General features: G+C 32.4%; 2 protein-coding genes and 1 long non-coding RNA gene across 3 annotated transcripts in view; 2 read left to right on the plus strand and 1 right to left on the minus strand.

The window, feature by feature from the left end:
* Positions 1-24,584: 24,584 nt before the first annotated feature.
* Positions 24,585-101,019, plus strand: LOC134272255 (receptor-type tyrosine-protein phosphatase alpha-like). Its single transcript, XM_062754504.1, has 22 exons — positions 24,585-24,867; positions 82,446-82,862; positions 83,007-83,423; positions 83,684-83,821; positions 85,559-85,667; positions 85,833-85,900; positions 86,074-86,273; positions 86,913-87,000; positions 90,465-90,538; positions 90,644-90,680; positions 90,779-90,876; positions 92,374-92,502; positions 93,082-93,227; positions 93,770-93,905; positions 95,857-95,982; positions 96,207-96,300; positions 97,091-97,164; positions 97,337-97,471; positions 97,630-97,755; positions 98,215-98,363; positions 98,922-99,057; positions 100,425-101,019. The coding sequence occupies exons 2-22, from the start codon at positions 82,481-82,483 to the stop codon at positions 100,494-100,496; spliced, it is 2,934 nt and encodes a 977-aa protein (XP_062610488.1). The 5' UTR covers positions 24,585-24,867; positions 82,446-82,480; the 3' UTR covers positions 100,497-101,019.
* A 7,977-nt stretch (positions 101,020-108,996) lies between these two features.
* Positions 108,997-111,026, minus strand: LOC134272253 (uncharacterized). Its single transcript, XR_009993155.1, has 4 exons — positions 110,920-111,026; positions 110,520-110,586; positions 110,154-110,205; positions 108,997-109,690 (listed from the first exon to the last, which is right to left on the minus strand). It is a non-coding gene; the product is annotated as an uncharacterized LOC134272253 (long non-coding RNA).
* Positions 111,027-118,063: 7,037 nt separating this feature from the next.
* LOC134272254 (uncharacterized) overlaps positions 118,064-144,179 on the plus strand; it is a 38,371-nt gene continuing 12,255 nt past the window's right edge. The window contains exons 1-4 of the mRNA XM_062754503.1: positions 118,064-118,163; positions 136,600-136,732; positions 140,759-140,962; positions 144,122-144,179. The exon at positions 144,122-144,179 is cut by the window's right edge and continues 188 nt beyond it. Of these exons, the coding sequence (XP_062610487.1) occupies positions 118,161-118,163; positions 136,600-136,732; positions 140,759-140,962; positions 144,122-144,179 (398 nt within the window). The 5' untranslated portion in view covers positions 118,064-118,160. The remainder of the gene's footprint in view (positions 118,164-136,599; positions 136,733-140,758; positions 140,963-144,121) is intronic.

A 144,179-nucleotide genomic window follows, 5' to 3' on the forward strand; every position in this document is an offset into this window, starting at 1 on the left:
GAATATTATTCCTTCTGTTGCATGGTTCTCTACCTTATATGGTATGATTATTTAGGTAAAGAGTTATGACTATTTACCTGTAGAAAGTTTTATCATTTTAAAATTCTGCATGTTTTCTTGTTTTAAATTCATTTGATATCAAGATTAATATAGTGTCTCAGCCTCCAAAAACTTACTAAAAGTTTTATTCTTGATGCTACAAACTGGTCAAAAATGATGGACAATGGGAACAATGAACTGCTATTCCTATTTCTAAAGTCTGTATTTAGAGTGAAAGGTTCATTTCATCAATCATACATTTAATACGGTGAATCAATGTTTCCATAGAAATAATTTTTCATACCACACTCATTATTTAGATTTTTATTTGAAAAGGACACGCAAATGTACATTAAAATGGAGGTAAATATGTGAAATGTTTCAGGTTTTAAAGAGGATGATTGGTCATTGGTCACCTGGTGATAAGCAGGGGATAGAAAACCCTAGAGATTGATTAATTGCATATTGTTAAACTTGCCTCTGGTATTGTCGTAGTTTTGACATTATATTTTGATTAGCCCACGAACATATTGACATTTTACTTTTTTTACGCGATTACATTTCATGTAAAATAGTGTGCAACTTTTTTTGCTGATTGTTATTTTTTAGAATCTGGATTGTTAATTTTTGGATTTTCTTGATGGAATATGTTACACTAGGGAGATTTGTTTTTGGAGAACTTATGTTTTGTTCAAATTAACACATTTTTTCTATCTGATGTATCTTTTGATTAAATTTCGTCATTAATACATGTACATGTACAATAAAGGATAATTTCATCCATCAAACTTTGTGTTGTGTTATTTTCATATGGTTATGCCATACATAAGGTTATAGGTGTGTGCATAAAACTAGTTTTACTGAACTTGTAAAATTGGTTCAATAACACTGGAGAACATAAATATATTTTCCCCTCTTTTGCAGCATTTCTTGCAATAAAACGCAAATATCATTTGAGCAATAATCTCTAAATATAGAATAAGTCCCTCTTATCAAAGTTACTAGAATTTAACATGTTTAAACTATGAAGTTTCGGAAGAAGGAATGTCCTACTTAATGAAACCTTTTAAACAGCCATATCAAAACTGTACACTCTATATGTCATCTGATATCTCACCCCAAATTTCCGAAACATTTTTAAAAAATATCACACCACTTAAGATCTTAAAAGAAGTGTTATCTTTTAAGAAATCTGAAGAAGAAAATCAACAGTTTTGTTGACTTCTTCCAATCATTTTTTTAAATATTTAGTGTGCAATCACTGGTGAAATATCCACATCTTTACTTGTAAGGTGATTCTTGGGGCACAGATGTCCAATTAATCCCTGTTGCGAATCATGACACTTTTTAAAAAAAATTCATTTTGAACTTCTTTAATTGCTTAATGCTTGTCGTCATTTACCCTTGATTTTTATTGCATAGTTAACATGCGCAGCATTTATACTGTCACCAAGAAAACAATTTTATATAAAGTAATGATATAAAGATACACATCTTTGATAGAAAGAAAAATGTATCAAAATTAAAGTACACGTACCCCCTTTATTATACAGAGTACTGATGACAGCAACCCCTATTTCGTTTTATGATTATTATTTACCTCAAAAGTATTCTTATAAAAGTTAATACTGATAGCAGAAAAATTGCATACTGTAGATAATTTTTTTTAAATAAGATACTTTCTGTCCATAATATAAGCAGGTTAATTATTCTCTCCCTTTCCGTTGCTAGAGGATGAAATTGATTGAACTCTGACATCAAAGTGATGTTGTCCAAAGAGGTAAAAGAAACTTGTTGATAAAAGAGAACACGGAAAACACGTTGAATGAGAGGACCACTAGAACCATGCTTCGCCCAGCAAGGTTCATTTATTTACTTATAGAGTTTGAATGACAGGAAAAATGCTTTGTACAGTTATGAATACAGGTTTATGCGTGAAGATATGTTTTATTAGTAAGAAAATGAAAAAAGAATTAAAAAATCCAAAGAATCTTTGTCGAATTGTGAATATTGCTATATTTAGATAATCATCCATGGCCAATTAAACACTTCCTGTTCATCTAAAAGAAAAAGTTTATTTTCCTGATGATATTAAGTTCAGTGCGTATTAGTTAAAATTTGTTTCATTGTAGGAAGAGGGTATAGATACTTAATAATAGTTTAAACTACTACTCTTACTACTGAATCAAATTAGTAAACATCAAAGTAGGACACGACGTTGTTTAAATGTTGAAAGTATATATAGGTGGTTTATCTGTTGCAAGGTTGAGTAATTATATCAATAATAGTATTCTCATTCTCAATCAACAATGTAATTCATAGAAAAAAAAATTCTGAATTAATATTGTGTTTTGCTCAATGTAATAAAAATATGACCAAGCAGATCCGTATGTACTATTTGTAGAACTTTGATTAGAACACACTTTTGTGCTTTTGTTTCATTTATAAAAGAAAAAAAAATGAACTATAGAAGTTATTTTTGGAATGACTTACATTCTTGGCTAAATTATAACCCAGTGTTGGTTAGTTAACGATTAATAAAAATCCGGATTATAAAGCACAATAAACCGACCTAAACCTGGATATACTCAAATAATTTGGCAAAAAATTAGAGTCATTGCCTATAAGTAATTTTTAAAATCATTAAAACATTTGTAAGTGTAAAATTTCTTTGTATTACTTCAAATCTGACGCTCAATAATACAGGCATAGTATCGGAAGTGATGACAAGCAATGGGAGGCCAAAAATGTTAGATACTAGATAGATATAGCAGCCATGTTAATTATTTAAATGTGGTTAGATCGAGTTACGGTTTAAAGTTAAAGGTGCACTTTTAAATCTGGAATTTACCATGGATCCCGAGTATTTGAAATGAGAAAATTTCATGGATACAGTTTTCAGGTGGAGTGTCTCCATACCAAACCAGGTTATACAGAAATAATTTGTGCTTCTTTTTAGATATTAACCAATGATAAGATAGAATATTTAAAAAATATATTAAATATCAATATAATCTTTTATTAAACAGAATATTAAAATATTTAAATAAACACGAACTTCGAAAGGAATTTTCACACTTGACAATTAACTTGTCGATTAACAGTTTATATCTCTTAAGATCCTGTCTCTAAACCACGAGATTGAATAAGGTGAGTGGTTCTAGCTGACTTTGATAGTTTAGGTAAAATACAAAGACTTTTGATCAAACGCCTTGGGATTCCTTCAATAAAAGAATCGATGAATGTGCTCCCGCAGAATCTGAGCAAAAGTGCTAGTGTGACTTATTCCTTCAAATCTAACTTTCGACATTGATTCTAAGCTGGATATACCGGTCACGGTAGCCTAGTGGTAGAGCGTTCGCTTCTTGATCGGGAGGCCCGGGTTCGATTCTCAATCGCGGCGCCGCGTCATACCTAAGACGTAAACATAGGTAGTGACTGTTCCTTCACCAAGCGCTCGGCACTAGAAGTGAAAGTTACGGGTCTTTCGGATATGACCTTTAAAACGTAGGCCCCGTATCACGGTAGGCGTTGGCACGATAAAGAACCCTCACTGCTCAATGGCCCTGAGTGCCGAGTATAGGTTTAAATTTGAATCCCTTCACCGGCATCGGTGACGTCTCCATATGAGTGAAAAATTCTCAAGAGGGACGTTAAACAATATACAATCAATCAATCTAAGCTGAATAAATATATTTAATCACTTTTGTCATGGCGTTTTAGTTTTTGTTTTTGTGACAACATATTTGATGACATTGTTATTAACATACTATAGCTAGTTTCATTGTAAAAAATATTGATATGTAACTTCCTTGTGCTTTCGTAATAGAATAATATATAAAGTTATGTAATACTACTGTTCATTATACTGTGGAATCACAAATTTTTGTGGGGTGTAATTTTCGTTGTTTTTGAGGTGTGAAGAGACCCACCACAAATCCATGTCCACCACGAAATGTAAAGTGTGACATACATTACTACTGATAATTCTGCATTCACGAAATCAAATCCTCATGCACGGACCAAGAGTTTTTCCTCAAACCACGAAAATTTGACTCCACAAAAATGTGTTATTTTACAGTACTTTTATTTTTGACAATAATGGAAAGGGATCATTTTCTGAAGTCCTGGGTAAAAACAGATTATGCATGTGTTGCTATTGATGGATATGCTAGAAATTAAAGAATTTTTAAGTTTTTTTCCACGAACATGAGTAATAAGTGTCTGTTGATCTAAATAATATTGGCACAAGCTCGAGTACAAAAAATTATATGTTTTAACATATGTGTAAATTGAATTGAAATTCTTCAAAATAAATCAATGTTTGAATGTTCGAGATTTTTTTTTTATTGTAAGCTATTTCTTTCCTTCAATATGGGTACTTGAGGGTTAAAAACTATAAGTTAAGAACATATTTCAAGGTAACTTAATTGATAATGTTTTTCTTTTTTGTTTTTGTGTTTTTGTGTAAAAGTTTATAATTTTCATTATATTGCCGCGGATCCAATGTTGTGGAACTAAACATGTTCAGGTGGTGTAGATTTCAGTTTGTTAAAAAAATAACCCCCGGGGCTAGGCGGAGTGGGGCCACAATGGACAAAAAATATTAACCCTAGGAATATATCGGGGAAAATAAAAAAAAACTTCTTCTTGAGAACACCAAGCCCTTTATTATGCAGAGTACTGATGATAGCAACCCGTGTTTCATTTTATGATTATTATTTACCTCATTTATATCAAATATATTTTACATTTAATATTTTACGCGATTACATTAAATGTAAACATGGTAAAATGAATGTCATTTAATTTTTTATTTACTCTTTCAAATTTGCATCATCCCATGCACTAAAACACACATAAAAGAAATTAAGCGATAATCTTCAAAAGCAGAATATTTCAGCAAAGTCTGTCTCATCAACGTCAACAGGGATTATACATTGATGTTTCGGAAGAGGAAGGTCAGTAATGTTTTTATTAATTAATGAAACTTTTTAAAGAGACAAATCAAAACTGCATACTCACAATTTATCGGATATATCTTCCTGGCTTTCTGAAACACGTAAGAAAAAATATCTATCAAATAAAATAAAATAAAAAAAGACGTGTTATCTACTAAGTAATCTTTTAACTCTTGAACAGCAAGAAGTTTCCCTTTAATGATTAAAAAGAGGGAAACTTTGTAATAGTAGTTTGCTTATTTCACTTAATGCATACAATAAATAATTTCTTTTATTCATAGTTAATGATGAATATTTATGTTCGATGTTGCGTTTCTTGTAAGTATCTCGTCAGAATTTTAAGCAAAGTGTCAAGGAAATGGAGTACCCTCAAAATGAAAATGCACACAAAATTCACACAAAATAATCTCCATGGAGTAAGACCTCAGCTCGCTCTAAATACTGCAAGACACCCTTTACTGTTGGATACCATGTACCCCTGAATAGAATTTGACCCATCTGCTGCCACACCTACTTCATAGATCTTTCCTAACCGTCAAAATTGTGTGAAGGGAGGGGGGTTGACATCCATTATAAAGACCCAAAATGGGTGCTTTGGGGTTCAGATCTGGGGATTTGACAGTGCATCATTACACAGAGGCCTCCCGGACAATAAACTTGGACGTTTACATATAGCACGTCTTTCTTTATGGATGATTCTGACTGCTTGAGATGATATATAAGACTGCCACGAGCATCGATTTCGAATCATTTTCATACGAACAAAATCGTTTGTTTCATGTTTCTAATATTGTTTCAAGACAATTTAACACTCTTTTAACAATGTGTGACGCGAAACCTTGGCCTTGGACGAAGATCAATGTCACTTCCGGTTTGGTTAAATTTTGTCCAAAGCTTTCTTATTGTGATAAATTGGCGATAAAATGATGCTTAAAAATGTGCTTAAATGGATTTTGATACTGGTTGTTAATTTTTAAAAGTAATTTTAAAAGTAATACTAGTATCAAGTTAATTAAAAACTAAAATAAAAGTGAGTAAAATGTGGTGCAAGGATCATCCAGATATCAACATTCCAACGGCTCTCCCTTCTTTCTCAATGATCTTGCCAATGCTTTGTGTTTTTTAGTGAAACCAGTTTTCAAAATTTGATAATGATCACAAACAGATGCCACAGTGTAATAACATAAAACAGGTGCCACAAAGTACAGATACTGTACGAGGGTCGTTCAATAAGAAATGCAATACACAATATATCATAATAAATCGTGAGGCATTTGATTTTATTTTTTCATATTTGATAATTTCTATTAAAGATCTCCTAAACACAGAAAACCCCACGAATTTTCATATTGTCTTTGCAAAGAAATTCATTTTTAAAGTTAGCATGGTCACTACATTGAGCCGAAAACTGTTTATAAATGCTCTCTGAAAATAAGAGCGTATTTGAAAATTGCGCTTTTTACATTAATCGCTGCAAACCTCATATTTAAGAATTGATATTTATAAGCAGAAAAAATTATCTTTCACGATGTATACTTTTCAGATGGATTCAATAATTCAGAAGAAAAAAAAAGAGAGCTCAAATATAACAGTCAATGGGGTCAATTGAAATTTGTGGGAACATTAAAAATATCGACTCTATGTGTTACATGTACATGAAATTTGAAAATGCTATATTTAAATAGGAAGACATTGATAAGGTACTAACATTTAATCATCACAGCATTTTGTAGAATTCTAACAATGGAACAACATATAATAACATTTCAATCAGATAGGTGCCATATTTTCTCCCAAATGCCCAAGAGAGAACATTCGTTAAATGTGCCAATTTTATTTAAAAAGAAATGTTTAAACAAAATTGAAGAATTGATAAACTTGCTTAATGTATGACAAAACATAAATGCACTTTTTATAGCCGTAAAATGTGATTAAAGATAAGAAAAAATTGGAATCAAAGAAAAGGGTGTCATTTATTTATGATAGACAGAAGTAATGGCTCCAAACGTTTTATTAGTTTTTGTGTATTTAAAGAGGTACATTAAAACATGTACATACATATAAATGAAGGACTGGCAATGGTAAGTTTTATCTTCAAATTGCACAAAGGAAAAATGAACAGATTTCCTGCAACGAAAGTCCAAACTTCAGTGACCAGGGTATTTTACTTTTGCCTGACAATGCAGCTGCATATACACTTATAGAAAAAACAGATTTTGAAAAAAAGAAAATATAGAGGACTTATCTATCACCCCCATTAGCTTGATCACATACACTGTGAGATCTTTTCATACCCAAAACACATGAAAACAATCAAAGAAGTTTGTACAATGTCAGATATGTCATGGAAAATGATATTCCTCAGTGTCTTTGGGGCACCCCTAAAGATGAGTATGCTGAGAATTTCTGTTCATGGATACAAAGACCCAAGACATGCGTAAAGGGTAAGAGGAAGTGCCTTGAGGGATTGAAGCTAATAAGAATATGTATTATGTACTTTTCTTACTTTTAGATGGCATGGTGCATTATTTATTGAACGACCCTCGTATATTGTTTTTAAGCTTCGTCTTGGATCATTTATTTAGTTTCCATCGGTGATATTTGATTTTCTTTCAACAATTGTTGAGAAGACTCAATTGTTGTTATAATTTTGAAAATATCATACGATTTTATAAAGTAGTTTTTAAATAAATGCATTTAATAAGGTGAACACTTAGAAATTTTGTTAAGTGTATATGACAATGCAAAGAGCTGAAACCTTGTGTTCGCTAAAATAAATTGTGCAAACATTTTTTTTTGCATACTTTTGAGCAGGAAAAGCGCGAAATTTTACACATAATAAGAAAACCTCTACCCCATTATACGTGACTAGGAATTAAAAAGAATGATTTGCACTAAGGAGGTTAACACTGTATTTAAAGTGACTTTTTTATCAGAGCCGCACAGATGACTCTACATTGCTACTTTATCTGATAAGTCCCTAGTTTTCACAAACACTTCAATTCAATTTCATATCACTTAAAGTGACGCGTTTTCAGTAAAGATACTACTATCAAGCTTCGAGAGTCATTCCTGTAATAATAAGATTAAGCTAAGAAAGGAAATACTTTGTTAAATCTTGTTAGATCTTGTTAGATCATTAGAAAATCAAACAATTTTTCCACCGAATTTTATTGACGTTTACATGGAAATGTATTCTGGTCTTTCTTTAGAATAATAATGATATCTCGGATTAAAAAAAAATACAACGTACGGTTGGAAAAACAAATGAGTCTTTACAACTCACTACAAATAATTTATATTATAATCATGTACATGTATATTACGGTTGCAAAGGCATTAATCGGAATTTCATCTTAGTTTTTAAAACCACACTATAAAATATTTAAATAAAAAAGGATTTTCCCCAAAAGTACAACGATTAAGAATCTTTTTTGTTGCATTTAGTCATTTACTATAATGTAAGAAATGCCAAAATTACTGAATATAGGTTGTCTTATCTAGTTGCCCTATTAAATAATATTGGTATTTATACTTTAGTATTTTTAACTATAGTACACTTAGTATCAAAGTTTTAAATATAGCTTATCAAAATATTTTGAATAATATTTTGATGTCGCATTGGATTTTAAAAATTAGAAAAAATAGTAGAAAGAACACAGAAAAGGAAATGAACCTATCAAAAATGAAATATTTAAAAAAAACATGATGTCTTACACTGGGTGTTTTGCTATGTTTGGATGAACGCTAAAATCAATTTGAAAAGAAAAGAAAATTAAAACTTCCTTGATATTATCACGTTCGGTCGCGAGTAGTTTTTCCCTTTAACAATTATTAAATGTCCTACTGACATATTTGCAAAACCTTTAAATACGTTTAATAATGAAATGTTGATTCCAATTGTGTACAAAACGGATTTTGGGGTTAAGTTGATGTTGGATTTCAACATCATAGTATTTTACCAATCTTTTGAAAATTCTATTTCGATCGTTATATTGATATTGTTAGCAAACAAAATCATTGGGTCTTTTTTTTACTAACATATATCGTTCAAATTGTTATTTTTAGGGTCATATCAAGTCATATCCGTATAAGGAAATCACAGCATTCGTTATATGTATATACAGTATTTTTTATAAATTATTTATTTTGAGCAATGGTTTCCTTCCGTCACATTCATTACAAACAGAAATCTAAAAAGCATCTTTATATATTTTACATATCAAGGTCGTTCAAACATTTTTTTTAGAATGTATCTTTTGTCATATTCTTCAGAAGAAATTGTCGACCAACACAATATCTTGCATAAAGAACATTGATTTCTGTTGATATAAGCAGTTCCATCCCATTTACATGATCAAACGAACCTCACGTTACATTTATTCATTATAATATCAGCACATATCTTTGGACCAGTCGTATCAACGAATCATCAGAACTTATAATGGTCGAGTTTATGGTTGAAATATTACTATAATAAATTTGAGAATTAAATTACGTTTTTAAAAAGTGTCATTCCATACTTAGCTATGTATATGCATTGTTTAAATGACCCTGAGTATGTAAATACTACTATTTCCTGGTATGTAGCTTGTAACACGAACTTAGATTGGTTACAAAGTCGGTTGTAAATTTCCGTAGATCCGACTTGAGCCGGGGGGAAATAAAACATGACGTCACGATACATAGTTTTTCTATAACACAAAGCAAATGACGTCACAATGCACTGTAGTACGTAGTAAATCTTATCGATAGGTTGAGACACAGTAGATTGAATTTATGTTTACCAAGAATTTTTACGGATACATAGTAAATAAATTCGTGATCCAGGTCCAATCAAGGGTGTTCGGGGATTTACCACGGGTTGTATTCCATACACGGCCTTCGGCCTCAGGGTGTATGGAATAAAACCCGGGGTAAATCCCTGTACACCTTTGATTGAAGTTGGATAACTAATAGTATACAATCAGCTTAATAGATCTATAGACAATTTTTATGTTGTGTTATTCCAGCTTAATGCGTGAAAATCATTCCATATCCATCCTTCAAGTCTTTTTCACCGAGAATAGTTTTTTTTAGTAAAAAAGAAGTAAGGAAATGACTTAAGGAGACTGGTTTTTATGATACACCAAGCTATAAAATATTTCGTATTTTTCAAACTCAAGGAAAATAAAATATTATTTCAAACAAAGAAACACACTATAGTACAGTCTAATGTGAGGTTTTATCTTTATTATATGAAATCATTTAAAGTGTTAAATTTTCTCAATTTCTCTTCATTAAAATGTACTACATAATCTTGAAACAAATTGTGAATAGTGATGATACTTAAATTTTCCAATATGCATTTAACGATTTACATGTACATGCACAACATCGACAAATGCATTTATTACACATTTATTAGAATGTGTAACGAAAATATCCCCTAAGAGCTTTACTTATTTTACATTTGATCACGTATCAGACCGTTCCCCATTCCCGATATAATTGGTAAAAAATAAACCTTACAATATCTTACTACTGTACATGTATTTATATTTGTAACTGAACCCTGGACGTCATTAGAGATAGGAAAAATAGGGGAATTGTGAGGAGACTTTGCATCCCCTGTAAACTGGTAAGATCCTTAATGAACCTAAGCTGAATTCAATAAAAATCGATAGCTTACAAATTTGTGTGAAATATGAAGGTCTTGATATGACCCCAATAATTAAAATTTGCTTTTGTGATATGTATATGTCAGTTTTCTAAGAACGTATGATGCAGATTTGAACAAATCTTAAAATGCATCCATAATTTGAAAACAACATGTTTTTTTTTACATATTCACATAACACACTAAATTGTCCAAAACGTGTATCTAGTGCTTAGATACATATACACCACACGTTCAATTGTAAAATAAAGAGTACATATCAATTATGATAATCACCTTCGTGGATGCCCTTTTTTACGAAAAAAATAAAATGTTTGTGTTCTTAAATCCACATCTAACGTCATTATTGAGTGACCTATTTATTTCCAGAAATAGATAGTTGCACAATGCATTCCAAACGAAATTTGAATGTTCATATTTTCCCTTTTTGTGCCTCTACCAGGAAAGGAAGCTAAAAAGATAACAATAAATTTTAATTTTTTGTAAAGAAAATAAATTTGGTTGTACTGTTTAGAACCGAATCCCAAGCCTTAATGTTTGTAGTTATGTATACTATATATACGTATGCCTTAAAAGAACAAAATACGGTATTAGCATTAATTCGCCGCAAATGATATGATATTTTAATCATCTTTGTATCATTGTTAGATGTTATGCACTGAAGTAAGGAAGATGCGAAGTAAATTCTACAGGTATAAAAATGACGTAATTTTTAACTATGACGTCACTGATACGCGCTAAACATCGAATGGTCGTGCAAAATCGTTAAATTATGCTGAAAAATCAGTAATCTTTGTTGAAATTAGACCCTTTCACATGCAACAACCACTTTTATACTCCGCATATAACTTCGTCATTACATATCTTAGTTACACTATTAAAATAGTGTTGGTTGTCACCTGTGATCAATATGAATTTTACAAAAGTTAGCAAATGGATAAAGATATTCTACCGACGCAATGTTCCTGATTCGATGCTAATGACGCTTAATTTACACAGAATGAGATTTTTTTAATTTCAAGTCCCATCACAGGACATAGTAAACTATATTGAATACCTATAAATATAAATAACATATTTTGAAAACAAAGAATAAATTGTAGTTAAAGATGCCGCTTGTGCTTATGCTGTTTGTACATCGTATGCACTTGTAGGTTCGTATACTAGTGTCCGTCGGCTGTACATGTATTATTGAACAACAGTACTAAAATATCCTATAGGCCTCAATTCAAACCACTAAAAAGCACAGTAATATTTTTTAAATATAATTATTACAAGAGTAATTAAAAATTCTGTGATACATGTACAGATTATATTATATTTTACAATTATATATATACAATTGTATTTTCTTCTACGAGTCTTCCTCAATTTATATAGTCTAACTATAGTCACAATGTGACCTCCGAACAATCATATGACAACCATAAAAAATACAATGAAATGTAAATATCTCGAATAAACTTTACGATTACCTTCTCTTATGCCAGATCAATCATTGTTTTTACCCTTTAATTTTGAAAAATAAATAATACATACATGATGTAAATCTTGTATAAATGATATCAGTTTAAAAAAAATCCAAGTAAAAAAGTTCCCGAATACCAGATAGTACATATGTATACGTTAATAGTCCGAAATAGCGCATAAAACTCAGATGTTTATTTACTGTATTTTTTTTCTTTTGTGCAAATATTTCGTGCAGAATCATCCACAATTTACTGTATAATCCTTATTAACCGCCCCTGCCCCTATAAGCGCCCCCTTAGGTCTTTTTCAATTGTCAGGAAATACATGTAAGAGCCCCCTGTACAGTGATTAAAATCGACAAGAATTGTATCAAAAAACTGAAGAAAGTGAAAATGAAATTTGTCTATCATCCAATTTCTCAGTGGAAAATAAATAATTTAGCATAATATGGGTGGATTATCTTCACTGTAAGTAAAGTTAGACATTAATTTAGTGGTTCCTTGTATTTTTTTTCAAAAGATTTCTTGAAGTTAAAAATTGACATTAAATATCATAAAGAGAATACCAAAATAACCTCCCCCTTTTTGCAATTTTCTAAGCGCCCGTGGCGGTTAAAAGGGATTTTATGGTACATGTTTGAAACACAAATTTATACGGGTATTTAGATGCCAGTGGTATATCGGGAAAGTGTGGTGCTTATTTGGTTAAAAAAAAGAAAGACTTACAATGTATACATGTGCATGTTCGTGGAATTTTGAAATTTATCTGACAATGGTCAGCGACATTCAGCATCTTTTGACTTTTGATCAAGCAAAGGGCTCCCCCCTTTCATCTTTAATTTTCAGATTTTTTTTAAAAAAAGATTAACAGTAGAGAGTCAAACAGATGAGACAAAACCTACGTGATTCTTTAATTGTTACGAAGGAAAGCAGATCGTCTTTGAAAGTTGTCAGCAATGAAATGAGTGTTTGGACACCTTTGCTGTTTAGTTCTTCCCTGTGAAAAAATTCTGAGTGTGCTGTAAACGGTACGTCTTTTATGTACACAGATACATGTAAATGTATTTCGTACGTAAATCCGATTGCATAGACAATACAATTTTTAATTTGTGATCATGGAGTTCATGTAGAAAAACTAGCATCTACATATATGTATTTTTCATATTTTGCACTATCTTTATATTGCGACTATATTAATACATGTTTATGTAAATAAATCCCACCACTTCATACCAGTAACATTATGCATTTTGTACTATAGAAAACAGAAACCGTATGACTTATATTGGGAAATACAAGAAATTACATATGTACTGCAATGTACAATAAAAGAAAACGCAAGCGACTCTTTCAAAAAAAAAATTCAACATAAGCACGTAGCAACGGGGGAAGGGGCACTTTTTGGGAGTTGAACTATGTTCAATCTCCCATGGTCATCACGTATTTAACATGCGCAGTAATTTGTGTTGATTATATAGAGCCGAAAGCGAGGCTACTGTGTCGGCTGATTTACTCCGATGATATTCAACAGAAAACATGCATAAACATCCGCCGCAAGTAGTTCATGTCATTTCCTCCTGAATTGATCTAATTTTAATAATTTGAAATGTAAGTAAATGTAATAATGATAAAGTAATCTTATTTTGAATATTAGATTTCGTTCAAAGTAAAACTAAATTATAAAGAACCTCAAAAGTTTTTCGTAATGGAACTCATTTTTGTGTGGCGTCATACACTGAAAAAGATACGATCGACAACTCTACATACTAATGGCTAGCGGTAAAGCTAGCCCGACGCCCGACGGTCCCGGATTTTTAGCAAGTTCTTTTTTACTGGTGCACAGAATTTATTCAAACTTTTCATGAACATTTTCTTGGTTTAAATGAATTCATTAATGCATAAAAACTTTAGGAAACATGCGTATATATTACTAAATCAGCAGTATCACCTGAAAAAAAAGCGGTTAATCTAGTACTCTGTTATAAATGTTAAAACCAAAAAACGGACACTGATGTTTTCGTAAAACCATTTCGTAAAAACACCAAAAGGAAGGGGTTTTTTTTCAAATAAAAGGAAAACCTCATTTACATACCAGTTGACTCGTACGCACACAAACTCTCACATATACCACTGTTTTTATGTTTGGTCATTAAATATTTGTTTTAAACTTGGTATTGCTTTTTTCTTCACAATACCCCGGTATTAAAAAAGATTAACTTCTGACGTACTCCATGTATAATGTTCATGTAATTGAAATACATGTATATTCACAGAGAAGTTTTATATAACAAACCTGTTAGCTCTTAAAAGGATGCTGTGTTAAAATCCACATTTTATCAACATTGATATTATTCCTGCGAAACTGAAAATTTCATAACACATGGGAAAAGGTGCCAAGGAAAAATATCTTACAAATTTGAAGACTGTGAGCAGTGAATTAAATAAATGATCAGCCGACTCTAATATGAATATAATGGCAGTGTCCATGTTTTTGCAATGGGAAACCCAAAATATGTGTAGGATGGAAAAGTAATAGAAGGTGCACAACGGCAATATGTAATAAAGATTCTATGAAAATTTCGTTTAGTGGTGTAAGAGGAGTTGCGGATAAGAGATGGGTATACCTAAAGCGTAACAAACAGATAGACGGAAATCCAGATTAATAAATACCCTCCCGCTTTTCAAGCAGGGGGTATAAAAAAGGACTAATGTAGGCAGGCAACAATACGGCCCCTGCATTTTTTTTGCTATTCAATGTCTCTGAATGTCTTTCTCAAGATTTTTGCAACTCAAAAAATCTGAAACAGTTGTCTGTATTTGAAATAATATTGTTCACTCACTTAACCTCCCGATCCAAGATTTTATTTCAGACCACGTTCAACTCCCATGAGTGCTTTCAGTACTTTGATTTTCCAAACATTTTACTATTAAAAATGTTCAAATGTTCATCAAAAGACCGGTTGCCAACCCCCCCCCCCCAACCCCAACCCCCCTCCCCCCCCCACACACACACACTTATTGTCATAGTACAGTGAAATAAGGGTAAAGTACATGTAGTATATCACGTTCAATTGTCAGAAAAAAAAGACATAAGAAACTTTTGATTTTTTTTTATTTTTAAATAGCTACATTCTCTACTAAGCAAAGAATTTTGCGAGAAATGAAAAAAAAAACGGAAAGTGATACTAGCAACTCAAACATATTTTGATCCTAATATTAATTGATAAAAACTTCAAATAAAAACATTTTGAATTTGGAATAAATATTTGTCATTGGCGGCTAGAAGGTGAGGATTCTGCGAAATAATCCATGAGCGATTATACTTATCCGACGTAATTGTTAACATGTATCGAATATGTAAACATATAAACAAATGACTCTGTAAGTATATTTTAAAAGCTTCTGAAATAAGGAACTGCCAATAATTTATATGTATGATATATGTAAACTTTACATGCATATTGTATTTATTACATTTGTAAATCTGTAAAGGACAGTTATAAGATCCCTGTCATACAGTATCATTGTGACTTTTTTTCCCATCATATGTACAACCGTTCATTTCCTATGTAAATATTATTGTACATTTTGTTATATGCCATAGGATGTTTATCCTGAGCAATAAATAAATTACAATATTTACACGGACTGAAAGCCGTTCAAGTGTGAAACGAGAAGAGTACTCAGCTGAATACTAACCAATAATAATTTCCGAACAGGTTTTTAAACATTTTTAAGCGAATTGAAAGAATGCCTGTTATGTTATTCAGTCTGAACTTAAAGTCCAATTTATTTAACTCTCTCCTCCCCCTCCTCCCCCCCCCCCCCCAACAAAACTTTTGAATCAAAACATTTACTAATAATTCATTTTCAGTCTTATCAGGTATTATTTTACATGTGTTATAAAAAAAATATTTGTGAAAGGCATATATAAATTTTTAGAACTAATTAAACTCTAATGGGGGGGGGGGGTTACATTTAAATTCTTAGTATTCCTCTGTCATCAAGCAGGATATAAATGAATATATCACAGAAAACAATCAGTTTTCATGTACCCATTATCTGATGTTTAAAAGGTAACTGTGCTTATATTTTTTTTAAGTCGGGATCGAAATCCCTTGCATTCCTATTTATATAATTTAATGTCTTTATAAGTTTATTAGCAAAATTGACCATTAGAGAGGGGGTTTCTACTGTACATTAAATATAACCATAGTCTTCTATACGACTAGTACTGTTCCAGTAAAGATATATAATATAAATAATATTATCTTGACATTTGAGTTTTTTGTTCTTGCACCTTACTTATTCCATATTCTTGAGAATTGAACTTTTTTGGTGTCGGGGAAACATCGATTTTTTTTTCATCAGTACATTTTATCCACTAGATCTGATGTAGAAATTTTTCTCAATTTATTTTAGAGAAATACCTAAAAAAATATTTAGAGCGTATAATCACTGCAATAAAATGAAAGCAAATATCAAAAAGATAATACAGTTTATTTCTTTTTCTCCACGTTCCTCTCTTAGACTTTTGTCGTTTACTGATTTTATTTAAAAATTAAAATAAGTACACGACTTTAATTTTTAAAATTCAAAACTACAAAATTACACTGATGAAATTATATTTATCAATTAAAATATATTTCTGAAGTTAATTAATTTAATATTGTTTTAATTACTCATTAAAATAGACTAAAAATATTTTACTATTAAACAATAGTCAGGTAATTCGATTAACATTAAAATAAAAAAAAATACTTAAAGTAAATATATAAAAATAAAAACCTGGTAATTACCTAAATAAAAGAGAGAGCAATTAAAGTTGCGTCCGATTTATTTGCGATCAGGAGCAGAAGTGACGCATCGGACCTACAACTTTGCTCAGGCCGAAACTATTTTTTTTTCTTTGATAATAAAAATGACCAATCAAGTTTTCGAATGTAGCGCGTAGTAATTTTTTATGACAGGAAAATTACCAAAATTATAGGTGCGATATGGCATCAAAAGTTATACAATAATGGTACGTTTGGTACTGTGGCCAGGGGCTACATAACACATATTAAAAATCTTTTAACACCAGGGATCAATCACCAGTTAGTCCCTTGAGATAAAAATTAGTTTACAGGTACAACTGTGAACCCTGCAACCAGGTTGTAAATAATTCAACTGACCAGGAACAAAGAAAATCAAATACATATCACAAATATTCTTTACAAAACATGACATTTTTAAGGCTCTTTTCATTTTTCTAAAAATTGTATCAAAATAAAGAAATCTTTAACAAAATAATTGAATATTATAACAGATAAAAATATTTGATATAAGAAATAATTAAATTAATTAACTTCAGAAATATATTTTAATAGATAAATATAATTTCATCAGTGTAATTTTGTAGTTTTGAATTTTAAAAATTAAAATTAAGTGTAATAAAATCTATACATTTATTTGGTCAAAATTGGTAACGTTTGCTTCGTGATACTTTTAATAATTCTCATCAACTAAAGCGAAGACACCTTCGTGGATTATTACATTGTAAGAATATAATGATGCTTAAAAATAAATAAAAAAAAAAAAAGCAAAAACAAAACAACAAAGACGTATTAATGAATCAACAACTAAATTTCTTAAATTTACATCTAAAATAAACTGTGTCCTAGCGAGTAAGTTAGGATTTTCAGATTACGCTGTTTACACGTTAAACGTATGACGTCGCGTCACAATTCTTCGTAAAATCTCGACGTTCTGCTATAAAAGGTACAGTATTGAGCGTTATTTTTCCAATGCATACTTTTGAGTCAGGTATATAAATTTTATATCATTTAATTCAAAAAATTCTAAGCTCTTTAAAATGTTTTGAACGGGGCAGGTCTGACATCCGGCATTTTTTGGCCAATACCGTACTTTGTTCTTTACATGTATTGAAAAAAAAGTTCATAGACAGGAGAAGCGGACCCACTTAGAATTTTTCAAAAAAGGAAATATACTCTTTTATGAATGCTACATTTATATTTGCAATACAACCCTCCTAATGGTACCAACAACTCCACCACTTTCTAACCACTTGACACATGTACTAGAAGTAAATATGAGGGTTTTTTTTAAAGTGTCACTTTTTTGCATTTATTTCATAGCAAGAACACCTTAGATACTTTTGGCTTAAAGTATAAGTACTCTCTTCACTCTTATAAAGTTTTAGACACTTCTATGGGTCTTCATCACACGAGCATTGATTGGCATAACTTCTGAAATGCAAACCAGAAATCGCTTCATCCACCAAATAAAATCTCTTTACATACATCATTTTATAACTTAAAAACAAAATTTCTATTTTAACCAAAAGTATGGAAGGAAACTTGGTTTACCTAAAAATGTATATGTAAATTTCTTCATAAACAAGGTAGAAATGAGATAATTCTTTTTTCTAGTAAAACCTAACAAATTGAATGTTATATTCAAAACGTATAACAAATAAATACTTATGGAAAGCATAAAGTATTGTACATCTAAATGATTTAATTTTGTTTGTATTCTCGCCTCTCATTGGTTGATTGCCCAAACGGACGCAAATTATTTTGTATAATCTGGTTTGGTATGGGGACACCCCCCCCCCTTTTGACGACCAGCTTCGCGGATTATGAAGCGTCAGTTTCCTTTAGTCTTCTCTGATCAAATGAATTATGCTTTTATTTTACTTCCGTTTTTGAAATGGCTGCCTTGTGGTGGATTTTGATTATTTCTTTTCCAGGAGTTGTTCACTGTTATAATAGTAAGTTACTAAGGATTAATCAGATTCTCGGACATTTGATATCCTCTACTCAATGAATCGCTCCAATCGTCACAGTAATGCGTGTAAATCAGTCATTTAATAAGAGGCTACATGTCCGTATCTTAAAGTAGGCCTAATTACAGAGTAAACAAAATTAATTATAGCGTATGGAAATATAGTAATCTATGGAATATTGAAGAAAATATAGTGGTAAGAGTACTTATTTGATAATGATAGTAATAAAATTATAGCCAATGTAAAGTACTCAATTTCAAAAAAGATATATAAATCATATTATTTTATTTTATTTCATAATTATTATTATTATTATTATTATTTCACAATTTATCAAATCTAAAAAGATTTTAATTTACAATTGTGAATCGTAAAATCTAAAAGATATTTTAGCATTTCAATCAGTAATCTTAGATGGTAATTACTCAAAAACTATCTTGCCAGAATATTCATATTAGATTTAAAGTATTTATTTATTATTTTATTAAATTATAAAATGTTATTTAATATCTATTTGCTATCAGCGACAAAATAGATTAAGTGTTATTTTTTAAATAATATACACAGTTAACATATGTGAAACAACAGAATGTGAGGCCACACACAGTTCTATAAGAAATCGCTTATCAGCAGAAAAAGTAATCGACGGAAATATTGATCAAAATGAAAATAACTGTTCACATACTGAAGTTAATGATGCAGAACCAGCATGGATTATGGTGGACCTAAAAAAAGAATATCAGGTTAAAATCATCAAAATCTATTACACACATTCAGGTATGTATATTTCAAGTAAGAATTTAAAACATTGTCAAAACTTTATGATGTACATCATGTGTGGAAAAAAGAGTTTCTGCAATGAAATTCGTTTAGGAGTAATCATCTGATTTGTCGGTCTATGACACACTGGTGCTCGATTAAGCATACATATATTCCGTATTTGTTAATTCAGTCTGACGCCAGAAAATATAGTTTAAATTGCAAGCATGATTTTCCAAATAGAAATAGTAGTGAATAAATGCCAAAAAATATAATATAAAGAATATACTAACGGAATATGTAATAATGAATTCTGAATGAAATTTAAAAAGACTTCAACTTACAGTGCACAGTGGTGAAAACTAAAACGTAACATAATTTTTCCTTTCCATAACTTTTTAACTACACAAACCTTTATGTATTCTCGCTGCACAGCCTTGATAAAATCTTTTTTGTGTTCGTGATAAGTGTTTTATATCAAGCTTTATTCTGATTCTGAAAATTTTTCATTAAATCGAGTCAATTTAAAACTGAAAAATTATATTCATAACTTGAATTACTCTGCAAGAATAATTTTTATCGCGTATCCTATTTCGGCTATATTAGCGAGTTCAAGGGTTCTGAGATCACTACAACTAAGACTCCCTAACAATCGTTTCCATATCGGCTGTAATCGTTTTTCCTCCTGACATAAAAAAAGCTTAAATTATTTCTCGCAAATAATTTATATTTTTGGGGGAACAATTGCTTAACAACATGTAACGTCTCGCTAAAATTTCAACTTATGCGGTATTTTAACTGTAAATATTTTTAATATCTAATTTCGTGACTGCGCTGGATACCCTTATCAATGACAGATCTACATAATATAGGGGAGAAGAAATATATGTTCGTAGAACATTTGCTTTTGTTTATTATTTATAGGGGTTGTCAAACGCTTAAGGGATGACCAAATACTTGTGACATATATATATATATATATATATATATATATATATATATATATATATATATATATATATATATATATATATATATATATATATATATATATATATATATATATATATATATATATATATATATATATATATATATTTACAGCACCACTATATAGAATTTATTTGGCACACATGTAGTTACATTATTGTATATAGTTCTATATATATTTACAGCACCACTATATAGAATTTATTTGGCACACATGTAGTTACATTATTGTATATAGTTCTGTAAATAACAGATATTATATAATGTTTCGCCCCATGTTTATGATCTCACAATGAGAAAATAATGTCAATATGTAGGTGTCTTTTAATAAAAATTGTTGAGTCTGTTGTACTCAAACGACAAACGGCTGAAAACGTTAAAGTATGTCTTGAAAATTTTCTTCTAGGAGTGCATACAATACTATTTACAAGGTTTATGAAAACAAAATACTTGCCAAAAATCAAACATTAATTGGATCGGCTGTTTAAGTTTAGGAAGGGTGATGGTTAGAATTCATATTTGTTCTGTTGCCCAATGAAAGCACGCTAGGGAAGACTGAGTGATTGCTATTGTATGTTGTGTTGCGTCCAATTGGAGAATTTTTCACTCATATAGAGACGTCACCATATACCGATGGGGACTTCAAATTGTGACCTTTAACCGAAACTCAGGGTCATTGAGCAGTGAGCGATCTTTATCTTACAATTACCTGCCATGACAGAGGGCCTCGGTTTTTAAGGTCTCATCAGAAGGACCTACAACTTTCACTTCAAAGTGTCCAGCGCTTGGCGAAAGAACAGTTGCTACCCTTTTTATCGCCTTTGGTCAGTCGCAGTCTAGATTTACGATTCATGACCTCCCAGTTACGGAGCTAGCGCTCTACCGACTGAGCTACCAAGAATAGTAAGCTAGGGAAGAGATGTGTCCTTAGTTGAGCAATTTGTTATGGTTAAATTTCACAAGAATCCGTGCGAATAAATATACATTGCAGGTTCCAGTAAATGTTCAACCAAGCCTCTTTCTTAACTTCTCACTAAGATATTAACAATAGTGAAAGAAAAACTTAAAGAGTACTGTGCAACAATACATTCACATTTGTAAAAATGAAGAACATGATTCCTTAGAGGTAAAAGTAAGTGAGGAAAGGCAAAAAAAGGCTCTAAAATCTGTGAAAAGAGGTTTTAAGGAAATAGTAACAATGATTCTAAAACACATTGAATTATACAAGAAGACGTTCATCAGTGACGTAAAACATAATGTTGATATATTCATTTTTGTGCCTTATATTCAAGTTATAAGTTGTCAAAAATTATTATTTATATGACAGGCAACGTTTATTGTCCTCTTGCTAATCTATATTTTTACAGTTTAGTTATTTTTAACATTATAGTCCAAAATTGTTCCTTCATTTAAAAAAATGAAAAAAAAAAGTGAAAATACATGTAATTGAGAAAACAATATAATATTGTTATCCTGTGTAATCAAATTTGAAAAAAAAAATGAAGGAAAAAATGTATGACAATAATGACATACATGTATGTTTTAGGAAACTCTCAAACAGTCTGGAACCCGTATCTAATAAGTGAATTCAATATAGGGATGTCCAATACCTCTCATGCACAACAGTGGAGTATTTGCTACGGAGCATTTGATTCCCAAAGCATACAGATTTCTCTATGCGAAAAAAAAAACAGCCAGATACCTGAGAGTTACCATATGGCATCCTAAATATGGAATTAGGGGTGCTTTATCTCAAATATGTGAAATTCAAGTTTATGGTGAGAAAACCTTTTTTCTATAATTCTGATAAAAAAAATTATAAATCATGAAAAAATATACATTTTTTTAAATTCAAACTAATATACATGTAACTTAACAAATTTAACTTCAAGGATAAAAAAAGGCGTGTAGTTGGTCCCATAATTTTATTGGTCTTTTTTGTTTTTGCTTAATATAAATAAGTAATAGGGATGAAGAAGTAAACCGCCACCTTCATCTAATAATATGAAATAACTTTCATCAAATCAAGCGATGTAGATTATATATGTATACTTAGCTCATTGCATATCACAGTTTATTATATGATTGAATAATTTCTATATTTCTGATTGGATGAGATCCAACTATGTGGAATACTTACTTATAATTTCCTGCACGTGACGTTCCAGATGAATACAAGGATTTATTTCCTCTGCATTGACCTAAAAATAGACGGGGAAATTCCAAATTGATACAAATTGTTTTGAAAGCTATTAAACGACTATGCCTTTTTTCATGTGAACAAAACATATACTGAACAAAAAAAGAAACGCATAATCAGAATGATATGAAATTCTAAGTTTTCAGTTTCAACCTTATATTATTCAAGCGATTTTAGAGTGTGTTGTGATAAAAATCAATGTTGCAAATTGAAAAGTCAAGTTGATGTCATTTTCATTGCCCCCAAATTCAAGGGGCATAACAATATGTAATGTGCAGTCTCAATGCTAGTGGGTTTCCAATGTACGAATATCGTGGAGGAATTCCATCTCATTTCAGTCTCTTGCGAACAATTTATGCAATTTTATGCAGATTTTTTCATCCAGCAATTGTAGCAGCAGTTTTTACAGCAAGTTCTGAATCGCATGAGGTGATGAAGGGGGGGGGGGTGTTTGACGGTCCTGCCTGAATGTGGTTACCCGGATGGCCAGATAGTGGTCTTCAGATGTTAGTTTTAAGGTTGCCCATTGATTTATTTCAAATACAGTTGAAACTTTCCGTTGCGTAGTTCCATTTAGTATCATCTTTAGCTTGGTTGTATTCATCTTTGTTTCACCATGGCATTGTAGTATCAACACTGCAATCAAATCTTAAATATGGGTTTAATAGAAGTGTTAAAAGTTTCTCTAAATCCAAAATATCAATAAATATAGACAACTGATTTAGAAGAAATCATGAAAAACACTACTTTCATAAACATGTTTAATCAAGGGAGATAATTCAACACGTGGGTTTTAAAACCCCATGTTGTCCTTTAAATAGGTCACAGGTATCCAATGATAAAAAAAATAGTTGTTTCATGTACATTTTAAAAATTTCGTTGACGAGTAAAACAATATGCGTTTCTTTTTTTGTTGAGTATATTTTAATCGAATATATATTTTCGGGTGAGTGTGGTAAGAGGAGGTGCAGGAAACCCAATCCAAAACATTAACTGAACAACAAGTTTTACTTTTCTTCGGCTGTCAGATTTCTCTTATAATACTCATTCCTTTCAAAATATATCCTATTAAAGAAATTGACATGGTAACTTTTTTCTTGGCAACTAAAATAGATAAAAAAAAACATTTTAAATTGATACAACTGGTATGGTTTATTTACTGTTTACTTCTGCTTCTCTCATGTGTTTGGCTAGGACTTAATTAACATAGAGGTACCGTAGGAAGCAAATTAAAAGTTGGGGGGGGGTATTAAAAGTGGGGGGCTAAAGCAACAAAAAATGTAAACCCTATTTTTCATTGCCTATATTATGCTAATGTTTGCAAAAAAGGGGATGGGCTAAGCCACTCTCACTCCAGTTCTGCCGCCTATGATTGAAGGTAAATAAGCAATGAGCTGTATCATTTAATCATTGAATCATATAATAAATAATTATTGCTGGGGTTTTTTCAGTCAATACGATAACCAAACCACCAGGATTGACCTCCGGGCTTGATGAATATTGTACTCCTCAGGTGGCTAACTCATTGTATTGACATCAAAAACAGCAATAATTGAATAATATCAAGAAAAATATTATATATAATAGGATTATATATAATCCCTAACTTTGTTTGAGAAAACATTACCGATCTTAATAATCAGATACACGTATGACCGTCTGTTTTTCTCTTTCATATCCCAGGGTGCCTTCCAGGATATTATGGTAAAAACTGCGAGTCTGCGGAAATTGTAGCACTGGTACCTGTGAGAAAGACAGTGGAAATTGTGGCGCCTGTAACACAAGCTTTTACGGAGCAAAGTGCAATGTACCATGTCGCATCACCTGCCTGCATCAAGAATGTGGAAAAACATATGGACATTGTAGTAATGGTTGCAAAAATGGATTTTATGGTCCATTTTGTAATACGAAATGCAGTCGAAACTGTGCACAAACCAAATGCTTTCGAAATGGAATTTGTATTAATGGGTGTAAACAAAACTGGGCAGGCGAGCAATGTGATGGTAAGTTTCTTGGATTTTTAATTTGTTTTATTCTCACATATTCAATTTTATTATATTGCAATACTAGATGGATAAAGGTATGTAAGATAAACTAAAAATAAAATAATTAATAAAAAAGAACAAATGCCTCCTTTGTAGAGATTGGTATAGGGGTTAAAACAACAGATTTTTCTTGTACTTGTTAACATTTGTTGCAAATGAATCAACAAACTTTTGTTGATAGCAAAGGTATTACGTGGGTACCACGAGGCAATGTTGAAATTGCTCACCACAATTAGGGCAACCAGGAGGTGGATGGACTCTTTGATGGACACTCAACATCTAAACTTATTTAAATATTGTCTCAAAATTAAACAAAATGGACTATTATCTCTTTCAAGGTTAAAATAGAGATCTCTACAGTTGATCGTACAAAATGTTAGTATTTCAGATCAAGATTTGCATTCTCTGTATTTTTAAAGGATGCAATTTAAACCATTATGGACAAGATTGCTCAAAAATATGTAGCGTAAATTGTAAAAGGGAGACCTGTGACAATGCTACTGGACCTGCACCTTTGGATGTGAAAGCGGATTTTATCTAGAAACGTGTGAGAAAAGATGCAGTCCATCATGTTTGTCAGCCTGCAACAAACAATCTGGGGAATGTGAGGGAGAATGTCCAGTTGGCAAGTATGGGGAATTTTGTAATAAAACCTGCAGCCAAACATGTAAAGGTGGATGCAGTAAAATCAATGGTTTATGTACTTCTGGTTGTATTGACGGTAAATTCGGCGCTGCCTGTCATCAGACCTGTGGTTGTGGGTGTATTTCCGGTTGTCATCAAACTAATTGGAGCTGCGCTTGTAAAACAGGGTGGCAGGGACCTCATTGTAATGGTAAAACCACAAAATTATATGAAATCATTTTTTTTTATATTGGGTAAATAATTTCAGTACAAAAATATAACCTCTTTAAGTAATAGTAAATCAGTTCATATTTTGATTTTGTTTGTATCAAATTTAAACAATTTTATTTTGATTCGTTGTTGGTTTCTTAATGACTAAGTAATTCAAGTTTTCACATGCAATTTGTTTTCTTTTTTCATATTCCATCGTCTATAATTGATATATTTTTCAATAGAGTGTACACCAAATTACTACGGTGAAAAATGTGACCAGAAGTGTAGTTCAAACTGCCTACACGGAACTTGTCTTCGAAATAATGGGTCTTCGCAGCACTGTTAAGGCTTACTATGAGAAATCAACGGAAAATTAAAGTGCAAAAACTGGCATTGTTTTTAAACATGAATTTATTTTTATTCGGTTATTCTATTATCACAGATCTAGACTTTACATACTTATGGAAATAGCATAGTATAACATACTCTGTACTGTATCTAGCTTGGTACCATCGATGGACAGTCACGTGATGAAGGCATAGTAGGTACACGGAATGTAGGTCAATAACAAATTTCAATATCGCAAGGGCATACCCTAATTGAAATTAAAAATTTAAGCTATTAAATGTTTCTGTATACTTTGTAGTTTCTGAAAAGTGTTGCTGCTTTGAAAAGAATTCGCGTTTTAATACTTAAATGTTTAAGTAAATAGACCAATGTCGAAAGATGTTAGATTTTTACCAAATATTTTGTGTACTAATAAAATCACGGCCTCGATTTAAAGAAAGCAGCAACACTTTTCAAGTTAAGGAATATATCCTTTATCTATATTTGAAAAATGGTTCAGATTTATGCAGTGTATGCCCTTTCGAAAGTTCGATTTTATGAGGCATTTCGATGTAAAATATACGTAACCTGTGCATAAAACACGACAATAATTAATAAAATACATTGTCCTTGTAGTTAAATAACAATCGCACTAAACAAAGGCTATACCTTGGTATTAATTGACTATTCAAAATCTGTAAATAATATTCCGTTTAATAATAAAATGTATTTTTCGTTGTTTAACAATTTCTCAATTTGCCTCTCACAGCACATGAAGTACGTCATTTTTACCAGTATGACGTCATGTTTACAAGTTCATCGCAATGAGTGCTTAGTTTTTAACCAGCTACATGGGATTTAACTAGCAACTTTTTTTAATGCATTGATAAGTTATAATGTTGTTCATTATGCTAATACTGTAAAGAGTTGCAAATTATTTCATTTACACGTATTATGACAACTACATAAATGTCATATTTTTGTGTGACGTCATAGTATACTTTTCCCGTATAAATTAGGCCCCGCCCCCTTATTCTAGCCTTAACAATGCTGCGTTGCATTGGGGGATGCAAAGGCAACTTCACAGGCGATATGTGTACACAAGGAAATATCAAAAGAATATCTGTTACAGGTAAGAATTTGAGGTTCTGCGTATTAACATTGGATGTTCATACATTTAGTACCTTCTATTTTTTTTGGGGGGGGTCGTTTTTCATGTTTTATAAATTTGTTTAAGAGGAATGCAAAACTATTCACAATTTTTAAAAGTATACTACTTATGTGATATTTAAGTTTAAACTGTGAAAAAAATTATCCAATACGGTTTTTCCAAAATATAATAAGGTATACGTATAGCATTGATTACAATCTTATCTAAGTGTTAATTAGGCATTTCGTGTAATGCATAATATATTCATACTTACTGCAATCGCCTGATAATTGCTGCTTCTTTTTTAAAATAATTATTCATATCCTTCCTTCAAACAAAACAAAATAAAAGGTGTGTTTGCCGAGTTATGATTATAACGTCGTAAGTTACCCGACTGAGGTAATTTTAAGTTTTAATTTTTCGTTCACCAAGTACATGTATGTAGAAAAAAAACCCTGTAAATTAGTTAATCAAAAGAATGAAATATCGCCTAAAATACAATCTAATTCAGCTCGTTTCTTTGACTAGATTTTTTTTACTTCTACAAAAAACTTTAAATTAACCATTATAGATATAGAATTGACTAATTTAATGTCTATTGATATCAAAGAAAAAAAAAACTTAAATCGTTTCGCAAGCTTTGTCTATATACTGATGTATTCAATTTTGGATAAAAAAAAATAATTAAAGAGTCGACCCTTAAAACCTCAAATTAAGTGAAAAATAAATCATTAGTATGTACATTTGTTTACATACAATGTGCATGTGTCTTCAACAATCGCGAAAATCATATGCACAGCAGCAAAGAAATGTACCGGAAATGTACAGAAGTTCTTGGGAACGAATTCAAAAACAATGTAAGGTATATTAATGGTGGGTATATATTTTTTATTAGAACACAACAATATCACATATATATGTATCATTACAATGCATTATTTAGTTCAATAACTATGCATCTATTAACAATCAGCAAGAGCTATTTTTAAAAATAAAATTATATTCTACATACATGAACAGTAGGCAGTTATTTGCTTCGACGTCAGAAAACGATCAGCCACCACCTACATATCTAGTGGGGTGACTCTAAAAGGCTTTTACTATTTAAAAATAAATCATGGAAATAAGTTTGCGCAGAAATAATCGAAATATTTCGTGCGTAAAGGGTCTATATGTACGCAGGTCTATGCGAGACTATGCTAGATATCAACACATGCAGTTGGGACACCAGAATTAATGCGGCAGCATGGAAATATGTATAGTAGTAATATACACAATATCTTTTGAACGGATGCAAAGGGAACAGGTAATGTAAATTACTGGTAGGTATTTTTTTTAATTAAACAAATATCCTCTTTATTTATGTTTACATTAGACATTATATTTATATTCATATAATTAAATTATGTTTGCAACACTTTTCAATTGGATAGAAAATTACTTTATATCGTATGAAATGGATTGCCTAGGTCACAGTGTCTTGCGTCATGAACGAACCCATTCGTCTGACGTTACATTCAAATTTTGTACAAATTGAAGTAATTTTTTAAGCACAATAAACCTTTTTTCTTATACTAAAAAAATGAAATTTAATTCATAGGAATTGATTTAATACCTACATTTGGTATACTGTATTCGGGGTTTATAGAGCGTAAAATTCCCAAATCCAGATAATACCGTAAAAAATGGTTGAAATTAAATTCACTCCTTAAATATAAAAGGGTTATCTGATGAAAATTAGGACAAAGCGTTTTTCTCAACAAATCATGTGTGAACAACATGTTTTCAAGTTTGTTTTGAAATAATCTCATTTCATGAGAATAATTGCCAAACCATTGATTGAGATCGGAGCTGCACTTTACAGTGAGTTTATTCAAATTCCTATTTTTTATTAATGTGCTAATTTCTACATCTATTTCTTTTTACATCAAGATCGTCATATGCATTAATCTAACCTATTTTTATAGATGCACATATAAAATCAGACTTGGAAGTAAATGTACCTCACTGTTATCAGTGAAGCCTGCTCAAATCATATTCGTTTTCTTTTTAAGGATGTACAACACAATTACCAAAAAAAATTCCTGTCGATTAATTTTCGCTATTTTCTTAATATTTAGTATATTACTTTATCTACTGTGTGTATGCACATTTTGTACAAAATCGTAAGAGTGTTTTTTTGGGCAGGAAATTCCAAAAGTTACCCCCATTTAGTTGTTTGCGAAAAGAGAAAAAAAATTAAACAATGAACTACTTAAAACTTGATTTTCAAAAAAAGCCAGTTTAGCCATAACTGCCAAATATCATTGACTTATTCCTTTAACCATTTAGCTCATGAACATAGTCATTTTTTTATATTACACTTCATAAAAAAATGATTTATTGTTTGATTGTATATTGTTCTACGTCCCTCTTCAGAATTTTTCTTTCATATGGAGACGTCACCGTATGCCGGTGAAGGGCTTCAAATTAAGACCTATACTCGGCACTCAGGGCCATTGAGCAGTGAGAGTTCTTTATCGTGCCAGCGCCTACCGTGACACAGGACCTACCTTTTTATGGTCATATCCGAAAGACCCGTGACTTTCATTTCTGATGCTGAGCGCTTGGCGAAGAAACAGTCGCTACCTATTTTTACGTCTTAGGTTTGACGCGGCACCGGGAACGAGAATCGAACCCGGGCCGCCCGATCACGAAGCGAACGCTCTACCACTAGGCTACCATGAACAAAAAAAATAAATGAAGACCTTAAACAGCAAAACTATGAATCATCTAAGCCATGAAAGTTCTTAATTTTTAAATTTCAAAATTTTTTTGTGAAAAAAAACCTGTCGATTAATTTAAAAAAAAAAAAAAAAAAAAAAAAACTTTCTTTCAGTAGCAGGTAATAAAAATAATCTTCATACTTTTTTGTATAATTTTTGTACGACCAGTTTTGATTTAATAGCGGAAAATTACCCCCCCCCCTATCTCAATTAATCACATTCTCGCGCGTCTTTCAGACTTGGGTCGATCACTTATATGCTATGAATTTACAAATGCATATTTTTAAAATTATCAAATTGGAATATTACTTTTGCTTAAAAAATATATCAATTCACATACATCAAAATTCTCACATGTAAAGCGTAATTAAATATTTTTAAGCAATTTTTAATACGCCCCCACCCCTACCCCTTACTTTTTTGCGTCGCAGACCATTAGAGTTTGACGAAACGTTGTTTACAGTGCAAATATATTTCGTCATTTAAATCCCTGAGGTATGCATTATTTTTTTTTAATTCATGAATGCAGAATAAATATTGGCTACTGGTTTTATATGTATAGTGTTTAGCCCATATATGTATACGTTTTGAGTTCCTTATCACATGAAACCTGGATACGATGTTGATTTTTAATTTTAATTCTTTAATCTAATTCATAAAAAATGGTATTTGTTCAACTCTCTTGTGAAATAAATGGAATAATTATAGTTTAATTCTTTCATGCCATTATTACAAACAAGACAGTATGTGGCCGTGGGGATACATTGACTTTTGCATATATGTACACCCCTCACGAATTTGTACGCATTCTTTCAATGTCGTTGCTTCTAAAGTTGAAATTAAAATTCCCAATTCGTCCACATTAACTTAAAATTATCAACCATTAAACTCTTCATCTATTTTAATTCACATTTATGCGCACATTTATATTTTTTGATAAAAATCTTATAGGCTACGTTTTGTTTTGATTCGAGGAAATGCTAACCGACATTGTTGACAGTGACAGAAATTAGAGTCAAAAGATTTGCTGCAATAGGATATTCATAAATTTAATTGATTTCAGAACTAGTGAACAATTATTTTCAATTCTATACTTACATTATATTTATGTGGTCTATATTTATCGGATTTATCAGGTCTTGCTGTGACTGTATCTGTGTATGCGGAAAACCCTCAATTAAGGGAGGAAAACAAACATCTCTTTTATTTTCAGAGTTGTTCCTCTTTGATCAGTAAGGGTCTGAGAACAAATCGATTTTCATTGTTCGAAGTTTTTTGTTTGATTATTGTTTTTCTTTTTTAAATTAAAGAAGAACAAACAATAATCATATCGTAAATGCACAAATTATAATAAAGACCGTAAATCGGAATGTTGTATAACGTTACAATGAGATTTTCGGCGATGTAAAATAAAATTTTCAGAATAAAAAAAATGCACTTTGATCAAGAATACATTTTTTATATATGAACTGAAATAAACATTAAAGAGATGGAATTTTGTGTCTTGCTTTTTATAGAGTTCAATTGGGTTAATAAAAAACATTTATGGATTGAGTATGGAACTCATAATCAAAACCAAGCCCAATATCCCATTTTTCTTTTATGATTTATATACATGTACATCGAGATCATTTAACTCGTCATTTTGACGCTTTTTTGACGTTAAAGAACAAAGTACGGTATTGGTCAAAAAATGCTGGCTGTCAGACATGCTCCGTTTAAAACATTTTAAAAAGCTTAGAATTTTTAGAATCAAATGATTAATAATTTATATACCTGACTGAAATTTATGCATTGAAAAACTAACTCTCAATACAGTACCTTTTATAGCAGAGCGTCGAGATTTTACGAGGAATTTTGATGCGACGTCATACCTTTTACGTGTACAATAAGCGTAATCTGAAAATTTCAACTTATTCTCTAGGACACAGTTTTTATTATATATTGAAGAAATTAAGTTGTTGATTCAATAATACTTTTCTTGTGGGTTTTAACTTTTATTTTATTGCAGGTCTCAATAAAGATAATATCAGCTATTTCTGTTAAATTAATTGAGAAAATCTAGTGAAAATTATGTACTGATGGAAAAATTCGAGAGTCCGGGGCTGTGCTTATTTAGTACCAAAAAAGTTCAATTCTCAAAAATATGGTTATAAGGTGCACAAACAGTTGAAAAAAAAAAACTCGAATGTCAAGAAAATCAATATTTATATCTATTGGAACAATAGCATGGAAGTCTATGATTATTTAATGTACGTATATATAGGAAAATTCTTCCTTCTAATGGTCAATTTTGCTAATAAAGATCATATTAAAACATATAAAGAAGAATACGAGGAATTTCGATCTTCATTTAAAAAAAAAATATCAGCATAGTAAACATTAAATGAGATAATGGGTACATGAAGACTGATTGTTTTCTGTGATATATTCATTTATACCCTACTTGGTGACAGATGAACAACACTTGAATTAAATGCCCCCCCCCCAACCCCCTTCCCTCCATTATGAGTTGAATGAGTTCATATAATTTATAAATGCCTTAGAATATATTTTGGTTTTAATATGACTGTAAAATTATATTTAATAAGACTGAAAATGAATTATCAGTAAATGTTGTGAATTTTGTTTAGAATGGGGTTAAATTGAGGGGCGAAGGGGGTATACATGTAAATCGAACTTATGGTTCAGACTGAATATCATAACAGCAGATATTCTTTCAATTCGCTTAAAAAAAGGTTATAAAACCTGTTTGGAAACTATTATAGATTTACTATTTAGCTGACTACTTGATAATAATTTATGACAATTTTTTTTAATTTAGAGTCAAAGTGAAATTAAAAATTAAAGATATTGAAAATGTTCGCGTTTTCTGGGACAACCCTCGTAAAGTTTACATATTCAATACTTTTTGACAATTTTGTCGGATAAGTACACGTATTATCACTCATGGATTTTCTTTTGAGAATCCCCACTTTCTAGCAGCCTATGACATATTTATTCCAAATATATGTATTTAGTACAGTGTTTGCATATTTTATTAGGTTTAAAATGTTTAAAAATTCCTCGCTTGGTAAAGAATGTAGCATTAAAAAATAGATCACGGCTTCCTTGTATCTTCATTTTTCTGACAATTGAACGTGTTATATGTATGATTCTCACAGTAAACAAAAAGAATCTGTAGGACTAATGGTCAATACAATACAGACGAGTATTTTCTGAATTTACAGAATGTACTAAAAATGTAATATATGCATTGGTCCATGAGAGGTCATTTTAGTAGGGGCCATCCAGGGCCGTAACTACCATTGAGGCAACGGAGGTAATTGCCTCCTCTAGATTTTCATTTTTTTTGAAAATAAGAAACACAACACAAGCATCTCGATCAAGATTAATCATTTATTTGTTTGATTATAGCCACCTGAGCAATTTTTCAGCTATCCAGTGAGTGTCACCATTACCTATGCTCGGCGTTTAGGGCCTTTGAGCAGAGAGGGATCTTTATCGTGCCACAGCTGTGACACGGGGCTTCGGTTAACTTTATGAGGTCTCATCCGAAGGACCAGTCCCCATGTACCATAGCGATAGATCATTTTAGAACTGCATTTCGTACATTCAAAACTATTCAGAATGAGTCGACTGGTGCAATCTTCCCAGATACCCCTATTGACTTAAATAATTTTATCTTTTTCTTGGGAAAAGTCAGTTTCGTATTTATCATTGTTTATATTTACATTCAGAAGTTAAAATTCAATTGAAGCATCAGATGAATATTGTGAGTTAACGTTAGTTGGTTGGTTATTGATTGTTTTACGTCCCGCTCAAGAATTTTTCACTTATATGCCATAATGGAGACGTCTCCATTGCCATTGCAAAATTTTGACCTATGCTCGGCGTTCAGGGCCTTTGAGCAGGAAGGGTTCTTTATCGTGACACACCTGCTGTGACACAGGAGCTCGGTTTTTTTCCGTCTCATCCGAGGGACTGTCCCATTCAGTTGCTTCTTACAACACGCCATATAAGTGAAATATTCCTGAAACTTATTTGATCATATCTACCCAAAATAGTACATAAATAGGTAATATAATAAAGTGGTATGCATTCTCAAAATCAAGGAAATGGTCCAAAATTGGGCCGTTTGAAGCAATTTTTCACCCCCCCCCCCCCGATCTTTGGGAGCCTCAATCGGCGGTCCCCAAATCCCCGCCTCCTCTATCTTTTACCCCTAGTTACGGCCCTGGTCTCATCCGAGGGACTGTCCCATTCAGTTGCTTCTTACAACACGCCATATAAGTGAAATATTCCTGAAACTTATTTGATCATATCTACCCAAAATAGTACATAAATAGGTAATATAATAAAGTGGTATGCATTCTCAAAATCAAGGAAATGGTCCAAAATTGGGCCGTTTGAAGCAATTTTTCACCCCCCCCCCCCCCGATCTTTGGGAGCCTCAATCGGCGGTCCCAAAATCCCCGCCTCCTCTATCTTTTACCCCTAGTTACGGCCCTGGATGGGCATGACTGAAAAAAAATGCTTTAGAAATTAAGTAGTCCCTATCCCCAAACATACCTTTTCTTAATTTTAAGGAATTAATGTAATATTTAGTGAGGAATAAAACAAACAAACAAACAAACACCAACAATTTGCAATCCCTTTCCCGGGAAGCACAGGCCTATCATAAATTGCATGGCCCATGCCCCCCCCCCCCCCGCCGTAAATAGGTATTTCCCTTTCTGAGAGTGTTGAAACTTTTTATTATCGAAAAAAAGAAAAAAATTGAGTTGCGAGCTTTTCCTTCAGAAGTAGTAGATTGGATTTCCTTACTGTACATGTAATTCCTTTGTATGTCCCAATTCAGTTCATACCGTTTTCTATCGTACGCATAATGTTATGAAGTGGTGGCATTTTATCATACATAAAAACATGTACTAATATTTGGTAAAGATGGTGGAAGTATAAAAAGTAGATACGACTTTTCTACATGTACATGAACTTCGTGATCACATATTAAGGAATGTGATTGTGTATGCTATTGGACATAACGGATATACCTGGATTTAGGTTTTGAAATACCGATATCTGTGTACATGTACATCAATCCAAAACACTTATTTTATTGCTAACAACTTGCAAAGACGATCTGCTTTCCTTCGTAACAAAAATTCGGGGGGGGGGGGGGGGGGGGGGGTTGTAAGAATTTTTTTGTTTAAAATCTGTGTGACTCTCTACTAATCTGAAAATCCAAGGATGAAGGGCAGGGAAGCTTTTAGCTTGATCAGATAAGTCAAAAGCTGCTGGATGTCGCTGACCATTGTACGATTTTCAGAATTCCACTAGCATGGGTACAAGTCTTTCTTTTTTTTTAACAGAATAAGCATCCCCTTTTCCAGGTGTTGCTAAAACGCGGAACGAAACAGAAAATATGATTTCAGCTAGATTAAATCCCTTAAATTACACAAATTTTATCATAAACGGTTTATCTTATGCATATTTAATCCCTCATTATTAAATACAAGTCGATTAAGTTATGTCCTGTCTCTTATTCACGAAAACGCCGACATAGCAGTGACGTGCGTAAGTATTTTGCTTTTGAAAGGGTGTGGGGGTAGAATAAAATAAACTTACCCTGAAAGATCCTGACAAACAGTTTGATTTGGAAGGGGGATTAATCAAATTCAAACTTAATATCTTCTCTCAGTACATTTTTTTTTACACAACTTACAACGTTAGGCTGCCCGAAGTTCGTATACCGTGCATGGAAGTCTCGGAGAAATTGGCACTCGGAAAAGTCAACATATTTTAAAGTGTTCTTTTACTTTTAACAAAACTATACATACCGTATATAAAAATAGACAACAAGTGAACCCTCTGAGAGTCTATTCTTTCATGTAAAGTGACAAGTTTACTTAAAAATATTATGAAACAACAAGCCTACATGATAAAAAATATTGACTGAATTTTAATTCATAAATGAGTAAACGCAGCACTGTTAAGGGGATGAAGGACCTTTAGCTGAAAAAATACCTGTCATTTAATTTTTTTCATATTTTGTATATATCTTATTTAGTATGTCCTACATACTATAAAGCAGACATATCAATAGGTTTCTAGACTTATTTCTGAGATATTGAGTGACAAATACCATACTCCATAGTGTCTGAGCGGAGTTTTGATTCTCCTTGTTTCTGGGTCCATTACTCGGTCGATAATTGAAATTTTTCACCATACATAAAAAATATACCAGCGGAAATGTGTCCTTTAAAATATTTTAGAGAATGAATAGGTTTAAAAATTCGAAAAAGCAAAATTCTTTTGTAACACCACATCTGGAGACGGAAATTTACGACATTTTTAAGACAACTTCAACCATAAAAAAATTAATTTGCAAAAAATCCTATCATTCAATATTTGAAAATTTACGTCGAAGTTCAAGGTCGTCGTTGTATTGATTAACTGTAAAAATATCGATTGGTGAAGCTTAGCTCAATATTGCCCGGGGCAAAGTTAAACCAGTCATGATAATGAGAAAAACGTGTCATGTTTACATTTCTCGAGTACTGGAAAACCCAACTATGACGTCACACATTCCTGAAATAAGCGAAATAAGACAAACCCACAGAACTTTTCCGTCAACAACCATGTAAAAATATTTTTTGCGTTCTGAAATTTACAAAATACCCTACCATGTACATATTATGACCCATTTTTATGATTTTATACTACCCGTTTTTACCTTGTATGATCTTACTGAACTAAGAGATCCACTATGACGTCAAAGACGCATTGGACGCGCAGAGTAGGGAAACGGCAGAGTGATTAATTTATTCCGTAATTTGATAATATTTGCAAGAAATTTTGAATGTTTTCAAAGATTTTCATACTAGACGGTGAACGCAAACAAACAGTCAAAAAAAATATACAAGTACTGTGGTTTCAATCTCGTTTTGTACATATCTTATCAGAGATTATGACGTAATTAAACTGAGTCACGTTACCATACATCCTTCATCCCCTTAAGGCTGGAAAAAGGGGGCGGAGCCTAATTTATAAGGGAAAAGTTACTGTGACGTCAAATAAAAATATGACTTTTATGCATTCATCATATTACCCTAAAATAAAATAATTTGCAAGTTTAAACTGTATTAGCATAATAAACAACAATAAAATTTATCAATGCATTAACAAAAGTCGCTAGTTAAATCCCATACATTTGGTTTTATAAAAATCACTAATCTCGATGAACTTGTCAATCAGGACGTCATTTTGGTAAAAATGACGTATTTTATGTACTGTGAGAAGCAGATTTGGGATTTTTTCAACAATGAAAAATGCGATTTATTATAAAACAGAATATTATTTACAGGTTTTTAATAGGCTAATAATACCAATGTATATTCTTTGTTAAGTGCGATTATTCATCAACTATCCAGAGAATGTATTTAAATAATTCTGTCGTGTTTTAATGTTTGTGTTAGGTATATTTTACATCGAGGTGCCTCATAAAATCGCTTTTTCGCAAGGGCATACACTAAATTAATTTTGACCATTTTTGGAATATAAATAAGGGATATGTTCCTTAACTTAAAAAGTGCTGCTGCTTTCTTTAAATCGAAAGCATGACTTCACAAGTACACAAAATATTTGGTGATAGTCAAACATATTTCGACATTAGCTTATTTACTTGAAATTATAACTATTAAAACGCGAATTATATGAATTCAAAGCAGCCGCACTTTCCAGAAAGTACAAAGTATGCAGAAACAATTATTAGTTTGAATTTTTAATTTAAACTAGGGTATGCCCTTGCGATATTGAAATTTGTTATTGACCTACATTCTGTGTACCTACTATGCATTCATCACGTGACTGTTCATTGATGAGACCAAACTCCATTCAGTACAGAGTAGGTTATACTATGCTATTTCCATAAGTATTTAAGTTCTGTGATGATAGAACAGCTGAATAAAAATAAATTCAGTTTTAAAAACAATTCCCGTTTTTGCACTTTTATTTTCCGTTGATATCTCATAGTAAGCATTAACAGTGCTGCGAATATATACTCGTTTCTTCGAAAATTTCGGTTTAATTTTTACCTTCCTCCCTCGTAGGTTTTGAAGTTTATAGTTGACATCAAACGTACAATTACTTCCAGTCAGCCTTATTCACATTAAAAAAAAGTATATGTAGGGCAGGGGGGGGGGATGACAATTTTTGAGTTTATACAGTGTCTGAAAAAAGTGGGGGCAAAATTTTGATATCTAAATGATCCATGGTGAGAGAACCTAAATAAAAAAAAAATTCTGAAGATTATGATTAGAGGCAACCATAACAGGATAACTTTGCTACACACCTGGAGTGGAACAATGATGTTAAAATTTTATACTAAAGCCGCTTCAATTAAAGAAAAAATTACATGTACGAGGGTTGATCCAAAAGTAATGTCACAACTTCGATAAAAATGGTACTAGTGGACTTAAATTAATGAAATTACACATAATCAAAGCTACATATATTTCAAATCAGTCCTGAAAAATTCAAATTAAAATTATGTATACTTTTTAAAATATCGAATTATACATGTACACAAGGTGCAATAATGGTAGTCGCCGCACCAAAATAACGTTATAATTATGATGAATACGCGGCGTCATACACTTAAAAGCTTTCCCCTCGTTTCATTAAAAATATTTGAGATTCACATTCACATATATTTCTCTTTTTTAAAGAATTATTGGCACCCATTGTAAACTCAGTCTATACATAATTTAGTTATCTGTCAAAATTCTTTGAACAGTACCATTAGACAAACTTAAAGTTTCTCATATCCCTTTAACCGTCAAACGTCTCTCTTTATGGACAACGTCATACACTAATTCAAGAACGTATCCGCCCGACCTTAACTTTCCGGTCTTTATGTCCTCTGCTGATTATTCAGTGACCCATGTCTCGCTAAAGATCGCTGAAACCATCTATAAACAAGTCTCTTAGTCATATTCTATCCTCTGTGTGTCTTATTATCATCGTAACTGTTTCTACGGGCGATTTCCCAATTTTGAAGCAAAAACGCATTACAGATCGTTTCAGCGATTTAATTTTCTCCATTTTGACATTCCTAGTGTTCAATTCAGCAGATTAAAAACAAATATGTTTATGAGCAAAAACGTCATTTTATTTTCAACTTAAGACTAGAAAATGTCGTCAAGTTTTGTCTTTTAAAATATTGGAGGATAAGATGTTTTTTAGATGCTTTTTAATATGTTTGTCTTTTTTATTCTAACAATTTACAATTTAAAACGTGACGTTTAGTTGTGACGCGACGACACCCCTTATGTTTAATATTTTAAACGTCTATAAAATAAATTCAGGTAAATATTATTAAATGAAATTCTCAATTTTGATAAGAATCATTTTGATGCATCTTTTGGTATATCATATTTGATAATATGACGCCAACTATTAAAGATATTGACACAGTGACATTACTTTTGGATCAACCCTCGTATTGAATTAAATTGCAAGAATTTTCTTTAATGTTTCAGCTATTAATATTTGAATTTCTTGATATGCATATCATGCCACTGCAAAGCTGGTGGATTTAAAGGGGGGGGGGGGGCTTTGTGTCCAAAATATACATAAAATTTAATAAATCAAGTTTTGGTGCGGTTGTGGTCCCCTGCCCCGACCCCAAACTGCCCCCCCCCCCCCTTTTCTGCAATATTCCTGGATTCTTCACTATATACATGTACATGTATGCATGAGTTGAATGTCAAACATATGTCTACAGATACATGTATATGTATACACACACCAGTAGCCTTTTTTCTTTCAGCTTTTTTCAAAACCATATTTCTTTTTATGAACGTGCTTTAAAAAAATAGACGAAATTCTGGGAAATTAACTTTTTATAGCAATATAATTGATTTAAATGAATATAAATTACAAAACTATCTAGAATTGCTATTGAAAAAATCTGAAAGGACAATCCTAACAAAACTAAGAATTAGTGCTCATACCCTTTATATTGAAATGGGGAGATACTCAAGGCCACCTATCCCTAGAGAAAAACGTGTATGTCATTTTTGTAATTTTTTTTATTGAAAATGAAAACCATTTTGTACTTTATTGTCCTAGTTATGATCAATGTAGATTACAATGTTACGATATATTCAATACACAATGTTACATGAAGGAAAACCCTATTATTGACATTATCAACCCTACAACTATTACAACTGCTAGGAGAGTTTGTAACTTTTTGAAAAAGTGCTTTGATATTAGGAAAGAAAACCTTCAACAAACCTAATATGCTTTCTTTGATATTTTATTTTATGTATGATAATTGTTGAATTCATGACTATATGCCAATGTATGATGGTGTTGTCAATAAATGAATTAAATTGAATTAATATGCATACTATATATACTCGCCGTCAATAGAAACGCAACACCCTAATTTTAGGTTGAAATTTATATACGGGTTATAACTATGTACCAAAAAAGTACGGACAACTTTTACTTTGCCAAATCAAGTATTTAACGGTTGAATGAATTTCTTTCCATTACCGGAAGTTGCTTTTTAGCCCTCTTAACAGAATTCAAAATTTTCCATTTTTAATAAAATTTAAACAATATTTTGGGTTTCCAAGGTTTTGAAACTGTTAATCATAAGTATTGTTTTAAAAGGCCGGGAAAAAATCCTTCTTTCTTTACCGGATGTGATGCCTATATTTACTCAAAATGACTGATTTTCATTGCTAATTCTGGAAATTCTCAAAATAAAGTAAAAAAAAGAGCTGCAGATGCAAATGTACACTATACAACGACTCATCAGGCTCATGTGTTTCAATAGCATTAATTGCAGTTTCTTGACCGAAAGTTAAAACGTTGCTACACTACGCCAGGTTAGAGAAAATTCGACCGCAATATCTGAAAAACATGTATTTAAAAATACCCAAGAATATTAATTTCGCTCAGGTTAAGACATCAATAAACTTAATGCATGGTAGAAATCGGGCTGCATTTGTTGTTTATGGCGGACTAGTACGTTTTCATTAAATGGTCGGCAGGGGGATGTTTTTAGATTGAACGGGTATTTGTTTCTTTCTGGGGTCTAAAAATAACATTTAATGTTTAAATGGAGCATTAATTTTTTGTAAATTTACTTTTTACCTAAATATATTCATTTTTAATGTTATCATTAAACTTTAGAAGGTAACACATAACTCTTAAAACATCCTCCCTTCTTGCTATCAGTCTTTTTGAGGAAATATTGGCATCACATTGGGTGAAGAAGGAAGGATTTTTTTTCCCGGCCTTTTGGTACAATAATTATGACTAACAGTTTCAAAACCTTGGAAACCCAAAATATTGTTAAAATTTTATAAAAAATGGAAAATTTTGAATTCTGTTAAGAGGGCTAAAAAGCAACTTTCGGTAATGGAAAGAAATTCATTCAACCATTAAATAACTGTTTTGGCAAAGTAAAAGATGTCTGAACTTTTGTGGTAAATAGTTCTAATCTGTATATAATTTTTAACCTAAAATTAGGGTGTTGCGTTTCTATTGACGGCGAGTATATATAGTGTTCGGCAACTTTTTAACTTGTATTATTTTGTTGAACTGCTATCAACTACCGCAGATTTATTATCATCATGAATATCATTATAAATATTTTTCACAATAAAAGGCTTTAAAACATATCTAATGTTGGACCATACTTTTAATGTTACATTTAAAGGTTATCGTATTCGATGCATATACATTTTATTGTATTTTTTATGGTTGTCATGGTCAAACTATGAATATAGTAAGACTACACAGTACACACACATGTACATTGAGGAAGACTCGCAGAAAATATAAATATACTGAGGTATGTCCTATTTTTTTTAAAAATCAATCTTTTAATAAATTCAAAATAAAAATATTATTGCGTTATTTTTGTGGAATGAATTGAGGTCTAGGATATTTTAGTACTGTTGTTCAATACTTCATGTACAACCAACGGACACTATAGTCTATACACTTGTGCAGATGATGTACAAACAGCATAAGTACAAGCAGTATCTACAGGTATCGTTTATTCTTTGTTTTTAAAATATTTCATTCGTTAGTAGTTTACAATATCCAGTGATGGTACTTAAAATCAGAAAATCTTATTCTGTATCAACTATGCGTCAATAATATCGATATCAGGAAAATTGTGTCGGTAAAATATCTTTTTTCCGTATGTTAACTTTTGCGAAATTCATATTGATCACAGGTGACAACCAACACTATTCTAATAGTGTAACTGCGATGTGTAATGTTGAACTTATATGCGGAGTATAAAAGTGGTTGTTGCATGTGAAAGGGTCTAATTTCAGAAAAGATGTCTTATTTTCAATATAATTTAACGATTTTACACGACCATTCCATGTTTAGCGCGCATTGGTGACGTCATAGTTAAAAATTAGGTCATTTTGTGCCCAGAGAATTTACTTCGCATCTTCCTTACTCCAATGCATAACATCAAAAAACAAGAAACATATATTGACGCAAGCGTCAAAAATCGGCCGCAAACCAATTTCTTTCATGTAATAAATTAAATGAATTCTTATATTTATCTGTTAATTATATATATATATATATATATATATATATATATATATATATATATATATATATATATATATATATATATATATATATATCCCTGTGACATTAAACATTTGAATGTGACATCCCAGAATTTCTTCAGTACATAATACATGTACATTGCAACTTACTCTTAGCCCTCTGCGTCCCCGCACCCAGTAAGTTTAATTGGTACTATTAACGAACTCTGGTGGAAGTTTGATGTTTAAGTAGTTTTAACACTTAACCATTAAAACTAACGTTTAAACTTATCTAACTAGAGAAAGTTTAACATTAAATAAAACGTAACAACTATGTGGGGCTCCTCGCTCGCTCAGAGGATGTTGAAACCCCCAACTCCCTCTAGATCTGCCAGTACATTTCTTCTCTATATTGTTTCGGTATGAGATGTGGCGGGAAATGGCTTGGCATGATGTAAAACTCGCTTTATCCTTGTCTGTTGGAGAAAAATCTCCTAATATTCTGTCTGATAATAAATTAAGATTAAGTCATATTTTTGAAAATTTTCCGTTTTAAAAGTACATTGTATATTTATATTTACACGTCATTTTAAATTATAAATACAACAAATCCTGTTGAAGTAGAGAAAGTAAATTTGTTTATACGTGTATATAACGCGGTCCTTGCTTTAGACTATGCCCAACATGTGTGCTTATTTCTCCGCACTTCAATTACGTCGGAGTTTGTCAATCAGGATTGGATGAAACATTTAACCAATTATTCATAAAATTTTAATTTTATGATTATTATGCATTTTTATTTTACATTTAGACACTCTTTCTTAATATTCTATTACATGAATGTTAAATATTTTTTATTCAAATTGTTCCAGCTCCGCAGAAACGCACGGCGACTTAAAACTTTCATATCATATAACCGACCGCCTCCTGGCGGCCGGTAATGATACAACGAAGATTAATTTATCGTATTATTTGCGGCGAATTACTGCTAATACCGTACTTTGTTCTTTGACGTCACGTCAAACGATTAATTGAAATCGCAAGAGTAATCACCCCAAGTGTGTTTTACGTCTTTAAATTACGATCATTATCAAAATCTTGAAGTCCAAACTAGAAAGGGGGAGAAATTTTAAACATTTTAGGACAAAAAACAACAAGCATCAACAAGAGGGTTTTTGAAAGGATAGAATTTGATTAACATTTTGTAAATGTATGTTTGAATATATAATAATATATGAAATAAGTTTCAATGAGATAAATTTACAAGATCAAAAAAATATAATTATAATTTTGGATACATTATTTTACATGTCATCTTAAACATCTTTTCATTCTAACCTGGATTTTAAATTTCTTGGATGTATTTTGTCGACTTCTGAAAAGAAAACTATGCTTATAATTAACCATAGCCAATATTACACATCTCTTTCCTTTCAAGGTCAGATGCAAATTTCATATTTTTAAAATCAAATTTAAATTTAATTGGATAATGTTTTCTTCTTTCTTTTCTTTTTTCCTTGATGTGATGACATAAGGTAAGGATATTATTTAAGTTTCTTAATATATGGTTTTGCATTTCTTACCCAAAACTTGTTTTTAATTTATGCTCCATCTTTTCTTTGAATTGCTTTTTTTCTTATCATTCCATTATTTTACACCAGACGTTTAAGATATTGCCGGTTTTACTATATATGTATACATGTATACATTTTCAGGTTAAACAGTCAAGTTCTTTTAATGGTAACAATTATTTAATTGATTTTAATGTAAATGAAAAATATTTAGACGAAAAGGAAAGATATATAAGTTTCCTTGGGTTCCAATTTAATGAATAATAATCTATATGATTCCTAAATATTATATAATCGAAAAAGTAATACAAAAATAAATTAATAAATAAAATTCATATCTTAAAAAAAAAAGAAATGTGAAATTGATATTTTTAATGATTTATTTTAAAAGTAATTGAGGAGATATGTTGACATTGTGCAAGGTATTTAAACGATATTTTAGTTTCAAGATATCTGTTTTACCTATCCTCAGAAATGAAGGTATGAGAGAGCAATGATAAAGTACAGAACGCATGTACTAGTGGTCAATTGAGAATCGGGAATAATATGTGAGTCTTCATTTCTTTGCATTCAGTCTTTATAATTTTTAATCTAAGCGTAAAATAAATTAATTGCAAATAATAAAATAATAAAAAAAACTTTGCTAAAAATGATATATATAACAAGCCAATTCAAGGAATCTAAATGGATATAAAAACAATAGTACATGCGTATGTTAGATTATATGCGATAAATCTCAAATGTCGTTTATGTCAATTGTTAAAATCTGTGAATGGTTTATTAACTTTCTTTTACAGGCCAAGTAGTTTATTGCACTTTTTATTTCATCAAACTGTGAAAGGATATAATTTTAATTGGATAAATAAATCACATAATCGCTGTTTCAATTTATCACTAAGTAGTAAACCTGTCTATGTTTCTTCTTTTTCATAGGATGATTAGAGATGGGCAGATATTTGGATGTCCTAATTACAGTTGTCAACCTATTGAATGTACTTATACATTGGAATACTTAAATTTGAAAATCAGACATGTATCATATGAGACGGAAGTTATCAAACAAAGACAACTAGAATATCATTTAAGTTGTTGTTCTTGCAGTTTTTTGTTAAATTACATTATGTACATATACATGTATATTAATACAATATGAGCTGCAACTTTGATGTCGGAGTTTTTGCTGCAAAATAAGCTTAGACTGAATCAAAATGACAATATTCTCAAAATGACAATATTTTTTATAAAATACTGTATATTTGATTGTGTACAGGTCTTTCTTCAGAAACAATTTAAAAGGTAGACAGTAAAATATGAATGATTTCCTTGAAAATCCCTTTCAATGGACGAATCCCCGTGCATTAGTCAAATGAGTTTTATGTACAATGTAATCCCTGCTTCGATGCTAATTCAGCGATTATTCCTAATCCTCTAGATATTACTTTTGGATCGGTCTAATATCATTATGAACTAATCCCAATGCGTTAGTCCGGAAGCTAATTTCCTTTCTTTCGTTATCCTCTTTTTTTTACTTTTGTTTCGGTATAACGAAAACGTTAAAAAGTATGTCAGTGACAGGTGGAGTTAGCAAGATTCCAGTTCCCCTCGACCAGGACTATTTCCATCGGAAATAGTCCTAGCCTTGAGGAACTGAAATATTTCTTACTTCCTTAATGATACACTTTAATATTAATGTTCTAAAAGGTTTAAATTACCTACAAATTTATCAAAATTCCACAATTTATCAGCTAAATTTATCTTTTCAAAAATGCGGCTAACATTTCTTCAAATACTGGAAAATAAGTATATACGTACCAATATAACATATTCTCGTCATTAATGTGAATGGTTATTTGTACTTTTGAACGCAATAAGGTAGATTGCAACATTTGCGGAAAATCTATTGTCATTATAACGCAGATAAAACTGATGTTCAATGGCTTCTTCTTGGTCAACTGATGATAAAGAACAATATACATTTACAAAATGTATCTCTGCCGAAACAGAGTTGAAGGCTATAATTGAATGTACATGTACTCTTTCCAGAGAATTGATGAATGACTTACTCAGGTTTACGTATTTGAGTCTGATAGGATGAAATCCAATATTGATTCAAAGATTTTTGGTTACCTTCATATGGACATTTGCCATATAAATGTCTTTTTTAGCACATTTTGATATTCATTTACCGGTAGTTTAATTGAAAATTTACATATGTTAAAGTAGATAATATTAATAGTCCAGAACTGATATCTTCTCCTAAACATTTTAAACCAAATAAATGCGGAACGATGTACACAACAAGTGATACACATTTTAAGCTAGCATGCTAAATTTTGCAAATCTTATTAAGTATAATATAATTATGGATGTAAGATTTTATTTCTAATTTTTATATTGCATTTCCTTAATGTTTGACGTTTTGTTATTTTATATTCGTTTGTCTTAGTAATTTTTTTTTTTACATTTTCATTATTCAGTAATACTCATAAACATTTAATTGTTTTAGAAATTGTATATAATTTGAGATACAATCAATAACCTCATGCAATGTTTGCCGTGATTTTTTTTTGTACAAAATCGACTTTTCTACAATTTGAATAAATTCTGCTTTAGAGATACATTTTTTAAACTAATTATTATGCATCTCAAAGAATTTCTCCTCAAATTACATTTTTGTCAAATCTTAAAAGCATGTTTCCAAAGTTTATCATTGAAATGATTTGAATTAAATTTGTAAGGTTGCCAGTCTTTTTAATAATTAAAAGTTGACTAGTTATTCAAATCAAATTACTTTAGTTAACTCTCTACTTGGTTAAAATGTAGTAATTATGTTCCCCAAACGAAGTTTGGGAACATATTGTTTTTACTTTTTCTGATTTTTTTCTTTGTTCTCCGGTACTTTTTTGTCCGCGAGTGTTCTCGTAAACTACTCATCCGATCTAGGTGAAACGTTTTTAGGGTCACTAGGTATGTTATGTAGATGTGCGGAACGAAGGTCATTTTGCGCGTGCAGGTGCGCGCACGTGTAACACGTGAAATGACCAATATAATAGATTTAGTCGTAACTTTTTAAATATTGGATGAAATGCTTTGAAATTCATAATATAAGGATATAATAGTAGTATAGACATGATGACATGGTCAAAATAGCAAGATCTCACGCGCATGCAGGTGCCCTTCGCTGCGATTGGCTGAAACTCTTAAAGTCTAAATATCTATCTTGTTTTCTGACAAAACCCTTTGAAATTTTGAACATAGTCTTACATTATGAAGATCTACAGCATGATATATAAGAATAATCATGAACACACGCACATGCATGTGTGCTGAAATCTGATTGGCTAAAACTTTAAATGCCTACAACTTTCTTGGTTCTCAATAAAACAGGGTGAAAATTCAAATATGAATAGATATAATGATTGCCTACATTATACTACTATCAAAAGTAAATACATGGACGTGCATGCACCTGCGACCGCACACAATGTATTAAAAGACAGTATACTTGAGTGTTTGATGTTCATGCAGAATTAAGAACTTCTAAATGTCAAGACATGTAACATACTGAAGCATGCAGATCTTTTTACCCTTGACCTTGAAACTTAGGTCAAGGTTACTGGTAACCTGAATAAAATGTTGATATTAACTATTTACCAAAATCACCTTGACCCATGAACTTGAAATCGACCTTAACCTTTGTCCTTGTCCCAAGGGTAAAAAGAAACATGAAGTACATGTACGTGTATCTAGAAACACCTCTCGGAGTTTATTTCGGTTGACAGGTTAGAAGTTAAAGAGGTGGTGGTTTTTAATGACCTTGACCTTTCATCCAAATGTCACAATAAATCTTAAGTTCTTGGAATAAGATACAAGATTCAACTCCAACGTTAAATAGGTTTAGAATAAAAATACCCCCCCCCCACACACACACACACACAAACAAATCAAATTAATGGAGAATCACTGTTAAACTCAAGTAACACCTCGGACGCATATAAAATTTCAGGAAATCTGCAGAGAAGAGCTCGAGAAAAGTGTATTAAAATATTTCATTTGAGTTTCCAAAGCATATAGAAATTATTAATTTATACAGAAAAAATTACAAATCCTGTCGTGTTTAAAATTAAAGTGCAGATGACCAAAGTTGGCATATAAGCCTTTTATAGCCTATTTATTCAGATGTCGTTAATAGCATTCGATTCTACTGATTTGAAATAATATTTTAATACCAAGCATCCTTTGTTTAATTTACCTTTGAAATTTATTTGAATTTTTTTTTGAATTACGCAATCCCCAGAAATAGCGATTTTCGGTATATTAAAAATCAATATACATGTACGCTCCTTCGTAAAATAATCAGATATTTGCATTCATGAGAAAAATATTAATAAGAAGGTGTTAAACAATATAGGTCACATTAGCTGATACGAATGTAAACATCTCTTGTAAAACCCAGAGAGTAGCCCCCTATGCATTGGAAAAAATGAATAGTTCCGGTCAAAAAACCTTTATATATTTATTTACAAAGTATATAAAATTTACCAGGCACAGGTATCAGAGTTGTCAAAATGGCCTGAGAGGAAATATTAAAAAAATTATGAACAGAAAGGAAAATCCCTTTTCCATGTATGGAACTACTATTGAATAAGATCACTTTGATTGGTTAGGTATTGGCGTGATACCCTTAGTCGACTTTAACCATGCCTTGTCGTCGGAATAAAACCAACTTTGAGCCCGAGGTTAAAATGAGTAGAAAAATAAAATGTGAATCGATTAAAAATATGACATATGCTTGAAAAAAGGTAAATTTATATAATTATGTATTTTTTTCTTTCATTCGTGGGATAGAAAGATGTGTTAATCGCTTAAGCCCTAGCAAATGCATGTACATGTACGTGTGCGCGCATGCAAAACGTTAAACAATATATCGTTGATAGTTGATATTATTGTAACTTTTATATTCTTAAATGAAATCTTGGGATACTTAGCATATTTATAAAAGGTCTCAGAGGAATAAGGCACGATTAGGGAAATAAGGGAGGGTTTGGGGAACATCTGTAACGGTCCCCGTTACAATTAGCACTTAGTCTAGTTGATATTTATTTCGAATGAATAAAACATAAACAAATATTGTTTTGGCAGTTTTTAGGTAGTTTGGATCACTAAAATTATATACATGTACATTGTATTTTCATCAGATTCTGTTTTTGTCCCTCGGCATACGTCGTATATCAATTATAAAACATGTTCAATTTCTTAACATAAGCTTCTGAACCAATTTCTTTAGACAAAAAGGGCAACACTGTGTAATTTGATAGACCCCCACCCCATGGGTATTAGGGGTGGAGTCAAAACTATCAGTAATCCTGAAATTCTTAACCCCTTGCCATGAAGGAGTCCAACTATTGGCTTGGGTATTACAAACATTGAGGTCTTTACCAACATTATGGAATTCGAAACAAGGGAATCAAGGTGCAAAATTGTATTGAAGGGAACTGGTTCCAGATTGGTGAAATACTCTAGCACCAGCATTGATAAACATGAGACAACAATAAATTATCCTTGTAAATTTAGTGTTTTTCAAAGCTTATAGAAACCAGTATGAGAAGAAATGTATGAGTTTATTTTGTTTAACAACCATTTTCTGCATCGGCTTGTATGCATATTGCTGTTTACTCATATCTAAATAGGATTTTTTCAGCTGACATATAGAGGTAAATATTCAAAAGTATGCTGACTGAAAATCTAATCTGGAACTTGGCATCATAGCAAAATGTTTATTTGTTACATTTTAATTGCCTTGAATTAGTAATGTTTTTGACATTTAAAGTATGACTTCTTATCAACCCCAACTTTAACGTGTTCAACAATATTTTCCCATAATTACGAGGGTTGTTCGAAAAGTTCGTGGATTTCTGTCATATCTTTTTTTTTATTTGACGTCACATGTTATCCAAATTTGGTAGAAATACTTTAAAAACAAATCAAAATATGTTGTTTTTTAATTAGGATTTATTCAAAACTTATCCAGATTTTACGAATGCAAAAAGTGGATCGCGGAGCATTACAGAATTAAGTAAGTTACAAACAATAAACACTTATTAATGTCTGAAGTCATATTCTGTGTAAAATTGAGCAAAAAACCATAAACAACCAAGAAATCAAATTAAGAATTGTTAAATATATCCATATTCCAAATTATTGCTTAATATTTGCTTATTGAAAAATGATAAACTTCAAAATATGTCACAAGAAATTTGTGCAAGTATATACAAATAGTACAGGCAGTATTTCAGTGACAGAAACTCTGTTTCCGATGAGGACAATCTGTGACGAAACGGTTAAACTGTAAAAATGTGAACAAAAACTTTAAAAAGTTGGAACGCCAAGAAAAGACATAGGAGCTTCCGATTTTATTAATCCGTCTATTAAGTAATAAAACAAATTAAAACCAAAGGAAATTAAAACCAAAGGAAACCCAAATCTTGAAAAAACGAATGACAAGTACTAGAATTAAGGATTTTATGGGTCGACATTGGATTGTATTGATCTGGATTTTTATTTTGTTTTTTTTATTTCAATTTTATTTTTTTTAAGAAATTATTGACGCTATGTTTTGGCATAACGTTATTACTGTGCTTCAAGGTTACAAAACATGTTGATTTTAAATTTCAAACAACAACGAAACAAATACAAATGTATGTTTACACATTATAATGTGTTGATTTTAAATTTCAAGTGAGCAATATCATGAAAATTGACATCTTCGAACAACCCTTGTATTTTTAAGTGGTTAAAGAATAAAAATATACATGTGCCTCTTCTGCTACTTCAATGCTATGATCTAAAAGGGAGAATACGAAATGGGTTGAGATATATTTAGAATAAAATATGATAACTGATAACTTCTTGGTGACATAAGGAATTTTACAAAGTAGGATTAGGAAGAAGGAAGTTAATACCGTTCCACTGACTTTTCATGAGAGCCATACTGTATGATGAATGTACTTGTTAACTGTTCCCAGCTTCCTCAAACACTTAAAACAAATTTCACATCACTAGATGGCTATTCAGATACTACTGTAAATACACAAGTATCATCCTTGAAATGAAGGAAAACTAAAAAAAAAAAAGACTTTGTAATTAAATTCTATTAGATCATGTTCCTAGTGATCTTATTGACTTTCACAAACACATGTTTTTTTTCTGGTTAATGTTAAGAAAAATAATGAAATGGATGCTAAAAAAATATTCCATAGTGCATGTAATAAAAAAAGGAGTCTTTGCAACTCTTAAAAATTTTAGCATTTTTTTGCTTTTCAGCAAAAATCCTTTTTAAATAATTTATATAAACTTGTTACTTCCAGGGATCCTGTTTTATTTCAACCTCATCGAAATCTAACGATTTCATCTTATAAAGATAAACGGCCTTAATATTTAACAGTTTATGTATTTCAATGATTAGGATTACTAAAATTTGCATTAGGGTGTTCGTTAAGCCATTTGAATTAAATCATATTACACTCTTGTACAATTATTATTGTTATCTTAAACAAAATGATCTACGTACTCGAAATATGAAGACAGAATATTTAATTTTTTTTCGCAGGAGTTTCTTGTGAGTAATATTCATTATGAACGTAAAATCTCTATAATGTCACAAGAGAACCGTGAGTCTTTCTGTAGTTTAAACAAAGAAGCATAAAACTGCTTGCTATTTAAAAAAAAAAAAAATATTTATACTAAGGTCATTCCAAAAAATTCTAATAAAATGTTGTGTTTTATCATAAGATTTGAAGAAATTGTGGATCAACATATCTTTATGTATCAAAGCAGGTTTTTTTTTTTATTAATTTGAGCAAATGTTTGGTTGAAATATTTCTTTTCAATGTGGTTATAATTTAGAAAATATATTTGAATATATACAGTTAATTATTTCATAAGGCTATGTATTGTTTGAATAACCCCTGTAGATGTACATACATGTACGCCATCAGCTTTAAAGATTTTTTTATAAACGGTGTTTTTTTTTTTTTTTTTTTTTGCTGTTATACTATCATGCATTTAATTTTCAAAATATTTTTTGTACATATGCCAGTCATTAACATGCAACTCATGTCTTTGTTATCAAAGAAGATATATAACCTACATGAATTAAGGGTATGATTTTCTAAGTGAAGGATTTTCATGGCACATCATATACAACTATATTCATGCTCAGGAACATTAAAAGAGTAATTTGAATAAAGAAATAAATAAACACTATTTGGTACAAACGAATAGGAAGTCTTCACATCAGAAAAAAATACTACGTGGTGCAAACAAACAGGAAGTTTCATCTTCAGATTATAAAATCGTTTAAAGTTTTGAGTTTTATTAATCTCTCGTCACTTAAATGTTCTACATATTCACAAAAAAACAAGTAGTTTGAGTCATATTCGCTTGAATTTGCCACAATGCGTTCACAATTTAAAACATTTATAAGTGCATCTACTACACATTTTTCGTAGATTCTTATTTATAACACATATAAGGAAGCTTCTATTTCTTTATTTTGTCCAAAACTTGATAGTCAGTTGGCGTAAATATACATTGAATTACAGATTTAAAAGAAGAGATTGAATCATACTTTATGACTTGTACATACATGTATTTTTTTTTAATTGGGTCGCAAGTTCAGGATAGGTTATTTGTGAATTAATTTTCACCGATACTCGGAGGTACTGTACTAGATACATGATCGATCGATACGTTAACCAATTACAATTGGCTGTGTCTTCTTTTTAGCACTTTTGGCGAAAAGCAATCTCCGCTAATTTAAGTGCAACGCTAAATGCCTTGCTCATATACCTAGGAGGAAAAAAAACATTAAGATGTGTGCTAAATAAAATCGGCACTATTCTGTTCAAAAAAATCAATGTCCGCCAAATATTTTAGGCGCTAATCATAATACATTTACAGTATATGGTGCATTTATAATTTTCTGTCGCATTACATTTGCTACATGAATTTAAACATACAAAAGCTAAAGAAGAATGAAAGCTCATAGTACTGTGTATTGCAAGTATTTCCTCAGCATTGAAAATAAACACCTGTCCTGTAGTCGAATTGTAATATCTTACAAGAAATTTTCGAAGTGCTAAGCTACTATACGTATTTGATGTTGACAGACATTTTAGATAGATGTGTTTTCTAATCAAATAAGGATTACTTTTGTTTAACTTCCTCCTTACTTGAAATGGCTGCCCAGTGGTGTATGTGGTTCATTTGGTTTCCAGCAGTTATTCAATGTTACAGTAAGTTTCTGAAATTTATTTGATAATTTGTAATTATTAAACGGAAGTTTCATCAAAAAATAATTCAATTAAAATGAATAAATGGCACGATGCAACCAATATTTTATTCATTTTCCATGTTGTCCGAAATATCTGAAGTTTTCCAGTGTTTTTTTAAAGATTTTGATATTTTACATGTCTGAAAATTATCAGAACAGGCACCATTAGGAAAATAAGAATCTCACCGTCTCTAAGCGGATTTCCTTTTTAATACTTGCGAACTAAATCAAATGCCAAACTTACAACTTCCCAATAGCTCATAATAGTTTCTAGCACTCACGGATACCAATGAGAAGAAAACATCTCTTAACATTTTGATGCAGGACTTGTAAGATTTTAAAACGCACGGAATAAAAACAAACCTCGAAAGTCTGATTAAATGTTTCTTTGTATTATATATTTTATAAATGAACCATTAAAAGATTCTGGTAAGAACAAAAAACTGTACTATCGAAAAGTTGTAAGTTTGACTCTTAATAAGATTTGTTAGAATCTAATGTAAAATCAACCCGATGACACCGGGAATGCCGTCTCCAGGTGGGAAAATACCACCAATTATTTTCACGTAGAACTCAATGCAATCTTTATTCCCTCCTTATTATTACAATTTCAGAAAAAATCCTTAGCATCATTTAAAACTTCGTTCCAAGACTAACAAAAAAACTGTAAAAAATATTTGGTCCCATTGCGTTTGTGGTTCAAAATTACACTAACAGCGATCAGCAGTAAAGACACGCTACATTAAAAACCAACTCCCACTCCTAAAATCTTCCCTCATGCTAGTAATTCTATAGTTTCTGTATATTCCCTCATCCCATCTTTATTTCAAACGTCATTTATTTTACTTTAAAATGAAAACAATTGCATACCTGATTTCAGTCAATGGCGTAACACCCACCATTTAAGTACCAATGGTACTCTAATCAACATTCCATTACAAATAAAACCATGTCTTCATTAGAAGATTTTGAGCTCTCATTCCTGGTATAGGCGAGGATGTCCCGTTTTCCTGACATGTAAAATATCAAAATAGTAGAGAAAGCCTGGGAAACGTCAGGTATTATACAATTATACCTTTTGATGAGGTCACTTCGTGCTCGGTCGATATGCTTTCTCTAAGGTCTATATATCGAGGGATTGTACCGAATCAAAAGGCTACAACTGTTTTATTATCTTTTATCAGTTGATAAGAAATATCTTAAAATCCTTCTTTCTAATACTCAGTACCTTCTCACACAAGGCATTGTTATTTCATTGCATAATGACGTCACAGTAATTAAAACCAGCTGCAGTATCCATTTTTAGAAACATCAAGTCTATAAAGTCTATTTTGACGTCAGCACTATTGTTGCTTCAAGGAAGAGCGTTTCCAAATTTAGAAACAGCAGGTTTATAAATTTTTAAAATAGAAACATTGAGTCTGTAACACTTTTAATACTTGATCATGTGATCCAGTTTGAGCCAATCAGATAGTTGGAACAATAACGAAAAATAATAATTTGGACTATTTTCCACAAAGACAATGTTACATTGCTTTAATTGAGAAAGTACCTTGTTTACATGACAAATACATCATTTTCAGTTTGCATATGTGTTTAAAATTAATCGTGATTATATAATCAATTGATAAACGCTCATTTGATTAAAATGCATTCTTATCTATAAAATCCCTCATGTAGATGAACAAAATCTGGGATAAAATAATTAGACATTATTGGTAAATAATGGGGTCAGTGATTAGAGTTTGACCCACTTTTACAAAAAAATTCTACCTTTACTTGGCAATAACTTTGAAGGGTAGATACTATGATTTTGATATTTCATATATCTATTCTTAAGACAATACCTTTCATTTGCTACTAAGTACTTTGACTTTTTGACCTTTACCTTGGAGATGTCTGCACTTATATAAGCGCTATTCTTGGTCATAACTTTTTAACAGTAAGGGCTAGGGCTTTCATACTACACTGATGTAATCCGTGTGACAAGACAAGATAAAACAGAAGGAAACAAGAGGCCCAGGGGCCACATCGCTCACCTGAGCAATTGGCTTGGAAAAATCACACATCAGATCAGAACTGAAAGTTTGCTGAAAGGGGGGGGGGGCTTGAATCTTAACCCCCAGGGGGTCATGATTTGAACAAACATGAATCTACAATACCTGAGGATGATTCCCTATAAATATCACGAAGCATAGCTTTAAAGTACTTGAAAACAAGATTTTTAAAGGTTTCCCTTGATATTCCTATGTAAAACTTTTATCGGCCATTTTGGCCCCACCATAACCCCGGGGGTCATGATTTGAACAAATATGAATCTACATTACCTGGGGATGATTCCACATGAGTTTCATCTTTCCTGTCTCAATGGTTCTTGAGAAGAAGATTTTTCCTATATATTCCTATGTAAAACTTTGATTGGCCATTTAAGCCCCACCCTACCCCCGGGGGTCATGATTTGAACAAACATGAATCTACACTACCTGAGGATGATTGCGCATGAGTTTCATCTTTCCTGGTCCAGTGGTTCTTGAGAGTAAGATTTTAAAAGATTTTCCTATATATTCCTATGTTGAACTTTGATCAGTCATTTTGGCCCCACCCTACCCCTGATGGGTCACGATTTTAACAAATATGAATCTACACTACCTGAGGATGATTTCATATGAGTTTCATTTTTCCTGTCTCAATGGTTCTTGAGAAGAAGATTTTTCCTATATATTCCTATGTAAAACTTTGATTTGCCATTTTAGCCCCACCCTACCCCCGGGGGTCATGATTTGAACAAAATTGAATCTACACTACCTGAGGATGATTCCGCGTGAGTTTCATCTTTCCTAGTCCAGTGGTTCTTGAGAGTAAGATTTTTAAAGATTTTTCCTATATATTCCTAGTATGTTAAACGTTGATCAGCCATTTTGGCCCCACCCTACCCTAGGGAGTCATGATTTGAACAAACTTGAATCTACACTACCTGAAGATGATTCCACATGAGTTTCATTGTTCCTGGTCCAGTGGTTCTTGTAAAGAAGATTTTAAAAGATTTTTCCTATATATTCCTATGTAAAACTTTGATTTGCCATTTTAGCCCCACCCTACCCCCGGGGGTCATGATTTGAACAAAATTGAATCTACACTACCTGAGGATGATTCCGCGTGAGTTTCATCTTTCCTAGTCCAGTGGTTCTTGAGAGTAAGATTTTTAAAGATTTTTCCTATATATTCCTATGTTAAACGTTGATCAGCCATTTTGGCCCCACCCTACCCCTGGGGGTTATGATTTGTACAAACTTGAATCTACACTACCTGAGGATGATTACACATGCGTTTTATCTTTCCTGGCCCAGTGGTTCTTGAGAAGAAGATTTTTTAAAAATACCATTAATTTTTTTTCTAATTCATAATTATCTCCCCTTGGAAAAGAGCGTGGCCCTTCATTTGAACAAACTTGAATTCCCTTTACCCAAGAATACTTTGTAGCAAGTTTGGTTGAAATTGACCCAGTGGTTCTTGAGAAGATGATGAAAATGTGAAAAGTTTACAACAACGACAACGCCAACGACGACAACGACGCAAACGACAACGACGACAGACAACGGACAAATTTTGATCAGAAAAGCTCACTTGAGCCTTTTTATAATATATTGATTTAATTAGCTACATGACTTACGTCAGTTAACTAAATGTAATTATAGGTGTTGCAACTAAGAAACGTGCATCTGTGGCAGGGTTGGGGGGGTATTGACCAGTGTGCATTTGCTCTTTTTTAACAGACAAATGAAATGAATCTAAAAAATTATCATACTTCGGATTAAATGTTTCCTATTTATTCTTTATAGTTCACGCATAGCAAAGCTATACCCCGGGTATAATTTTTGCTATCCACGTTCGGAAAATTTCCTTGCAATTTTTGTCACCAATTTTGATTTCCTGCGATAAATCCTTAAACTGATGATGTAATGATGAGTTCAGTAGCATTGTGACGTCATTAGGCCTTCAGATGATTCAAATCTCAGAAATTATATCATGTATCAGTATAATAAAACGCTTATTCATTAGTTGAAAATGGGATAGCTCTTTTATCAAACCTACGACAGAGCTCTTTTCCCCGAGGGCTTCATTTGTACTGGCAGGCGTAAATGTATAGCTGGAAGGGGTTTATTGACAATAGTGATACCATACTGTTGCCTGCAAATCTCCAGCATTGCAGACAAGCAAAAACAAAATTCTATCTCTCTCTTTCTTTAAATCCAGTATTAAAATAGATTGTTTCTGTATGTCCACAGTAATACAGTAATAAAATACGAAGTAAATATTCCACCCTATAACTGCCCCCTCTCCCTTAACACACAAGTACACTTCTAATCTGTTAACCAATGTATTCATGCCGAAAATGCATATCAACAGCTTTTAATAAATCTAAGGCCAATCATTGGTAATTAGATATGTGTTATTGGTTAGAAATTTAATAAGACTATCAAAAATATGCAAATAAAAGTTTAATTGATTCTGTATAATTGAATACACTGTATTCAATATAACTACAATCAGAGTCAGAAAAACGAAACATTTAGATGCAGTTATGTCCGTAAAAGCCCTAACGTTGATCTCATTGTTTTACTTCTAAATATTTTTACAGCGTGTTTCCCATGATGGTTACATGTATATATTTGAATTAATATTATGATCTTTTTTTGCTAAACGCAATAAAAAAAAAGATATTTTGTTTTTTTTATATAGTGTTTATAATTACATATTGTTTTACATGTTGTCTTCAGTGCAAAAAAAAAATAACCCAAAATATAACTAAAAAAAGCACGTTATTACATTTTGCGTTCATCTCGACGTAAAATGTAATAACGCAAAATGTAATAATCTAAGAATCGTGTAATAACATTTTGCATTATTACATTTTTCTTTGATCTCGACGCACAGTGTGATAAGGCGAAATGTAATAATCCAGCTTTATTGCATTTTGCTTTGTTATTACATTAAGCGTTGTAACAGGGCTTTCTAATTTGACATGTACCTTACCCGTGACAAGATATTTTCGACCATGCTATGTATCACTGACCCTTTTGGCTTCACAATTGACCTAATTTAAGAAAATCAACTTAAGTGATAATTTCTAAATGATATATGATAGGGCGTTTATATCTGACACAATTAAGAAATAAATAACAAGTTTATAAACTTCAATGGGAATTGAAGTGGGTCGGTCACGTGATCAAATCCTGTGAAGGCCGAAGGCCTTCTCAGAAGATTTGATCACGTACCGAACCACTTCAATTCCCATTGAAGTTTATAAATTTGTTATTTGAGCCGTCCCATGCGAAAAGGGCCCTTAAGGTTAAATTATCAAAATTGACTTTTCAATGGATTATGGTAGCACATAGTGTAAAATACCCAAATATCGAGTTTCGTTCAAATATTCCAACTAATGACTGAGATACAGGCAATCAAAGTTTAAGAAAATATTGAAAAGACGCTAAAAATGACGTTAAAGAAATGATGTTCTAAATGACGCTTTATCATTGAATCTTTTTATATCGGTATCGGTTCCCGGATTGAAAGGCCCTAAGCTGTTACCTGCAAACATGAACACAGATGTTACAAAAAAACAATATTGCTTTTGTCTAATATGCAATATTTGAAATAAATGTTTTCTTAAAATTAATTCTTAATCATGCACTAGTTGTCAAAACCGATCAAATGATAAAATTTAAATAAAGATGATTGTATACTCGTATAAAGCCATACAGGACTTGATATCAGACAAGACGTGTAAGTACATTTAGGAAGTGTCACCATTTTTGCAAGTTAGAGAAATATTGTCTCTTTGGTAAATCAAAATAAACATTAATTTGAAAAAATGATTAAAAAAACCCTAATGAAGAATTTTTTCATTGATGATTTGGCAGCGGTTAAAATGCTTTTGGTTCTTCCTAATAACGTTATAAGGTTTTAAAAAAGTGACGTCATTTTTGGCATGAATATTTAAACAGGGAAAAAGAAATTTTTAAAAAATGAAGAAAAGCTATGTGTTAAAAATTTTTGACATACAATACATATTTTACATGCTCGTATTTTACTTACATAAAAATATTTTCTTTAAAAAATAATCCATTATTATAAAACAGATAATATTATTATATACGATAGCTATTCATTGTACAATTAATGGTTCATAAGGCCATTATAAATTAAAATATATATCTACATTCTCATCTCCTCCCAGCCAGATTTTTTTTTTTTTTACTCCCGCCTTGACTTTTTACTTCCATTTTTCTTAATAATGATCGGGATCGGTATTCAACTACTCGACTCAACTCTTGTTTTAAACCCCGCGAATATCGGCATTAATGCATTTTACAACTGGGTCATTGATGTGAAGTAAGAAATAAATTGACCTCTACTATGACTTTTATTCGGATTTCTACTTAAATCTGCACCGATTGACCAGGTAAATAAAAAAATCTGCAAAGTATAAAAAATATAAAGCATTACCCGCCTCTCGATTTTTTTTTTTCAAAAATTCAGTTGAGAATCTGGGAATTTTATTTAATATGGTCTAATCAGTATGATTTTTTTTTCTAATTTTGTGATTTAAATTTATATATGAAGGATTGCTTCTAGAGTGAATCAGAAATGATTAATTAAGGGTGGCGTATCCAGGAATTTTGTAAAGGGGTCGCATCAGAAGGCAGGTGGTCTGCTGCTGCACCGAAGCCCCAAATGGGTCTAAGGAAAGGCCGTTGTGGGGGCTTGGTGTGGAAACTCCCGGAAGGTGACAGTTTTTCTTTTACAAATAAAAGATGTTTTTCCTCGATATAAGGACAATAGACATCAAAGTTTTACATACGAAAAATTGAAACCGGGGGGGGGGGGGGGGGGGGGGGCACGCCCGATCCTGGACCCGCCTTTGACTAATAATCCATTTTTATTTTTCCTAACAAGTTAAACACAGGGTCTTGATGGGGAGATCCCCGTTCATTCTTTTGTGTCTGGGGACAATGACACAACAGATCTCACTTACTAAACATACCAATATTGATTGTCATACACTGAAAAAAAAATGATGCAGATAAAACATGTAATGTATGCCAAGACAATCCTTCTGGTCACATTTTATGTATGTTTCTTTTGATATTGTACAGGTTATTAATTCCCTTCAATATTGTCGGCTCCATCTGTCACAATATTTGTACCGAGTATTTGAACCTTTTTCATCGATTTCAGCTTGAATATTCAGCAAAATTTAAAACTGCAATTATGAGCGCGTCAAAATTCCTCCCAAATTGTCTGAATCGGAACTACTTGTATAATTATTAGCGAACCGACTTATAATTGAGTATATTCGGTAAACAACTAAATTTTTTTCAAGACGCCTCTTTGGGGTTAAACATAAATATTCGTATATGTCTTGCAGAAACATGCAATCTATCGGAAATTAAAGATGTAATATTTGATAAATTATCATCTTATCCTCGGACCGTCATAATGAGTTTACAATATACTTTGAAGTTTTAAAGTCATTGATTCATCAAGAGTCCCCCTTCTTTCCGCCTAATTTAGTTTGAACCCATTAGTCAGGTGTACGTTTTTACGCACAAACGTCCACATCAATTTTGAAAAAAAAGGGAGAGACGTAATTTCCCTGTTTGCCCCTAAAACATACACATCATTTTGCTAAAATAAATGAGTAAATAAATAATTTTTTTAAATAAAAAAAGATGCATGTACTTTGAAACAAATTCGAAATCAGATAAAAAATAAAAGAAAATAAACATAATCAATTCAACTGTATTTTGTATCATTCTAAATATTTCATATCCTTGCCTGTATATTGTGACTTTCTGATTTGTGCGTGCCATGTTTATCTAAAAATTACTTAAAAACATTAAGGACACCAGCTTAAAATAGCCATTTCAGACTGCTTAAAAGTCTAACTTGTTATATCTCTGAATGAGCTAAATTGTGATGAAATTAAATGAATAATCTTGTGTCTACATGCATAAGCTTCGGAACAGTGGGGGGGGGGGGGGGGATTGGTGTTACAATATACCGTTTACATCAGCAAAGATAAGAAGAGGTTTAAAGGAAGGAAACATGTTTCTAAGCTTTGTTTTCCTTATTGCAAATAATGCACATGCACTGGAATAATTATTGGAGGACAAAGTCTCCCTGTGCTTTCCCCGCTCTTCAGTCAGACCTAATATGCGTACTACAAAAATCCGGACATTTTAACTATACTTACCCCCACTTTTTTGCAAAAAAAAAAATTATATAGGCATTGACAATTGGGATTTACCTTTTTTTTTTTGGTTTAGCCCCTCACTTTCGATTAGCCCTTTCAATTTCCTACCGTAGCCCATGACATGTACATTGAGTGAGTCTTCTCTGGTGGTATCGACGACATTAACGAACAACACAGCTGTCTTTGCTCATTACCGCTACATTTTTGAAATTTTCATGCATTTGTATATACTACTTGTTAAATCTACCGGAATTTATTTCTAATAAACTGTGTGAGCATTTTTGTGAAAAATAAAAAAAAATATTCAAACGATATTGTATTCAATCTCTCAGATAAATTTTCCAGGATATTATTTTTGTTCAAAAAAAAATTTAATTAATTGTGATATAGAGGCAGGCATGTACATCATGTGAAAATTACAAATGTAACATTTGTTAAATTAGTTTGACGATGTTTTCTAAAGAACCATTATTTGCCACAACCCCCTTTAATAGTATCAACGTCCCCATTAAAAAAATATATGACCTTTTTTCTAATTTGAAGTATTATTTCTTGGTGGGGGGGGGGTGTCAAAGATTTTTTTTTTCATTTATTTTCGAGATTCTCCCCTTATATTGAAAAATTACACAATGTGTCTTTAATGTCAAATATTTCTGTAATTAAGGACAGACGAGACGTTCCTCAAAATCTGTTTTGTATATCTTCGTAATGTATGAAAAATATTCAAAACTTTAAAAACATTCTGATTTCTAAACCAGTTTCTAAACGTTTTTGAAAAATCCCAACACTTAAATATTTGAAATTGGAAAATTATTTTTCTTCCCCAAAGGATTACATAAGAGAAACTACCCCTGGTATCTTGCAGAAATGCCTGGTAAGGTACCTCAATTTTTTGTAAGTAAAGATGTTTAAGTAGCAATACTTCAATGACAAACTCTTAGAAAAAATGATCTATTATTAAGGAACGGTTCGTCTGTCCTTAAATAGAATTGACTCGTGTCATTATGGCTGTGACGGAGGCAAATCGTCATTTTATGACATTTATACATACAAAATATATAGATCTCAATTCGCGTTGTAAAATTTTGTTACAGAATTCAGATGTTTACCTTATTATGCATCTGCTCTATTGATCTGACACTAAACTTTTTCAAATTCTTTGGCCTCGCTAGACCTCAGCAAAATTTTAATCGTAAATGTGAACTTTAATTGTGGTAAAAGAATTTCTATTGTAAAATTTTCACTTTGGGTATGATGTTTTAGCATTCAAAATGAAGTGTACAAGACAAATGCGGAATTACATGCAGGTACAACCTAAATCAATACATAAACATGGGATATTAAAAGAATCAAATGATCGGAATAGGTATCATCTTTCAGCAAAGTTTATGCTCATTATTGGGAATGTCCAAGTGAAACTAAGCTCTGTGCTAAAAAGAGATATTCCTTTTAAAAGTATTTGAATGGCTTTAGATCGTGTACACAATAATGAAAAAAAAATGGTAACGTTCATATTAAAAAATCGAGAAATGTCTCACTTGCAACTTGCATATTATGACGTTGTCTTTACCGTCGTTTTTCTCATTATGACGTCAAAGTACATAAGGGCCCTTTTCGCATGGGACGGCTCATTTATTACTTATATATACATTTGAGACAGACAATTGAATATTTTCGAATTTAATTATTGCACTAACCGTCCGTCGTAGAATTTATCTGGAAATTTTGGTAATCTGCTGTCAATAAATTATTCATTTGAAAGCTTTGTTAAAGACCCTTTCCTGTCTGAAAATTAATTATAGCCAACCTCATTTTCCGGTACCATAATTATGTGTTAACAGCATAAAAGTTTTAAAAAACATATTTTTGAAAAATTCAGTTTCATTATTATTTCATTTAATAAGACAGTAGAGGAAGTTTTCTTTGAAGTTTGCTCTTCTGCACGGGACTACAGTGGGCGGAGCTACTTTCCGTTCTGTATTAGTCTTCTATACTGTTGTATGTGTATACATCTAATAAAACTGAAATATTAAGACCCCTGAAATAAATTAGGATCAATCTCCATCTACAGCAAGGTTAGACCGTCCCCCTTATCAGTTAAGACTGACTTAAATTCAATTGCGTCTACCCGTTGTCAAAACTAATCTGACGGAAACTTACGTTGTCCGTGGAAATATATATACTGCGAATGCATGGTCCCCGTCGAGGCCTCATCTAAGAACTCTAGCGGAAGTTTAGATGCTACACAGCTAAAAAGTGGGATTTTTTTTTCTTATCTTCTCTAAATAATATTTATTTTATCTTTGCTTAAATTATCAGGCAGAGTGTATTTTGTCTTTGCAGTACGTTTTCTTTTGTGTTTCCTTTTCCTCTAATCTTTATTTAAAAGAAATATGAAAGTAATGTTATTTATGTATTGTTTGAGCATTTAAGTGCCTTTTTATTTGTCCTGATAGGGAAAAAACATAAAAAATAAACAAAATAACAAGAAATATTAAGTAGAAGTGAAGCGCAAGAAGTGCCAATTTTGAAAGCGTATTGTAAAAATTCTAGACATAGAATCTCAAATCGCCACATACAATTGATAGTTTAATGTCTGATCTTTTATTTAATTGTACTCTGGTGTTTGCACTTTTTGATTAAAGGTAGGCGTTTGAAAATTACCTGTGCTATCCACTGAAATCAGAAGATAAACTATCCGACATTGCATTGCGATTTCCATATATGGTAAAAAATTTGGCTGCCATATTGAATCTAGCTATCCTCCAAAAACGGAGGCCGCCCAGACCTGATTAAGTACTTGTTCTATTTTGCCATAACTGTTAGAAACTTGATGTCGTTTTAGATATACGCAGTAATCAAATTTTAAAAATCCACAGATAGCATATGTGAAACAACAAGGTGTACTGCAACTCAGAGCTCTACAAGAGTTGGATTATCAGCAGATAAAGTGATCGACGGGGATAACCTACAGTTCTACAATAGGTGCTCACATACAGCTGAAAACAAAACAGGACAAGCATGGGTTATGGTGGACCTTAGAAAAGAATATAGACTGAAAAACATCAAAATTTTTTATAGAGATGATGGTAAATATGTTTCTTTTCATTGAGTCCGTACTAGCTGTCCGTACTATCTGTGTTCTCGATTTCTGTTTCTTAGATTGACTTTTGGGCATAATAATATGTTGGTTATCTTTTTTATTTCATTCTGAACAAGATATGAGATGTTCAAGCTAATCAGATATAGTAGCACAAAATCTTTAATTTTTGATCAGGAGGACTGGGTTATATTCTCCTTCCCCCGTACATGTACGTCAAACATATTATTATTCTATCATTGCACTTGATTATTGCAATAACTGGTTTCTGTTAACAATGCTGTCGGAAAGGGAGGGGGCTTGGTTTTTTGTTTCTCTATATATTTTGGTAGCCTCAAGCGCCTTTGAAAAGCAATGTGTAAGGGAATGTTATTCAAAAGGCATAATAACGCCTTATGAATAAAGCGAACTTATGCCTTTAAGAAAGGAGTAAAACACCAATTACAAGAAAGGCCTTTTTAAAAGGCGAGCCTACGGCATTCGGAAAGGCGTAATAACGCCTTATGAAAAGGCAAATAATGCTTTTTTGAAATGCGTAAAAACGGCAATTTAAATGTTATATCTTTTCCGCGTTATTATCCCTTTTGGTGTAATTACGCCTTTTCAGGTTCTTCTCCATAGATTAATCCTTAAAGGTTTGTAAGTTTACGGTAATAGGGCCTGGTTGGAAAATTTTTCGGTGATAAGGATCTGAGGTATAGACGTTTTCAATATTCTATGTTCTCGTAAATGTTATTACAATGTAAAAGGGAAAGGGTTTATTACTTCGTGTGTAATTTATTTTTTTCTAGCTCGTAATAAGTTCGGTACATGAAAATTTAAAAGGGGGATATAATAAAAGTGATCAACATATTTTTTTTTTTGAAAAGGGAAGGTGACCAATATGATTTTCCCTACAATGAAATTTCTTTTCTCTCTCATACGTTTATTTAACTGAAAGGGGCGCTATAGAGGGGCTAAGTCTTCAACATTTTTGCAATGATATGACTGTGAAATATAGACATTGAAAATTGGGGCTTACCTTTTTAGGAAGTTTAGTCCCCCAAACTTTCAATTATACCACCCAATTTCAATATACTACAAATGTTCCGACGCCTAAGTATAAATGGAGTCCTAAGGGCCACATACCTCGCTTGAGCAACTGGTTAGGTAAAAACAAAAATCAGTTAAGTATTGAATAGTTTAAATATAAAAATGGGTTCAGGGTAGGAGTTGAACTTGCTAAAATATATTCTTCTTACGGATTTAAATCAAAATGATAAATTATAGCTTAGCTATATATAAGATTTTTTAATTGATATAGCCTTTATATTCCTTTGTTTAACTATGATCCATATTAATGGCTCCTCCATTCTGGTTGGTCATGATTTGAACAAATTTAAATCAATATTTTCTTTTTGATGCTTTAATATTGATAATCATCATGGTTTTGTTGTCCTTGTGAAGAATTTTAACGATTTTTCTTGTGTATTTCTACGTAAAGCCTCAATCACCCATTTAACCCCACTTTGCCCCAAAGAACAATGATTTGAACAAACTTGAATCCATACTACCCGAAGATGCCTCCATAAAAAAGAAATAATAATAAGTATTTTTTTTAATCTGTGATTTTTTTTCTCTGTAATGACATTTTCATTATTGTGTATAATAAAATATTATGATTGGTGAAATAAATTAGGGAACATCTATCTTCTAATTTGATATTTGCAACCGTTAACGCTGACTCAACGTCGCAGACTGAGTTTTACCGTCGACGCGTAGGTTTGCCCAGATATGATACTCTTGATCACTATAGGTGGTTTGTGAGGAGTATTCCCCTACTTATATATCAAATATCAAACAGTCATTAAGGTAGAACCTATGTCGGAGAAGTCTTTGTCACAAGATTTTCAAACTTTTCATAATGATACATTAGCACTTGCTTGTCAATCAGTTAAAAGCGCATGACATGTTTCCTTGTTATTGAATGTAGTGCAGCCTGTGAAACATGGAATGATAAATACATATTGCGACTTCACAATTTCAGTCATTTTAGGGGTACTTGTCATGCAAAGAAGACAAAAAAATCCCAAAATTACTTCTTTAAACATCATTATTTTTATTGTTTATCAATTAAACAGTATTAAACAATATTTCCCGAGAATAAATTCTTTTTTATTCAATTGATATAAAAGATAAGTCCACATTTTCAAAACTATAGGCAAATGAACTCTATTTATTTTCAGTCAATTTTCCACCCTACATTTGCAAATATTTTTCAGAAGTCTTTGTCACAATGTTTTCAATCTTTAATATGATGAAGAACATATCCAAATGATTACAAAAAGTGATTAAAATATATACCTTTCCCCACTAACTAATGAGAGATAGGCTATTTACCGATGCTAATACTCTTGACCTTTTTGCACTTACGCGGATTTTATTATAAAATGGCTGTTTGGGGTTATTTCGGATTAAAAATGTTTATAAAAAATTGTTCCCTTAATTTATAATATCATATTTAATAGAAAATTTGTAATAAAACTCCAAGAATATGAATAAGTAACAAATAATTTTGAAAAGGAATGCACATCATTTCATGATAGATATCACAAAAATGTACACACAATCTACAGCACATACATCTTTGACTTGGACACATTTCATCAAGATATTACACTATTTAGTTGGCAACTGACGAATTTTTTTCATAGGATTTTTGCATTCCTTCAAAATAGTTACATGCCATTTACATTACTATAGGAAGTTGTATATTGTAATTTCATAACACAATATAGTCTTAACTTTGTCAACTTAATTAAGGTCAAGATCTATTAAATGAAAGGTGCCTACAGGTTTCTCTAATCCAAGAAATATATTGCCATTAAGCATTATATTAAAAAAATATATAAATTGAATTAAGATTATTTCGGCATGATTTTAAATTGAATTCTGTGAATTTCAAAATGCTGTATTTTCTACCATTTCTATACTGAAGCTGTAAAGTACGGGAAATGGCATTGAATTAATTATGACGTCATAATGGATCTAGCACAGGCTAAACACATTCACTAGTCATGATGTCATACGACGTAGGTTCTACGTTAATTAATTTTCATATAGCCTAATAATCATACGATGCCGTAGTGCCCATACAAAACCCACTCAACTTCCGGTTGACCCAGTTTTGTAGAACAATTTTCAACTTATTGTATGCTGCTAACTTAAAGCCGTGGCTTTCTATCGTAAACATTTTTATGATTGATAATATATTAACAACAATTTTTATGAGCGAATTTCATAAGCATTTCTTAGTTTTCATTTTTTCTAGATTCTCTAAAGGAACCCCCTGCAGACGCCATACTGTCTGCTTCACCACGCTCTTCTTACGCCAAACGCCATATACGTTGTAACTTTTTTTCCGAGTTTTTAATCTGTAACTTGTGAGGTATCACAAATACAAAGAAAAAAATGAATATTTTTCATCAAAAATGGAACAAACACAATTTTATTTTTTTTCTTCTATAAAATGGTTACATTTCAGTAAAGATTGTAGTCATTTATAAGGTTTTTTTTTTTTTTTTTTGCTTTTTTTTTTTTTTGTAAAAGTAACATATCTATATATCTAATACATCATAAACAAGTATTTAAAAGTAAAATGATACTTTTCTTAGGTTGTGCGTTAGCAAATTTGTCTTGTAGGTATGTACATGCATTTCATCGTATGTGGATGTACATTATATTAAATTTTTCCATCCAATCATATCTAAAAAAGTATTTATTGAATGTGTAAGATATAATTCTGGAGTAAGATAAGCTTTAGGTAACTTTCAACTGCCATTATAAAGTGGTATAAATCTATAAATCAAAATGTTACATGACTGTTCTCCGTGTCCCCATCTGCAAGTCACTTCCAAGATACACTTACATGAAGAATTGACCTTTTCCATTAATTAATAGTCCTGCTATCGTCTCTCTAAATCTCACCAGAGGTTTTGCCAGCCCCATATATATTATTTACATTTAAATTTATAATTGACATAGTAGGTCACTGTGCAATATATATTATAGTTTTTATTGTATCAACGCCTGTCGTTGACGGGATTCTTTAAGGTCTAATCAGAAATAGCCGAGAATTTCAAATTAAGATGCAAATTACTTGGAGGAGAAGGAGAAACTTAAATCTTAATATTTAAGAATGAGGGAAAAGAATTAAATGTGTATCTCATATTTGATTTTATTCTTATTTTTCTTAAGAATGTATTTATTTCAAGTTTTAATTTCTTAAAATTTCTTTAAACAAACTTTTATTCGCGTGCAAGAAATATCTACGAGATTTGCGATATACTCAAACTTGCAAATTTTTATCGCGGCGAGCTATTATTTTCTTTTATATTTGTTGATAATATTACCTCAATCGCGAATATCGTCGCAGATATATTTTAAACTGATGAATTGCAAATCAAAGATAACTCGAATACTAATTAGTTCACAGTTTACTGAACATATTTTTCTGGTTTGAATATTTTCAATAATAAAATGATTATCATTTCTCTTCCATTGAACAATTCATAACGCTAAAGGGGTGTAATAAAATAGAATATCAATGTCTTGTTAAATAGAAACCGCTGGAGGAACCTGGAGACCTTACCGATTCAGGCAATATGCTTTAGAAGTATCATCTAATGCACAAACGTGGATACAATGTTACAAAGATACCACAACCTTCCCTACAATACCTTTAAACATACAGAATATTCCATGTGAAGTAACAGCAAGATACCTCAGAATTATTACAAACTATGAAGCTCCTGAAAATGAAAATTTCACAATCACAGGTGCTATACTTGAAATATGCGAAATTCAAGTTTATGGTAAGAAAAACAGTTTTTTCCTTTCTTTTTAACTATATTCTGGTACAAGTAAATATATAAATCATAAAAATGTGTATGCCCTAAAAAACTTATATTTTTGATAGAAATATCTAGCCTTCAAGTTGAAGTTCTAATCCTTACGAAATCAGGGGTCTTAAGTCTACTCCTGGTCTTGGAATCTCTTTCAAACTGCATTACCTTTTTTTGTGCGTGTGATTAGGGGGGGGTGTAATCATATTTGACATTATTCTTTCATAAATACATGTACATTCAAGGTGATTGTATGCCTGGACACTATGGTCAAGCATGTCAGCCTTGTAATAAGAACTGTCAATACGGCTCTTGTGATGGAGGTGATGGTCGATGTATCAGAGGATGTGCTCCAGGATATTATGGATCTCACTGTAATTGGATCTGTAGTCAAAACTGTAAAAACAACGTCTGTGATCAGACTAATGGCACCTGTTCGTGCGTCCCTGGATGGAATCCACCACATTGCGATGGTGAGTTAAAAACTACTTGACATGTACCAGTATTTACAATGTAACCAATATTTTAACAAAGCAAAAATATTTCAAGACAAAGATGCAAAATACAAAATGCCTTTCTACCTGATTTTAAGTCCACAGAATTTTCAAAATAGATACATCTACCTGAAGAAGAAGATAAACATAAATTCTTTAACTTCTTATAGGGACTATTGAATGAGCTATTGTTGCCATCGATTCTTACGTAAATTCAAAGTAAAACACTTAAAATCAAACTTGTTTGATTGTGTTCATAAATATATATAACAAACCAAAAGGTTTTATAAATGATGTGAAACTATAAAATACTATTAAAATTTTTGCCTAAATCAAATACACATTCATTGAACGTTTATAAATTGCAGTAATTCTCTTTTTTCGATTTTCCCCTCTCATTTCCATATAATTAACAGGTATTCAATCGTTTGTTTTTTTTTTCGTTTTCTCTTTTCATTTATGTATTTTTTTTTTACTTTCTCATAAATTCCATTCAATGTTGTGTTAGTTATAATATATAGCTATTTGGTGATATATGAACCTGTTCCTAGATGTGCATTTATTAACCTGGTACTTGTGCAGAGGGTGTATGATGCCTGCTGCCCTATCCATTTATGTTCAATTACCTAATAAAATATTTGAAATCAAAAACCTTAAAATTAGAAATATACAGACATCTCCCCTTGCTGGAAAATCATAGAAGGAACGACAACTATTAAAATTATTTCTTAATAAAATAAATTTCATATTAATACAGAGATTGATTTCTTTTTGTGCATCAAAATTCCTACCATGCATCTCGGTATGAATTTGATCCATCAATATGAAATTTTATTTTCTTACATATGTGTTTAAGGTTGTCTACCGGGATACTTTGGCCCAGCATGTCAGCCTTGTAGCAAGATCTGTCGGGAGGGCTCTTGTGATGGTGGTGATGGTCGATGTATCAGAGGATGTAGTCAAGGATATTATGGATCCTATTGTAATCGAACCTGTAGTAATAACTGTAAAAACAATGTCTGTGATCAGACTCGTGGCACCTGTTCGTGCGTCCCTGGATGGACGCCACCATATTGTGTTGGTGAGTACGAACACACGGCTGTACTATACCATTATTTACTACGCTACCCAAAATTTTTAACAATGTTGATATATTCAGTAATGCTAAAGTACCTTTTTAAAAATATCCTTTGTCTGATTTCATATCGACAATTTCGGCTCAATATATGAGACAAATATAAACAAATAAAGGCTTCCACTAATTTATAGGGACTTTTTGTTATAATAAGTCTTCAATAAAATTAAATGCCTCAATAACATTTATTTTTGTATGAGTTTATTTCTGCTCTCGATATCAGTGCGGATGTGGATTTTGCATCTTTTATTTTTATCACTGTAATAGATTTGAAGTAAAACTAATGGTGTTTTACCGCTAAAAGACTATTTACACACGAAAACAGTTTGTCGTAAACATTCATGACATTGTCGATTACAGTGGATCTTCAGTTATCCGTATGCTTCAGTATACGGACGATTTTTTATCGGGACATATTTTTTTATGTTATTTTGTCTTGTTTAACTGATGATTCAGGTATCCAAACGCTTCATATATTATTCGGACAAATTTACTGGGAACCAAAGCGTCCGGATAAATGAGGCTCCACTGTATACAAAAGATTTGTCAGAATCACATTAATAGACCAACCCTATCTCACCAGCATTGAAAAGAAACGACGTATTCCCCGATTCCAATCAAAACATGTATTTTCAAATCTTTTACAGTGGATTTAGAGTATTTTTTTGAAAAGTGAAAAAGTTTTACATTGAAGTTATGAATTATGTGTCTTCCTACTAAATCAATATTTTCAACTTTTGTTTCAATATATGTAAATCGTTCATCTCACCCGGTGCCTCATTGTCATTTAGAACGAATGTAAAATATTAAAAAAATATAATCCAAGATGTTTATTTTGTAAATTGTTTGATAGTTTAACATCCCTTCCAAGATTTTTTCATTCATATTGAGACATCACTATTAGTCGGTGTAGGGCTGCAAGTTTTAAATCTGTACTAGGCTTTCAGGGTAACTGAAGATGATTAAAAGGTGAGAGATTTTTTGTGCCATCACTTACTGGGGCATAGGACCTCGGTGTTTAATCTCATCTAAAGGACCGGACTCTACATCCCGCGGCGGGATTCGAACTCGCGATTTAAAGATCAAATCTTTAGTCTGCGACTTTAGAGCGTTGGCTCTAACCACTGTGCAATTCGGGCGACAATTCAAAGCGTAAAAAGTTTCTAAGATTAAAGCTTTCCTTTTCTAGTACCCAGGTTTCAGGATCCTCCCCCCCTTCCCCTGGAAACCCCCGTAACTGACTATCAGGTACTACCGTTGCCCCAACATGGACTACGAATGCCCAGCACCCTTGTCTCACAAAAAATTGAGCCAAGTTGAATGCTGTAGTTTTTCGTGAAAAAATGAGCACTATTACATGTTTTGAAGAGAAATAATCAGTTTTTTTTTTTAATTTAGTTCACCGACATTAAATCACATGTATAAAAACAAATACAGCTAGTAATAGACTTTGCATTTAATACGCCACTTGTCTTCATGCGTGGGAATCGTTAACCTCAATGTAACCGATATCAAAACCAGCTCACTAGCTCTAAGTCAGTGGACACTCAATTCATTTGAAAATAAAAGAGTTTAAATATAACCGATTTCAAAATGAGTTTTTGTTACAAAGAAACTGTATCATTTTTGTTGTTGTTGCGGAACCAAATTCTTCAAAGAAAAGAATTTCTTAAATAAAGAGAGTTCAATAAAAGTGAGTCAGAATGTACACCCCCCCCCTAATATACTGTATTCCTCCTTTAAAACTCACTACAGTCGCAATCTTGGCGAAGTGGTTAAAGCGTCTGCTCTATAGTTGCTTTTCTTACAAAGTAGAGGAGGTTTGGTTCAATTTTTAAATGGTATAAGATTATGAAAATCCAATTTATGTTTAATACAAAAAGTATTGATAACATATTTGCTAAAAAAAATCTTGTTATATGTGTATCTAATTCTAAACAGTTGTTTCTAAGAATTACGTAGAAATAAAACTTAGGTAATCATATAATAATATCAACGATATCATAAAAAATATAAAACTAATGCTTGCATGTATTCTGTATTATCATTGGTAACTTCGTAAAATGTAAAGAAAAATTCATTTGGGCTAAATAATTTACCATCATATAATAGGATAATTCAACTAGATGCAAATTCAGCAATTGTATGAGCTTTCGGACATGACGTCATTTTGATGAAACTGAAGTATCATAAAACAGAATATTAGTTTCAGATTTTAGATAGGCTATTTATACCAATGTAAAATCTTTGTTTTTTGCGATAATTCAATTATTATCGTGAGAATGTTTTAATTAATTTCACCTAGTTTTTGCGTACAGGTTTGGCATATGCAACATCGAGGTGCCTAATTAAATCACCATTTTGCAAGGATATGCACTTAAAAGATATTATCATTTTTTGCATATAATTAATAGCTTTTTTACATCAATTATGGTACATGTATGCCCTGGAGGTATTGAAATTAGTTAATGATCTACATTTAGTACACTTACTATTTATTTATCACGTGACTGCTCATCGATGGGACCAAACTTAATTAAGTACAGAGAGGTTATATATATTTTGTTATTTCAATACGTATTTGATTTATATAATAATAAAACAGCTTTATAGAAATAAATTCAGTTTGAAAAATGTCCCGGTATTTTGCAAGTCTAAATTCCGTTCGTATCTTCATAGTAAGCCTAAACAGTGCTGGATTATTAGCCCACCCCCCCCCCCCTCCCCTTTTGTTCACCCACTCAAAGAATGATAGGCTTTTCAAAAGAGATTTAAATTTGAGAAACATGCAATAATAAGATAAACCATAGTTTTTTCCAGGTTTATTGTTTTCAGCAAAATTGTTTTTGTCAATGTCTACATCAACAAAATTACCCGCTTTGTGTTTTGATAAATAAACGAAGAAGTCCCCATATCTTGACAATCCAGGCTGATATGATTTTAGCTTTTTAAGATTTATAGTTAGTTAAAAATTTCTTCTCCTTGTAAACAGCAATCGAGGGGGGGGTTAAAATTTGGAACTAACTGACGTAATACGACTCGAACGATTTTGCTTAAAATCTATATGTTCATATTACATATAGAGATCTATAAAATATACAAAAGTAGCAAAAATTAAACAATAGAAAGTGTATTGGGGTGGGTAATGTACATCCTCTAAAATAATGAAGGAATACACCTTTACCTCAAAAATTGAACAAAACGAATATAAATACCCTTTTGTAAAGCTTCTTTTTTAGCTCACCTGAGTAAACTCAGGTAACCTATTGCTATCCGTTTTCGTCCGCCGTCGTTCGCCGTGCGTCGTTCTTCGTGCGTCGTGTGTTTACATTTGAACATTTCCAGCTTCTTCTCTGAAACCGCTGAACCAATTTCAACCAAACTTGGCACATACAAATGTAGCATCTATAGTTAAAGGGAAACAGATATTGTGAATTTCATGGTCCATGCCCCCTGGGGCTTTGAGGGCGTGGCCAAAACCACTAAAATTAGTGCAATCTTAAAAATCTTCTTCTTTTCTCCTGGACATCAAGCAGTCAAAATGTTGGTATGCTTGTAATCAGCACTGAGTCCTCTACCAAAATTGTAACATTCATGGCCCAGGGTTAGGGGTTCTGTTGCTAGGGCGGGGCTATATAAATTATATAGTGAAATGCATAAATTCTTTGAAATTCTCTTTCTCTGCTCATGGGTATTAAACAAACTAACCAAATGCATAGTTATGTTGAATAGGGCTGCCTCTTCAAAAAGTGTCAATTTCATGGCCCGAGGATCAGATCTGTTGTTAAAGAAATCATACATCTTAACCAACGAATAAAATTGTCCGAATAACAAGAGAACAAAAGTTGGTTGTTTTAATCTTTATTTAGAAAGCTGTAGCTCAAACTGTGAAGACATGGAATGTGATGCACATGGAAACTGTATAAAGGCTTGTGTGCAAGGATACCAGGGATACAAATGTCAAGAAAATTGTCCATCGAAGTGCCAAATGGGATGTGATAGATTCAGTGGAGACTGTCATTCTTGCCGCGACGGCTACTGGGGGAGGAAATGTCAGAAAGAATGTTTATCAAAGTGTTCGGAACTTAAATGTGGAAAAGATCGGGGATACCTTCTGTGTAAAGGGTGCCTTTCCGGGTACTATGGCCCATACTGTGATCAAGTCTGTGGAAATTGCAGCACTGGTACCTGTGAGAAAGACCATGGAAATTGTGGCGCCTGTAAAACGGGATTTTACGGAGTAAAGTGCAAACAAACATGTAGAAACACCTGCCATAATAAGGAATGTATAAAAATAACTGGATATTGTAGAAATGGTTGTAACCATGGATTTTATGGTAAGTTCTGTCATTTGAAATGCAGTCGAAACTGTGCACAACCCAATTGCTTTCGAAATGGAACTTGCATTAATAGATGTAAACAAAACTGGTCAGGCAGCAAATGTGACGGTAAGTTTCTCGAATTTTTATTATTGTCAGTTTTTTTTAATCCTCACACACAATATTTCCTGTTATTCAAATTAATACTGGATAAATAAAGGCATTTAAGATGCACTTACAATATTATAATTATTAAGTAATTAATTATAAATATTTTTTTCAGGAAGTTGAAATGATTCATCTTGAACGCTTTGCTTAAGGTTCTTATGTAATTGAGCAATTCTTTAGAAAATCTGACATTTTCTCGATATACATAGATATTTAAATCATATCACAAACAACAGGAAATCCATTTAATAATGTTTTTTGTCATTTTCATGGGTTTTACCCCCCCCCCCTCCCCCCCCCCCCCCCCACATTTGCTGGCTTCCGCTCACTACAGAGTCCAAAATATTCACTTGTTAAATTAATTTTCATCACTTCTTTTCATACATTATATACTATTCTACCTATAATTGAGATTACAATCGCTTGTCAAATAAAGTACAAAGGCTTTTCTATAGTATCTTATACATTCTAAAAAAGAGTTTTAAAGTCAATTTGACAAATGTCGTAATATCTTTCAAAAATGTTAAATTCGTGAGGAAAAAATGACCCTTTTACAATGGCGTACGATTTGCATTAAAATATCATCATTTTTTTTTTTTTTTTTGAGTAGATTGATCTGGTCTTTTTACTTATTTTCAGATTTAACATTCAGTATCATTAGAACTCAACTACGAAGTGTTTCCGGGCATAATTTGCATGTAAACAATATGAAAACTCATATTTTAAACTGGGATTTCCAATGAAAATTTAAGAAAATCAGTCAGCAACTTGGGGTTTTCTTTTCATAATAACCAAAGACAATGTATCCTGATTGCCTACAGTTTTTCACAAAACAGAAATGTGTATGTTATTAGTCTTTACTGTAATAATGTCAATTTAATATAGGTATCGGTTATACTTTTCATGCAATTTCAAATTAAATTCCAGGAAAGTACTTTTTTTCTACATAATTCTATTAGAGTTTATAAAATATTTTATTTATACATAAAACACAAGTTTATAAGAAACTTCAACTAAAGATAAAAATTGTTTTCGAGAAAAAAGGCCTTCAAAAAGGAAATGTGCAAACTAGTTGACCTAGTGAAAACGGTCAAATCACACTTTTCTTACCAGCAGGAAACTTTTTTTTATCCCGATTTATTTCCCATCCATTAATAACTTTTTTCTTACTATTGAAAGAAAAGATCATCGATCTCGCTACATAATTTTCTTGGAGTCGGGAAAGGCGGCGATGGATCTTTTTTAAAGATATCATAATTTTCTTTTTATTTACAGTTTATTTATCAATAAGATCTTGTGCAAAACTAAAATTCCATTTATTTTGCTGCAGTTCATTTTTTTCTATTAATTCTGTTTCTTTATATTCATTCTATTATTATAATTATTCATTTGATTATTGTCAAAATTTTCACAAACGTAATGTAGTAATTGAGATCAGCAAACATAATTTTGTCACAAGCAGAACATTTAAAGAAATATGAAAATTTTGTCATGATAATTCAAGTAAAAGAAAGTAATAATTGAAGGTTTTTAAATCCCTCTGTTTTAGTTTAAACCAATTACCAGGTTAAAAACAATGACTACAGTGATTATCAGTAAATCTTAGCATCAACAGTACCTCAACAGAAATTATCAGTAATTCTCAGCAGCGACAGTATCTCAACAGTATTTATCAGTATTTATCAGACTCAACAGTAAAAGGCAACAGTAATTATCAGTATTTTTCAGAAACAACTAAAATTATCTGCAACAACAGTAATAATAACAGTAAATATCAGTAATTATCAACAAGAACAGCACCGTATCTGTAATTATCAAACATTATCATAGTCTGGTCCTGATTTTTAAAAAGAAGGCTAGAAATAACTTCTAACGGCAAATAATTATTATTTGATCCAGCATAGTTTTTTAACCTATTTCGCGTATGCTGAATCCAAAAAAATAGGCTAGCCTTCACGAAAATGGCGTTAAAGAGGTCAAAATGGCGATTCAAAATGGCGGACATCCATTTTTTTCAATATTCTCTTAATGTTGTTCAAAATGGAGAAGTAATGAGTGAATATCTAACTAAGTGTAATAAAACTATAAAATTTATAATAGGATGCTAACAATATTAGTTAAACTCAGAAAATTTAGTCGTTTTTATGCTTAATTCGAATTTTCTCTGACTTTTTTTGTCTATTGTTTCTATATTTTTCTTTGCCCAGGATTTTACATTTGCAAATATCCATACACAGCAGATTTGTATTTGCCCCTCTACATCTCACTATTCTACAATTGAATGATAGTGCAGCTGTTAGCTAAAAGTCAAAATGGCGATTCAAAATGGCGGATATTCAAATTATTGAATTCTTAATGTCGGTTACATAGGAGAAAGGATTTTTGAATATTTTACTGAGCGTAGTACAACTATGTAAAATGACAATAGAACACTGATTTGATCACTTTAAATCGGAAAATTTAGTCATTAAATTTGAAATGTGTTAAATAGCTCAAAATGGAAACTCAAATAACGTCTTATACACTCGAATTTCGTAAATTTACTGAGTACCCAAACTGCTTAATTCTGGTTCGTTTTGCAGAAAATAAATTGCAGTTTGAATTGGTTTTCTTATTCATGAAATAATGTTCAAATATGCAATGGAAGTTGGAGGATATTTATGTTAATGACTTAGAATTTTTATAACACGAATTTTAAATTTGTTTAATTACTTCTATTTGATCATAATTCCGAAGACATTTTACCTTTTACCTGTCTCACCATGCATCTTCATATAAAAAGTTAATAATATCATACAATAATTGCTGTTTTGAAGACAATATGAAAATTAAGCTACCCGAAGATCAGTATCCCTCGAGCATTAAGGCGAGTGAACATTCAGTTGTTGGCAATTCTTGATCTATTTTTACTCCAGTGTAGAAAAAAAAATAAATGTTTATGTTTATGTGGAAGGTCTAGTGCAACATAACTGAGTATGATTTTTAAAATAATTGACCACGACCAATTATAGGCCTAGTAATTGTTACCTCATATGAATCTGAATATATTATAATATCCAAATAAAAACATATATATTAAGAATTGTCAGTATAATATACGTAAACCATAAATTTTCTGGATTGTTCAGCTCTGATCTGTGTCCCTACATTTGCATTTTGTTATTCTCATTCCAAAATTCAAATGATTCTCAAATATATCATGCTGTGAAAGGATATTTTTGTATTTAACAGTATATATAAATTTAAAAAAAAAAATTGAAATTAACAAAATCTGAAAGAAGAAAATGTTTGTGTTCAATCCCCCCCCCCCTCGATTCTTGATACAACCTTACATTATCCTAACAAAGAAGTATGGATCAAGTTGCCTTGTAAAGTTCTTCAAGTGTTTTTGTTGTCAAGAGAAGTTTGACTAGATCCAAATCAGGAATGGTTTAGGCCTATTAGTACGAACGCTTGTAAGTGATAGGAATCACGAGAAATCTACAGGCGCTCTTAAATTGCATAACTTTTTTCACCAAAATATGTACACAATGTGATTTCAGATGATCAAGTTTCAGAATTTTCTTGCTAATAGAATGGCCTTCCTACCCAAAAAGACAACAAATGTATACGAGGTCACAAATTAAAGAGCTACATATCTTGAATATCAGAGATTTTTTTTATATCCCCCGCTTGAAAAGCGGGAGGGTATAGAGTAATCGGTATGTCCATCCGTCTGTTACGCTTGGTACCCATCTCTTATCGCAACTCCTCTCATACCACTGAATAAAATCTGATGCAACTTTCACAGAATCTTTATTACATATTGCCATTGTGACCTCCTATTTTACTTTTTGATCCGACACATAATTTGGGTTTCCCATAGCAAAACAGGGACACATTATATTCATATGGGAGACCAGGGTATCATTTGGTTAGCTAATTGCTCACAGTACCTCTAGTTCATTTTGCATAAAATTTTGGATAACAAAATAGACTTTTAGCATTTGAACATAAATGTGTTGTTCCTTGAGTGTTGGTTGATTGATTGTATATTGTTTATCGCCGAGTCGGCAATTTTTCAGCCATGTTTTGGCAGACTATCAGTTTGAATAATAGGTTTTTGAAGGATTTTGGTTTCTCTGGCGGCCCCCAGTTACTCTTTTTTGAACTCCAGAGAAACGATCTTTTACATGCCAAGGTGGTTGTCATCCTTGATACGGGGCACCATTTTACTTGAGTGTTGAAAATATCAAAATTCCGAAGACAGACTGAAACATATACCAAAAAAACCCTGAATAGAAGATGTTAGGGGATAATAATAAGTTCTTATAAGTGCTAAAAAGCAAGAACAAAGTGTTTAGAAAGAAGTTCAAGTTGATAATTACAGGATCGGGATCAGGAGTGATTTAAGGTGGACGGGGCCTCAAAGGCTTTGAAACACGTACGGTCAAATACGAAGGGGGAAATTTGGAAACTCTTAAGTGGTTTTCAAGTATTTTTTGTTCATATTTAATGGACTTATCGATATGATACTATATATATAAAAAAAAAACTGTAATTTATTTTTTGCAAAACGAACCAGAATTAAGAGTTTCAACGAAATTCAAGTGCATCAGATGTCATTTTGAATAGCCATTTTGAGCTATTTAACACATTTCAAATTTGAAAGACCAATTTTCCAATTAAAGTGATCAAATTAGTGTTCTGTTGGTATTTTACATAGTTGTACTACGCTCAGTAATTTAAGATATTCACAAATCCTTTCTCCTATGTAAACGACATTAAGAAATAATTTTAGAAAAAGAGATGAATTTCCGCCATTTTGAATCGCCATTTTGACTTTAACTTACAGCTGTGCCATCATTCAGTTGTAGAATAGTGAGATGCAGAAGAAAAAATACAAATCTGCAGTGTATGGGTATTTTCAAATGTAAAATCCTTAACAAAGCGGAATATAGAACAATAGACCAAAAAATCAGAGAAAATTCGAATTATGTGTAGAAACGACTAAATTTTCTGATTTAAACTGATAATGTTAGCATTATATTCTCATTTAAACACTTATATTACACTCAGTGAGATATTCACACATCATTTCTCCTTTTTGAACGATATTTAAGAGAAAATAAGAAAAATTGGATGTCCGCCATTTTCAATCGCAATTTTGACCTCTTTAACGCCATTTTCATGAAGGCCAGCATATTTTTTCGGATTCAGCATACTCGAAATATGTTAAAAATCTATGCTGTACCAAATAATAATTATTTGCCGTTAGAAGTATTTTTTTCTATAAATCGGACCAGACTATCAGTAAAATTTGGGATTCTCAGCACTTTTTCGTCCAGTAATGGTAAAAATATTGTTTGTGTTCTGTAATTCATAAAATATCCCACCATGTACTGATCATGTCCCGTTTTAATGGTATTATACCACCCGTGTTTTACCTTGTATATAATCTTACTGTACTAAGATCCACTATGACGTCAGCGACTCGTTGGACGCGCAGTGTAGGAAAACAGAAGAGTGGATCAATCTTTTCCGTAATTTGAAAATATTTGCAAGAAAGTTTGAGTGTTTTTAGATATTTTTATACAAGATGGTGATCTCAAACAAACAGTCATTTTTTTTAAAACAAATACTGTGGTTTCAATCTGGTTTTGTACATATTTTTAAGAGATTATGACGTAATTAAACTGAGTCACGTCACCATACATCCTTCGTCCCATTAAGATATTGCTGTACAAATGTCGACACTGCAATTGTTCAGTTACTATTCGTACTGTTCTAAATTGAAACAGGCTAAAAATGTACAGTCCAGTGTAAGTTTTGTAAAATTTGTATCGATTGAAGAAGAGGATAGGATTTGTGCAGCAATTTTATTAATATTAAGAATAATCTCCTAAATATTATACTTCATTTATTTAAATTAAATAAGATATGCCCTTGCGCCGACGTTGGTTTCTTGATGTGTTTTATAACCTTGAATGGGAAAGGACTATGACGTCATAATGTGCACTTACAATAACATACTTTGGGTACTAATTATGTATAAGAAAATTAATTTGATCTTTCTCTGTACATAAAATAGACACTTTATGCATTTTTATTAGCTCATTTGCATTGAAAAACCCAAATTTAGACTTAACTCACTTGCGTGATAAAGCTCATAAATTATATAGAATAATTTAATGCTATGAAATAAAGAAATTCAAATATATGAACACAAACCATTCCAGATAACATATCTCAATAAATTGATCATTAACCCCATATAATATTAATACCATGAGAATTAGGGCAACAAAAGTAACCTGAGACTATAAATAATTCAGAGTTCTTATCATTAACATTTTTTTTAATATTCGATGAAAAATGGGGAAAAAATATAAATACGACAGAGGAAATTCGGACTGTAATAATCATTAAGTTTATGTCCCAAACTCTAATCGTTCCTTTATATGAATCAACACTATTTCGTTAATTATATGTACGCCATATGCGGATCCAGAACAAAATACCCCTGCTTCCATTTTTGATTAGTATATTAATATGGTACTGTTTTAGTAAACTTTCGTATTATTAGCAAATTATATCAGAATAGTTGTTATTTTATAGAGTGTGATTCCAATCATTACGGACTTGATTGCTCCATGGAATGCAGTGTTAACTGTGAAAGACAGACGTGTGACAGTATTACTGGATCCTGTACATATGGATGTAAAAGGGGATTTTACTTAGAAAAGTGTAATCAGAATTGCAATGAATCATGTCCCTCAGCCTGCAACAGATACTCTGGGTATTGTGAAGGCAAATGCCCACCTGGAAAATATGGAAATGCTTGTAATAAAATATGCAACCCGAATTGTAAAAATGAATGCGGTAGAAACAACGGTTTGTGCGACTCTGGTTGCATTTTTGGGAAATTTGGCGCTGACTGTCTCAGATCTTGTGGAGCAGGTTGCGTATCCAGTTGTCGTCAAAATGATGGAAGTTGCCAATGTAAATCAGGATGGAAGGGTCCAAACTGTGATGGTAAACAGGACTATTATACTAGAAATATTTTAATTAAATATTTGCTTCAGAGGAAACAAAATTAATAAAAGGTTATCTTCATATCGTTTATTGATCATAGAAAGTTTTAATATTTCTGATTAAAACGACTCTGTATTTTTAAAGGATGCGATTTAAAGCATTATGAACAAGATTGTTCCAAAAAATGTAGTGCAAATTGTGAAAGGGAGAACTGTGACAATATTACTGGATCCTGCACCCATGGATGTGAAAGAGGATTTTATCTAGAAAAGTGTGAGAAAAGATGCAGTACATCATGTCCGTCAGCCTGCAACAGATACTCTGGGGAATGTGAAGGTGAATGCTCCGTTGGCAAGTATGGAGAATTTTGTAATAAAACTTGTAGCCAAACATGTAACCATAGATGCCGTAAAATCGATGGTTTGTGCACTTATGGTTGCATTGACGGTAAATTCGGCGCCGCCTGTCTTCAGACCTGCGGTGATGGGTGTATTTCCGGTTGTCATCAAACCAATGGGAATTGTTCCTGTAAAACAGGATGGCAGGGCCAAAATTGTGATGGTAAAGTCAAACAAACTTATGTTGCAATTGACGTCAACTTTCTTATATCTACTTGCTAAAAAGGATAATAAGTTTCATCAGAAATATTACTTTATTAACACAAGTAAACTATAGAAATCGTATCAAAATTATAATACTTTAGTGATAAAAATATCTTTATTCACAAAAGGCTTCCTCAAGAATAATTTTAGGTTGGTTTTAACTTTGTCTGCTTTTTTCCAAGCGTGACCTCATTTACATTTTCTTTTCTTTTTTTAAAGAATGTAGTCCAAACTTTTACGGCAACAAGTGTGATCGGAAATGTAGCTCCAACTGTCTAAACGAAACCTGTTTCTCAAAAAATGGGTTTTGTATAGGGGGATGCAAAGGCGACTTTACGGATGAACAATGTACAATACGTAAGTTAAACTTTTTTCTGTATGAATTTAGTAAGTACAAATACAATAGATAAAACAAAATTAAAATGAACGATTTCTTAAATCAAATAAACCAAACTCTTTTATGTATCAAATGAAGTACAAAGAATAAGAAGGGAAACTTTATTTATAATTTTGAATATTATTTTGTACATACAAATAATGCATACATAAAACTAGGTACTTCTTACTCTTTCATAATGACAGGTTCTCAATCACGCGCGAACTTTTCTAATAACTCTTATATTAATGTATTTATTTATATTACATGACGAATACGATTTTAAAGAAAACCAATTTCCGTAAATAAACATATCTATTGAACATATGTATACATCTGAAAAAAAAGTTCATTGTGTTATAAATAAATGTTTGTTCCTGTAATATTCGGGTTAAAACTTTTTTTAGCACGCTATCTAGTCAATCAAATTGTTGCTTCCTCTGGCTTTAAACGAACAACCCAGACGTTATCTGGACATTTTAATTTTTTTTTCAGCGATCGGCTGTGTGAATTTCGAACCTGACTTCATTTATATGCAGGATGACTGCACGGGAGAGAATATTACGGAAGCCCGTTGGTGCCACGTACGAAAAATATATCTGGCAGCCGCCAGATAATTATATGTGGCGGTCGCCACTTATTATTTGGCGGCCGCCACTTATATATCTGGCGGCCGCTATATAACATCTGTTGGCCTCCAAATATTTATCCGGCGGCCGCCACATAATTTATATGGCGGCCGCCAGATAACACTTGGCTTCCTGATGCGCGCGCATGTTTAAATAACGTGTGATTTCAGAGGTGGATACAGTTTAAAAATTATAATAGCGACATCAATCAACCAAACTTGTAAGAGATTTATTATGAACCAACACTCCAATCCACACTTCTAGTAGATCTATTTTTGCATAGAGCAGATTGATATTTGATTTGAATTATGCAAGTATTTGTAGAGTGTTTCGGTTATTAGGAAGCCTCATCAGGGGTCACGGACATAAATCAATGTGTTAGTTTTAGGTGAGACCGGGTTATCTCGTCACCTATATTCTTGTGTTTGCTGTAAGCTATGATTAAGAATTGAGAATTGAGAATTAAATAAAGTTTTGCTATTGGATTTCTAAGAATGGTGTTCAAATATTTCAGAATTCGTTTTTTATCTTTAACTTTTTTATCAATAAGCAGCGGTTGTGTCAACATCCATCTTCTTAACCCAATAACACTCACCTTTTGCAGAATAATTTATGTGACGGCCGCCAGATATATAAGTAGCGGTCGCCAAATAATAAGTGGCGGCCGCTGGTTATATAAATGGCGGCCGCCAAATAATAAGTGGCGATCACCACATAATTATCTGGCGGCTGCCAGATCTATAGGTGGCGGCCGCAAAATAATAAGTGGCGGCCGCCAGATAAAATATTTTTCTTACGTGACACCAACGGGCTTCCGTAGAATATAACTGTAGTTCGGATGGCAATTAATACACGTACGTCCCCCGTGTATTTTAATATATCCGACTTAATTCAGCGGTATATTGGATAAAATATCACATTTGTGACATAACGAGAAAACTAAATAAAAAAGGGTTACAGTGTATATATTACTTGAAAAAACAAAGAGGTAATTTAAAATGGATTGAGATGTTATAGTAATCTATGCTTATTTTTCTTTCTTGTAAATGAATGTAATATACAGAGAACACTTATCTCTTTCTTTTTCAGCCCTCGTTGAAGGTGACTCGACATCATTACCATTTACAGCTATTGGTGCTGGACTGGGCGCTGGATTATTTCTGTTGGTTATAATAATCATTGTGGTCATTTTTCTCAGGTGCTTTTGAAAAAAATACGAATAAGTGTGTTAAGTGCAATTGAATCTTGTGGTTCAACTGGTCTTGTAATGTAATGATTTATTTGTTTCGGATTTTTACTGATTTTATTATTCTTCATCCAATTGCGAGTTGAAATGTTGTTTTTTTTTTTCTCGGTGACACAGACGACGAAAGAATTCTTATTCCAAACCAGATACAGTTCTGTTTCGAAAGGAAGGAACCCCATCTTTAGGTTATTATCCCCCCCCCCCCCCGCACACAGTTTAAAGCAAGATTGCTCTGATTATTACTACTATTTAGTAGATTTCAAAATTAACTTATAGCATTATCAACTTGCTGCATTTTAATTATAGCTCATTTATTTCACGGTTTTATGATTGCGATTCAGTTTATTTCTTACCTCAGAAAACAGGTTATGCATGAACATCGGAGACGTTCCCATTACAATCGAGGATCCAGAAGAAGAACCTCAGATAGAAAACCCCGAGGAAGCTGTATATTATAATGAACTGTCTGTGGCTAAGGATATCTCAGTGTCGGATCTACTGAAGATAATTACTGAGCGAGAAGCCAAGGAAAACGAGGGATTCCTCAAAGAGTTCAAGGTTATTCGCAAATTCAGCTAAGTCAAATTGCAAATGTTTTAATTCAATTAAAAAAAGCACAAAAAGTTATAGAAAAGAATGATTTAATTGCTTTACTAGTATTTACAGAAGTGAAATACCGTAGTTTATTCAATCTTACTCTTTAAATTTCATTTAAATAATACACGCTTTTTTATGCGGTAGGTTTTTAAATAAGTTTATTTCTGAATGGAAAGAACTGAGTATCGCATTTTTGTCCTTTTTTATTCTTCTTTAATCTTAATCACTGCTGTTAAATTTATTCCTAGTAATTTCTTAACAATGATATTTCCATATCAATGATAAAGATTAAATATTTATTTAAATGAAAATATTGAATTATCAATCTTACTATAAAATAATTAGGTTTACTTTACATATTATATGTATATGTTTTATCAAAGAAGAGCATGTTTTGGTTATTTATTCACATTTTCGACTTAATTGATGAACGAAACACTTTGAAATTCCATTTGAAATTGTTTTGCTGATTGGATTTCTTAGTTATTAATGTTTAGTCATTATCTTGACCTTATTAAAGTAATCTCATACGGTCAGTTTTTGAAATAAAATTGTATTCATATCATCCTTTTTTGATAAGCAAAAAATGTTTATTTTTAGATGCTGCCATACGGAGAAAGGTTTGACTGTGAAATCGCTAAAGCGGAGAAAAACATGCCTAAAAACAGATTCAAAACCACATTTCCATGTAAGATTGTGCTTTTAGTGTTCAGAGTATTGTTTGACTGTATGTTGTGTTACGTACCATGCGAGATTTTTTTTCACTCGTATAGAGACGCCACCACATACCTGTTCAAGTCTTAAAATTTCGGCTTTTACTCGGCACTCAGGTCCATTTAAATGTGAAGGATATTTATCGTGCCAACGCCTGCAATGACAGGGAACCTCGGTTTTTAAGGTCTCATCCAAAGGACCAGCAACTTACACTTCAATGTGTCGTGTGCATGGCGAAGAAACAGTTCCTCTACCCATTTTTATTGACTTACGTCAGTCGCGGCTGAAGTTCGAACTCACGATCTCCCGATCACAAAGCGAGCGCTCTACCGTCTGAGTTTGTTTAGAGTAAATTGTATTAATTTATCAATTTATCATAGAATTTAAGAGCAATTTAAATTAATTGAAAACTTTAACATATGATACTGAAAATAATCTTCCAATATTTCTCGGTGTAATGTTCCTATACTGTAAATTCCATGTTTCATTCTATACAAAATATCGCGAAATTGCTTTTAGACGGCATCTCGCGAAAAAAATAATTCGCGAGAGGGCAGCTTCTCAAGCAATATTACATGTATATTAGCACCATAAAAGTTGCGCTTCTCGCAAATTACGCAATAATTAATTCCTAGCATATATTTATCACCGAGCAAAATTAACATTTTTGAATTAAAATAACTTTTTGATATTTTATACTAAATTTGGACGTTTATCTGGGAAATTCTTCATCTGTGTTTTTAATATGTGCTTATTTGTAGTAAATTGTGTCTTATTTATCTCATTCCCTTTGAAATAGGATTAAGACATTCCAATTGACACTCTGTGACTCTGTCAAAATAACTGTTGCTCGTTACGTGTTAATGCCTCGGGATTTATAAATCCTTCACCAATAACTTTATTTGTATAATTACTTTATGACCTCTTTCATGTTCATTCTATCAAAGAAACACACCTGTCCATCAATTAACTCAACTAGTGTCAAAAGTCAATTATTGTTTACTCTTAGTCTTACAAATATCTATGTCCATTCTAATCTCTTCAGTTTGGAGGCCCGACGCTCTACCGGCCACATCCAACTCGATTAAGTCTCTAAGATTTTGTTAAATTCATGTTTGTTATTCACCATCGTCTAAAATAAATTCGGAAACCTGATTAACCAATTCTTGGACTTTATATATCGGAAGCCCATAAGGAATACGGCACCTTTACCCCTTACGTTTTATTACGGCCCCACAGCGCCACTACCTTGTTATACCCGCCAACATTCCTTCTTCCCCGTTTACCCTCTAAAACGGATATATTCCAGGAATCGGTATTCATATCTTATAGCCAAAATCTAACTGGTTATATATTTAAGAAATCCACAGTAATAGAGAAAACTTATCTAGAAATTCAGGTTCGTAGAATTTCAAGTCTTTTAGAGTCCATTTATAGTATATTTAAGGATCATCATCAATTTGTCTCTTGTTCAATCTATACACAATTCCCTTTTTACAGAGTTTAGACTGTTTGTCACACGGAGGCGTAGTCGTCGGCCACTATGACGGTGCTGACAGTGTGACAAGAGTTACAGTATGCCCTACGAATAAAGAGGTGGCAAACACATTGTTGTCTTTGTTTTCGAAAGTCGAACGCTCTAATATACGACAAGAAAAGGATGTTAGTAGTTAATTAACCTATTGATAAAATCAACATGTTCTTTAATTTATTCACTTTATTATCTAGTTCGCCTTTGGATATACGCCCGCAGTGCCATTTATCCAAAACATTTTTATTGGTCGTTTTGTATTTTCAAAAAAAGTATGCACCATGTACTGTTAAAATAAAAAAAAAAAGATAAACAACTAATAATTTTAAGAAAATAAATGTCTTTTGTGTTTAACATTAAAAAAAAATGATGCTAAGAAAATGTAGACGACCGTCGTGTTAATTATCTATTTTTACTTTATGCATTATTTTATACCCTTTGTAATGTAATACGACATGTAAAAAAAATTACGAATTACTTTCCATTGGTCATTATCTGATTTTAATTACAATTCACATTGTCCTCTGATATCATGTTTAAGAAGAACACACTTGCTGATCTCCGCCTATTTCAAAACATGACTTACATGTAGGCCTACAAGACATTTATAATAGGAAAATATTTAAACTTTATACCTTTTAGAGTGTGTTGCAATAATAAAAACAAGTTTAATAAAGACAAAGAGTAAACTAAAACATAAAAAAATCAATATCACCATATAAAATGATCACGCAGATTGATATATAACGTAAATACTTTAAAAACAGGAAGCGTCAAATATTTGTGCATTCAACTGAATTGTTCCATGCTTTTCAAAATGAATTCTTGTTATGTAAAAAAAAACAACATCTAGATCTATTTTTTTTTCCAAAAAAAAAAAAAGAGTAATTGATTAAAGAAACATAAATGTTTTTATATCACACACGTGAACATGTATAAGTAATTTAAAATTTCCATCACGATTCGCGCAAAGTCATGGGTACAGAGGTCCTACCTGTAACCTGCAGAAAGAAAGAATCGAGAAAAAACGGAGAAATATAAAGTAATCAGTTCAATAGTTCTGGATTTATCTTGATACGAAGTACGTTCGAAGCAACTTGAAATAGAAAAGGGAAGAAGGAGACGAGGGTGGTTATTAAAAAAAACAGTTTTTTTTCTTGATGTCAACTTGTATTTATATTGAAACAATGCACATGCAATCCTGAACTTTGAAGACACAATGTAAACAATTCAAACGCATTGTCAGCAGCAAGAGTAGTTAATTTTGGTGAAAAAAAGTACTTGTACAAGGGGAAAGCTGTATGCTTCGTTTATAAATGGAAGGTTTAATACCCCACTCGACCCTCTGCTAAACATACTAGTTGTTTGTTTGCCAATACCCAAAGAGGGCCAGTGTATAATTCAGCACGTATCTAATATGAGTAAACTTGAGGAAAACATCACAAAAATCTATAAAGCGTGACATTGGCAACGTCCAATACGTACAATACTGGTTTGTCTAAATCTACAAAAGTTACTTTTCCAAACGGCTTTACAAGTCACCTGTTAATTTTCTTCTCACCTCTCTCTCGCACACTCTTTCGTGTAGTAGATATCACATTCTTAGTGAAATGTCAGTTTTTTTTTAATCTTGAAAAGATTTATTTCAAAGAAAACCCCGTGATATTTGTAAAAAAAAATCATAAAGTATACGAACAAAAAATTGCCAAAAAAAAAAAAAAAAAAAAAAAAGAAAAAAGAAAACAGGCCAAAAAGCAAAGACTGAATTAAATATTTTCAAAGTATTTGTATTAGAATTACGCAAAAAAAACCTTCATGTCGTAAGGTCATGTGAGAAAAACATGGCGGCGCTTATAAATAAGGTCAGAGCATTGTGTATAAAGCTCTTTATATTTTTTTTCTTGTAGATGACCATTCACGCGTTGTTTTAGATACTAGCCAGGGCTTCACCTCCGATTACATTAATGCGAACTATATTGAGGTAATAAACAGAACTGAAATTAACATATCGTTTAGATAATACATATGTTCTTGATGTCATCTAATATACTCATGATAATCTTCTACAAGCATTTTTCATGTTTAGAATATGGAAGGGGAACGGGACTTCATTGCATGTCAAGGTATGATGATTTAGATTAAACTTTCTGATGGTAGATAATTTGAGAAAGCTTAATACTACATTTTAGTAATAAAACTTAACAGTTTCCCCTTTTTATAGGACCTCTTAAAAACACTTTAGTTGACCACTGGAGAATGATTTGGCAGGAGAATGTAGAATACATTGTCATGTTGACCAACCTTATTGAGGGACCAAAGGTTTGATAAAGAATAAGTTAATATGGTTCGCCTTATATATTCTTAATGATAAATGGTATGGATCGTCTTGTACAAGTATATTTTTAATAAAACTTTAGACATTTTGTATATGTGCATGAATAAATTTTTACGAGGGCTGTCCCGTAAAATCGTGGACAAAGCGCTTTTCTCGAAAAGTAATGGGCGCACTAAGCTTAAATTTTAAGTAAATGTTTATTCATCATGTTTAAGTGTATCATATTGTTTTTGATGATATATATGCAAAAATGAAAATTTTATTCTGCTTGAATGTGCACAAAGTACGATCCTACGGCGCACGGTAAAAATACCAAGGTTATATTAGAGAATATACAAGTATTAATTCGTAATAAAAGTTTTCAATACGCAAGATTAGGATGAAAATTGTTCTAATTAGATTCCTTAATCAATTCTGTCGTCCTTTTGAAAATTTCAAGGTACTTGGTTAATATTTGGCAGTTTCCCAGGCATTCGAAATGGGAAAGTGGTAAACACAATACACGAAAAATGGCGACGTTTCATGACATTACGGCGCACCAGAGAACAGTTCAGTTAGATTAGGATGTTGTAATGACACCTTAAGAGACTTTAAATGAATACAGAAGAAGAAAATATGAAAAATATCACCATATCTTTAGAATATAAATGAAATGGAAGTTTTCTTAGCGAAGTTCTCTTGATCGAGTCCCCAGGTAGTACAAAACATACGGATCGACAGACTGCCATTGTAGTAGCAAAAGACGCTGTCACTGTCGACCTTCGATATGAGATTCTCTGTTAGTTGAATGAAGGTGAGAATACTGTCCGTAACTTGCTAATAAATCTTCAGAAAATCGCATGAGTGTGCCACATTGGTTCCTTAACTGGTTATAAACACTCACGTAGGTAAATCAGTACAATTCTAAATTTACGTGGGGCTTATCCAACTTTATTTTTAGCAAACATGAAACGTGACGCTGTTTTAGACTCCTTGACGTTATAATCCGTGTGCCGTAGGGCGTTACAGTACATAACATAAAATATCTCAATTTTTTTATTTATGCATATATCTATTTGAAATTTGCTATATATATTCATATTATATGTACTAAAGAGTAGTGAAAATTTCAGAACGCAGTGATGATTATTTTTCAAACTAGACAACTTGTCCACGATTTTACGGGACAACCCTCGTACAAGGAAATATATCAGAGAATCTATCATTTTTGAAAAGAAATAATGTTGGCTTTGACAACATGATGAAGAAAGTGCACTACTGGTTCTTAGTGCTGAGGCCTTATAGGATTTTTAATTCATTTGAATCCTATATAATTTCAAATTAATTTTGCTGAATCATTCACCATAAACACCTTAATGAATACATATAATTTCTAAAATGTCAATATCAATTTTTAATAATTTGATAAGCTTTTAAGCGAAAAATATATTTATTTCTCTTTAAGATAATGATTGATATTCAGTTATAATTATATAATTTAGGTGAAATGTCATCAATACTGGCCAGACAAAGGACAAGAGCTGGATGTCAATCCCTTTGCAGTAACCTTGGTGGAAGAGAAGCAGTACGCTTATTTCGTCGAAAGAAGAATGACACTGCGTAACAAGAAAGTCTGTGTGATAATTTAATTTCTTAGGGGTGATGTTGTTTAATTGTTGTTTTACGTCCCTCTCAAGAGTTTTTCAGTCAAAAAAAAGAGACGCCATACTCGGTGATGAAGGGTTGTAAATTTATACCTTTAAACAGTATTCATGTCTATTGTGTATATTGAGGGACCTTCTTTGTGTTTAAAAATACGCCAAAGTACGGGACGTCGGTTTAAACGATCTTATCCAAAAGCCATTCTATACGTCCCGCAGTTAATTCGAACCAGGAACCTGCGCCGTAAAGAACAGCTCCTTATTCCTGGATTCTAGAGCAGAACCTCTAACAAATTCTCCAAGCAGATGACTGGTGGGGATGGGGGGTTAATTTTAGTTGATTTCATGGTATTAAAAGAGTCATGAATTCATGTTCTTCTCCAAATTTGAAAGCTCATACAATTATCAAGTCAAACGCTACTTCAACTTCCAAATAAAAAAATCCTAATGATCCAAAAATTATTTTTTCTCAAACTATGAAAATTTGACCCCATGAAAATATGCATTTAACAGCACATCGAAATTATGCTGAAATTTATCTATAACTAGGTCGCAGGGTCAAGGACGATCGTCCAGTATCACTACACAAGATGGCCAGATCACGGAACTCCCAATCCTCTGAACTTGATCGTCTTCCACCGTCACTTTAGACACAAATCCAGATCTACCCAACACCCGATTATTGTTCACTGCAGGTACATGTAATCACAACATTTAATGTATTGTTTTGGAAAGGATCTCAATGTTTTCACCAATTGATCATTTCCTTAATGAAAGATTCACAAAGAGATGAATACCGTATTGAAAAAAAAAAAACACAATAAAGATACAGGTAGAGAATATCTATTACCAAGTATGAATTGCCATGTTTAATGCTATAAGAATGAACAATATGTGTTTTAAAACAGAATCAAGATAATCAAGAAATCGAGGACCTCAGTGTTTTGGACTGCAAATTAGAACCCAAATATTGGCTTTTTACCTTTGTCAAAATCAAAATGATTTCTTTCCAAATTCAACCTGACTTACTTGATATAATTTTCCCAACTTTCCAAGCATTTACATGTAAAATGATTGGGTTTTGTTTGTATTTTTTGATAATTATTACAAATAATATAAATCCTCTTTTTTATAAAAATATTGAAATAATTTTTTTTTAAGGCCTAAGGCTCTTATCTTTTAATGCTTTCCAAAAGCATAATTAATGCAGTATTTGCATATTTGTAATTTATTCTAGTGCTGGAATTGGAAGAACAGGGACATTTATTGCCCTTGACGTTCTGTGTAGATATGGCAAGGACAAGGGCAAGGTCAATGTCATAGAGTATGTCAAGGCCATGCGTAGAGACAGGATGACAATGATACAGAATGTGGTATGTTACATACACTGCAATTTATGAGTTTTTAGCTCACCTGAGCCGAAGGTTCAAGTGGGCTTTTCTGATCACATTTTGTCCGTCGTCCGTCTGTCTGTAAACTTTCCACATATTCGACTTCTTCTCAAGAACCAATGGGCCAAATTTAACCAAACTTGATACCATGTATCCTTGGGTAAAGGGAAGTTTAAACTGTTAAAATGAAGGGCCAATTCCCCTTACAATGGGATATAATGAAGAAAAGACAAAAATAGGGTGGGGTCACTAAAAATCTTCTTCTCAAGAATAACTGGGCCAGGAAAGCTGAAACTTATGTGGGAGCATCCTTGGGTAGTGTAGTTATTAAATTGCTAAAATCATGACTCCCGGGGTAGGGCGGGGCCACAATAGGGAATCCAAGTTTTGCATAGAAATATTTAGAACAAATCTTTAAAAATCTTCTTCTCAAGAACCACTGGGCCAGGAAAGCTGAAACTTATGTTCGGAGCAACCTTTGGTAGTATAGATATTAAATTGTTAAAATCATGACTCTTGGGGGGTAGGACGGGGCTACAATAGGGAATCCAAGTTTTACATAGAAATATATAGAACAAATCTTTAAAAATCTTCTTCTCAAGAACCACTGGGCCAGGAAAGCCGAAACATATGTGGGAGCATCCTTTGGTAGTGTAGATATTTTAAAAATTCTTAAAATCATGATCCCCGGGAGTAGGGCGGGGACACAATAAAGAATCCAAGTTTTACATAGAAATATATAGATCAAATCTTTAAAAATCTTCTTCTCAAGAACCACTAAGCCAGGAAAGCTGAAACTTTTGTTGGAGCATCCTTGGGTAGTGTAGTTATTAAATTGCTAAAATCATGACTCCCGGGGTAGGGCGGGGCCACAATAGGGAATCCAAGTTTTGCATAGAAATATATAGAACAAATCTTTAAAAATCTTCTTCTCAAGAACCACTGGGCCAGGAAAGCTGAAACTTATGTTCGGAGGAACCTTTGGTAGTATAGATATTAAATTGTTAAAATCATGACTCTTGGGGGGTAGGACGGGGCCACAATAGGGAATCCAAGTTTTACATAGAAATATATAGAACAAATCTTTAAATATAAACTGATCAATAACCACTGGGCCAGGAAAGCCGAAACATATGTGGGAGCATCCTTTGGTAGTGTAGATATTAAATTCTTAAAATCATGACCCCCGGGAGTAGGGCGGGGACACAAAAAAGAATCCAAGTTTTACATAGAAATATATAGATCAAATCTTTAAAAATCTTCTTCTCAAGAACCACTAAGCCAGGAAAGCTGAAACTTTTGTTGGAGCATCCTTGGGTAGTATAGATATTAAATTGCTAAATTATGACCCCCGGGGTAGGGCGGGGCCACAATAGGGAATCCAAGTTTTACATAGAAATATTTAGAACAAATCTTTAAAAATCTTCTTCTCAAGAACCATTGGGCCAGGAAAGCTAAAACTTATGTGGAAGCATCCTCTGGTAGTGTAAATTCTAACGTTTTAAAATAAAAAAAAAGGGAAGGGGTTGTTTGACATGATAAGTATAGCAAGAGGGTGAATCTTGTAAATATTTGCATCACCCAAGTTTCTCAGGTGAGCGATATGGCCCATGAGCCTCTTGTTTCTGTTTACTGCGACTTTTAATTGACACACAATATATCTGCGACTTTTAATTGACACACAATATATCTTCACCATTCAGTTAACTGAAAGATGACTGAAAGTCTACAGAAATGTCTACTAGAGTGATTGTGTTAATTAGACTTCTCAGTGACCAATCAGTTAACCAAGTAGTGTGCAATCATCCCTTGAAAGGAAAAAAAAGTTATTCCGAGAAAGAATCCTATTCATTTTAAAAGACATGATCATAAAATGTAACACTTCTGTTAACTGAAAAAGCTATTATACATTTTAAAAACAAATTTATTTTAGGACCAGTATGTGTTTCTGTACCATGCCCTGTACGAGTTCTTCAGAAGGAAAGTACATTATATAAAGAGAGACGAATTCCTCAGTCAATATGGTGATATGAACAAAATGCTTACAAACGAATTCAACGTAAGCAGCAATATTGTACATAACATTTATATATGTTTTGTTTGTGGCCAGTTTATATAATTACTAGTATGTAAAGTTTTGAAAGAAAATTGACCATGTATTCCGTCCATTGTAAAAATTAATAAAAAATACACTCATCAAATGATAATTTTTATAAAATACAAATGAAATTGTTTGTACAATACTGAAACAAAACGAATTTGAAAACTAAACTTTTTTTCCAGGAACTGGTAAGCTTAAAACCAAAATATGATGCCAGCGAGTTCAAGAGTGGAAAGAAGTTTTCGGAACTGAACTTTACCAAATCAGTTTTACCAGGTACTTGAAATTACCTCTTGACTTCTACATATTTAAAGAACTATATGAGGTATATGGATATATTTGCTCCCACAAAAGTAAATTTTGAAAACTTTCTGAAATGTGCTGAATTCAATAAATTGTATGAGAAATATAAATTAAGAGAAAATATTATAGTGTCAAAGCAGTGTATTCACAAATTTTGTTTTTAAGACGTCACAAACTTGTCCGATTTTTTTTTATCCTTTTTCAAAAAGAGGACAAAATGGACAAAATTTCAACAAGTTTAGCTTTAAAATTTACAGAGCGCAAGTTTGTTCAGGAACAATATTGACATATTTCATTGATATTATCATTCTACACATTATATCAAAATATTGACCCTGAAAACATGTGTACTCGGTGACTTTTACTCAAAATATCGACGACATATGTACATTTTTCTGTAAAATTCATACAAAACTGAAATTTACGTCATGTTTGTGACGTCATTACGTACATATGGCGTCATTACTTATGAAAATATTCAGTGCTTTGAAGTCAGCATATACTCCCCTTTTTAAGAACTTAATTAAATATATCTCCATCAAAGTTTGATTTGGGGGGCAAATATTGGTTATTACCGAGTAAACTTTTTAAAACATTTTTTTGGGGGGAGGATGAGGGTGTGGTTGAAATTAATAGTATTTTTGTGCAAAAATATTATGCAATGTATTACAAAGACACTGCGTTTTCATTGCATTTTGTTTTTTAATCAAAGTAAACAAATTTTGTCACTCACGTTCTCATAACAATTTTCAATCAATTTCAGTTGAGCAACATCTAGTCTATTTGACGTCCCATGTTCAAGGCCGACAGTGTTATTATAATGCAGTGAATGTTTGTGTATGTATAAAAATTGTTTGAATCTTAAATATTTGTCATCAAAATGATACAATTCTATGAGTTACATATTTATCATGTGATAAAATACTCGATTTTTGCACAACTTTTAAGTGTTGTAGTAGAAGTAACCATTTCCAATACATGTATATAGTCTGAAATTCTTCACGTACAGTCGTTCACCCGAGCTGATGAATTTTTATCTGCTCAATTTCCTGTTTCTGGAGCAGCCATAGATCTTGTTCGTCTTCTAACTGATCAGGAATCAGCATTTCTTATTTCATTGAACCCTTTGTCAGAGCTTAAAGAGGTAATGACAACACAATCTAATGATCATCATTGGATTTTCTTTGAAAGTAGACAGTTATTTGCATTTTCATTTGCTGTTATTTCTTCTTTATTGTTATAGATAAATCTGCATACAATCTAAATATAGTATTTATATTCTAAACTTTGTATTTTCTCAAGCTACAAAGCTGGGTTGATGGAAAAGACAATCCACTAAAACTGAATCCTTATGTTGTCACTAAGGGTTCACAAGAAGTATTTTCCGGGAAGATAAGAAAGACAAATCTTAAAATATCGACAAAGGAAGTCAGTTTTGTTTATTTATTTATTTATTTATTCACTTTTTGTAAATGAAAACACAATTTTAGTTATTATGATTAATATTTTAAAATCTTTTTCATTAAAGTTTCAAAAAGATATTAAAAAAAATACCTGCAAAGGCAAAGTGCATTTCATATATTTTTGTTAAATTCTTTATAATGAATTTAAATTAAGTAAGTTTCATTGTATATTGTATTGTTTGTATATGGTATATTATAACTGTCTAATCCAAAACCTGTGTAATCCGTCACACTGTGAATTCCGACTTAAAATTTCATTTCCAATTTACAGTTATCCCTAAAATTGTACAAAGCCTAATCTGACACCTTGTCAATTCTGACATAAACTTCATCCTCCAGTTCATGTCGGATTAGACAAAATTCACAGTATAATAAAGAAGTATGTTATTCTTAAATTTGCATCTTGTTTTCATACTGGGAAAAGGAAACCCATCATGTTGAGATATTTGAATGCCTGAATTGGAGTTCTAAGGATACGCTTCCAACCGATACTTCTGTTTTGACAACCCTCATAAAGCAGTTCAGTCTGGATCGCAAAGCTAACATTAATGGACCTGTAACGGTCATATCCAAGTATGCACTCAATTTTATTTTTCAAGCTACATCTTTTCCTTTTGTTTGAATAGTAATATTGTACTTTGAATAAGGGGGAGAGATGTGTTTTTCAAGGAATAAATTTTATTTTCAGAACTTAATCAGTAGTACAAGTACTTGTATAGATACTGTCAAATATTTTTTTTTTCAAATAAACAGTACTTAATATGTAACTATTTCAATTTGCAAAAAGATAGTGTACTGATATAAGAAAAGTGACTTATACATGCATATTCACTTCAATAGATTAACTTGTCATTTTACTTCAGTCTCTAAATATTACGCTAATATTAAGATAAGGGTTAGAGTCAGTTTGGTGGGTGAAACAGTTTTAATTTGCATTTTGATTACGTTGTTTCATATGAAGTATAAAGAATACTTTAAAACGCAATACATGTAATCGGAATGTATGGAGCTTTTTTTTTCCACAATCCCTATAATTGATAGAAAACCACTATTCCAACAGTTTTCTTTAAAAACTTTAACAACATATTTAAAGAAATATTCTTAAACATGGTCTATATTTTCTCTAAAAAGGGACGGTGCTACCTGTTGTGGAGTGTTTATTGCAGTGTATAACGCCATAGAACAACTACAACAAGACGACGAGGTGGACATATTTACTATAGTACAGCAGATACAGTGTAGAAGACCGGAAATGATATCAACAAAGGTATATTTTAATGTATTTTTTACGATAATAACTTGTATGCAAAAATTTAATATGACTTTAGATTTATAACTTATATTAAGTCTTGAAGTATTTTGAGAGTTTTATTCTTCTTTTATTGTTTATATAAAACACATCGTGTAAACATGTCTTCTAACACAGTCATAAAAAATATATACTGCAATATACCGTAAATCTTGAGCTTTTTACATTAAAAATAACCTTATTAAATACAAATATGCTCGTTATATGTATTGATCAGTTAAAAAGAATATACAATAACAAAATCATGTTCCTGTTTTACTGCTAAAATTACGTTGATTAATATTGTAGCGAAGGTCAATGGAAAGCCCCGCAAATTAGCTATAAAAACCGACAGCAAAAATTTCCAGATTTACGTGTTTATACTGCAAAAGACGACACATCGATAAAAAATTTCCATTCTAAAAAACATGCATTTGAATGTTGATTTGATACTGTTTCTGATCTGATAATTTTTTGATGACGTGTCTGATTTTTGAATACTAAGAGTGTGTATGCCAACTTTGACAGTTTACGATAATCGTGGTAGAATTCTACATAAAATGTACCAGGAACTGGTCTATTCTTTTACATATATACAGGAAGTTTATGAGTTTAAAGTAAAGTAAATCATTCATGACAATCTGCATGCTTTTATTGCTAAAGTTTGAAAAAAAAACTACATAACTGTGTATACTAAATGGATATGATGTTATTTATTAGCCACCAATTTTTTATATTCTACCAATCTATCAATTTACCCAGTTAAATACACAATATAGTTTTTAAACAATTAAGATATAATGTATATGTATAACTGTGCAATATAATTTAAAACGCAATAATTTGAATGTTTGGTGCTCTTTTCTACATTTCCTACAATTGATAGAAAACAACTATTCAAACAATTTTCATTAAAAATTTTAACAACATATTTAAAGAAATATTCGTACACATGGTCTTTGTAAACATGGTCTTTGTTAGATTCAAGTTTATTTAAATCAAGGGATAGGGTGGGGCCAAAATGCTGTGGAGTGTTTTACATAGGAATATATAGGAAAAATCTTTAAAAATATATCTTCTCAAGTACCACTGATACAGTGTAGAAGACTCATGATGGAATCATCCAAAGGTATATTTCAGTGTACTTTGTTCATAAATATGAAGTCCCCAGGGGTATTTGAGGCCAAAATTTTCTTCTTCTTTGTTTGTATAAAATACAATGTGTAAAACAAGTCTTCTAACACAGCCATTAAAATATAAACATTGCAATATATAATATAAGATACAAAGAAATCCAAATGGAAAAAGTCAAAGACAGATATTTGATTTCAGTTACTGTTTTTCAGGATGAGTATGAATTTTGCTTCAAAGCCGTGTCTGATTTTCTGAATACTGAGAGTGTGTATGCCAACACATGACAGATTTATCCATGATGATATAGTGTATTTTGAAACAGTGATGCTGACAATTTTCCTAACCAGTATATGTATGATAGCACGGTCAATATTAGATGTAAATATTAATCAAAACTTTCAATGTAATGATAAATTAGTTTTTTATGCTTATGAAAATGTATTGTTTTTAAAACATGTGGTTTATGGAACGCAAATTTGAGCTTGACGCATTTTTTTTATATATATGTAAAACACTTTTATCCTGGCCCAAAGGCTCAGGTGAGCTCTTCTGAAAAAAATTCCGTCGTCCTGCATCATGTTACATGTTTTTGTCGTGTGTTAATATTCTTTTTAATTTATTTTCTTTAGAACAACGGGTTCAAAGTCAATAATTATTTTTTCTTGGCAAAGGGGATTCCATATTTGTTTTAATGAGGATCAACAAGGTTATTCAAGAATCAAAAATAAATAAACACCGACGGATGATTTTTTTTCTATATTTAAAATTTTTAACCCGACCCAAATGACCTGTTGAGCTTTTCCAAAAGAGAGAGAGAGAGAGAGAGAGAGAGAGAGGTTGACATCTCTCCTTCATTTTTTATCTTTCGTTCACATTTTTGGATATCTCTGGACAATTGGACTAAATTCAGCAAACTTAAATAAATCTAATACATGTACTTTGGCAAGTAAATGAAAGCAATCACATATATATGGCATAATTCATTGTAACAATGTATATAAGTTTTTAATAAACAGTCATCACATTAATAAAAATAGTTAATTTTATAGGTGTATTTATTGTTTATGAACAGTAGTCACTTTGGTTAGGCTAGAGCTAGGAATAAATAATTTTTTAACACATTGTGTGTACAAGAAAAAAAACCCTCCTGAACACCATATTCATGTAATCATATAAATCATAGAGAAACTTTATGATATGATTAATATGCAAGTTCATTTATGTTATATTTCCTTAGACTACAATAAAAGTTTAGATTGGCTTGTAAATGAATAGGAATAAAGTTTAAATCTTTCTGAGATCACATTATTGTAGTTACTTTATGACTATATGGTGAGCAATGTGGTCCATAGCCCTTTGTTCACATTTTTGAGCCTAATAATGTTTTTTTTAAATATTTATCTTAAATTAGCTTATCATCCCCTGAAAATAAATATATTCTTATCCACTTTTCTCCTGCAAGGCTGTTTACCAAAGAATAAAGTCATTGAATTTCGGTTTTGAAAATGAACAAATTATATTTACATGTATTCTTAATGTGTAACATTTATTGTTTTTTTTAATTACAATGATATCGAAAGCTTATACTGGGTCTGCAAAGAAGTTATCATTTTTATGATATTTTTCTTCAGTTTGTTGTCATCTTTTCTTTTATTTTCAGAACAATTAAGAGTAAAATGTATTTTCTTGTTCATTTTACTGTGATCAATATACATGTACATTAATTTTCATTAAATGTCTAAAGTGTTTCTTCTATTAAATTAACATACGAAAGAATGTCAAAATATCATTTAAGAATTTATCATGAGATTTCTTTTCAAAATGATGCTGCAGATGAACTCATTTTAGCAGATCTATACTTAAGATAATTTACTGCAAGCCATTGTCATTTAATTTATAAACCATAATTATATAAACTCTACCTTTTACAAAAATTTCACAGGGTCTACAAGTGGCGAACATTTGCCATATAATTTGAAACCTCTAAAGCCAGATTTTCTTCATACAACTGATTTGATTGTATATTGCATTTCAGAATAAGAAATAAACACAATCAAGTCTTAAAAAGGAAAAAAAGACTTCATTAAATATCAAAAAAATATCAATATTAGTTTATATTTATTAATTTTACGCCGCCTTTTAGAAATGTTGCTAGAAAATGATGGTTTGTAAAATACATGAAAAGTATTCAAAATTAAGCAATAAAATAATATGTTGAGAATAGGTGAAACTAATTAAAATTATGTTCATTGGTTATTTCTAACAATTAAAAAGATCTTGGTCGTGATCAATGAAGTGTCTAGTCCTAGGAGTTATCTCGCTTGCTATTTTTTTTTCTTTATTCACTTATTAAATGTAAAAAGAATTGTATACAGCTCAACAAACTTTTTAAGCTCACATGGTTTTTTGCACAAATTAAGGTCACATTGTTATAATGTAATATTGTGTATTGAGACATCACAATACATTTTAAAAGTATTTGTTTTACATTATTTGAGTTTTATTTTAATCACTAAAACATGATTCAAATAAATCAATTGGTAGAATTTTGATATATTCTTGGCTGAAAAATAACAACTATTTCCATTTGATTTTTTGTGGTTTCTTGCCAATTGCAGCTGTCTTTTTATCCATTCTTTTGAAAGCAGTGGCTCTTTGCAGAAACATAGACACAGGCACAGTACAGCTACTGTAACTTGTGTTTTCTGTACATTCTGACTCTTAAGCGCAAGATGATAATAATATTTTTTCATCAGTTTGACTGATTTGTATGTTAATAAGGTGGCATTTTTCAGAGTCACCTTCTAAAATCTAGAATCATGAAAGATTCATCCCACAGCAAAATTTTATCCTTTCAAACCGTAAATGCAGAAGAAGTTTCCTTTTCATAGAAAAAATTACTATTTGAAAAAATAAACAATACTTTATTATCCTACCCTGTAGTATGGTTTCTTTCTGCAATTTATCCCTTTTCGGTGCTCCATTTCGACAAAATCCAGATGAGTATGGTAAGTGAGCAAAGAATTTAAAAAAAAATACTCACCTTTAAGAAGAAAATGTAAAATTTTCAACCACATTGTATCAAAGAAAGCACGTTTTATATTATTTGTAAATATCCTATGGTAGAGGCCTATGGTAGAAACATCGTACCATTCATTAATAAATTCCCCTCTAAAACATCCACTTTGGAAACTTCAGATAATAAATTTAAAGGACATTTATACTTGACATTATATATGTAATATAACGTAGGGCCATGTCATCGTTCTCAGGTTCGAAAATAATATTTTTTATTACAAAAATGTGACCTTAATTTGTGCGAAAAACCATGTGAGCTTAAAACGTTTGTTGAGCTGTATATTCTTTATTGAAGAGTAAAATTTTCCAAGAAAAATCTTTCTGTTACTCATTAACTCAAAGATTTTCCTCTTTTGTATATGAATATTATCTGAAATAAAATTATAAACGTGCATTTATTACTTTTATCTAGTCAACGAGAGCAACCTTGAAAAAAATGTTTTGTCTAATTGATGTATAGAAGAGTTTGCAGAATTTACGGTTCATTGTTAAAGATAACTTTGATCCCACTTCTAATTATTACCGTCAATATGTTAAGACATCCCTGCTCAGTAAAGAAAAAGGGTTTGAGATATTCACTAATTACTGCCAGAATTGTAGGATATCCCTGCTCGATCATTACTGCCAGAATGTTGGGATATCCCAGCTCATTTCTGCCAGAGTTTGAGATCATACCTTTTCTTGACTGACATAGTATATATGGACGTTGCTATTAAAGCCTGCAAAGGTACAAGGATATGTCTGCTCTTTACTGTCAAAAAAACTTATTTCAGTCAAAGTCAGCAGAAATCTCTGTGCTATGCTGTCATTGTACATAAATCTTCTATGAGTGTGCATCTTACAAATAATTGTATTAGTTTAATGATTCCCCCTATTGAACAATCCCCGTTTGTATGAAAATTCCTGCTAATTACCGGCAGACTTTGCAGAAATCCCTGCTCATGATTTTAAAGAGTCTGTGCAGTGAAACCTATTATGAAAGTCAGATAAATTGGGCATCCGTCCTTAGTACTGCCAGAATGAACAGAGAAACTTTTTGTAATGCTTCTTGAGTAATATTGACAAGGTGAACCTCTTTGTATATTACTGTCAGGTTGTTTACTTTTCCCTGCGCAGTACCTCCAAATAATGTGAACATCCGTATCTGACTGTGCGACACTAGCAGTGATGTTTCATTACACATTTAGTTCCAAACTATATCATTTGAAATATTTATAGACAATATAGATTGGAGAATTTACCATTTTAAGAAAAATTTTGCAACCATGACATCAGAAAGTAATAACTCAACATTGTAAGTGTACCTTAAACTTTGTATTATTATTTGAGCTTTGTTTTAAATAGATTTCGAGAAATAACGAGTTTTGATCTGAGAATTCTTAACCCGGAGATAGAAAATATTCACGATTTGTATATTTAAATATTTTCTTAGGATACAGATAGATGACTCTATACTATCTTTTTTTCTTATTTCAACACCAATAATAGGGTAAACTAAAGGTTATCCGATGCTTAGGTTCTAAAAATCAGGCATTGAGTAACTGAAAATGCTCACAAAGACGTATCTAAACTCTCAAATTAAAATGTATTTACCCACGGTGTTTCTCTAAACTTTATCTTTCAATTTAATCATATTATATAGGGAAAATCAGTAAATCTCAAATAATATTTCAGGAAATGCGATTTGAACAACCTACTGCATATTTTTTTTTATTTGATAATTGATCAAGAAATACATTTTGGGAATAAAAATCATTGGTATGTAGGCTTTTTAAGACAATTGCATGAGTTTGACACTTATTTAGTACTTTACTTTCTCCTATTTACTTCCATTGTTTCATATTGCAAAGAAAACACCGTAAATCACTTCTTATTTCAAAGCATGCTTATAAACATTGGTAAGTAAGGCTAAATTAAAAGAAATTTGATTTTTTTTTTAAATATGCAAGGTTAACTTAATTTTATGAGGTACAAATGTCAAATTTTTTAATACTGTTTTTCAAACCTTTAATGAACATTGAATCATACATAGAGGCATAAAATGAAAATTGTTGCATGAAAAAATTTCAATTTTAAGCTTTATTTTAAGACTTTTTAAAGTAAATTATAAATTAAAGAGTTATCCTTCCTGGCTGAGGGTCGCATATCCTTAAGTACACACTCGGAATAAATTGTTCTATAATTAGTTTTTTTTAAATTTATAGTTATCATTTCTGATTTAATAAACATAATTGAGTCAAAAACATAGTTTGTTTTTTTTGTTGCAAACCTGTTAAAACATATGTAATATTTGCGAAATGTTATATTACTTTACACTGAATTGGATGAAGATGAGGAAATGAATTTGAAGTACATAGTTCTTAAAATAAAGGAGAAAAGCCAGGATGAACAGGAAACATAAGAAAGTAGGTTGTCAATTTGGAGGGAGGGGAATGTCTCTCATTGTTACCGTGAAGGATGAGTACTACAGTAAAGATTAGGACGGAAGTGAATGCTGGAGAACGGAAGTTTACTTGTTATTATCTAAATACCGATCACTGATATAGCACGTAGCACTTTAAAATAAGTAATTGTTTTTTAGTTCATCTAAGCTGAAGGCTCAAGTAAGCGTTTCTGATCGCGTCTGTCTTCCGTCCGTGTCTATTCGTCTATGAAGTTTTTACTTTTTCGACTTCTCTCAAAGTTTTAGGAAAAAATGACAAAAATGTTAAAGCTTTAAAGGGATCAGCGATCATGGCTTGTTATTCTCTTGGAGTTCTCACGATAAATCCAAGCTAGTTTATTTAATTTAAAACAAAGGTTGAAATTTACCACTTGTGTGACGTGCTTAAAAAAAAACAACAACCGTTTATCACGATTTTTTTATTATCTTGATAAAAACATTAGGGTTTCCCTAATGCCTAAAAGTGGTACTTAAATAAAGTATTCTGAATTAAATAAGGAATTTAACATTTCCTTGCTGTATTTAATAATTTTACACAGGATTCATGATTAACAGTAATTAAGAGTAATTAATTTAAAAAGTAGCTTATTAATTAGAGCCAGTGTTTCAAAGCAGAAAGTCATAAATGCTACATTGAGGAAGTTCTTATTTATTCAAGCATCATGAAGAAATTATATTACGAATCTTTGAATGATTCATCACAGAAAGACCTACATTTTAATGCAGCAAAGCATATTTGTTCTGTTTTAAGGAAGTTAATATTTCGTCCAACCTTATGCAGAAAAAAAACAGGCATCTCTGAATGATTCATCATAGACGCACATAGAAATAGAAGTGTTTCCGTCGTCTCAAAATCCATATGCCGACACGTGTCGTCTAGTGTTCACTAGCAGTAATTTTTTATATACATTTTGTATGTAAGCAAACAAAAGACGTGTGCCAAATTTTGGTACTATGCATTTGGGTACCGCCCATATGTCACGTGATGAGAATCAAATTCTTGTAAAATTTTTCTTCAATGATTGGAAGTTGGTGCCGGCTAAGGATAATTAAATGAAATATATTTTTTATGAACAGATTTTTTAAAAAAAATACTTTTTTTCTTTGAGATTTGATTGTGTATGTTATTGTGTTATTTCTTATCTAAATTATATTTTGTTGTTGGATGAGACCGTGTAAACCAAGGTCCCATGTCGCAGTAGCTTTTACCACAAAAAAGATCCCTTACTGCCCAATGGCCCTGAGTGCCGAGTATAACACAAAATTTGTAGCTATCCACCGGCAACTGGTAGTGTCTCCAAATGAGTGAAAAATCCCCGAGAAGGGACGTAAAACAACTAATATCAATCAGTCCTGTTGTTTGTCAAAGTTCAAAACAAGTAGTTTTGTTTTATTTAAACAAAAAAATGATACCATGACTAAAGAAGTGGGAAGTAATGGGTTAAAAGGTGCTTATCCCCCCTCCCCTCGGCTACACACATAATTCAGAATACCCTTTAATTTTAAGTTTATGAAGCAAAGAAGGGCTATACAATGTATAACTTTAACTTACACCAGTTTTCTATAAAACAAATCCATAGTTTTTTGTTCTATGCTTTTTTTTCGTTATAGATTTATCTAAATTATTATTCTGCAAAATTGCACCATTTCATATTTTCTCTTCAAGTGTCAGTCATATTAAATGAAAAAAAAATAAATTTCTAATCGTACTCATGTCATTGAAATTATATTTCTCTTAAAAATTCTATAATTGTTAACTTATCTTGTTTTTATATTTATGTTTTCCTGGAAAATAAACTTAATTATTAATCAGAAAATCAAGGACATAAATCGTACAATAGATCATTTAGTCGTAACAGAGTTTAAAGTGGCTATATATGTGTTGTAAATAGTGAGGCCACGCTCCTACTAGCACTAGGTAGTGGGTTAACCCTTTAGCTCAGTCGGTAGAGCGTTGGATTTTAAATCTAAGGGTTGTAGGTTCGAGCCACAGTGTGGACACCCCCAAGCTAATCGGTCATAGGACTTGAAACTTCAGCTTGAAATTGAGCCTACATGCATCTCCTCATTAAGGAAACTCAATAGAAATAGAAAACATTTAGTCCTAACTTTGAAAAGAAGAAGTGTGGTTTGATTTAAATATTTATTTCTAACATTTAGCATAAAGAAAGAAAGATAAAGAACGTTCTGCATCAAACAAAAAGATTAAAAGTTCACTCAGTTTCAAAAGATGATTGTGTCGTTACAGTGTAGCATTCTCACTGCCAACTTTCCAAATTATTTAAAGCGCATCTAATGAGGTTGGGGGAACATTTTTGATAGCATTGACGTCGGTGCTACTACGACCTACATCAATCAGAAATGCACGAAAAGTGATTGTTCTTTAGTTGTTTAAGGTCTCTCTCTCTCCAATTTTTCAATGATGTGGATCACAACCAAATTTCTCGGTGTATTTTGTCCTATATTTGGGCCATTGAGCAGAAAGGGGTCTTTTCGTGCCAGCAGCAAGTGCGACACGGAACCTATCGTCCGCAAGACCAGTCTCCACGTCCATCAGTGGGATTCGAGCCCGCGGCGTAAGGATCAACTCCTTACTTCGCGTCTCTAGAGCAGACTCCCTGACCAAGCAGCAAGTGCAACACGGAACCTATCATCCGAAGGACCATTCTCCACTTCCCACAGTTGGAATCGAATCCGCGACTTCAGGATCAATGCCTTACTTCGCGACTCTAGAGTAGACTCCCTACCCAGATAGCAAGCTTACGTTGGCCCAATGTTGGGCCACCGTTGTAAGTTACGTTGGTCCAATGTCGGAAAATGATATTGGGCCAATGTAATTTTGCTCATCGGCGCAACGTTGCGCCGACATGTTGGCGCAACGTTGGCCCAATGTCATAGAACGATAATTCTGACGTTGGTCCAACGTTGGGCCACTGTTGTCAGTTATGTTGGCCCAACGTCGGACCAACGTCAGAATTATCGTTCTATGACATTGGGCCAACGTTGCGCCGACATGTCGGCGCAACGTTGCGCCGATGAGCAAAATTACATTGGCCCAATATCATTTTCCGACATTGGACCAACGTCGGAAAATGTATATTGGGCCAATGTAATTTTGCTCATCGTTGCAACATTGCACTGACATGTTGGCGCTACGTTGTCCCAATGTTATACAATGATAATTCTGATGTTGGCCCAATGTAGGCCCAACGTATTTGTGCATCTCCATGTAGGCCTTACGTTGGCCCAATTTCAAACAATGATAATTCTTATGGTGGCCCAACATATCTGTGCACAAGGATATTTAGAAATCTATGGAATTCCATTGAAATCTAAGAAATTCCAGGAAGATACAATGAAAACTGAATTCAATTCAATTAATGTTCAATTTATCATAGATCAAATCTATATTTTCAAAATTAAAAAAAATTGTTTCTTTCACAATGTGTTTTCAAACAAATATTACATATACACTTATAGATGTACAATGTAAGCATATTTTTTTCTAAGTATTCTCACTGATCAACATTTCTTTGTAATAAAACAAACTATTTCTTTTTTTAAAATATGACATTTGACTTAATAACATTGGGAGAGGTCATTGAAACCTCAACGGGGTATACTGTTACAATGAACTTCCAGTTGCCCATGAACATTTACCGTACAAAGTTAATGACTAGACTAGAGTGACAAACACATGTATTAAGACAAAATATCCACTACAACTATATTAATAAAAAGATCCCATAAAATCAACACAGTCACGCTATTTTCCCCGAATATGCCAAAGATCCTAATTTATAAGTTAGATCCGAAATTTCTCAAGTGTCTGCTTGAATCACTTCCTCACTGATATCCCATGAAATTCACAAATGAATTCACTTTAGTTTAAGTAGGAAGGCTCAGAAAGTTCGATGTTGATTGTTCCCGTAGACACTTACTTTTCTGGCACAATTTCTGAAAGAAAAAATGACCATCAGGATGTATTATCATCGATTATCTATCGCATTTATATATTATAAACATATAAATATATAACAAATAATAAAGTAAGGCTCTACAAGAGTACAAGACTGTTATGACAATTGGTTATAATACTTCAACCTGACAGTTCAGTATACATTTAGTGTAGAATAGAAATTCACTATCTTGCAGTGTCTTTTTTTGGTTCTTAGGATTAATTTCGATAAATGTAAAAATTTGAGAAGTTTACAGATGACAGACGAAAACTAGACACTGATGAGAAAACTCGCTTTGTTTAACTTTGGACTTAAAATGGCTCAAGTGAGCTAAAGGAAAAGGTTAGGGCTAGAGCTAAAGCTCTATGCCTGACTTACATTGAATAAGATATAAGATACATGTATTTCAATTCATGTGATTTTATAGCTCTAATCAGAAAATTTAAGAAATCTTAGAATACCTTTGTGTTAATTTCCATACTGCATTTGTCCTTCTTGTGAGCATTCAGATTCCTGTAAATAATGCATGTATAATTGTGCATCATAGAATATGTCAAAATGATATAGCTATTCTTAATAATTTATGCATAAGTATTTAATATAAAATAATTAATATGCATAGCTGTGCTAATTTATAGCATGTTTAGATTACCTGTCAGAATCCATTGTTATGTATTTTTAGGATAAGGAAATTAAGAATATAAACCTCTTGTTTACTTGGTACATAGAAGTCTGCAATATTTTTATAGTTCTATGCTAAAAGATACAAGTTAATAAAAACAATATTAGGTTATTTGTGTTAAATGAAAATTTGAGCTGGTTCTCACCATTTATACAAGCTGACTATTCGCCGGCGCTATGGGAATCGTCTCAGGCACAGTCCACTGCATGCAACTATTAAATAATCAAAATAAGTGCTGAAAATGATCTTGAACATGCATTTAAAAATAAATATATTTTATTACATTGTAAAACATACTCTGTAAATGTTGACGAGAGGAACACTAAAATTCCTGAATCGATCCCAAACGAGGAAATTCGGGTTGAAATCCATCCTTATGAGAGATGTTTAGAAGTGCTAAATTATTATAATAAAATTGAAATAGCGCTTGCTAAAACGATTTCACTGCAAGGCGTTTTATGTGTAGTGTCCTGACTAAGGAACAGTAGCAAAAGCAATTATTCATTCAAGGACAAATGTTAAAATATTTTGTACATTGTACCTACCGCAGTACCGGGGCGTAAAATGTCTTCATCTCTGTCAAAACAGAAATTCCATCCAAAGCTAGTAATGATTCTCCTTTTCGCGACACTCTCTTCCGAACTTTCCTTCTGTACAACATCAACATGGCCGCGTGTAACCCACCAAAAATTTAAATTTCGGCGCGGTGTGTTGTTTAAATTAATTGCTTATCGAGCCCGACTCCGAGCCCGACGTAATTGTACTATTAGTCGACAGTTTTAGAGAAAAATCTAAGTTATATTCCATAGTTTTGAAAATCTACGTAAAGGTTAAATAACTAGAAATGAATAAATAAACAAAGAAATAAGAAATAAAATAAATAAATATTTTTTTAAACGTTTCAACATAAGTTTACATAGCAACATTGGTTCAACAATGTCGGCCCAACATTACAAAGATGTCCATACTTCAACATTAAAAATAACAATGTTCAGGCACGTAGCAACGGGGGGGGGCTGGGTCTATAGTGAAATCAAGGAAAAATAGCAAAACAATTGGAAGTGAAAGGAAGTTGGCCTTGAAAAAAGTTGGCCACCACCACCCCCATCCTTTTGCTTGTCAACTTTTTCAGGTAAGTAAAAAAAATTCTATGGTTACCCCCCACCCCCCACTTTTGAGAACGATGCTACGTGCCTGATGTTGGCCCGACGTTGGAACAATGTCAGAGCACCAACTGTTGTAATTACGATGTCGGACCGATGTTGGTACAATGTCAATGCACCAACTGTTGTAATTACAATGTCGGACCGATGTTGGAACAATGTCAATACCCCGACTGTTGTAATGACAATGTCGGACCGATATTGGCCCAATATCGTTCTGCCAACCGCGATATGTAGCCGATCTACCAACCACATGCCAACATCGGCCCAACGTCAGCTTGCTATCTGGGTAATCACTGCGAATGCCTGTCATCCGAAGGACAAGTCTCCACATTCCAACCCGCGACGTAAGGATCAACTCCTTACTTCGCGACTCTATAGCAGACTCCCTAACCACTGCCAGTGCTTGGAAAATGCTTCAAATGTACATATATACATGTATACCATTACACTAGCTTACTGCTGGATCTGACTTACATTTTCCGGATAAATAGATTAGTCCATACCTGAGTAACTACATACCCTATCAGATCAAAATTGTATAAAGGCTGTATCTTGAAGTGTACACTATTACAGTGTATCTCACATTTGTTTCTTTTTATTTGGGGCGGTGGGGGGGGGGGGGGTTAATTTGATGCTTTTTGTTTTTGTCTTTTTGTCTTTTGGGGGGGGGGGGAATTTAGTAAGTTATTTTCTACAGTTAAGAAGAAAAAATAAAATTTTAAAAAATGGTATGTTTTTATCACAGACGATATCTGAGATAATTTTTGTTTGTTTTATATTTTGGGGAAATATAAATAATTGCCAAAATGCAAATAAAATCATCACAAAAAACACGGAACAACGGTAGATACATGTGATAAAGGACGTTCCTTATCTTAAAACAAGATTGTTGAGACATGCTCTATATTCTCTGATAACATATGTGTATTGAATCATAGTCCAACCGGATGTTTTTAGACAAAAAAAAAGAATCAGCATGCAATCTATTATATTGCATAATTGCATTATTCCTTCTTTCCATTTTAAATTTCTGTCATTTTATTTAAAAAAAAATTAACCGTGCTCATGTCAAGGAAATTTTAATTAAAAAAAAAGCTATAACTATTAACTTATCTCTTGTTTCTATTTCTGTCGTTCTGGGAAATAATTTCTTTATCAAAAATCAGTCCTGAAAAAATAAAATAAAAATTATTTATACTTTTTAAAATATTGAATTATATACAAAGTGCAGTTATGGTGGTCGCTGCACCTAAATAACGTCATATGATTGATGAAAGCCGTCATACACTTTTGAAAACGCTTCCCCTTATGCTACGTTTACACTATGTTCCCGACAGCCACGGCAGCCCCGTTTGCCCGAAACGTAGTGCGCCGTGAGATTTTGGTTATTTTCCCCTCTATATCCAAGTCTTGACAAGTTCTTTTGCGGTCTTCTACGGAATCCGTGATGGACCGTAGGAAGAAGTTGCCGTGGAGTGCCGGAGGCTCTACGGCGCACTACGGTTCTGCCACGTATGCCAGCACGTTCCCCCCAGGCCTCTTACGTTCTGATAGGTCCCCTCTCGTTTCTCGCGTTCTTATGAAGTTCTTATACGTTTCTCAAGTTCTGTCAAGTCTTTCTACGTATGAAACATGGACGCCGGGAAACTATGGATCACGTTTGTACCAGAGAAGGTCTCCTAACCAGAAACAATCATTGTATCATGACCCTTCGAAGATAAAACATCATGAATTCCCAAGATGAAGATTTTATTTTCGCGTGTTTGCTGGGTGCACACCTAAAATCACTTCGTCAAAATGAAGAGAACCAGCCGCAGTTACAGAGAGGGAAGGCAGGAGTGCAGCAACTAGGAATGAGACGAATAAGATGGATGATAAGGCGGAGATCCATATGGATCTATAATGAAACTTCTCTGCAGTGCCCGGCTTTTATATGCTTCCTCTCAGACCGCGTGCGCCGTGTCAGACCGTAGTAGAACGCAACGCAATGGGACGATAAACCGTAACATGCCGGGACGAACCGCGATTGAACGCGAGGAAACGGCTACCATACACCCTAGTTTGCCGTGAGGACCGTGATGAAACGTGGCAGAACGTGATAAAACGGACAACAACCGTGAACTTGCCGTGACAGAACGCGGACTAAACTCAGCAAAACGTCTCAAAACGTGAATGGACCGTGAGATGAATGGAAATATACATTCTCCCGTCCCACTGCGGACTGCCTCCAAGTTCTGTTACGGTCTATTACTTGCTGTCGCGTTTTGTTGCGTTTATTCCGTTTTACTACGACCTACTAAGTTTCACATCTGCAACGTGGCCGCCGTGGCAAATTTTTTGACAGTTTAAAAATCTGGCACGGCATCCACGGCAATTGCGATGAGTTACGTTTGCCCATCCCGTTGCCCCAAGTTTTCTCACGCCCGTCCCGTTTTTGCCACGGTGGCCTGAAACGTGATTGCCGTGGCTGCCGGGAACATAGTGTAAACGTAGCATTAGTTTTATTAAATTTTTTTTTGAGATTCACGAACACATTCACTTATATTTCTCTTTTAAAAAGATTTATTGGCACCCATCGCATGTACACTTTCTCTATATAAAATTTAGTTCCCTCTCAAAATTCTTTGAACAGTACCATAAGATCAACATTTAAGTTTCACATGTCGCTCTAACCGTCTAACCGCCTCTCATTTTGGACAACGTCAGACACCATTGAACGTTTCCGCCCGACCTCCAATCTTTCGCTCTTTCTGTCCTCTAGCAGCTGATAACTCAATGACCCATGACCCGCTTAAAATTACTGAGACCATCTATAATCAAGTCTCTTACTTACATTCCCCCCGCTTTTTGTCTGATTTATCATCGACACTGTTTCTACGGGCGATGTTTCCATTTTGAAGCAAAAGTGAAAAACGCATTGCAGACCGTTTTAGCGGTTTTCTCCATTTCCTTTGTTCAGTACCGCAGATGAAAACAACAATGTTGATGATCATAAAACAATAATGTCATTTTATTTTCAATTTAAGACTAGTAAACGTCGTTAAAATTTGTCTTTTAAAACATTGGGCTATTAAACGCTTTATTATATGCTTTTTAATGTGTTTGTCTTTTTTTTATTTTAGCAATTTACATTCTAAAACTTGACGTTTAGTTGTGACGCGGCGGCACCCTTAATGTTTGGTATTTTAAACGTCTATAAAATTAATTTGAGTAAACATTAGTAAATGAAATTTTCAAATTTGATTAGATTTATTTCTATGCATCTTTTGGTATATTATATTTTACAATATGACGCCAAATATTAAAGATATTGACACAGTGACATTACTTTTGGATCAACCCTCGTAAGTCGAACAATCGATCATTAGGTACTTGAAACCTAAACTTGAGCTTGCATTGAGCATGCATGTATCTCCTTAACATTTAGATAACATCAATTGAAAGCAATTAATTCAAATTATGAAATTAATGTATAAGGGTTGATTTAAATATATATTTAAAAAGTTTTTTATGAAGCAAAGAGAGAAAATAACGTAAAGCACCTAACTGATAGTAAAATAGGTAATCAGATTTCAAAAGGTCCAAAGAAATGAACATGAACAATTTAGCTTTCTCACTGTTATCCAGGCAAGTAGCGTCGTATTTTGAAAGTGGGGGGAGGGGGGGCGGCAATAAGAGATAAGAGATTTTATTTTTTACTAACCTGTTAAGGTTGACAAAAAAACCCCTCAAAACTGCTATTTCTTCGGGAGGGGGGGGGGTACTGGTCAACTTCATTCTCACTTTTAATTTTTGGTATACAATACTAAATTTCCTTATATCACTATAATGTGGTAAGAAAGTAAGAAGTAGGGGCAAACCCACCTTTCAATGGACATTTTCAATAGTAAAGGCAATGTTGGGAAAAAAGGGGGGGAGCCCCCCTCTGTTGCTACGTTTAAAGAGAGTCCACATAACTCATGTTAGGGGAGATTGTGTGATACCATTGGTGTTGGTATCTTTGACAACATCGGCATGCAAGATTGTTTAAAAACTTCTACGTGTTTGTCGTTTTCAAATTAGAATTGCAAGATGGAAGAGTTAAGCGATGTGTTCATTTTACAAGTACCAGTCAAGGTATCATATGCTGCTGCAATTTAATCTTAGGAATGACATTTAGAGAGCAGGTCTTATTTCCAAGAAATTATAAGCCCTACGTTGACCTACATGTACCATGCATGGATGATACGCCTAAGGATGGTGACTAACACTACAAAGCTTACTTTGAATGATTGATTTGACCTTTATATTCAGAGTCAGTGACCATTGGATTAGCCCGTTCCCGAGTAAATCCATGTCAGATAATTGATGCATCTTCGTGTGCACATTTATATCATATATATTTAGTTTTATGGGTGTTGGGGATTAAGCAAAAAAGCGTATTTGATCAGTTTGGAATTGCGTGAATTATTTTTCGATGAAAAAACATCAGAAGTGGTAATATTTTCTATAACACACTGCATGTTTTATTATTCTTCTTTCTTAAAATGATCGCAAAAAATGCAAAAATACATCATCAAAAAAAAAAAAAAATTAAGAAAAGATATATAAAGGGTATATTATTTGTATGATAAGCATGAATTACATACAAGTAGATATATAATTAAGATCTTTACATTTTTTAAGAAGCAACATTATTGGTTTTGATTATGTTTCCTCCTTAACTCTATTTCAAGGGACGTGTAAAGTATTACCAGGCACAATAAAATAACACGTCACAAATTCCCTACGTGTCTTAAGTTATAAATAACAAAAGACAAAGTAAAAAATGAAATCTACCTGGTGCAAGTTTTCTTTAAGACATATTTTTGTGGACAAGGTAGATATAATTATTAGATGTACATCTTATTTATAATGCTTATCACTGGAGTCAGTAACCAGTATTAGCAATGGGGAAGTATATACTTCTGTAAAATAAGATGAATCATCCCCAGACTAAGTACATTCACGTTAAATGGTTTTCCCGTCCTTTAATTGTTTACGCTTAAAAGGAATGTCTACAGTGATGTTTAAATCCTATGTTTACCTTTTTAAGTAGGTCACTTGATAGTCGGGTGTTGCTAAAACGCGGAACGGAAAACGGAACGGAAAGCGGAACGGAACGGAAAACGGAAAATTTTTGTCAAACAAATAACATAGATTCGATATAAATCACATAAAAAAGCAATTTTCTTGTTGTAAAAATCATTTCAGATAAAAATTTATTGTAAACTATTATATATTCATGAGTCATACACAACTTCCGTGGAAAAAATGGTACTGAAAGAAATTCGACCCCCCCTCCCCCCCCCCCCACACACACACGAAATAGGATTTTCGTGTTTGGGCAAAGGACATATCCCCCTTTTTTTTTGGTTTGTCAAATTTGTTGTATGTTGGAAAATTTTTACTGACCCCCCCCCCCCTTCTTTCAATTTGTTTCCAATGTTAATGTCTGTAAAGAAAAAAATAACTATTTATGATAATTCAGATTATGCACGCGCAGTGTCGAATTCGCGAATCATGAAAGGGGGAGTGGCAGTTTCGGGTCTATGTAGGGGCCTACAGTCACATTAAAAAATTGATTTATTAAACTTTATGTATATTTTTGACACAAAAAGGGGGGCATACCTATTACAACTTCTCAGACCTTTCCAATGAGTGGGAAAACAAACTCATTTTTTACGGGGTCATTCATATACCCCCCCCCCCCCCCCCCCAACATACACACATATGTACCGCAAACAAAATTTAACTTCATTGAATGACATGAAAGTTTTTCAACTTTGTCTTTCCAGAATTTAAATATATAGAAAATGTCTCTATTTTGAATAAAATTTTAACAACCAATGTGTATAAGAGATGTTTCTTCGAGCTTGCCGTAAGGTTTGCCCTTAACGTATTATCTTAATAATTTTTTTTACATTTTATTTCTCTTTCATGGTTCATTTAGATATCAAATATTTGATCCCCCAGTCATAACCTTTTTACTACGGAAATGTTCGTTTAAGTTGACATCCTCACACTTTTTGTGAATGTAATTAATGTAGTAAGTTAGTGTAAAAAAAAATAGTACTGAAAGATGTTGGAATTGGAACCTATCCCCCCTCCCGAATCAAACAATTGTTTTCTTTTTGTGTTTTATCCCCCCCCCCTCCCGAATCAAACAATTGTTTCTTTTTGTGTTATTGCTTGTCAAATACTTTTCAAGTTCGTTTATCCCCCCTTTTCAAATTCGTTTCTAGGTGACTGCTATATGTTAGCGATTTTCGTAAAAAACAGACTGAGCATGATAAAATCAACTTGTATCTAATAGTGGGGGATTGAATATGTACAAAATATATCGTTTATGATAAATTTTGTGTATTTTAAGTGATTTAATCCAAAATAATATATTCCGTTTTCCGTTCCGTTCCGCTTTCCGTTCCGTTTTCCATTCCGCGTTTTAGCAACACCCCTTGATAGTCAGCCTTTTAAATCATCGTTGAGTCTTTTCTGGTCGAATGATTTTGACAAGGATTGTTTTTATTTTACTTCCTCTTTTAAAATGGCTGTCCTGTGGTGGACGTGTCTTATCTCAATACTAGGATTTATTCACTGTTATGGTATGTAACTGAGATTTGATGAAGACCTTCCTGCATTTTGATATTTTTAGGATCACTGTTTCTCCTCAGAGGGCTTACTAATCTTTTTTTTAGTCATAAGCATAAAAAAATTGTTGTTCCATTATATCCATTACAGGTATAATTAAAAGAAGTATTATGTAGGGTTTGAACAGTTCAGGAAAGCGATGTAACCGCGTTTCTTTACGAAAAGAGACAAACACTTTTCTCAATGTATATAATTTGACAGGTGTTTGCAACTGAAGGTCATACTGGACTGTAGAGCTACATCAAAATTTCTTTTAAAGTATTTTTTAATGACTTTTTAGGTCACCTGAGTAAACTCAGGTGACCTATTGCTATCCGTTTTTGTCCGTCGTCGTCCGTCGTCCGTCCTGCGTCGTGCGTTAACATTTAAACATTTTCAGCTTCTTCTCTGAAACCGCTGAAGCAATTTCAACCAATTTTGGCATATAGCATCTATGGGTGAAGGGGAACAAAAATTGTGAATTTCATGGTCCCTGCCCCCCTGGGGCCTGGGGGTGGGGGCAAAAACCACTAAAATTAGTGCATTCTTGAAATCTTCTTTAAATCTTCTTCTTTACTCCTAGACTTCAAGCAGTCAAACTGTTTGTATGATATGTAATCAGCATTGTGTCCTCTACCAAAATTGTGAAATTCATGGCCCCAGGGTCAGGGGTTCTGGTGTTAGGGCGGGGCTCTATTGATTATATAGTGAAAATGCATTAAATCTTTTAAAATCTTCTTCTCTGTTCCTGAGTATTAAATAAACTAACTAAGTACATAGTTAAGATGAGCAAGAGTGTCTCTACCAAAATTGTGAAATTCATGGCCCAATGGTCAGGGGTTCTAGTGTTAGGGCGGGGCTCTATTGATTATATAGTGAAAATACATTAAATCTTCGAAAATCTTCTTCTCTGTTCCTGAGTATCAAATAAACTAACTAAGTACATAGTTAAGATGAGCAAGAGTGTCTCTACAAAAATTGTGAAATTCATGGCCCCAGGGTCAGGGGTTCTGGTGTTAGGGCATGGCTCTATTGAATATAGTGAAAATGCATTTAATTTTTGAAAATCTTCTTCTCTGCTTCTGAGTATTAAATTAAACTAATTAAGGACATAGTTATGATGAGCAAGAATGTTTCTACCATAATTATGAAGTTTATGTCCCCATGGGTCAGGGGTTCTGGTGTTAGGGTGTGGCTCTATAGTGATTATTAGTGAAAATACATTACATCTATTAAAATCTTTTTCTCCACTTCTGAGTAATAAGCAGATGAACTATTTATATAGTTATGATCGGCTCCTCTTCCAGAATTGTGAATTTTAAGGCCCCTGTGTCAGGGATACCATATATGTCGGGGGGGGGGGGGCTCTACTTATATACTGAAAATGAATTGTTTGAAATTGCTCCTTGGTATTAATCAAGTAATTTTGATAAGCAAGTGTGCCTTTCCAAAAATTGTGCAACCTAGGTTCAGGAGTTCATGTGCAGGAGCACTCCTGATTATTGCGTGGACCATGAGGTCCACGCAGTAAATATATAAGCGAAGCTAAACAGGATGCCCTGGGCATACGCCACCTACGCATGCGCGAGAATTCTAGAGAGTTTCAATCCGCAATCTTCAGCTGACTCCGCTTCACCAATTGCAACTTCTCGGGCCTTTTCGACTAGCTTTCCGGCATTTGACAGAAAGACCCGAGATGATGCGATATTGAGAGTTCATTGCCGGATCCAAATTTTAATCTTGTACACATACTTTTAAACACGAACTAAACATTGAATCTATGGCACAAGCATTTTAAAAAGATGAAGAACTTACATTTAGCTAGTCGTTGAATCTTTTAAAAACCTAGAACTAGTCGTTGAATGAAGTTTTTACTTCGGATTGATCTCGGTAGTTTACGGAATAAAATGCTCTTTCAGTTCGAGTCAATATCAAAGGCCACAATTCTAATATTTTTATTTCAATTGATAGATAATTAAAGAAAACAACAAAATGATGACAAATTTGTTGTTTAAATACGTTTGAATGTACATCTTTTAAAATAAAACGATGTCTCCGAGACTATAAAATTCAAGATGGCGGCGCCCATGAAAAGTCGGACTGGGAAGGAACGGTTAAAGAAAAGACACAAGTAGAGCTTTTTAAAAAAGCTTACCGTCTTTAGCAACAACCTTAAACAATAAACTAATCTACATCTTTCAAGTTGTATAATTCTTTTGAATTTCTTGTTTTTATATTTCTACATTAAATTTTTACTGGAATTAGCCCTACCGCGGTTGTCGCTCGGTCATCTCCGTAAACTGACCCAGACCTTCAGCAAACACGGCCGATTCCGTTAGATGTTATACCTTCTTCAAACAAATAAGAGGAAAAGAATAAATGCAAATTGTAAAGCCAGCAAGCAATAAAAATCAAATCTTATTTGCAACTTGATGAAAATAAAGAGACCTGTGTAGTTATTGCTACTAAAAATGTTGTTATTTAGAATTAATTTTTGCTGATTTTGTTGTTCGTTTTGTCATTTTTTTAAGATTGGAAATATTGAATAATTGTTAAGTCGTACGAAAATAAGACCATCAGAAAGTTATCTCCCTTGCCCTGAACAGCATTTCAACCAATGAAATAATTGAAAGTTTTCTCATCATGCAATTTCTACCAATCACAGAAGAGAGGAAGTGCATAGTCCGAAGACTGTAAAAAAACTTCAACAATAATTTGACGCGCGCCGAGGTGCTTTAGGAGATCGTACTTGTGAAATAAACTTATTTGTGATTCCATGCATATTTGTGAGGAATGCTGAACATTATGGTATAACCCTAATTTTAACCAGTAAGAGACTAAGGGTTCGTAAGATGACTCTGAGGGTCATCGAGTTTGATGTTCATTGCCTCAGATTGCGTTCAAATTGTCACTTCGGACCATTATTCTTTTCCAAGAGAGCAATTAAATGTGAGTGAAACTCTGGTTAGGTGGTTTTTGTACATACAGTGCGGAAATTGCTTGCTGTTGGCATCGGTGTTCCCAAAAGCTGAGAAAATCCAAAGGGATGCAGAACTTCAGTGTCAATACTCAATACACAGATTGTAACAGGTAAGCATTTATATCTATATATATTTTGTTTATGGAATTTATGCTATCTAATCTAGGCATTGACAACTAGTAAACAGGTCCAGTCCAAAGACTATTTTTACCTACGTAGCTATTAATAGCTACCTAGGTATTTAAAGCTACATGTACCCAAAGTAGCTATTTTTACCTTCTTTCTGCTATACTTGCATTTTGTGGCAAAATGCAGGAACGGCGCAACATTGTGAGCACAAAATGTCTTGACACTGTCACACTGATGATGAATATGACAAAAATTTGGCCAAAAAATGATTTTTTTCGTAATTATCAATTTTGCATAGAAACTAATGTAAAATTGCCGATTCAGGAAGTAATCATTTTTTGACCAAAATTTTGTCGTATTCATCATTAGTGTGACCGTATCAAAAAATATGGTATTCACCATGTTGCGCCGTTTGGTCTAATGGTCGCAAAATGCAGAAATTATATAAAGTAGGTAAAAATAGCTACTTTTGGTATAGCTTTAAATACCTAGGTAACTATTAATAGCTACGTAGGTAGAAATAGTCTTTGGACTGGACCTGGTAAAAAATAATGTTTTACGGTGTGACCGTTGGGGCGAGCGCAGTTGTACCATCCAAAACACTCTAAAAATTAATCAGCCACTTCAAACATCAAGACGCACGAGACATCTCTACTAGCTGTGACGTCACCTGACGTCATGGAGCTCATCGGAGCTTATGGAGATAGCCGAGCGTCTGGTTGAAACTAAAGATCTACTGCAATTTTGGTCGAAAGACATTGCAGAGTTATCTTTTGTTTCTTTTAAAGATTTCTATAAACTGAAAGCCTTTAATTCCTTACGTTATTTATTTATTTATTGATTTATTCGCGCAAAGGACATTGGGTAGTGCAGGAATTCTGGGAATGTTTTACAGAAAAATTGGGTCGACGTATGTACAAATTTCAATCCGAATTTCCTCTGCTCTTACATGTTAGTCTATTGAGCTCGCTTTGGGAGCGTGGCTTTGCATTGAAAACTAGTATAAAACATTGGAGCTTAATTCCTCATCTAAATTTTCACCTGAAACCATGAAATTTTGGATAAGGCATATAATTTTTAAAAAGGATTTACATGATCATGCATCTAATTAATCACATGTAATATAATTGTATCTATCCTTTTTGTAGCTATAATCTACAGCTTTTTGTGGGAGACCCTCATTGTGTCGTCAACATTAAATCTACAATTAAAATACTTAAAAGGATTTTGAAGGTATGAACAGTTTTATTATATCATTTAGTAGATACATATATTTTAAATTTGGTGGCTCTAAAATCAAATGTTTATTTGTCTATTTGCTCAAAAATCTGTGTAAGAAAAATATTTGACTACATGCAATAGACTACCCCGGGTATATGTTATCATGTTGGACGGAATAATCTCTGCTGCAAACTTTTAATGAATCACATGTACATTATCAATCTGTATGAAACAATCATTTGTAGTACAAAAATATTTCTCATTTTCAACAGGTGTTCAATGCTGAAAAATCAAAGAACTACGGGTATTTGTGTGTGCTGATTGGTAAAGTTTCATGAAGAGGAGTCTGGCAGAGACGATGGCACTTTCTCATCTTAGCTGATCTATAGCTTTGTCAGAAAAGATGAAAATTGATTAATTTATGTTTTCTCCCAAAACCAGTGATGGCAAACCTAGAGTGACTGGAGCATCTAAAGTTCTACAAAATATTGTCCCAAAGCTGTGTGAATTTTTTGCTGCCACATAAATTTATCAATTGTATCTAAAACAAGTTGGTCTGTATTATGGATCCTCTACTAAGTGTAACACATACCTTATGAGATTACTGTCGGAGTCCTTATAGTATCTACATTTATATCACAAGTACTATTTATTGTGTCATTAAAATCTTGAAGTTTATTTTCTAAGTCATTCTGTATGGAATGTTTATCACTCTGCTTTGATATAATTTACTGTCGTTATCAATTTTTAACTTTAATATTTCTGTTTAAATTTTTTTTTATTCTTTTGTGTACATTTTTAAATTCTAGACATAATTATGAATTCACATTTTCAGAACTTCAAACCATTTTCATTTATATAAATCAATTTTGTTCATTGAGTTATGAGATTCATTCATAATTTTTGACTTGCAAAAAAGTAAAAAAAAAAAAAAAGTGGTCAAATAATTGAAGGGAAAAGTGTTTTGACCTTTCTAATGTATATTGTGTAATTATGTGTAATTATAAATATTTCTCTTTCAGATTGTTAATGTTCCATGGTAAAAGCATGTTGCAAATGACATTATGAACTTGAACGTTTATTTTTAAAAAAGACCATTTTGTAAATTTTTTTAATAAAACTCTTACCAATATGTTTTGTTATTTGATATTCTTTAATTTTATATAAAGATTACAATAAAAAAGTAATTTTTTGTCATTATTATGAAATAAACTTCTTAGATGCCAATTTATGTGATTTTCCTTAGATTTTAGTTTTCATCAAGAGTTATCTTCCTTAAATGAGTTGTTGCCCGTGATTTTTTAATTGGTCATGACCCATACTTTGATTTTAGAACATTAAATCATAGGGTTTCAAGGCATAAATTTTTATCCATTTGCACAATTGATACCCAAGTTTTTAATTCAAGTTGTTAAGTTATCTACAGATAACTTTACAACTTGAATTAAAAACTTCATACATACTAGTTGTAGGTTTTTAAAAGATAAAACAAGTCTTCACCGGTATTATTAAGGCCTGCAAAAAAAAAATTGATATACATGTATATGGATTCAAATGCACCTTGACACAAGCCTTTATAGCAACGGTATTCCATGTGGGGGAGAGGGGGGGGGGGGCTCCAGAAGAAAAAAAAATCTGTGTACTACAGACCTGCAGGCATGCTTATAAAAATTTCCTAAGATATGTCTTAAGACGTGTCTTAGGATATTTCGTAGGACATACCTTAGGCACATCTTAAGATACGTCTTGGGTTGTAAAGCGAAAGCATCTTAGGATTATCCTAAGTTAAGATGTCGTAAATTTCATCTTAGGCATTTTCTTCTTTTTCTTTTTTTGTAAATGAAGCACTACAAGAAGACATCATATGTAAATGTAGGGGTGGGGGTAAGCTCCCTTTAGTTCTTTAAAGAATTTACTTAAAACAATCGAATTAAATTTTGATCCGCTCGCATACTCGCTACGCTTAGGGTAGCGAGTATGCGATCAAATCTAGCATCTAAAGCCATATGCGAATACATGTTTTGTATTACTATAAATGTAAAAAAAAATTTTGGGTTTGGAGACGATTTAATTTAAAATGTTTTTATTTTCCTTATTATTTTAAAAAACATATCTATCTGAGTCAGTTTTTCTTTAGTGGGTGTGTCCCTTCTCCTTTTTTAAAAACATGATTGGATTGGATTCAAGACTAATTTTTTAAAATATGTTTTTTAAAATTCATTTAAGCTATTATTTTCATCGATTTGTATTACTTACATACATCTTCATCAGTTTAGTCCATTTTATCCCAGTTTTGTGCATAAAAAATGTAATATAACATACAACTGAAGCAACTTGTTTACAATCTATTTTACATTTAGCAGAATCAGAAAAGCGGAGCTACATGACAACATACAAGTACATTTTCTTTTTATAGTTATTGTATTATTGGATAAGTAATTTAAAAAAAAAAATATAAGGCATATAAGGCATAACCTCTTTTCTGGTCATTCATCAAGTTCTCTCTCTCTCTCTCTCTCTCTCTCTCTCTCTCTCTCTCTGGAAAAGGAAGAGGCAGTCACGCTTACATGTATAAACTTTCTTTATTTTTTTTGTAAAAATATATGTTGTTTCTCTGCTGTCTTTATTATTTACACCGGCTAAAACCTAGAAAAGCAAAAGATTGGTGCAAAACACAGGCATTAAATTCTGACCATGTATGTACTTAGATCTTTTAAAGGTATCCCCTATCCCTCCGTTTTGCCCTAATAAAAACAATTGGTTGTATATTTTTATGATTTAATGATTTAATCTTTAATAAAATGCATACATGTCAATCTTTAAATGCATACATGTCAACTAATGCAGGTACGTAGCATTGCTTTTGAAAGTGTGTGTGTGGGGGGGGGGGGGAGCAGCCCAGAGAAAATTTTTTTTGACTTACCTGAAAAACTTGACAATTACATATATCAACTAGTGCTAATTGTAACGGAGACCGTTACAGATGTTCCCCAAACGCTCCCCAACTCCCTTTTGGTGCCATATTCCCTGTAAGCTTCATTAAAAAAGACAAACTGTGTGCATGTGCAAGATGATCATACCTTCTTGTAGGAGTCCCTTATATCTATCTATGTTCTAAATCCCATCCTGTTTGGATGAAAACCAAGGGAGTTATAGCCATTTAAAGTTTCAGCCAATCAGATTGCAGCACACGTGCAATCGCGTGATTTCATGAAAATTTTTCAATGCCATATTGTAGGATATCCTAATGCATGACTATGTTTTAAATTTCAAACCATTTCGTAAAAAAACAAAGGAGATATAGCCATTTAAAGTTTCAGCCAATCAGATTGCAGCGCACGTGCAATCGCGTGATTTTATGAAAATTTTTCTATATCATATTGTAAGATATTCTAATGCATGACTGTGTTTTAAATTTCAAAGCTTTTCGTCAAAAAACAAAGGAGATATAGCCATTTCAAGTTTCAGCCAATCAGATTTCAGCGCACGTGCATGCACGTGTTTTCATGATAATTTCTATATATCATGTTGTAAGATATCCTAATGCATGGCTATGTTCAAAATTTCAAAGGATTTCGTCAAAAAACAAGAAAGATATTGAGACTTTAGTGATAGCCAATCAGATTGCAGCGCACGTGCATGTGTGTGAGATCTTGCTATTTTGACCATGTCATCTTGTCTATATTACTAATATATCCTTACATTATGAGTTTCAAAGCATTTCATCAAAAATTATAAAAGTTACGCCTATATCAATTAAATCGGTCATTTCACTGTTGCACGTGCGCGCTCTTGCAAGCACGTGCGCGCAAAATGACCTTTGTTCGGCAAATCTACATAACATGTCTACTGACCCTAAAAACATTTTACCTTAGTCGGATGTGTAGTTTACAAGATCACTCGCGGACAAAATTTTCCCAGGAAGAAAAATAATAATAACTAGTGCTAATTGTAACGGGAACCGTTACAGATGTTCCCCAAACGCTCCCCAACTCCCTTCTCGTGCCATTTTCCCTGTAAGTTTCATTAAAGAAGGCAAAATCTATGCATTTAAGACGTAAACAACGTTTTCCCAAAAGTATTTTAAATTTAACCAATGCAGGCGTGCGCATGTGATTGCATGAGCGTAATGACGATATCATTTTGTCTACACTATTTTACTCATTTGCACGTGCACGCACGTGCATGAATGACCATACCTTCTTGTAGGAGTCCATTATGTCTGTCTATGTTCTTAATCCCATCCTGTTTGGTAGAAAAACAAGGGAGTTATAGCCATTTAAAGTTTAAGCCAATCAGATTGCAGCGCACGTGCATGCGCGTATTTTCATGACAATTATTATATATCATATTGTAGGACATCTTAAAGTATGCTTATGTTTTAAATTTCAAAGCATTTTGTAAAAAATCAGAAAAGATATTGAGATTTTTGTTTCAGCCAATCAGAGCAAAGCGCACATGCACGCACGTGCATGCATGTGAATGGTGGCCATACCATCCTGTAGGAGTCCTTTATGTCTATCTATGTTGTAAATTCCATGCTGTTTGGTTGAAAACCAAGGGAGTTATACTCATTTAAAGTTTCAGCCAATCAGATTGCAGCACACGTGCATGCGCGTGATTTCTTGAAAAATTTTATATATCATATTATAGTTCATCCTAATGCATGTCTATGTTATAAATTTCAAAGCATTTCATCATAAAACAAAAAAGATATTGAGATTTCTGTTTCAGCCAATCAGAGCAAAGCGCACGTGCATGCGCGTGAGTTCATGCAAATTTGACCACGTCATCTTATCTACAGAACTTATATATCTTTATATAATGAATTTCAAAACATTTTATCAAAAAATATAAAAGTTACAACCATATTAAATATATCAGTCATTTTACTCATTGCACGCGCCCACACGTGCATGCGAATGCGCGCAAAATGACCTTCGTTCGGCACATCTACACAACATGCCTACTAACCCTAAAAAGGTTTTAACTTAGTTTGGTGAACAGTTTCTGAGAACACTTCCGGACAAAAAAGTACCGGAGAAGAAATAAGAAGAAAAAAGAATAATAATAATAACTAGGGCTAATTGTAACGGGAACCGTTACAGATGTTCCCCAAACGCTCCCCTACTCCCTTTTGGTGCCATATTCCCTGTAAGCCTTATTATATAAGACATCTGTGCATTTTTGACTTTAACAACGTTTTCCCAAAAGGATACCAATTATATTCAAATTTTAACATTGCACGCGTGCCCATGTGAATGCACGTGCATAATGATCATATAATCTTGTCTACACTTTCTATATATTTAAATATACTTTATATTAAAGCATTTAGTCCAAAAGTATTAAAAATCACTCATTCAAGTGTATTTTTAATTTCACTCGTTCCAAATGCACGCACGTGCGTGCACGTGCAAGATGACTATACCTTCTTGTTAGAGGCCCATATATCTATCTATGTTCTAAATCCCATCCTGTTTGGTTGAAAGCCAAGGGAATTATAGCCATTTCAAGTTTCAGCCAATCAGATTGCAGCACACGTGCATCCACGTGATTTCGAGAATTTTTTTCTAAGTCATATTGTAGAATATCCTAATGCATGACTATGTTTTAAATTTCAAAGCATTTCATCAAAAATCAAAGGAGATATAGCCATTTAAAGTTTCAGCCAATCAGATTGCAGCACACGTGCATGCGCGTGATTTCTTCAAATTTTTTATATATCATATTGCAGGATGTCCTAATGCATGACTATGTTTTAAATTTCAAAGCATTTCGTCAAAAAACAAAGGAGATATAGCCATTTAAAGTTTCAGCCAATCAGATTGCAGCGCACGTGCATGCGTGTGATTTCATGAATTTTTTTCCATATCATATTGTAGGATATCCTAATTCATGACAATGTTAAAAATTTCAAAGCATTTCGTCGGAAAACAAAAGAGATATTGAGATTTTTGTTTCAGCCAATCAGAGCAAGGCGCACGTGCATGCACGTGAGTTCGTGCTAATTTGACAGTGTCATGTTATTAACACTTTTAATATATCCTTATGTAATGAGTTTCATAGCATTTCGTCAAAAAATGTAAAAGTTATAGCTATATTAAGTATATCAGTCAATTCACTCATTTCACGCGCACGCACGTGCAGGCGTATGCGCGCAAAATGACCTTCGTTCCGCACACCTACACTACACACCTATTAACCCTAAAAAGGTTTTAGGTCAGTTGGGTGAACAGTTTCTGAGAACACTCGCGGACAAAAAAGTACCGGAGAACAAATAAGAAAAAAAATAATAATAATAATAATAAGAAACAGAGTAAAAACAATATGTTCCCAAACTCCGTTTGGGGAACATAACTAGGGCTAATTGTAACGGGGGCCGTTACAGATGTTCCCCAAACGTTCCCCAACTCCATTTGGGTGCCGTATTCCCTGTAAGCGCTATTAAGTAAGACACACTTTATGCAATTTAGACTTAAACAACGTTTTCCCAGAAGAATACAAAATGTATTTAAATTTTAGCATTGCACGCGTGCTCATCTGAATGCATGTGCGTAATGACCACATCATCTTGTCTACACTATATATATATTTTAATACACTTAATAACAAATCAATTAATCCAGAAGTAATAGGAAATACACTCATTTAAGTGTATTTTAATATTACTCATTTCACATGCACGCACGTGCATGAGGACTATACCTTCTTGTAGGAGTCTATTATGTCTGTCTATGTTCTAAATCCCATCCTGTTTGGTTGAAAAACAAGGGAGTTATAGCCATTTACAGTTTTAGCCAATAAGATTGCAGCACACGTGCATGCGCGTGTTTTCACGACAATTGTTATATATCATATTGTAGTACATCCTAAAGTATGTATATATTTTAGATTTCATAGCATTTCGTCAAAAAACAAAAAAGATATTGAGATTTTTGTTTCAGCCAATCAGAACGAAGCGCACATGCACGTACGTGCATGATGACCATACCTTCTTGTAGGAGTCTATTATATCTGTCTATGTTCTAAATCCCATCCTGTTTGGTTGAAAAATAAGGGAGTTATAGCCATTTCAAGTTTAAGCCAATCAGATTGCAGCGCACGTGCATGCGCGTGTTTTCATGACAATTTTTATACATAACATTGTAGAACATCCTAAAGTATGCCTATATTTTAAATTTCATATTATTTCGTCAAAAAACAGAAAAGATATTGAGATTTTTGTTTCAGCCAATCAGAGCGAAGTGCACGTGCATGCGCGTGTCTTCGTGCTAATTTGACAGTGTCATATTATCTACACTATTAATATATCTTTATATAATGAGTTTCAAATCATTTAATTAAAAAATGTAAAAGTTATAGCGATATTAAGTATATCGGTCATTTCACTCATTTCACGCGCACGCACGTGCATGCGTATGCGCGCAAAATGACCTTCGTTCCGCACACCTACACTACACACCTATTAACCCTAAAAAGGTTTTAGCTTAGTTGGGTGAACAGTTTCTGAGAACACTCGCGGACAAAAAAGTACCGGAGAACAAAGAAGAAAAAAAAGAATAATAATAATAACTAGTGCTAATTGTAACGGGAACCGTTACAGATGTTCCCCAAACGCTCCCCAACTCCCTTTTGGTGCCATATTCCCTGTAAGCTTCATTAAATAAGACAAACTCTATGCATCTGAGATTTTAACAACATTTACAAAGAAGTGTACAAAAATCATTTAAACTTTAGCATTTCACGCGTGCACATGTGAATGCATTTGCGTCATGACCTTATCATCTTGTCTGCACAATCTATATTTTAATACACTGAATATAAAAGTATTTAATCTAAAATTATTAATAAAATACGCACATTCAAGTGTATGTTTGATTTTACTCATTTCACGTGCACGCACGTGCATACATGAGCATGGTGACCATACCTTCTTGTAGAAGTCCATTACATCTAACTATGTTCTAAATTCCACCCCGTTTGGGTGAAAACTAAGAGAGTTATAGCTGTTTAAAGTTTCAGCCAATCAGATTGCAGCACATGTACACACACGTGTGTGCATGTGCATGGTGACCATATCTTCTTGTAGAAGTCTATTATATCTATCTATGTTCCAAATCCCATCCTGTTTGGTTGAAAACCAAGGGAGATATAGCTGTTTAAAGTTTCAGCCAATCAGATTGCAGCGCACGTGCATGCACGTGTTTTCATGAAAATTGCTTTATTTCATGTTGTAGGATATCCTAATACATGGCTATGTTCAAAATTTCAAAGGATTTCGTCAACAAACAAGAAAGATATTGAGACTTTAGTTGCAGCCAATCAGAGCGAAGTGCACGTGCATGCGCGTGAGATCTTGCTATTTTCCCCATGTCGTCATGTCTATACTACTAATATATCCTCACATTATGAGTTTCAAAGCATTTCATCTAAAAATAGAACAGTTGTGGCTATAGCTATTATATTGGTCATTTCACGTGTTGCACGTGCACGCTCTTGCAAGCACGTGCGCGCAAAATGACCTTAATTCCGCAAATCTACATAACATGTCTACTAACCCTAAAAAGGTTTTACCTACATCGGACGAATAGTTTACAAGATCATTCCCGGACAAAAAAGTTCCAGGAAGAAGAAGAAGAAAAATAATAATAATAAGAAACAGAGTAAAAACAATATGTTCCCCAACTTCGTTTGGGGAACATAACTAGTGCTAATTGTAACGGGGACCGTTACAGATGTTCCCCAAACGCTCCCCAACTCTCTTTTTGTGCCATATTACCTGTAAGCTTCATTAAATAAGACAAACTCTATGTTTTTGAGACTTTCACATTTGCCTGGAAGTGTACGAAGTTCATTCAAATTTTAGCATTGCATGCGTGCCTATGCGAATGCCTGTGCGTAATGACCATATCATTTTGTCTACACAATCCATATATTTTAATAAACAAAAAATTAAATTATTAAATCCAAAAGTTATAAAAATACGCTCATTCAAGTGTATTTTTGATTTTGTTCATTTCACGTGCACGCACGTGCATACATGAGCACGGTGACCATACCTTCTTGTAGAAGATCATTACATCTATCTATGTTCTAAATCCCACCCCATATAGTTGAAAACCAAGGGCGTTATACCTGTTAAAAGTTTCAGCCAATTAGATTGCAGCGCACGTACACGCACGTGCGCATGTGCATGGTGACCATACCTTTCTTGTAGTAGTCCATTATATCTATCTATGTTCCAAATCCCATCCTGTTTGGTTGGAAACCAAGGGAGTTATAGCTGTTTAAAGTTTCAGCCAATCAGATTGCAGCGCACGTACATGCACGTGTATCCATGTGCATGGTGACCATACCTTCTTGTAGTAGTTCATAATATCTATCTATATTTCAAATCCCATCGTCTTTGGTTGAAATCCAAATGAGTTATAGCTATTTAAAGTTTAAGCCAATCAGATTGCAGCGCACGTGCATGCACGTGTTTTCATGATAATTGCCATATATCATATTGTAGGATATCCTAATGCATGGCTATAATCAAAATTTCAAAGCATTTCGTCAAAAGACAAAAAAGATATTGAGATTTTTGTTTCAGCCAATCAGAGTGCAGCGCACGTGCATGCGCGTGAGATCTTGCTATTTTGACCATGTCGTATTGTCTATACTTCTAATGTATCCTTATATTATGATTTCTAAAGCATTTCATCAAAAATTTAAAAAGTTACATCTATATCAATGTAATCGGTCATTTATCATGTTGCACGTGCGCGCTCTTGCAAGCACGTGCGCGCAAAATGACCTTCGTTCCGCAAATCTACATTACATGTCTACTGACCCTAAAAACATTTCACCTTAGTCTGATGTGTAGTTTACAAGATCACTCGCGGACAAAATTTTCCCAGGAAGAAAAATAAGAATAATAATAATAAAAAACAGAGTAAAAACAATATGTTCCCAAACTTCGTTTGGGGAACATAATAATAATAATAATAATAAGAAACCGAGTAAAAACAATATGTTCCCAAACTCCGTTTGGGGAACATAACTAGATGAGATCTCGTTGCGAGCAACGAGTAGGTCTTCCGTTGAATTTCTAGATAAGATGAGATGTGATTTTGACTGAGATTTTTGTTTAAAGAGAATGACATTGAGTTTTCCCTAGTTAAAGTTAAAGTTTCTCATTTTAATCACAATATTCTGAACATCTTTTGTTTGATAAGGCTTATGAAAATACTCCGCAATTTTTGAGATATAAAGCATAAAAAATATAGCATTTTGGTCCCTTGTGACCCTTAATTACGTAACATATGACAAAAATATTATCACATATTGTTGCAAATCGTTAAGATGAATACTTTTGCCTCAATAATGTATAACAAAATATTGATCATAAGAGAGTTATAGATAAAAGAATAGTGACCCCTTTGAGCCCCTATTTTGAGGGGTCAGACCCTTTTTCTTGATATGAAACGAAAGGTCTTGTGATTTCAAAGGCTTTTTGTTCTACAACTTTTCAGAGATTTCTTATCATTTAGGAGATATACTTAATATAAATATTTAGGGGCAACACCTACAAGTCCTTATTGGGGCCATTTTACAAAAATTCAAAGTATGCTTATTGTTTAAATCTTTATTCTGACCATCTTTTGTTTAATATTGCTTAACAAAATTTTCCCCCTTTTCGAGATATGAACCGTCAAAGATTTAGCATTCTGGCCCCTCGTGACCCCTAATTATCTAACATAACGACTAAAATATTGTAATATATTGTTGCAAATCGTTAATATGAACAACTTTGCTTCTGTAATGTATCACAAAATATTGATCATTAAAGAGTTAAAGATGAAAGACTTCTGGCCCCTCTGAGCCCTTAATTTGAGAAGGCAGCCCCTTTTTCTTGATATCAAACGAAAGGTCTTGTGATTTCAAAGACTTTTTGCTCTACAACTATTCAGAGATTTCTTTTTGTTTAGAAGATATACTTAATATAAATATTCAGGGGCCACCCCTACAAGTCCCTAAAGGGACCATTTTACAAAAATTCAAAGCTTGCATATTGTTTAGACTATTATTCTGACCAACTTTTGTTCAATATTGCTTATCAAAATATTCCTTTTTTTCAAGATATGAAGTGTCAAAGATTTAGCATTCTGGCCCCTTGTGACCCCTTATTACGTAAGATATACTTAAAATTTCAAAATATGTTTTTGCAAATAGTCTAAAATTAATAAAAATAAAAAAATCGAGCAGAAAAAGTGATAAAATTTTTTGGTCACAAGCGGGATCGAACCCGGGTCGCCCGCGTGACAATCCAACGCGCTAACCATTCAGCCATCGAAATCGCCGCTTCGCGTTTTCAATTGCAAATATCTCGAGATTGGCTCGGTCGATTTTCAAACAAATTACATATTTGGATTCAGAAAAGGAGTCTTTATGCAATTCAAATACAAAAATATTAAAAAAGAAAAATTGAAAAATTGCGTTTTTTAAATTCGCTTCCGGTTTCGACCGGAAGTATTGACGACGCACGAAAAGGCGATTCTGCAACGCTATAAATCATGAACTATCATCTCCAATTAGTCGTAGCTTCATATCTTAAGCAGTTTTTGCTAAGTAATCAAGACAAAATTGCTTTTTAAAATCAGAAAATTGACCATATCTCACGACCGGAAGTGACGTCATCGACGAAAAAAATTTCCAATAAGGTTCAGATCAGTACCTATCAGATGTGAAAGTGTCATCAGAATCGGTCCAGTAGTTTACGAGAAATCGCGTGCACAAAATCGGTAAGAAAAATAATAATAATAATAATAATAGGGAAAAAGAAACCGAAGAATAACAAGAAGGTCTTCCGTTGGAGACGGAAGACCTTAATAATAATAAGAAACAGAGTAAAAACAATATGTTCCCCAACTTCGTTTGGGGAACATAATAATAAGAAACAGAGTAAAAACAATATGTTCCCCAACTTCGTTTGGGGAACATAATTACATATAGTATATAGTGGAGGGGGGGGGGGAGGCCAATTTTTTTCAATGTCAACTTCTTTCAGTACCAATTTCTTAGAATTCAATACTACATTTCCCTGATATCAATTACATATAGTAAATAGTGGGGGACCAACAAGCCTTTCAATGAACATTTCAAATAGAAAAAGTAATTTTTGGAAAAAAGTGTGATGGGGGGGGCAGGGCCCCCTCCACCCTCCCCCACCCCCTGTTGCTACGGGCCTGTAATGAGTGCATTTTTATTAACTGTTCTCTCCATTTTTATTTGCACGGGCTTATGCATACATTCACACTGTACAATGTTCATAAATTGATTGAGTTCTTTAAAGAAATCATTAATTACAACAAATATTTGATTTATTTACACAAAAAATAATTCTTAGTTGTTTTCCTGACACCAACACTTCTTACAATCACTCACGATATGACTTAAGACATGTCCGCAGTCGTCTTAAAGTTAGGAATAAGATTAGGAGGTCTCCTAAAATAGGATAGCTTCAATGGTCTCACTTAAGACTAAGATATTTCGTAAGACCGTCTTAAGATATGTCTTAGTCCTAAGATAGCTTCGTAAGCATGCCTGCTGAACCGAATTTTGAAACTGAAAAAAAAATCAGTTCAGTTCAATTCAGTTCAGGTATATGTTAATTACCAGCCATTATGGGTTATATATGTATCAAAATAGCATGGATTTGAAAATAACAAAACTATATGCCAATCGGAGATTAAATTTAACAATTTTGCTTTGAAAGTACTATCGGTCAAAGTAGAGAGATCACTGTAGAAAATGCAAACGAACCTACATTAATATCCAATAAACTTAACAAATTTTCTTTGATTGAATTTCGGTTAAAAGAAAACATGCATATGGTCCACGTATTGTAGTCCTTTTTTTAAAGGACAGCAACTTGTTGCTGAATATTACTGATTAGTTGACATACATTTTTGTTCCCCTACCCTGCTTATGGGTATTAAGTAAACAAACTAAATAATTCCTAAGTGTATAGTTATGATTAGCAATGGTGCCTCTTTCAAAGTTGTGAATGCCATTACATCTAGCTTAAAACATAAACCAAATTCAATCATTTGAAAGTTGTTGCATGATGCTCAGGTGACCTATAAGGCCCATGGGCCTCTTGTTTAATAGGAAATTTAAAATAAAATAAAATGTCCTCTTAACATTAATTTCGAAGGGATGGAGGTATTTGATGCCATTCCATCACCTTGGAATGGCAATATATCATGATATGAACATTTATTTACATGTTAAACATATTTTTGTCGAATAAGTAATACTTAACATAAGGACCTCTTCTCAAATGCGTCCCTGACCCTGCAGATAAAACTTCGAAAACGATTGAGGAAGTTAGACATTAAAAACTACTTTTATCTGATCATAATGTTAGTTATCTCAGGTGACCTACACATTTTACAAATTGATAAATAGTACGTTATCTTACAAATAATATACATGTACCATGATTTCTGCAATTTTTTGGCAGGCTATTCACTTTTTCTTTTTTTTTATTTTTTTTAAATCAATAGTATAATGATAACTTTTCCTACCCAGATTACATGTAGTACCCCCTCCCCAGAACTGCGCTCATTTACAATTTCAATAGAAATGCACATGCAAAAATGACAATATAATTATTTTAATCAACACGTCTGCATGGGGATAGGGCGAGACCGCAGTAGGTATATCAGGTAAAGAACAGTAGGGCCAGATGAGTGTTGTTGGGCATAGACGTCTTGGTTTTATCGCAAATTTGCAGAAAAAGACATAATTTAACGTATTCCTCGTATATGACTAATTTCTGACCTGATGCATGTAAGTGTCTTCATTTTCAAAATATTGAATTTTCAGGTGTATCATGATCACCTTTCTTTGTAAAACAAGTCTACCGAAATTATATATATAGATAAAAATCTTATATAGTTTCATAAAAGCCTCTTCGAAACTTTTCTGTTAACTGGCAAGTTGTCGACAGATGTAGATAAAAAAAAATTAAAGCGTTTATTATGCTGCTTGATTGTTTAATATTCACAATAATTAAATTATCTTTTTAGATCATTTTACACTACCGTCGTTTTGATTTACCTGCTCCTCAGATTTTGACAACGATAATTTTTTCTTCCTTTAATATGACTGCCTTAAGAGGTGTGTGGGTAGTTTTGTTACTTGGATTTACTCACTGTTACGGTATGTAGCTGAAATTTTATACGAACTTTTCTGATATCTGATTCATATATCCTTTTCTATGTGCAATAATTGGTGTGAATAATTTTATCTCCGGACAGCTTTTGTCCATTTCAGGTATCTTACATTTGAAAAATATTGCATATAATACCAGTAATTGATGAGATATATATAATAAATTATACACAATCTTAATTTATGTTAAAGACAAATAAGTGATATGTTGAATCACTATAAAAAGTGTTATCGTAAGTAAGCTATAACATATCATAAAATAGGTTCATCTTAAAGGACTGTTTACAAGATACAGTAACTATTACATGTATGTGTTATACAAGCATATTACAATATTATAATTTCTTTTTATCTCTAAATGGTAGCTTTGAAAACATTTTATCACACCGGAGGCAAAGGTTTAAGCATCAGAGTGTAAATTTGTTTTTTTTTACCTGTGCATAGAATGCAGACGATTTATGCTTTTGCTGCATTAAAATTTAGTTTTTTAAAATTATAAATCTGTTTGTAGCTTATATATATTAATCTTTCTGAATATACAATGACAAAATCAATTTCCTATTTTACCACTTTATCACTAAAATATGGCGTAGGGAGGTTCGTAAAACAGCCCACTTGGCTTTAAAAACCTACATTCATCAGCTCCTTTCTGCAATATAAAGTGTTTAAATTGCAAAAAATAACACATTCAATTAAATTCACTCTTAAAAAAGTTTTACTTAGTAGTCATTTTTTACTTGAAATAACAAAGATAAGTAAAAGATAACTACTAAGCATTTACTTAAAATTTAAAATCAATTACTGAAATTAATCTCAATTACTAGATTCAAATGTTTTACTTGATTTTTAGCTCTACTGGTCAGAGACCAGAAGAGCTTATGCGATAGTAATGCGTCCGTCGTCCGTCCGTCTGTCTGTCTGTCTGTAAACAAAAATCGCTACTCCTCCTACAATTGTAGTCTGATTTCAATATTACTTGGCACACAAGTAGACTACACTAAGATACATAGAATAGTGCATCGGTTTTTAATTTCGATGAACGGTGTTGCCATGGTTACTAAGAATAGAATTTTCTGTGAATTTCTTTTAAAATGCTACTCCTTCTACAGTTTTGCTCTGTTTCAATATAACTTGGCACACAAGTAGACTACACTACGATACATAGAATAGTGCATCGGTTTTTGATTTCGATGAACGGTGTTGCCATGGTTACTAAAAATAGAATTTTCTCTGAAATTCCTTAAAAACGCTACTCCTACTACAGTTTTGGTCTGATTTCAATATTAGTTGGCACACAAGTAGACTACACTTAGATACATAGAATAGTGCATTGGATTTTGATTTTGATGAACGGTGTTGCCATGGTTACTAAAAATAGATTTTTCTTTGAAATTCCTTTAAAATGCTACTCCTTCTACAGTTTTGTTCTGATTTCAATATAATTTTGCACACAAGTAGACTACACTAGGATACATAGAATAGTGCATCGGTTTTTGATTTCGGTGATCGGTGTTGCCATGGTTAATAAAAATAGAATTTTGTGTGAAATTCTTTAAAACGCTACTCCTTCTACAGTTTTGGTCTGATTTCAATATAACTTGGCACACAAGTAGACTACACGAAGATGCATAGAATAGTGCATCGGTTTTTGATTTCGATGTTTGGTGTTACCATGGTTAATGAAAAAGAATTTTCTGTGAAATTCCTTTAAAACACTCCTTCTACAGTTTTAGTTTGATTTCAAAATAAGTTGGCACACAAGTAGACTACACAAAGATACATAAAACAGTGCAATGGTTTTTTATAAGTACAAACCAGTAGAGCTACAGTCTCGACAGAGACTTCTGGTTGTATTTTAAAGAATTGTTTTACTTACACACTAAAAAGTTTTACTTAGTAATTTATATTTACTTAAATTTGTGTATATAAGTAATAACATTACTTGGTCTTTACTTACATTTTACCACTATTTGCTATATTATTAATATTTCAATGCCCCCGTAAACGAAGTTTCGGGGGTATATAGTTTTTGTCGTGTCCGTCTGTCTGTCTAGCTGTCTTTCTGTTTGTCTGTTTATCCGCAGAAACTTTAACCTTGCCTATAACTTTTGAATTAGCGGATCTTTGACTTTCATATTTCACACGTGTATTCCTTGTGACAAGACCTTTCTTTGAGTATCACCAAATTTGACCTTCACCTCGAAGTTTGACTGACTTATACACAAAAAACCCAAACTTATTCTTTTTCCAAATCTTTTGAATAGTACATACCAGGACATTTATACTTCACATATATATTTTTTTGTTGTAAGAACTTTCATTGAATACCAACAACTATGAACTTTTGACGTTGACCTTGGAGATTTCCATCCTTGTGAAAAAAACTTTAACCTTGGCCATAACTTTTGAACGGTAAGGAATAGTGCTTTCATACTTACACATATGTAATCATTTTGAAAAAGACCATTCATAGGATACCAAGAACTTTGACTCTTTGACCTTGGAGCTTGAACCACTTTTAAAAAGCAAATCTTGAATGTAACTTTAGAAGGATTAGGGTTAGTGCATTCATCCATGTGACAAGATCTATCTTTGGGTACCACCAAATCTGTCCCTTTGTCCTTGACCTTGGAGTTTGACCTACATTTCAAAATTGATAACCTTGACCATAACTTCTGAAGGGTTGAGGCAAGTGTTTCCATATTTCACATATGTATTTTTTGTGGCAGGACCTTTCATTAGATACCAATAACCTTGACCTTTTGACCTTGGAGATATCAAGAAATACCAATAATTTAAATTTGCATATAAGAAAATTTTAACCTTTGCTATGTTGCCATACGGGGGCATAGGTGTTTCACAAACACATTTTGTTTAAATTGTATTGAATTGATTTACTTAGAGCAAAATTTTATTTACTAAATCAAGAAGAATTCAGAGCAGTAATTACTTAAATATAGTAGTCTAATCACTGTCGGGATTGAATTCTTAAAATGTAAAATAGAATTTTGGCTTCCATATTAATTGTCTGTGAGGAGGAGTTATCTTTCTTCTGAATATTCCTTCATGTGAAAAAAAGTAACACTAATAAAAATGCGATATTAAGTACTTGAAATGTTTAACCATTTTTAAAATGGTCCTTAAAAACATACAACTTATTCAATTTTTAAGGCTTTCGAAGTTTGAATCAAATGTTTTATTGTTATATATAATAAAACAATTACAAAGAAATTGGCAAAGAAATTGAAAGTATAATTGTTTCCATCTTAAGTAGATTTCTTCTATTAAACTATTCAGAGGGCCCAGTTAGGGATCTCTGATTTAGAAATCTGTGAGTAGCACTCAAATGTCAGAGGGTCGGTACCTTGCAGTGTTTCTAGTAAATAATGTCGATTTTAGTAAATATGATAAGAATTTCACAAAATAGTATTCTTTTGAGTAATAATATTCTACATTTTAATTAATTTCAGAATTGCATTTACTTAGTAATAATTCATAAAATCTAGTAAATAGAAAGCATATCTCTAAAGCATTATCTCTAAATTAAGTAATAATAATTTACCAAAAATGAGTTCATTTACTAACTTAAAGTAATATAATTCCTATAGTTTAAGTTATTCTATTGATACTTAGTAAATCACTTTATAAGTAAATGAATTCATCCTTTTTACTAATTATGTTTACAATTACTAACCTTGATAGTCATTTACTTGCTATTCTGACTAAATGGATTACTAATAATTACTAGTTTTTATTAATCTAATACCTTATTTTAAAAACAACTAGTAAAACTTTTTTTAGAGTGAATGTGGTTTAAATAAGTATTTCATTCTTAAGTACATTTTAACTGCACAGGTTTGAAACATGTTTCTGATCTGATAATCTTTTGATGACTTTCGTGATTTATTGGAGAATAATGTTCGCAGCATTTCTATGATCTCCGCAATAATCGTGTACGTAGTAGAATTATGTGCAAACCATGCCTTTCCTCTACTTGTTTCATATTTTTTACAGAAAACCTGAGCAGAAGATCCACAACAACACTCTCTCAAAGTTCTACATACCACGATGCATCACGGGCAAATGATGGTGATAGAAATATCACAGAAAAATATTGTGCTCATACTGCTCCTATATACACAAACAGGGCTTGGTTTCAAGTAGATCTTGGAAAACCATACAGCATAAAAAGTGTGAATATCTATTACAGAAGAGAAGGTATACTTGCATAATATTTACTTCAAGAGAAAATGAAGAATTTAAATATCTTTCATTGTAATGTTCTATAAATATGAATTATATGTTGAAACAGAACTCCAATTGATCATTTGTGAATTTAATGATACTTTTAAGTACTTCTCTGTTAATTTGATATGGTGATTGTAACATATAGAAAATGGTCTGATTATATGTCTCAAATGAACATAAAATATCTACTACACGTATTTTGATTGAACATTTTATATAAAAACACATTTCCATGTACTGGTTTCAAGACTTGCACATTTATATATATAATAAAAACTAATACAGAGAACATGCAATTATCTGCTTCTTGCCTTGAAAAGGAAACAAAATCTACCATGAACTAGATATCTCTAAGACAATGGACATGTACATGTATTGTGATTTAAAGAAGATAAGTGCTTGAAAAGTGAGTGGCAGTGTAAAGCGTGTGAAAAATACTGAGTCTTGGACTTGATTTTGATCGAAGCATAATAGTCATTTTCTACAAAACTGTTCATACAGGTTTCAGTAATCGAAAATAATGTAGCCCTCTCTGATTTTTGTCTTATGTTGTCAAGAGAGAGCTTCATGTACATGAACAATCCATAGGATCTCCCCGCTATGATGCAAGAGAAATAAATTGCTTTTGCTTTTAAATTTCAAAATGGATTTTATTAACTATTAAAAATTTACCCCTTATACGCTCAATCAAGTTAAAAATAAAACTGCCAGAGAAACAAGGAAAAAAAATTGCAGAGAACGCAGACAAACGGAGAGCTAGACAGACAGAACCTTTCAATTCAGAAAAAAACACAGATGCATCAGACTCTAGCGACACGATATTAAAGAACAAAGATCATTTATGCCTAAAACTGCCTAGCCTTAAGACATATTCAGATAAAAGTAATATAAAATAATAATTCTCTGAATTGATATTAAAAGGTATAAAAGTGAACCAAATACAATTAATGAAACACGAGAGTCTGAAGCAGAAATATGTTTAAAACTTTCAAGTAGATATACTTGTAATTAAGATTGAGTGGAAATGACATCCTTTCAAAAAGTTCTCTCTAACATGTGCTTGGCAAAAAAGATAACTCATGTGATAGCCATGATTTGTCATATTTATGAAAAAAAAAAACATTCTCCAAAAGTTTGTTTTTAAGTTTCAAGTTGTTCAATTCATAGCCACTATGGGTAGCAGCAATGCATGACCCTTAAGGCGCTGGGTCACAGTTACAAAAATATATATATATATATATATATAGAAATACATTAAAAAAATTGTTTAAAATCAGTAATTATATTTACTTGTATATAGACTCATCTTCAGACACTATTCGTTAACATTTGAACAGATTATATATGATTATGATACCTGTTGCTAGGGTCGGGCCACAATGAATCATAACTTTACTTAGGAATAAAGAAGACAAATCTGCTAAAACAGCAATTTAAAGTTGCGATTCTTCATATTAATGAGAATACATGTTCAGGTAGATTTAAGATTGATTATACTATAATCCACTTGGCTAGGGTGAGGCCCACTTTAGGCATTATACTGAAAGGAAACAGAAATGTACGGTGAACTTTTGAGAGGAATTAAATTCATTTTTCTTTTTATCATTTTCAGTATTCCTATCTTACTTTTAAAATTATCTTTTAAGAAAATACAACCAATTTTTTCTTTGTTTTTGTCTTATAAATCATGAGTTATTGGAACTCATATGACGATCGATACCACACAGAGAGAAAATCGAAAACTCAATATCTTCAATGTCTCCCCGCGTACAATGTATCTGTCACAGTCTAGTTTCTCCTTTGCATCAAAATTCATCAGAGTGTTTATTTTTCTAACACTGGTTTAGGCCGCGACTGACCTAGTCGATAAAATTGGTAGCAACTGTTCGCCATGCGATCAGCACTTTTAAGTGAAAGTTGCGGGTCCTTCGGATGAGACCTTAAAAACCGAGGCCCCGTGTCAGCGGCAAGCGTTTGCACGTTAAAGATACCTCACTGCTCAATGTCCCTGAGTGCCGAGTAAAGGTAAAAATTGTAAGTCCTTCACCGGCATACGATGACGCCTCAATATGAGTGAAAAATTCTCGAGAGGGACGTAAAACTATATACAATCAATCTAACCCCTTGCTACGTGTATATTGGGCATGAGCAACAACGTCGAAAATAAGTCAAACGAAAGGCGCATGCGCCAGTGAGAGAAACACAACCATTAATTTTATCAGCTAAAAACCCCAATTTGTGTAATTAGTTTCTTTCCGTTTCGGGGTGAATGTAATGATTATGATAGTCTACTGTATTAACAGCAGTTTTGTGGTATTAGGTGGCGATAAAACAAGCTTAAGGGACAGGAAAACAACTCGACTGTTTGGCGTTAACATCATCGACACGATTGGTTGGAAACCATTCCAGAACATCTCTGTCAACGAATTACACGTTCTATGGGGGGGAAATTTACAAGAAACTGTTTAGAAATCCACTTTGTCTTTGTCCTTACAACTGTAATTTGAAAATCTCACCCTATGGAACTTCCGTCAACTGTACTAAGATTGCAAGAAATTTGTATCATCTGTAAATTTTCAAGGACAAACAATGTGTATACTTCAATTGAATCAAACAGAACAGCAAGATTTATTGAAAAACTCTTCATTTGTACGTGATTGGTCTTTTAAGCATTTTCCAATATGACGTCGAGTCAAACATTTAACGGTTGAGTAATTCTGAACACTGATTTTGGTGCATAGTAACTAACATTTCATCTGACCAGTGTTCGTAACTTTCGGTCATGCGATAAAAAAAATCAAATAATAAGCTACCCTGCGTTTCTTTTTCCTTTCAGTATTTATAAGAAAATAGAAATGAAAATTTGTGTAGTAAAACAGTAAAGTCCTAATTATTCAGATTTATATGGTAGCATCCACACCCTTTTTGGATTCAACGTTGTTCAAATCATGAACCCAGGCCTAAAATGAGGCCACAATGGGCGGTCAAAATTTAGAAAAACAATGTACAACTCATGATAAGCCATTTTTATTTAAAACACACTCAGGTTGTTTAGACTAATTTATGATTGTTAGGGGTAGGTTGGGGTAACATTATGTTTATCTCATAACAAAATATTTTACATTACAGGTCCCCAATGGCAGCAATACAGATTTAGACAGTTTTACCTGGACGTCTCGGACTATCC

Source organism: Saccostrea cucullata, unplaced genomic scaffold, assembly GCF_032062105.1.
Source record: "Saccostrea cucullata isolate Sc308-1 unplaced genomic scaffold, CSIRO_AGI_Scuc_v1 ctg1353, whole genome shotgun sequence".
Taxonomy (NCBI): domain Eukaryota; kingdom Metazoa; phylum Mollusca; class Bivalvia; order Ostreida; family Ostreidae; genus Saccostrea; species Saccostrea cuccullata.

What these genes read in the sequence shown, in the direction of transcription:
- LOC134272255 (XM_062754504.1), top strand. Translation starts at nt 82,481, where the DNA reads ATGGAATGCAGTGTTAACTGTGAAAGACAGACGTGTGACAGTATTACT. An exon ending in ATAATGCAGTGAATGTTTGT is followed by an intron (nt 97,165 to 97,336) that starts GTATGTATAAAA and finishes CTTCACGTACAG; the next exon opens with TCGTTCACCCGAGCTGATGA. An exon ending in CCTGTAACGGTCATATCCAA is followed by an intron (nt 98,364 to 98,921) that starts GTATGCACTCAA and finishes TTCTCTAAAAAG; the next exon opens with GGACGGTGCTACCTGTTGTG.